Here is a 121,896-nt window from a genome sequence, read left to right on the forward strand (position 1 = left end):
ACACAGAGCTTTGTCAAATTAGGCTCTTGAGAGCTTGTCTAGCAGATTTTTTTTTTGCCCCTCTGTAGACAGTGTTTGGTGACCACATCCTTAGATTCCTTGGTTATGGTGAGATGGGTGGAGCACTCTTACAATCATGTTTCAAGGGATGTCGGAAATGTGCTTTTTTTTAAACCCCGAATACTAAGCAAGCCTCACCCATGCCAGCGCACTGCATTACCACCAAAACTATTGGAATGCCTGGCAACAGCGACCTTGCTGTAAGAGTGGTGTAATGTTTTGTGTGCTGACACTTGTATTTATCATCTCTCCTCCTACTAATGACATTCCTTCTTTCAGTTTTGTGCTCTTTAAAATTGTTTTTCTGCAGTTCATGTGATGTGAAAACCCCCTATTTTTTTGCTTACCTTCATGGTGGAAGCCCCTCACAGTGTTGGCCCGACTGGCTGACCTCTCTGGGTACTCAAAAGCAATGTCGTGCGCTCCGGCCTCCTCAGCCTCGCCCGACTGTAGCCGATAAAGGTCCAGCAGGTAGCGGGGCACAGTGGCTGAACGACTGGGCCGCGGCCGCCTTTTGAGGCCGAACATATGCAGCAGCGTGGCCTCAAAGTCCCGCAACAGTTCATGGCTTTGAGCGGCCGAACGACCCTGCAGGCCAGGTACTTTCTTTTTTCCTTCTTCAGGTATCAGACTAGCATGGTTGCTCTCTCCCAGCAGGACTTGGCATATTAAAATGACCATCAGCATTCGATTACCAGGAATCATGATGTCTCTGGTGAGAGCAGCAGATGGAACAGGGAGATAAATGATTAAGAAAGGGCTCAATATACCAGATAGGAAGTAAACAGAAAAGAAAGGAAGAGAAAGGCAGCTATAAGATTTGTCTTACCCTCCATCCAAAACACCATTATTTTCTCTTGTATAAATGTTCCCACTAAAGGCAGACTAATTAGTTTCAATAGTCCAGTCTGCCATGTTTACAGTAAAGTAGTCTCCGATCAGATAGACCATTTAGAGTTTATCTCTATCCTCCAAAGGTAAACAGCTAGCTCAAGAACCCATCTTTTTTTTTTTTTTGAATGGAATCTCAGGGCCATTCCTCCCCACTATCTCCCTTCCTCCTTGTCTCCTCCACTATAATTAGACAAATAAAAGAGGCTGCCCTGGGGTCTAAGCAAATTCTTAACTTGATAAGAAGTCTCGGTCTTACACATTCTGCTCAAACAAACCATGGCTCAAACCTGGGACTTTGTGCCACACACTTATAAGAAAAAGCTCTTCCTCTGGATAGACGCCACATAAACGAGTGAGTCAGCGGACAGAGAGAAGGGAGATGCAAGATGTAGCGGCGTGTCACATGCCGCAAATTGAAATGGCATGGCCCACTTACTTACCGACAGAAAATAAAGCATGGGGAAACAGTCCATGTTTGTTGGGAGCAGGCAATGGACCCGTTCTTCTAGGAAATGTCAGGTGGCGTTGGGCGGCTGCAGGAGAACTTTGAAGTGACCCTGTTCCTGAAAGATGAAGGCAAAAAACACAGGGATATTGTGAACTGACACTTGCAAACACTTGAGGTTGTTACATGGCATTTCTTCAAAGAGTAGCACAGGAGCTTGTGTGTCTATCTGTGTCAGCTTGTGTATGTGTGTGTTTATGGGTAAGAGAGAGACCCAGTGTCTCTTTAAGGCTTATCATTTTGGCTAGTGGGTAAGCTAGCTATTTGCTGTAAGTGGAATGTAAGTAGGCATGTGCTACAACACAGACAGCAGATACCTAATGCTTGACACCCACCTTGGTAAGAAAATACAACTTAATCAACACTTACATCTATTTCAGAGACACCCATTTGAAAAGCAGCTTCCTACTTTACATTAATGACAAGCTCAAAATCTGATTAGTGCCAGGTTCAACAGAAAAACGTCAGAACCCACAGAGCACAAAACAAGTCTGATCACAATTAGTAAACTCTTTATTCAAGATAAGAGGGCTGTTGGTTTACTAAAACTGAAAACCCACTCAGCCTTTACCCCTCCAAGCAACTGAGATGACCTATTTTAGACAAGGAACTAAACAGATTCTTCTTAGAAGAGCTTCTCTTCCATTTTAGAGCTCACATGGGTTGTGACGCTGATGGCAGGCCTTCTCTACTTTGACAACACTGTACATACAGTAGTACATTCACCACTGATGTATGCATGATATACTGAGCAGAATGTGCTTCCAGAACCCTAATTTAAAAAACAAAACAAAACACTTCTACACACAGAAAAGAACCACTTTCCAAAAAGGAAAAGTCAGAGCTTTAACAGGCAGGTTTAACAAGAACAATATGGATCAAATGATTCAGTTTGTACACCTCATTTGAAGTGTTAAATGCTGCTGAATCGCACTAACAAGGTTACTGAATTTTAAGTGACCACAACAACAGCATCATGGAACAAACACTCCAAAGTGACACAAGGCTTCGGTCATCATTTGGATCTTGTTCCACTGGAGCACAACCAAGAATTACTACACAGTGAGGATGCATATTAGCACACACTCTATCTGCGTGTGTGTGTGTGTCACATACAGTTTGTGTTTTTCAGCTTGCTAGCATGCCTGGCTTCATATCTATGTGATTAACTTGCCTCCTGCATGCCTCACTATACATGCAATCTAGGATCTATTTCCCTAACGGTATTAGACTTTGACCTCCGATTGACCCTCCTTTTCTCGGTCATGACACTAGATCCACTGTGCAAGAAGAGAGGGTGACATGCAGTGTGCGCGTGCACGACTGCAAAATGGAGCGCATGCATTGACGTGCGTGTCCGCATAAGTGTGTGCCACCATTTGCATGTTCGTGAGAACTGCAGCAAAAAGAGTGAGGAGGATTCAGAACATGATCAGCTCTATTACCCATGGGGTGAGGGGATAAATGTGTGTGTGTGAGTGTGTGTGTGAGAGAGTCTGTGTGTGTACATCTCTGACAACAAACGTTCATTGTACAGAGAGGGCCTCTCCCATGATTACAGGGATTCATAGCACTCAAAAACACTGACCATACAGAACATCTTGTAACTGTAACCAGCCACTGACAAAGCTGCAGGCTAAAACAGACAGACACTCAAAATGGTGTGATGATGATGAAAGAAGATGTAAGGCAGACAGGGAGTAACTCTCAGCTCTGTGTCTCTCAAGCCAGTGTGCTCGTGTTTACTGGCCTGTTTTCACCAAGAGTGATAAGAAATAGTTTTACACCAAATTCTTAAAAAACAACAACAACAACAGCAACAAAATCGCCCCCCACACCTCTGCACGCATCAAAAACGTGCAGTCATTTATTGCCCTCTCAATCAAACCAATGAAAACAACATGAGATTATAAAACAAAACTGGACACACAGAAAAGCTTTCCACTAAGTGACAGAAATACATTTTGCAGCAACGGTTGCAGACCAGGGTGCAATTAGGCTGCAGCAGTCAAACTGCCCTTGGCTTTGCTTGATCCCCCTTGGCCTCTCTCGTTCTCTCTCTCTCTCTCTCTCTCTCTCCCTCTCTCTCTGACCAGAGATAATGTGATCAGACTATGCACATGGCTCTTCAGATGTGTTTCCTGAGGAATTTGACAGTGATGGTGGGAGGGAGGATGGGAATGAGGGAGGGAGAGAGGGAGGAGAGCAACAGGTCACTGTGGAACAAATCTGAGGCCTGATTTTATCATTTTAGTCACGGGGATTATACTTATTGATCAGCAGCAATGTCTATGCTTGATTCTGGTTACTGCCTGTATAATTAGAAGACATTTATGTCTTTGAATGGTAGTCCCAAAATAATGCCCTGCTCTTGCAATGAGCAATAGGTAAAGACACACACACACACACACACACACACACACACACACACACACACACACACACACACACACAAAACCCCAAATGTCAAACACTTTCTTTTTTTTTCTTGTCTTTTTTTTTTTTTTGCTTTATAGTAACCAAATTAACAAAGCTAAATAATAAAACTTAACCAGTCAGCCTAACAAAATTCATTATTTTATGTGCAGGTTTGGATATTTTTTTAATTTCTCAAGCTCGAAATTACAACATACAACGATGTATCTCTGGCATTATAAACGAAAGGCAAAACGTCTGAGGGAAAAGATGAGGTGTGTGGGATTTTTTTATGTATCCTGTCGGTTTTTTTTCTTCTATTGAAAGATAAAGGGGGAAATGTCAATGGCACGTGTTTTCTTTCAAATGAAAAAAAATATTGTGTTGTTAATTGTGCGTTAATAACGGAAAACCCAGAACAATCAGACGGAGGCTGACAAGGAAAACGACCGAAAAAAATTAAAGCCATCACCAGAAGTGACATGTGACTTCTTTAATATACTTCTTTAAAATATATATGTGTGTGTGTGTGTGTGTGTGTGTGTGTCTGCTCCTCTGCAGTTCACGAGATGAATTTGAGTTGCAAACTAAACTGAGTACCAAGGAGACCGGGCGTCCGCAGGCCGCAATTTTCCCTGCTGCAGTTTTACCGGATTAAATGACAGGATTTATCTTTACAACGACTTGTTACAAACAGGTGAAAAACACGTGAGTGGACTACAAACCGGACTCACATCTGCAAGACTCTGCAGCTGTAATGTATTAGTATTTCATGTTTTTGCAAGCATTATGTCATTACTGGACGCCAGCTCAGTCAACTGGCGCAATTACGCGTCAATTATTGTTCAAAACTCGTGCGGTAAAATGAAATGAACTTCATCTTTTGCGAGAAAACCCCCCCAACTTATTTTCATTATCGCTCATCTCTGATCTGTCAACCTCCATCGTTCGTACAAGCCTTCATACTTGGATGACAAGAAGCAGTTACAGGTGTTTAATCAGTGTTAAACTGAATTATAAAATGCATACACGTGCGCAACGCTGGCGATTTCAATGAAAAAAACAAAACAGCAAAATCTGACGCTGTGTTTGGACATGACCTCATCTTGATTTGTCATCGGCTCAAGTCTCGGGCACAATAGGCTTTAACCTGTTACTTGTTTGGCCATGATCACAGCGCCATTCGTTCCAAAATGCACTTTTATATCGGTTTTTGAATGAGTTCCGCACGCTGTGAGGTGTTTTTTATGCCCGTTTATTCTCGCACATTTATCCCGGAACGCGGAGTCGCTTAAATGCGCACAAAGGAGAGACCCAAACTTAAAGTAACAACACTTCAGCGAGAGCCTCTCTTGCTCAAAGATGTGTGTGTGTCTGTGTGTTGTTGTTTTTTTTAAAGTTTCGCTGTTGACTCTTTGATGTGTGTCGTTTGGTGAGCGCTTACCATCAGTAGAGGTACAGGTATCCTCGAATGAAGTGAATATGAAAGGGGAGGTGTAAGGCAGTCCAGGCGTAACGCCGAAAAAATGCCGAAATGAGCCTTAAAGGAGAAATTATGCGCCTTTTTGGCTCATTAATCCTTTAGCGACACCTCAGAACGGACAAGAGTTGTGAAGGCCGGCGCTCGGGCTCTGCAGCTGGGCTTCTTATTCGTCTCCAGTGCGGCTCACTAGGGCGATCGGCGCGCAGGACGGCTTTCAAATGATCCAGCATCTATGGCCCCTTGCAGTTTTTATGTGTCCGCCCAATTTACCCTCTCTGCCTCCTCCTTCCTCCTTCCTCCACGACCCCCACCTCCCTCATCTGTCTCAAACACCTTGGATAACCCCCCCCCCTCTCTCCTCCTCCTCCTCCTCCTCCACTTCAAATAAAGACAACTCACTGCGCTTTTTCCCCCCTTTTCACTATGTGAAACTTTGCATTTTCACTTTAAATAACGCCCAGCGGGTCAAACGCCCGGTAAGTCTCCATATGCAACATGTTAGTGACCTTACCTAAAAAAATAAATAAATAAACGCCTTGCGTACCTGCAGATGTAAACAACTGGTCTACCGAAGTAAACTTTAAAAATGCTATGCATATTTAATTATTAAAAAATATATATTCGTGGCCACGTGCGTACATTTTTATTAGTCAAAGTTTTTTTTCTATAATCCTTCATCAAAATGTATGAAATGTATTCAAAGTGATTGGCTTCCCCGATATAAGTGATGTGTCCCCACTAATGTACAACTTTACAAAATAGTTTTTCTGTCTCTTGCACTTCTTATTGTTATCGTCATCTGAAATTATTCCACGATCGCATGCCGTGGATCCATGTTTCGATAGTGCTTTTGATGAGGGGTTCCACCGAACTTTAAACTTAGTAGAGGGTTCATTTAACATATAGACATTTTATATGACTGGTATCACCGTGTTATGTACTTGTGTAACATACAGGTTAAAGCGGGCCGTTTCAATCTGCCTAACCCCACAGTGGGCCATCTGTGCCATGATTTTAAAATGACTGTCATTTTAGAACTACGGATGTGGAACGGTGATAAAGAAAATGATATTAATAAAGCAGATAATCACAATTATTACCACGTACTAAAAAAGATGTAAATTCAGCCATCATGTTCTTTTCAATCGTGCTTTTCAAAAGTATGACTGAAATTATTCCTTGAATGATTCCGTTTGGCGAGAACCGCTGCTTAAAAAGATAAAAATCCGTTTCCCCGTGTTATGACTAAAACGTTTCTGCTCCTGTATATGTTTAAAAAGCATTTAAAATGTGCCAGAAACATTACAGATTTGTTTTAGTTTGTTTGCAGTCTTAATAAATATTATTTCCACTTGTTCTTCCCCAAATTTTAGTCTTCCCGTATTATGCACTGTATACATGTGCATTTTGTCTTTTTGATAAGACCTTGCTCATTTATTTGTGGTCAGACTTAGAGCTTTTTTTTCTTTCCTGTTTTTTTTTTCTTTTTCTTTTTTTGAGGATCCATATTTAATCAATTTTAACTGAAGATTTAACAGCTTGAATAATCACACCAGTGCCCAAAGTGTCTTATTTAATATTACACACTTGTAGGGTTGGCAAGAGTTAGAATGCATAGGTGAGTGTCAGGTCGTGCAGTTTCAGTTTTACTACAGTACTACAGTTACTGTATTATTCTTTGTATAATGTAACTTAAACTTCCTGTTGTCAAAAAAAAAATGATGCACCTGCATTCATTTGGTTGTGGTTTCCCACTGAGTTGCAGTATTGTTAAAATTCCATCTGATGTACTGTGTATTGGTGCAGGATGAGTTTTAGACTGTAAATTGCTTTGTAAAGCTATGCAATGGTAGAATCAAGCAGGGGTTGTTGTATTGTTTTACAAAAAAATCCACGGCGGTCACTCTGGATATTTAGGAGTGCTATTCTGCCTCCTTATTTTTGATTTCTTTGATTTCTAAGGTGCACGGAGAGCATCCAGTCTTCTATCAACAAGTACTACTACAGCATAGAAATCAGAATTACGTGAGCAAGCTTGTGTGCAGTAAGTGGTGCTAGGCTAAAGCAGACTTTATAGCTCGATGGCTTTCACAATAATCCAGTTTTCTGATTGTTGCTTGCTAATATCTCCACTTCCTGTCTTACATCATGATTGACAGCATGTCAGAATAATACACACTAATAATTCCCTCTCTCATGATAGACTGAGTAAATACTGGATGGTACATTATATCACATCTTGAGTTAAAAGTTGCATTGTGGAATAATATGAGTCAGTGCTGATACAATGTCTGTAATACAATACAAACATCTTTTCCATATTGTTATAGCTTTGAATTCTTTACTTTTTTGATTAGTTTTTAAACTAATAATCTTATAGATTGCCCGTTTAGAGACGTTTTTGCTGTTAAACTGGTTCCTCTCAAGTCCTTAAACCCTCTTCATTATGTTGATTGCCATTCAGAGATTCAGTCATATTTGACTTTAGGTTTTATGATTAATTAAAGCAAAAAAAAAAAAAAAAAAAAGACAAACCAACAAAAAGAGTCTGTTTCCTCTTCGACAGTTTATTTAATGTGCGGGTGGAAATTCCAACATAATAATCCTCTCGGTGTTTTTAGGTGAATTAACAATGGACAGGATGTTTCTGTGAGGTCACAAAGATACAAAGATGTATAAGACTGCATCAGGGTGATGTACGTAACCTGTGGTTGTCTCATCCATCAAAACAAGATTACACCAGCATGACTTTGTATTGCAAGTTTTAAACTGAAGATAAGCTTCAAACTAGTGAAGTGAACACAAACAAGCAGAAAAAAAATAAAAACAAAACCCTGAATTATGGCGCAATTTATTTTGGACAGATAAGATAAAACTCAATCCATCCTGTACCAGTGAAAAAAGAAAAGTTAAACAGTTCAAGCACACGTCACCTGTCAGATATGATAGATGTAAAGTATGTTATTTGCCTGCATGAGAGTGGATTTCATTTTTTTTAGATGATTAAAAAACAGTTGTCTCAGTAAAGCTCTAAGATCTTTATTATCATTATTACGTAGAATATTTTTTACACATACTCATCGTATGGTTATGAACACACATATATTCACACTTTAAAAATATTCTACTATATTCTTAGTAAAAGTTGTGATCCTTTTACATTAAAGGTGGGATTTTTTAAAATCCAAAATACACCACAAGTCACCCTAAAGTGGACTGAAAGGTTAACTTTCAAAACTGTCTTGAGTGCAAGTAATGTGGTGGATTCCCATTCCAAGCTGTTGACTGGGTTTAGCCTCTTTGAGCTCCTCAGCTACGAAGGAGATTATCAAATGCGGGCGGCTTAGAACCACAGGTAGTCAGTGAGGAGCTTTCCCACTGCTTGCAACATGAACCTCTGAGTCCAAAGTTTTCTATAGATGGCAAAAAATTCCCGAAATGTCGAATTCAGGCATGTAAAAACATCAGAATTCTGGTAGCGCAAACATCTATTGAGGAAGGTAGAAGTTGCATGGAAAGTTCACCCTGTTTTTCTTTTCTTTGACTAAACTGAGCAGGTCAAAGAGCTCACTTATCTTCTGACATTTGCCTGCAGCTATTTGTGGGGAAAGGTCAGCAGCTTTGCTGTTTTAACGTAAGCTGGGAGAGTGGAGTGATTTCACCTACCTGTGTCACTAAATCCTGCTCGGAGCTGCTCACCTGTGAACACCAGCCCTTAATCAGCAGCAACTCAAAGGTGACCCGAGCACCTAGACCTCCAGCCTGATGTCATAACACACCTTAATTTTCTCTTTTTTTTCTACCTCAGAGGCTCTGCGAAGTGCTCACTAGTGCAGACACGCGCCACAGCCATTGATCAAACCTCAGCTTTCACTGCTAATGCTTGGATTTCTCACTGGAACATTCTTCAGCACAGCTGCCTCGTGTTTCTTTGGGTTCTCGGGCTGAGGGTTGCTTGTCCTGTAATCCCCTAACCCAGCCTTGAGACCTAAAAGTCTGTAAGTGGTGTGGGGGGTTCAGGGAGGGAGACAGACAAGGGAAGCAAAGTCTGAGGATAGATTGGACAAACTATTTTAATCCCTGTAATGGAATTGGCATGTAAACTCATGAACCTAGAAGTAAACAAAAAGAAAATGGAGAAGGATGGATGTTGAACTGGTCTGAGCCTCTCTGGGATAACTGTGTTGAAACTCTTCTTTCCCCCACCAAACTGCTTCCAGTCTCTTTCACAAGAACAAAGGTGGCCCAGCATCTTTTCCAGCCCACCCCGTTCAACAGATGTCATGCTTAAATAAACCCTATAACTCCCCTTTTACAAAGAATGTTTAAGCAAAAAGTTGCCGACCTACTTGGGGTTTTGTTCTTCTGTAGTCAAAGAAACACACAAAAACTTTAGCAAAGACAGTATCAGTGGCCTTTTGAGTTCACAATAAAAAGAAGCCATGGCAAGTCACCATCTTATTGGCACTCTTGCTGGAAAATATCATCAGGCCCGTTACAAAGAGAGATCATCAGTGACACTCGGGCATGTGAGATTGAGGCTCTGTGTGTCAAATGATGTGGAGCTGTGAGTGAGCGGACTTTAATGTCTGTCCATCTCATGCTGTCACTGGTGCAATCCTGCCCCTGCCAGATGTTATCAAAGAGACCTGGTCAAGTGAGCTGCAGAGGGGGGCTTTTTGAGCCTTTCCCTCTCTCTGTCAGGGTGCAGGAAGACACACTTGGGCTTCAACACTGTCCAGACACAGCCTGAGTGCAGCAACGCCTGATGCCGGGACTCTGGGGGGTTACGCTGGGAAACTTTCTCAATGGATTAAAAAGCTTTTTTATCACCATTTGGATTGGCACTTGAAGATACTCCTTTAATCTGAGAGGGGGAATTGACTTTGGCCACACCACAGCCCCTAAGAGGCCAAGCTAAGAGGTAGCAGAATAAATTCTCCAGTGGTGAGAACTTCACAAGTGTTATGCTCTGGAGCTCGAGAGAAAAATAGATTAGACTTGAATAGATGGAAATCAACCAGGAATAGAACATAATTAAATAACATGCATGCAGAAGGCTGATACAGTGCCCTGAGAGATCCTGTGACCAGTGTTTCAAAATTGAATATCTAGGATTCTTTTTGGATAAGAACGACTGTGTAATATTCTCCAAATCAAGTTATGAGGTCACCGTACAAAGTTGCCATTCAGCAAGAAAACTGCTGCCATATTTTACTTTCTCAAGCCTTAATAAAAAGAAAGGCAGATCTTTCCAAAACTTTACTAATCCATTTTTCAGAAAGTTACGTACCACCTTCAGTGACCCCGACTGAAAGCAGAAAGCTGTATCGAAATGAGTGACACAAATCAGACTGCCTATCTACTCTTTAATTCTATCAGTGACAAAGAGCCTAACCTCATAAATCATAAATGGGCCACAGAAGAGCCGCAGCTCCCCCAAATGAACCAACACAAAATTCAAAACTTACCAGAAGTGAAGTGCATTCAAAGCTTCTGCTCCAATTCCAAATGTTTCCACTTTGTTACCTTTTCGCTCCAAAAACACACGAGTGTTAACAGTATCTTTTCGACACTTGACATTTAATGTAGCGCGTAAATCACTCCAGCGACCTGTTATGCTTTTAAGAATGTAATTACATACTTTCAAATAAAACTTAAAAGGATCTGACAAGTTTTAAAATGCAGTGTGTGCTCTCAAGACGGAGGGAAGGAATTCCAAGCAGTTGGGATATGCTAACATCCCTGTGTGGGCGAAGAAGACATGATAGTGTTGAAATGAAAGAAGAAAAAAAATGAAAGAAATATAAAATTAAAGGTAATCAATGCTGCATTCGCCAATGTTATCATGAATCTGGGTTCTATTTTTTATCATAGATGTCAAATACTACTATTTAGGGTTTACTATAGTTGTGAAGTAGTGAAGATCACAGTGGTAGGAGATACCCTCAGACATCAATCCCACCACCTCATTTAATTATTTATAATGTACGAATGATTCAGTACTGTGCAAAAGTCTTAAGTTATAGTCATTTCTTTATCTTTTAATAGGCAAATGGTTAATAGAAATTTATTGAAACATGTGTAAACCTAACACGCTTGTAATTATTTCTAACAATTGGCATGGCCACCTTTACTCATCAGGCCGAGACATGTCAAAGCTTCCCTTTGTTGGTTGCCTTTTCTTCCATTCTCTGTCAAGATGCTCTCATATTGCTTTAATAATGTTGAGGTCCGAGCTCTGGAGAGGCCAATCCATGACTGATAGTGTTTCGTTGTGTGTTTTTCCACCAAGCTATGCTTTTACTGCATTGGCAGTGTATTTGAGATCACTGTCATGCAGAAAAAAGAAGCATTTCAGATGATTTTGCACGGTGGATGAAAATCTGGCCATAATTTTCTGTGTTCACAATTCCATCAGTCTTGATAAGATCTCCATTATCGCTGGCTGAAATGAAGCCCTGAACCATGACAGAGCCTTCACCATGTTTTACAGATGGCTGTAGACACTCACTGTGCTTATTGATGATTGACAACGTTGTGATGATGTGATGTGACAATAAAAGTGATTTGATTTTAATTATTTGAACCAAAATTTCACATTTGGATTCATCTCTCCATGAGAATTGGTACTACTGATTTGTGTAATTTCTCACACCCCAGCTTTTCCTGTCTGTTTGTCTTTGTCTTGTCTTCTTGAGGATAACTTCTTGACAGGCACTGAGACCGTTTTGTATGAGGCTTTTTCAAACAGTAGATGGATCAACTAAAGGGCCAGATGCATCTCGCAGGTCCTGTGCCAAATCTTTGCTGGGTATCTATTTCACAAGTACATGATTTTCAGATGCTTTTCATCTGCTGTAGATAGTTTTTAGGCCCAACGCTTTTTCTGTTGTCCTCCACTTGTCCAGTTTCCTCAGCTGAAGAAATTGAACAAATGCCCTATCTCTAAGCTGCATTCTCTTTCAAAAGTTTTAGGAAAGATAGTTTATACTCCGTTGAAGACTTTTGTTTTTTGGAAAAGCATGATATCCTGAGGTTTAAAATCCTTCCTAGCACAGAGTTACACTGTTACAGGTCTTTGATGATATTTTCCTGGTATCTGGTTCTGGTGAATACGTGATTTTTTTTCTGCTTGATCTAACTGTGATACATGGATCTGGTATTTCGTTTACAGCATCTTGAGAGTATCCGTGGGAGTGCTTTGGAAGGATTTCTGTCAGCCTTGCCGGCTCTGATTCCTCCTCCACTCCCCTGCTACACGGGGTTCCACAGGGCTCAATTTTAGGGCCACTGCTTTTTGTACTTTATCTACTTCCACTTGTGTCATTAAAGCAGAGGGATGTTTCTGTCTCTTAAATAACTGCATTTAAAGCCCATAGTAACAAATTTGAGCTTTAAAATAGACGGTGATTTTAAACAGAACAGACAAATTGGTGCAGTAGTGAAGTAGGCAGCATTTTCAGAAAGTAATATATGCCTTTATTAGGTCTCAGCTATATTACTGCAACACAAAACAAATTTGTACTCTTTAGTCTTCAACTCAGGAAAAGCCACTTTGCTTTTATCGCATTGCTTTTATTGGTGTTGTTTTTACTTTTCAGTGTATTTATTTATTCATTCTTGTGCACAGCACTGTTTTTTTTTTTTTTTATCTTAAAGAGCTTTATAAATAAAGCTGGTATGGTAAGATGTGTTTCTGCAACAGGCTGCTCATAAAAAAGTGCCTAAAGATACAGAATAAATTGGTTGTTTGCTAATTGTCTGTTATGTGTAGACACAACACTGGTTTATCCCTTGAGTTAGGTGCCTTTTTAATGTTTAGATGATTCATAGGTCAATTTTAAGTGACTTACCAAAAACAAAAAAAAGGGAGGGCGAAGAAAAGAAACTATTGCTCAAGACCACTTTAAAAAATACTTTTAAAGTGTGGCTCCTTTAATCCAGAGTGTAAAGAAATGAGGAGTGGTTTATGAATTTTGCACAGCATTGTATGTTTCTTAACACTAGGGTAAAGACCTTCTACTAATGTAGGCTGCTGCTGTAAGTTAAATAGCTAGACTTACTCATTATTACAGCTTACTTTGGGCAAATAAACACACTGTCCAAGTCATTTCCTGAACTGTTTCTGGTTTGTTTTGGTTAAAAAAGAGACTAACCCCCCAAAATATTTAAATGTCAACTTTTGTTCTTACTAGAGATCATATCTGTTCTTACTAGAGATCAGTATTCACCTCTTTGTCTGTCAAGAAATCTAAATCTTAACAGTTTGGGGCATTTTTGCCAATTATTAAGCTATGATTAATGTTCTTAGTTTAGCAAATAGTCATTTCTGATCCATGTCAATATTAACAGACTATTGGACTCACAAAATAGCCAAATCTTTCTTTTAAATGTGGACAAAATATTTAAAGCTTCTTTTCGGTTTGCCCTACAGGCCTGTTCATGCCATCAGTTAAGAAATTCATTTGTAATATTTTGTCTGTTTACATGAGTTTTATCTGTGTATTTTAGTGTCTTGTGTCAAAAAAATAGGGCCTGATTATATGTTTCACAGGTCAAAGTGTTTAGTGGACTACTGGTTGCTAGCCACGGCTTTACTTTCCAAGTAATCTGCAGATGTTGGGTAGTCAGCTCACTGACTGATTATGTGCTTGACTGATATGTCAAAACACTAATAAAAGCACCATCAATTGATTTATTAGGAGAGACCGATCTGTTTATCAAACTTGGGGTCTCCAGCTTGGATATTTGTCAAAGTGAATTTGTTTGCAATGTCAACAGTGCACAAAAGCTGGATGCTGAATCATAGTGCAGCATGTCAAAGAAATGTATTTGCGATCGGCTTATCCACTCCATATAACGTGACACTGGATGTTTACACCGCTTATTTTAGAAACAAGTTCATAGAAGGTTTTTTTTTTTGGGGGGCAGCATTTAATAGCATCTGTTAAATGGACTACATAAAGTCCATTTGGACCTTATCTGAAAAGTGTAGAAGCTAGAAATGGCAGATTTCCTTTCAGTGATACAGTATATTCACCAGTTTAATCTAGTCTGAGCAAAGCCCCTGTGTTTGTGAGTTTATAAGGCTGAGTGAGGCTCAGTCTCCAATGACTCACTCCTGACGTAATATTTCATGGTGCAGTCGGATGTTACTCTCAGGGGTGTCTGGTTTGCTGCTTGGGATTTGGAAGTAGGTGGTGAGGCGATTAGGTCACCGCACTGCTTAGAGATCCAGGAATGCTGTAACCCAGGTTTTGGGATCTGCTCCACTTATGATCGCTCTGTGAGAACCAGTATGTTGCATGCTTGTGCCATATGCTTGTGTTAGAGCAGAGTAGCCTCCAGGTTCCTCCCAGCACCATATTTCTAAACCAAAAGGGATTTTTACACACTTTAAAGAGAGAACCTTTCAACTTTACTTTGGGGGCAGCAGCATGTAATTGCTTTTGCTGGAATTGCTGACGTTTTAGGAGCGGTCGGAATATCTTGGCGAAGCCAGTGGCAACAAAGCTCTGATGCTTAGAAGCATCAGCCTGTTGTGGTTGCTTTGGGAGGAAATTCTACAAATATCACCATAAAGTGACATAAACATTCTCAAACATCATGTCAGTGAAATGAAGCTATATAAACCCTTTTGCAAATACACAGAAACATAAAAAGCACGTTATTTAAGCAGTCATAGGATATGGAATTTTAGGAAAAAAGGTACAAGGAGAAGGGGAGGACTACTGAAGAATTCTCTTTTGTAGGATATCCTATGATCTTTTTCTGGATGGCTGACTGAAAACTTAATTTCTAGCTGGGCCTGTAATTGTAGGTCATTTTGCTCTATGAGTGCAATTGCAGATTTGATAAACAAGATCCCCTGGCAGTGCAGTGTTTACTTTCAGGGCCTTGATTTGAGAGCTGAAGTTCAGGGGTGGGATACAGTTTACCCCACATACACTCACACAGACGGGCTAACATAGCATACTGCACAGTATGAATGCAAAGACACATGATCCTGTGGCAGGGCTCATTCCACTTTCTAGCCTGCTGTAGCACTCACTCCCAGCACATTTTTCTACTGTAAAGATTCAAATCTTTGAATGCAGACTACATATTTAAAAAGTAAATAGCACTGTATGTTTTAGCAAACATTACCCAATCATGAGTAAATAGTAAATCTGCAGGGGAGCTATTTTCAGACACAAATTAGTTGTGCTACTGACTATTTATGGCAACAGGACGATTCACTCACAGGAAAATAACTGTACCCATGCTCATGATACTGAATTAGCATGTCATTTAGTACTAAAAAAAAAAAGCATCAAGCCTTCTGAATTGGAATGCCAGATCTGTGATGATGATGAACTGAATCCCAGCTGGGAATTAAGCACAAGGTGATGTTTGAATTTCCTGATTTAAATTTACGGTTTGCACTTCTAGCATCCTTTTGTGTAGCGCAAGTCAGAAATTTATGAGGCCGGATGTAAGCTGAGTTGTTGAGTGCTGGGAAGCTCTTAAATACATGCTTAGTCATATTACTTGTTTTCACGTCAAATCAAGCTTTAGGGTGAAAGCATGCTTCAGAGGAGCCTGTAACGCAAGCGCGATGGAACATGAGAGGGAGTTTGGTTGTGTTGTAAAGAGATGCTCCAATCTCTGCAAACAAACATAACTGAAACAAAAATAAAGCTAAAGAGAGGAGGACAAAGCGGGCAGATTTATTCGCTGGAGTTTCGGAGACATCTTAATGGATCCAGTTAACTGAAGCCACATTTTTCTCCTCTCTGTGCTTAACCCCTGGGGCTGGTTGACATGACACAAATTTTCCGTGGACAGTAAAATAAATAAATAAATAAACAATGGGTCGGTGATTCTAAAATGAGTCAGGAGCATTAAGAGTAGTAGTACGTTTTTGTGTACTCCATCTGCTTTGGGGCTGCCGCTGATGATCTCAAAAATACAGAGACTTAGGCAGAGATGGTCCATCCTCTCACCTAAACTCAATCCAGTTATGTTCATATTATACCAGGTACAGTTGCTATATAATGTAAGGTAAAGAGCCTACAATATTAGAGTGAGAATCCCCACAATTAGACCACTGGATCCAGCTGTAAACATAAGTTTTATTAAAATGAAAGTTTAATCTTAAAATTAGGATCAGTGTCTGTCTCTCAAACCCAAACTGGAAGCTTTGTGAAAATGTTCTAGTCAAAAATGAATCCAAGATTTTCCAATTTAATGGAATTTGTATTCATTCAATTCAGTTGTATTCATGTAGCACCAAATCACAACAACAGTCACCTCAGTGGACTCTATATTGTAAGATAAAGACTACAATAACCCCCAACACTGAGATGACCCCCAACGAGGAAGCACTTGGCAATAGTGGGAAGGAAAAACTCCCTATTAACAGGAAGAACCAGGCCTAGGGTAGGGACATCAGTAACCTTCACCAGTGTTGTTTATGTGCCATGATTCACTCTAAATCCTGACTGAAATTCTTCAAATAAACGATTCCTCTCCAAATGGTGATTTTAAACAAATCTTTTGAGAAGGAATTTAAATGAAGATCAAAAGTTTCTAAAACTTTCACTGACATCAGTGAGAAGGATGTTCGTTTTTTTCTATAATGGTTCTATAACATTTCCTGTTTTCCTCTATTAGTACAGAACGGTAAGTAGTATGTATGTGGTGAGCTTGTTTTATGTGTACAAAACTAGCTCCCCCAGAGTGTAATTCTTTCAAATGAAAGCCTTACTTTTATAAGGAATAACGTCGATTTGTGAATCGGATGTTCTTTTCCAGGATCTCAAAGAAAAAAAAACTTCTGCAAAGTCCCTTTTCTTGGAAAATCTAACTTATAAAGATTGTGTGTTTGTGCGCACATCAATAACCCTTTATCATCCAGGAAACACAAATATGCCACTTCTGTACTGACGCATGCAAACATCGTATTCTTTTAACAAAAGGCCAAATGTGCTCACATCCAAGCCACAAAATAAAAGCTTGCTGGAAAAAAGTTAAATAAAAACACCACAGTTTTAGTGATATTAGCCAGAGTAATGATACATGTGTCCGTGTTATTCCATGTGTTGTTGTCTTTAGTGGTTTGGCTCACTTTAATTGTACATGAGGGCTCATTTGAAATGTTTTGTTTATTTATGTGTGTGTGGATATCCGGGAGCAGGATCTAAAAAAGATATGTATAAACATCTTCTCCAAAATTTGATCTTAACCAGAACACAACTAAAAATCTGAAAAACAGTGAATGCAAGTGAAACTTCCTCCCTCCCTTCCACATTGTTGTGCAACCGACACCTTTTAAACCAAGCTGCTTTTACTCTTGTGGAGCTGTAGGTGCAAAAAAAAAAAAAAAAAATCTATTGTGGGATAACACTGGTTACCATGGCAGCTACCTAAACATGCCAGTGGTTGGTTTGGGGTTTGCTGCCAAATTTGTTGCCTTACTCCTCCAGTTTCCTCTCCAGGAACCTGGATCATACCATGGGGCGGGGGGATTGTGTGCTAAGAACCATCTTCTGCTGCAGGGCTATCGACACAAACTGCTTCTGTAATGACTGCAGCAGAAAATAAGCAGAAATGTGATGCGTTTCATCATCTCATCAACGTGCACACTTACACTATGCTGAAAATGCAGGATTTTCTTTTCTTTTTTCTTTTTTTTTGTCCACACCAGAACAATCTTCATTCATCCGCTGCCTTGCTAGTTAGATTTGGCCTCATCCTCTTACCTAAATGAAATTCAGCTTAAAAGGGAAGGAGTTGTAGACACACAAGTTCAGGTAATCTGAATTTGACTTCAATAAAGCTAAATAAAAACAGAATAAGTGGTGGAAGTGGTGCACTGAAGGTGATGACCCATAAGAGGAAATTTAAATAAGGTATGATTTTTTTAATTGTCCAATCACACTTTGTACTTCTCTCTGGTACAAAAAGACTGCTGGATTATGTGTCTTTATCGTTGTTCCTTTACCGGCCTTTGTGATGTTTTAGTCAAAAATTTAGCAAAACCCCAATTCCAAATCAAGAACCCACACAAATTGGAAAAATATATTTTATTCACAATAGAACACAGAAAACATATTAAAAAAAATTTAATGGAGGAATTTTTCAATTTTAAGAAAAATATTAGCTCATTTTGAATCTGATGGCAGGAATATCACTAAAAATAAAGTTGGGACAGAGACAACAAAAGGCTGGAAAACAGAAAACATCTTGTAACTAATTAGGTTCACTGGCAGCGGGTAACATGACTGGGTATAAAAGGGCATCCTAGAGAGCCAGATGGCAAAGGTTCATGAATCTGTAAAAAATAAAACAAAACCTACATCTACAAATTGTTTAACAACTGTAGAATAATGTTTCACAACAAAGACTTTGAGTATCTCATCATCTACAGTACATAACATTATCAAAAGATCAGACATTAGGGACGAAGCCAAAAATCAATATTGGATGCTTGCGATCTTTGGGCCCCCTCAGGTGGCACTGCATTAAAAACAGTCCTGATTCTGTAATGGAAATCACTGCATGGGCTGAGGAACACTTTCAGAAATTGTCTGTAAACATGGTTCAATCTGCCAAGAAACAAGACCTAAACATGATCCAGAAACATCATTATCTACAAAACTTTGAGCAAAGTTGTCCCAGTACATTGGATAACATTGGATAACATGGACCCCCCCATCTTATAGATGGAGGGACTATCTGGCTTGTTATCAGCACTTAGTTCAAAAGCCTGCATCTCTGATGGTAAGGTGGTGCATTAGCACCTATGAAATTGGAAGCTTGCACATGTGGAAATGCACGATCAGTGCTTAAAGATATATTCAGATTCTAGAGCATCAAATACTCCCATCCAGATGGCATCTTTTTCAGGGAATGCATTCCATATTTCAGCACTGCACAATGCATGCATTACAACAGCATAGCTTCATAGTAGAAGAGTCTGGATGCTGAACTGGCCTGCCTACAGTTCAGAACTTTTACAATCTGAAAGCATTTGGTGCATCGCAAAACGAAAACTACAACAAACAAGATCCAGGACTGCTGCTAGAATCCTCTGTCAAACAAGAATGGGACGAACTTTCCTCTGCCAGCAATGGTACATTTTCGCACTTATAAATTGATATGTTTTATTGTGAATACTATATTATTTGCTTTTTAGTAAGCATCCTATCTTTTTTGATTGAGGCTGTAAAGTGTTTAGAATATCAGATTTTTTCTTTTAATTGTTTGCCCCTGCAGGCTCAAAGACACTTCAGCGGGGTTGCTAAAGGATGGGAGAGAAGAACAAAATTGTCAATTTTTCCAGTAAAGATTAAATCTTCTTCCACTGTGTAATCAGTATTACATACACTTGGCTGACTCATGCTTAGATTTAGTTCATCCACCTTTGTGTCATTTCAGCACGATACCAAATTAGCAAACATATTTGAATGCAAGGTCCTCAAGAGGGGTTGTTGACAAAAGAACAACAAACATTTACAGAAGCTGCTGCACCCTCCTTGGCAAGAAGAGCAGGAGATGACATCAGAGGGAAAAAAAAACACAGAAATTCACTGTTTACGTGGTGTATTTTTGGGGCTTGATTATGTGGGACTCCACAACGTTTTAGAGGCTTTAAGAAAACTTTAACCATTGGAGCCTCGGCAGATCTTATTATTGCCTGCATCTGTTGAAAACCAAATAATGGCGGGTGGTCACCTTTCATCATGGAATGATGAGAATGGGTTCTGTAAGGTAAAACCACACAACGCAGGCATGGCTGTGACATCACTGCTTTTAAATGTGTTTTGTGTCCACTGGCTAGTAGAGACAGGAACCATCTGGGCTAGTTAGAGAAGTCTGGATGATAAATGGAGTAGCACTGTGACCGTGTGCATGTGTTTGTGCCTCTGCACTTGTGATAATGCATGGAGAGCAACATGGAATGTCTGAGGCTCACTTTTTCTCAACACTTCTGTTGCGTTTTTATTCCTTTCTAACCCATATTTAACTACGAGCTTTAAAGGTGCAATACGTACGTTTCTTAACAGCGCATGAAGAAGCAACAGCTGAGACTTTATCTTAATGACATGTATGTACTGTATTGCAGAAATAGCTGCTGAGTTTAGGGCTACATGGTTGTGGCCAAAAGGATTATAACGATTATTTTGGCCTGTATAGCGATCACAGCTCTTGTAATGATTATTCATTGGTTTTAGTGACAAAAAAAGTTTTTACTTTACCTTCACATAAACACAACATTGCACTCACATCCATGTTGTGCTGCATTTGTGCTAATGTAAAAATCTTTGCAATAAAATAAAACTGGTCCACCTTAAACATCTAAAATCACCGTATCTGTTAGAAAAAAAATATAAATACATTTTTTTTAAAAACTAGTAGTAAGTACTACTGTACCATTAAGTACTTAGTAAATTACTTGACAGCTGTGAGATCCCTTTTTGTTTCCTATGTAGTATTTTGTATTCAGTGCATGTACTGACACGATCAAAGTTTTTGAACAGGTTCGCTTTTATGGACTAGTTGTGTTGTTTTGATTGGCTTTAATACATTATTATACTGCAGTCTGCAGCATTTTCAGGCAGCTAAATAAGTCTTGGTTAACTTTCCCTTTTGCTAATTCCAAAATATTTCCAAACAGCGGATTAATGATCTGTTTCAAGTGACAAGTTGGTTCAAGATACTGTGCCAGATATTGAGATCCAAATTGGATTACTTATGCAGCTCTAACTGAGGTTAGCATGCTTACCAGCACACAGGGCTGCACCCAATTGTTACATTTTTTTTTATTTTAGGTATTATGTAGCTGGTCCCATACATGAACTCTGGAAAATGTTCTAGGGAAATATGTTCTAGGGAGTAGGCATTCTGAAGACCAAGGTTAATGGTTGCTCACACACGTACCCCCAAAACTCATTGCTACAGTGCATGTGTTAAAAAAAAACACTCAGTATTCAAATATGCTAATGGATAGGCAACAAATGAAATGGTAAATATAGCTAATAATCGTGACGTGAAGTTAATAGAAACACTGATCAGTTAGGGTTAGATTTGGGTAAAGGTCCAGTTAGTTCACTTATCCTTCATCACACCTCTTGCAATTGTCAAGAACACAGAGGCAGGACTCAGAGAGGTCAAGTTTAATGCATTTATTTACAGTGAAACACCAGGGAGATATATACAGGTTGTGATTCAGGAAGCAGGGGATCCAGGGATCCAGGGAAAGGGACGCCTAAACAATCCAAACTCTCCTCACTCTGCTCAGGCGGTTTCTCCAAGCACTCCAGGGCAAAATCTGTACACGAAGGAAAGAACAATGAGATTAGTCACAAGGGAAAAAAGGCAGGGAAACCACACTAGACTAAAGAGCTGAGGCTTTACTAACAGCACCGCTCAATACTCCAACAAAGAATGAATCTCAACCGCCCTCTTAAGTAGTACCTCCTGACGAGATCATCGGCAACAGGTGATTGATTATTGCAGGTGTGTTCAGCCAGAGGCGTGAACCTGCGATGAGTCCGGCCCATGAATCCAGATACAGACACACAAGCACAGAGAGAGGAGAGCGAGACACAGAGAGAAAATAAAGGTCAGGAGGACTGAGGGACTGTGACAGCAATGGCTTCTCACTAGCTACTAGCATCAAGAGATGAGTGCTGGTAGCCTGGAAGCCTGTGAGCACGAACATGCTGTTGAACTGGTGCCCATGTGAGACAAAAATAGAACTAAAGAGCTTCTATTACAAAACAATAGCAATCTCTTCTTGAAATAATGTATTCTACACATTGCACCTTTAATGTATTTGCAGGACTATGATTTGTAGGGCTGTCAGGGATGTCAGGTTTTGGGTGAATTTCAAGTTCACCCGAAAACACTGGTGCTTGTGATAACACATGTCTGGAATCGCTGAGAGATGATCCACCTTAAAACTCTCTGACACTCTTCCGGCCTCTTCAACTAGGCTCATGCTATTTATGCAACCCTGCCTACATTAAATACACATATAACTGCACACACACAACCACAGAGACACACTCACTAGCACACACATAGCTACCCACTACCGCCACCCTGCCCACACTCTATTTCAGTCTGGACTTTACCGTTCCAGAGACCACAGGCCCCGCCACATAGAGAGGACTGTGTTGGGCTCTCTAACCCCAGTCAGACCAGGCGAGCTGCTGGGGTGGGGTGGGGTGGGGCGGTGGTGGTGATGGGGGTGAAGGTGGTGGTGTAGGTGGGTGGTGGTTGTGGGGGCGTAGTGCTATCTCGCAGCTGTTTCGCTAAGGACGGCGAGGTCTCTCAGCATAAATTTCACTGATATCACCTCCATCAGAGGGCCATAAAGCTGATTTATTATAAATACAGCTCTCATGTGTTTACTGCGCGCATTCTTGAGCCTGCAACATCTTTCAAAGTGAGCACTTGCAGGTGCTCTGGCTCGGTCTCCGTGGGGCAGACTGGAGGAAATCAAGAAAAAAACAACAACTGAGAGACACACCGTGAGGGGGGCCGATAGACAGGAGGGAGAGAAAGAGAGGGATGAAGCGGGTGAACTGGGAAAACATGGCAGCCATTATGGCAGTGATTTAAGTGTCTCTGTGATGATACATATGTGTGCTAAAGGATTGAGTTACTTTGCATCACCTTGCATTACGCTCTGAGAAAATAAATCTGGAGGTGAGATTACAGCTAATCAGCCTCTGCTGCAGCTCATACATTCCTCCAGTTGAGAAAGAACTAACAACTTTGGCAGATGATGGATCTTGGCATAGTTTATGCCAAGTAGGCTTTAATTGTTTTTAGAGATAAATGAGAATTAGGCACTGTGCTTGAATTTTACATTTGTATGTGCCTTATTAGCCTTGGGCTGTTTGATAAAATGGTAATGAGTTGTGCTTTTTGTTGTTGTTGTTTAACACTGATATTAAAACTTAGCAGATGTAAACAGTACGGCGATGGATCCCTGCACTCTAACCACATTACTGTTGGTATCATAAGCTTTTACGTCTCAATTAACAAACTGCTTCTCTTCTCAAACGAGCAGCATTTTAGGATAAAATCTCATGTGTCTGTTTCTTGTGTACGGGCAGTGCTGACAAGGAGCATGGGAAAAAAGAAAACATGTTTCAGTGATGACATGAAGTGGCATTTAATCTTGTTTATGAAATAAAGATTTGGCGCTGCGTTTTAGTGTTGAGAAAATGAGCACTTCTCATCTTACAACCCCTGTTTATTTTAAGCTGTTTAATCCACTCACATAACAGGGTTTCTCTCCCTTAATCTTGTCACTTTATTGTTTGATTGCAAAGCAGCATGACGGGAGGATAACATCTAAAGGAAACAAAATGGAGTCCAGATGACCGAGAAGGGAGTATCCTTCACCGCAGCTTGGTGGATTTGCTTTCTCTTGATCTCACCTCAGTTTCCGACAGTGACACGACGGTGAAAGGACAAGTCAGAAGGGAGAAAGGAAAGAAGGAGGGAGGGCGGGGGGGGGGGATCTCCAAAACATCTTGGCTCTATTTTGGAGATCGGCAATAATGAAAAAGATGACAGAGGGGGAGAGAAGAAATGTGAGCCATTCCAGAAATGCGAGGGAGCTGCTTGCTTTGTGGATACAACAGGAGACTGAGTAAACCTAACACCAGGAACTGTGAACACACCGCTGCACCACTGAACTGCATCATTGTGTCTGTCTGACCTCACACTCATGTATTTTCTTTTCCAAAACATATGTGATGCAAAGATGATGCCAACAGTGGAAAGACAAAAAAAGATTTGGACATAGGAAACACTGAAGGGCCGAGATTAGTCTGAGGATCTGCAGTCAATAGACAAAAAAGTAAAAGAGCAGTGGGAGCACTGGATTTTTTGGCATGCGAAGAGACAGAGAAGATTATGAAGAAATCCTTCACTTTGATGGAAGCCTTTTAGCAAACCTGTCAGCGATGAATGTGTTCAATTCAGACTCAAACAATCCGCTGCAGCTCTTCACTTCTGGCCTTCGTCCCTCGTCTCTTTTATTTGCCCAACACTTCAGAGTAAAAGCAGGGGAAGCGGCTTTGGTAAACAGTAACATTAGGTTACAATTGTTTCAGAAGCACCTGCTATGCCAATTTAGGGTGGTTAGACTTGGTATTTATGCATACACACACACACACACAGGCAGACACACATGCACACAGAGAGACATGTAAACAAATACCCACAATCGTCCTACCACTAGTCCACAATCTGGCTTGTGTTTGCTTTCCGGCATTTTTTTTACAGGGTGGAAATATTTAGCCCTGATGAAACGTGCATTTATCTAGTGTTTTTTTTTTCCTTCCCAACCACAGGCCCTAAAATCAAATAAACGAAGGAACTCTATTCTTTTTTTCCTCCATAAAACCCCATCAAGAGGAATGCTGGTAATCCATGTCTACTCCTCCATCGTGCCCTGTTCCTCTCATTACCAGCCATGTTGTTCCTATTACGCCTCAACATCCTCTGCTCTTATCAAGATAAATGTGCTGAGATATCATTTCATGTTCCCTCATTTTGCTTATTGCCTGCCCAAACAGAGAACGCAGGTTCACTGCACTGAACCAATTTACTGCATGGCTGTGGTGTAGGATATTTTTTTTCTTCTATTCTTCTCTTTCTTTTTCCTTGGAAAAGCATTTCCACTGACTTTGTGGGCTGTACCGTTTGCATTTTTTTTTTTAACTTTAACATGAGGAGTTGTTTACTTGGATCCCATTAAACAGGGAACACAAGCCTCCGAGACTTGAGTTAGTTAAAGTGATGCAGGGGGAAAAAATGGTATAAACATGTACATGGAAGCCGTCCACACAGAGGAAGGGCAGTGAGCAGAAAAAGGGACTAAGCTGACATAAGATGTATCGTGTCTTTTCCCAAACCATATTTTGAAATTCTTCGTCATTTACACAGGAGAAAACAGCTCAAGACCCCGAGGTATTACGTCCACGTTGGGCGATTCCACATCTCATAGTATAAGTCCCATGCCAACATCCTTTGCCAGTGAAGGGAGAAATGTATCCATGTTAAGTTTTCATTCATATATCTGCATTTTTAACAACTGCCACCACCATTGCACAGTGTTTTTGCCTCCTGGGTTCAAATATGCGATCTGGCTGGGGCCTTTCCGTGTGGAGTTTGTTCTCCCCATGTGTGCATGGATCTCTGAACACTCTGGCTTCCTCCCACCGTCCACGGACATGCAGTTAAGGGAGTTAGGTTAACTGGTGATTCTAAATTGAATGATTCTTAAAGACTGCTATTATACCAATAAATGATTATATTGCCAAGCAAATCAATTGAATGCGAGTGTCTGTCTCCCTGTACTAGCCTTGTGACAGACTGGTGCCCTGTCCATGGTGTACCCTACCTTTCACCCTATGGCAGCTGGGATTGTCTACAGTCCTGGACTGGACCATTTGAGCACCTTGATTCTTTTCTTTTTCAGCCATTCTGTTGCAGATTTCCTGCTTCGCTCAGCAACATTGTCCTGTTTCAGCCAAGTTTTAGCTGTTAGGTTAGACAGATGGCTCACATTTGACTCTGGCCTTGTAAAGCCAAGTGTATCATATTTGATACTTGAGGTTTTGTGAGACTTCCACATAATCAGTGTGATGCCCCCCCCCCCAAAAAAAACAAAATTAATTCAGCAATACACGTGTAAGCAAGTATTTCATCAGAAGGTCCAACATATACTCCATTTTCAAAAAAAAAGATTTTTTTCGGTAATTATTTCATGGTTCAGGCTTTAAAGGGCTAAAATACTTTGGTATACTTAGTTTTTCACACGACTACATCTTGACCAAAGTCAGATTAAGCAACTAAAACAGTTCCCAAAACGGAACATAGCAGGTGTATGATATGACCCAAATGTATTACATGGCTTCCCACAACTTGCGACTAAAATGACTTGTTGCTGTGAATGGCATCAGACAGCTGCTTCCTTTCTGGGAACACTAGAATATTGACTAAAACCAAAGCCAGGAACTGTGACCACACCGTAGGTCATCACTGTCTGCCTTGTTCGTTCTAGTTCACACGTACAACCTCCAACACTTTTAGCCCCATTTGAAAACCTTATGACGACGATAAAGATGATGATGCAAAAGTGACGCTGAAAATTACAGTAAAAGAGCAGCACAAAAGCTGCAGTCAGTACTGTGGTGTTTAACCTGTAACAGTCTGGGACTTGTGGGAAACAGTGCTTCTTAAAGACTGCTATTATGCATATAAAAATAAATGATAATATCATTACTAAGCAAATCAAGTGAAGCATATTCAGGAAATTATAGCACAGGTGTATAATTTTAAACGGGGTTTTCCTACATCTGGGATAAAAGCTCAAAAACCCAGTTTTATATCACGTCCTTCACTTATTTCTTGTCTGTCCTCTTAGCACACGCTGGAAATTTGGAAAGGGACCATGGCAAAGAGAGAGAGCGAGAGAGCGAGAGAGGAAGGACAAGAATGAGTACAATTAGCCAGTGTGTGAACAAGCTCTTGTTTATTGACTTTCAGGGGGAAACTTTATTAACCTGCCCAGCCTTGAATGGAAGACACCTGCTGTTGGCACTTAGGCCGTTATTACTGAAATAGCCACAGGGAGGGTCCTTACTATGCCCAGCACTGCCTGCTGTTCCATTGTCCAGCGCTCCATCGTCCAGCAATTGAGTGCTACAACGTTTATAATGAGATTGCCCTTTGTTAGATATCGTCACTAGGCTGACAGACCTTTTTCCCCTCACTTGTCAGCAATCAAATTATAGTGGGCAAACCCACCAACTTCGGTTTTGTTCCTATTGTCCGTCAGTAAAAATAGACTCTGCCCGTGATTGACTTTTTTTGTTGAGGTTGCCATTGGTGAAGTGAATGAGTGCAAAAGAATTAAATTCACGACAATGCAAACACAAAACAGCAAGTTTGGAAGGATAAAGAGCAAAAAAGAGAGATACTGAGTCACTGTAGGCTACAAGTGAACCAATGTGGACACCATAGATATGGCTGGTCTTTCTGATTTGACACAGTTCCATGTCAGCCAGGAATTCAACTGTCTGATATTTGCTTAAAAAACAGGTTTATGGTAATTTACTACAGTTTGGGTCTCATTTTTCTTGTTGATCACCGTAACATTATAGGGACTGAAGATATTTGAGAACACATCATCATCAAAAAGGACACACTCAGAGATTCAGGTGGGCTGTAAAACAAAGTTTGTGATCACACTGATTACTGATAGAATGTAAAAACAAGGTGTATTTTCTCAGTAAAGCCTCAGTCTGCAGCAAAAATTCTTGTAATTTCTTTGGTTACTACCAGTTTGTCACAGCTATTCGCAGTTTGCATGGAAAACACCAAATTGTCTGCAAAGACTTGTCCATTGCCTTCCGGAGTATAATGACACTTAGAAAAAAATGCAGTGCAAGCTGAAAAACAAAGAATGTTTGTCTGCAAAGTGACTGGAGCCTAACCGCTGCAACTAACACACTTCAACTATTACTTTGAAGCGAATGGGCTCGATGTCCAGTTTGCATCGCACATAGTCTCACTACTGTTTGGTGAGCAGTTTTCAAGTGTTTGCAGACAGGTTAGCTTCTTCTGTGCAAATTACAGAAAACCATGCTAGCACCTGCTAGCATCCAAAGCAAATGCAAGGAGACATTTGCACAGATTCACATGCTATTATGTGAATCTTTGTGATGAATTTCAACTAGCAAATGCCAGGAATCTTCCCTAACCAGTCAAAGAATATACACTTAGTGACTTGTAGCGATCAATTTCACAGTAACTGGCAGCAACCACTCACAACTGGTTAGAGAATACTCATTTCTCCTTTGCTGACTGGTGGTTGCCAGATGGTCCCTGACAGATCTCCAGACCTGTGTGACTATGGCCTTATGAGCCTCATTGATAGATGGAAAAATAAGGAAACCTTTGCATAATTGCATGAAGAAATTTTACAGGTAAATTTCAGGGTAGTGCTCGATGACTGAAACTTCACGAGTAAGTTAAGAACAAAGAGGCTGAAAACTAAGAAATTTCATGTTTGGGTATTGCAAAGATCCAAGTGATCCCAAGTAGACTCCTGGGCTAGTGTGCAGGAGTCTACTTATCTTCATTCTGTACTCCATTCTGCAAAAAAAATGTAAATTACATGAAGTGTCAGACAAGACTTTATAACCAATAAATGTATAAATCATCTATGTGATCATGGAATAAACATGCTAAGTTAATTCTGATCTATCCCCAGAAAGGGGACGTGTCACTGAGGAGATGAGAGGATTGATGGGTCTTCCTACTGAGTGATACTTCCTCTAAAGTGCATAGTGTCAATGGCTGACTTTCAGCAGAACCGATAAAACGCAGCTACTCTGGCTTTTATCGTCCTTCCTGAGCTCAGGGAGCGCTGATACCGCCCATTACAAGGACAGCACTGAAGGCGAGCCTGGATGCGTGGGCTTCAGCATGTCTGCAGCTAAAAGTAGTATCTCTGTGTAGACTTGTGTGAGTTCTTGTCTGCTCATTGATGATATTCTACTTAAAAAGATGGAAGGGGAAGGAAAATTATGGCCATAAAACCAGAGTATACTTAACCGTCTAAAGTCTCTTTATGTAAGTGTGTATTTATTTATTTGTTCTTATTCAGGAAATTAGGTAACTGGAAACCAAAAGCAGTTTAGAACCAAATATCCACAAATATACAAGCTGTGCACATCCAACTTTTAACCTTACTGGGGCCAACATGTACTCTGTAGACCCCTCAGGCAAACACAATGTTGTGGATCACAGCTCAACAAAAATAATGTTGCAAAGTCAGCAACTGGCTTGTCCTTCCGTCCTCCCGGTGCCCAGCAACAAACTATTCATTTGTTTATACACTGTTGGAAATTATTTGATAGCAGACACTTAATTTCCTGCTTTTGCTTCTTTGTGTGTAACTTTTGTTCTCATTCCTATCAGATGGACCCACAGTTCTGAGCATGTATAAGAGCTGAAATGATTAGCTGTAGCAAATTCCCAAGGATTACCAGTCAACTAACAGTTACAGGTCAGCTATGCCTGTAACTTCAGAAATGCCAAACTATAAACAAGTCAAAGAATGAGATAAGTGTGCATTTTAGTCCAGTTTTTCTGCAGAGCTGGGTTCTAGTAGACCCTCAAACATGCTGCTGTATGACTGCATTTAAAGAAAATGACTATAGTGCAAATGAGCCGTGAGTCTCTGTGCCTGCATATGTTGTGTGAGGAGTGTTAATTAGGTGTGGAATGATGACCTTTGCCTGGCCTAAAGGGACCCTTATGCATAGCAGCCATGGAGAGATTAATAGCTATTGCTAAGCAACATGAATGTGGGGTCTGAAAATTCTGCCTCAAGTCATTACAAACACTTAATTTGGCCATGCAAACACCAAAAAACTGCACAGAGGGTTTAGATGTGGATCTTAAAGCTATGATTTAATCCATATAAATTATCGGCATGAATTCTGTTAATTCTAGGTTATCCAAAATAAGTGACATGTAAGGCTCCAATAGTTTGTGCTTGTGGCTTCTTTTTGCCTACAAAAAGTAACTGCATGTTAAACAAGATAACAGAGTGTATTTGGGCAAATGAGGAATGAAAGGTATTGTTAGAGCCTTAGCTCATTGTTGTCTCTCATAGCCTCATCCTAACAATAACATGTATCTTCCAGCAGAAGCCACGTTAGACGGATTGATGTCTGTATAAATATAAATGCATTGTTACCTTCTAAAGGCATTCATTTGGTGCCTCTTAAAACCTCCCTTCCACCACTTGTCTGCTGCTTGCTGGCCAGACACTGCTAACCAGCCCTCTCAAGAGAAAAGGCAGAGGAGCTAGGGTACTGAATATGCCTGTATAAATAGATATTATAACATAAAGGCACCGCCACTCTCTCTCTCTTTCTCGCTGTAGCTTCCTGTCTTTCTGGAGTCTTTCGATCTTCTGCATTACGTGTTCGAGCGGCGCTGAAGCCACTTCTGTGGTGCTTTTCAAGAGGAACCCCTTTGAGAGGCAGCTCCTCAGGGACTGGGGACAGGCAGTCGGCCAGCTTCCAGAGTAAACATATAATCATCCCTCGGACAGCTATAATTATATCTGGGACGTGAAGGAACAGAAGCAAGCAAGAGCCAGGCAGATACACAGTAGCAGAGGTAATGCAGAAAGCCATGCACTTAATATTTGTTTTCTGCTGGAATATAAAGCTCGGGTTGTGTTCGTGCAAACAGTGAGGGAAGAGCGGTTGATGGAAAAGCAAGTCAGCGCTCAGCCTGTTGTGGCGGGTTTGGGGCAGTGGCAGTGTTTTGCGCTCGTGTGCGCTCACCGACTTTGAATGTTAGGACACGTCTGCGTCGATATGAGCGCTGAAAAACGCACAGGCGCACACACACAAACACACACACCTTGCATGCACATCTCCACCCTCATGCAGTTGAACCACACATGAAACAGTGGGTGGTTTCAGGGGCAGTATGGAGAGTTCCCCTTAGGCCTGTTCTTTAATCCAGCATCTCTCAACAGTGCGACTTTAATGCGGTTAACTAACTAGCAGGCTTTGTGGTCAACTACCATTCCAACAGTCCATGCTGAAGAGCAATTGATTATAGTGCCTGGCTGGAAAAAATCTAATGACTTCCAGGATGGTTTTTTTTTCTATAATTAAAAATGAATTTGTCACTACTGAGCAGCAAAAAAATGGACCCAGCCTTTGAATGCCTGTTTTCCTTTACATCACCTGACTCTCTTCTAAACTGGCCAAGCCTTCGTCTTTTATGTGAAAGTTCCCCTCTAATTTTCCTTGTCTGCGGTGCCCTCGAGCCAGGTTGGATGGGGGTGGGCGGGGTGGGGGGAAGGGTGACATCACAGCATTTAGGCAAATTCCATATGTAAGAAAAAAAGAAGCTATTCTCTATAAAGCAGTGGAAATACTATAAAGTTATAGGAAGCGATTAGCTGATAATTAAGCAGCCTAAACAAACCCCCACCGTTCTCACACATCATTACTGCCTCCCAAACAGACAAAGCAGCACACATGTGCACACAAACACATGTTGCGGAGGCTGAGAAAGGGCTGTCTCTAGGGCTGCAGGTTGAGGCATCGGGAGCAGCAGGGACCAGGGAGGGAGGGCTGAGGGACCAGGCTGCAGCTGGGGTCAGGAGAAGGCACGTTAATCACTGCTATCCTGTCAACAACAAAGAGTGGGCCTCACCCAAATGCTCTGCTCAGTAGCCATAATAACGCCATGTTAGTCAGGCAGAGGTGTCACTAGAGAACCAAGAAGAAGGAAGAGGAGACATGGTGTGATGATGCAATTACAGGAGTAAACCTGGACAGGGGAAACAGAGTAAGATGGGAAAAATTCTCAAGTGGTTCCTTCTCTTGCTTAACTATCACTTGTTAAAACCACAGGGTTTTTTAGAAAGAACCCCCCCCCCCCTGCCTCCCAGAAAAAAAAAAAAAGACCAACACACACATACACACCCCAATGAAAATGCTATAAATTATCGTCATTGGCTGGTATCTGACATGACTTATTGTCTGCATGCCCCACCCATCCCAGTAATCACAGCTAGTCGTTTCATCTGCACCAGACATGCAGACACGCTGGAACTGAATGTCGGACGCAGAACTTGGACACATGCACTGATCTGTTGTCTTATTTCTTTTCTGATAGCTTTATGGCTTTGCTTCAAATGATTTAAAAGGACATCTACATGCTGAAGATGCTTCCTTACCTTTTATTTTTCTTTATGTTTCCCCAAGAAAAATGTGTTGTTTCAAGCTCCGGTAAGTGAAATGCAAACCCTTTCCTGCAGTGACCAAACCGTGACCCCACATCAGGTCACATTACTGAGCAATGGACATGTTTAGATGTTTTACTCCAAAAGAAAACATCATTAGGATCTCGGAGCGTATTTCACTTTTCCCTCATGTCCGCAGCTCAGAGGTAATGGTCACCCAACCCCAACCCCCATCCCTCGCAGGAAGTTTGGCCTTAGACCTGACCTTCAGCCCGCCAGCCTTCCGCAATACACACATATACACGCACACAGACACACACACGCAGCACAGAATATACATTTCGTCATTTGAATTTTGAAAATGCATTTACACGAGTGCAAACTATTTTGAAATGGTCTTTCTTTCCTCACTGTTCCATCTGGACTGTCTCTGCTTCAGCAGTTGTCTGATCTGACACAGCCTGATAATAGGGTCGGGCCCAAGTGAAACCAGAAACAATTTGTTTTGGTCTGAGCTATCATTCCATTTCCCATAAGCCATGCCTCTCCCTTCTCTCCTCTCAGCCCCTCTTTGTATCTCTTGCCAAGAATTAAAAGGCATGACTTTAGACACAGTTACAAAAAGCAGCTGCTGAGTAACTTTCCTCTCAGAAACATACTAAAAGACCATTCCAGATTTACATATCTTATTCCAAATCACAAACTGCATGCCTTTTAGAGAGCCCCAAGGCCCGCTGCTCGCTCAAATGGAGCAGCATTTCATAGCCCACCTCTGGAATGAATAAGGGAGGAAGTGGAGAGGCCACACTCACCCTAAGGCAGGAAGTGACATACTCATGATGCTAAGCAGCAGTTGTTTTGAATCTTGTAAGACAAAAAGAAAGTTCTTAAAAGGAATAGCAGATTGAAGGAGAGGGGATCAGGAAAGGAATAAAGTAATCTGATTAAAGTCGTTGCCTACAGCAGCATTTCCAATTCTAAACATGTCCATCCTAAACCTGCTGATGTAAACACGGCATGCTCTTTGACCTTAGTGGTAAACATCTGTTCAAGGATAGGCTTTCACTCTTGTTCGAGCACTGCCTGAGTTGACATTGATGAACTTACTTTTAATCACCCAAAGTTACACATAAAATGTGTTTTTATGTTAAAAAAAGAGAACTGCTGTAATATGAGTATCCACTGCAAAAGAAACTGAGGTTTCAAGCTCGTGATTTGTTTACTGTTACGTCTCTAATCTGTAAGAGCTCCAAATATCAGCTCAGAGGAAAAGGGATGCCACCTTCTGTATAACTACTTTTACATGTGCAAATTATTGAAATCTTATTTTGTCTTTATTTCAGAAGACACAACTGCAACTACTGTGCTTTATACAGATGACTGAAAACAAATATATAAATAAATATATATGAATATATAAATATACTCCTGTTTAACAGTGCACGCTCAGGTTAATGTGCATTCTTGGCTTTGTTTAATAGGAACTGAGGTCTTGATGTTCTGCTTATCACATCAAAATACTAAAAAGTAGAAAGAATGGAGACTCTTGTGCTATTTTGGATTTTGTGTCAAAAAACGATACTTTTCCCACATTCCGCCACTGAGGGATTTGTCTGACTGTGCGAACACAGCCTGCCCTCTTTTATTCCTTCAACTGCCTTCTTGAAAAGGACAGTGTTGCAATATTTGCATGTATCCAAAACCTGTTGCTATCCAGGTCTTTCATGATGTTTAAAAATAGATCACTCTCCTTTTAATCTGAAATGTGGGTTATTCTTGTAGGCATGCATCTCTACCACAGCTTTGGAAAGTGTTGGTTTTGTGTATGCTCAGAGCTGACTGTAAACAAGAATCCATGAGCTGAAAGCTGCAGTAAAAACCCCAATTGAGACGCATATCCAAAATGTGCTAAATACATCCAAGAAAGCCTCCTAAAAGTTCTAAAAACAGAATGAAAAAAAAGATAAATCAAACATCCAAATGGAATATGCTGTTTACTTGACACATATCGAATTCAGACTATTGTCATATTTAGTCATATTTATTTATTCATTCATAGCTATGTATCATTTGAAAATGAAGACATGCTTTAGGAGACATGCCTTGGGGGAGAAGGAAGACCCTTGAAAGGGTAAGCAGCAGCCCGTGGGTCCGGGGCCCTGGGGCTCATAAAATTGCCGCCGCCAGTGAGGAAGGAGGGGGAGGAAGGAGGCAATTAAAAGAACTGCAAACGGCCTGAGCGCTGCACACCAGCTGACTTTCTTTCTGCTGTGATATGAGTAGATGCAGAGGTGGAGGAAAACGAAGTGAGAGAAAGAAATGGGGAATGGCGGTACAGTTGATAAGTGCTGTGACTCCGCTCTGGATTGAGGCTAGACCTGGCCAGACCACCACTGAGAAAGGGGCAGACTATCAAGACAGACGACTTCCTACTACCACTGCAGTCTGATTATCCCCTCGAGGCCCAGAGAGAGAGGCCTATAAAAGCCTCCTCATTAAGACTAGACCATTTATAGATGGCTTAATGAGTCTAGGTCTCTAAAAGAATAGAGGGAATGAGGGACTGATAGAGTGTCCACTTACTACTTTGAGGTTCCCGTCTCCGCACCCCCCTGCCCTCGGAGGTCTCGCCGAAGGAATCACAAACATGAGTGAAAATCAGACACAGCAAAGGTTAGTTTTCCTGTAATCTTTGTCTATCTCAGTTAGGATCGTTACCTCAGAATGGAGGTAGGCTGTTTTTTGTTATGTTCAGTAAGACACCCTTACCCAAATCGAACCCTGTCAGAGGTTCTCATCAAAGTGTGTGAGCCCAACCTCTCTCAGAAATGCACCGAGCATGTGCATTATATGCTTGAATGAGCACCCGTTCTATAAAAGTTGTGGTAGTGGTCTTACTAGGTTGGACTTAACATTTCTGTATCACTTTTAATGCTGCATAAGTCAAAACTGGATTTAGTCAGAGTAGCAGATAGGCACTTGCAGGATTACACATAGCTGTATCTCATGTCTGATCAACTGTGTCTTGTAAAAAAAATAATAAAACATTCCTCTATGATGCATTTTCAGCGCTGTCTCTCTGAGCCTGTGTGAGAGCAACGTGTAACTACTTAGAACGGACATGATCCGAATGACAGAATAGCATAACTTTATGAGGTGGAGAGAACTGCTACATATGCCATATTTAAAAAAGGATGAACATGGCCACAGCACTAGTCGTTATTTAATGGCTTATAACACAATGTACTAAAAGGATGAATAGACCGTAAAAACTTGTTATGTGGGTGACAAACTGTTCTTGATGACAAATCAAAACCACTAATTGCTCTGGTAAGTTATCCAACAGGTAATCTTCACAGGTTCAGTCATCAAAACTCGCTGGAAGCCATCAGACATTACTTTTAATTAATCATTCTTGGAAAACTCTACACAACAATTTACATTTTTTCCCTCAGAGACACGAAGAAAAAAAAAAGAATCTCAACCAAGCGACTGGATTGGTTCTCAACATCTGATAAGTTCAACAGTACAAACACAGCGATAAGCTCCTGTAGGTCATTCATCATACCACTCCCCCCTAAGCTCCATGCATCCTGGTCACCGCCCTCCATGACTGATAACCCACACTGATTCTATCTGTCCCCCCGAGAACAACAAAAGCTACATATTGATACCATGTCCCATCAAGTTACTCCATGTGCGTGGGCATGCGTACACACCTGTTGTAAGCACGCACAAGTACTTAGATGCTTAAACGCATGCAATTACAAAGCACATACAGCTATAATCTTTATGAGAACGAAATGCTGCTTAGCGAGATGTTTTAAGAATAGCTTTAATTTGTTCAATAAGCGAAGAAAGCGAGAAAAACGAACAAAGTCGTCCTCTTTTAAACTTAATCCAGCACTATTGTTGAGACCACATTGTAAAATCCCTGTCAGACTAATCAAGCAATACTTATAATAATGTAATGCCCATAAATGGTGCAATAAAACTGCTGGCAGTAGTCCTGGAATCCTTTCACAGAACACTTGTAATGAGCGCAGATGGATAGGTCTCTGCCTCCTCACTTTCTTGGTGGCACGGTGGGTGTTATTCTCTTCCCCACAAAATAACGAGGTGTTTTGTTCTGTGAGAGAATGGATTAGGGATGGTATCAGTGCGCCACTTTGTGCCAAAGCAGAGAAAAAGAAAGTGAAAGCAAGTGAGACAGGCTGAAGAAGAGCCTGAGAGGAGTTAAGGATTAATGATTGTCCTGCAAGCAGAGACCTGTCAGGTGGGGATGAGCTGCCAAAATAACACAGGGTGATTAAACTCTTACACATTTAATTAGATAGTTCCCCTCCTGCAGATCTCTTTAGCATATGAATCCAGGTTTCAGCGTAATGCTGCGGAACCCCAACGTGACAGGAATATCATAAAGAAAAGTAGTGTCTGACAATCGAATAATAGCTGGACCTAGGAGAACTTTTTTTTTCTTTCAACCAAAATGGGAAGCACCTTGGAGCATGAAATGTGGCTCCAATTGTTTCTCTGTGCGTGTATCCACCCATAGCGCTGGAGAAGGGTTATTGGCAGACAGGAGGAGGGGAGTTTCGGGAGGGGATGCTGAGCTGAGAATGCCAGGAATGTCCAACCCTGTTTACAGCTCGGGCCGGTTCACACCTGCAGGTCAGGGTGCTATCACCAGCCCCGGCCCCTCCTCTCCCTTTGCCCCCCCCATCATTACAAGGGGGTCAAACTCAGAGGTGACCTAATTAGAAGCTCATTACATCACAGACAATCTCCATTAGCATGCCAAGCCGGCCTGTTAATCCATTAGCACCACAGAGGCCCCCAGTGCAGTCTTTACATTCCTACCCCTGTGGCCCTCACTCAGGGCCCCTGCCACACACAAACACACGCTCCTATTGCTCCTATGGGAGATGCTGTAATAACCCAAACATTCTTATCAAGGACACAAACAATAACAAGAACATTAATAAACTGATACCTATCCTCATAAGCAAAAATTAACACCATACATTCCTTCAAGTGAAAATCTAGTTTGTTGGTTGCATCTGTCACCTTTGCTGTCCTATTAAAAAAAATCATATTCTATCCTTTCGTCGTCCCTGAACTAAGTGTGTATCTTTTTACAAAACACATTAGTTAAAATCGAAGCCGCTCATTGAGCAAATTTGTTTCAGGGTTTTGTGAAATCACACATACATCACTTTTTATTTATTCAAAACACAGGAGATTCATTCTGATGAGGCAGTGACGTCCTGACACGTCAAGGTGTTATAGGCACACTGGGACAGGTAGGAGAGGACGACTGAACTTTTATACCACAGTGGTCTCTGAGCGGGGCTACACCTGCTGGTTTTGGCTGCTGAAATAAGCTGTTAGATCCAGTGTGTCTTTCTACATCTGCTGATGCTGCTGCTCCAAGATAAATCCTTTCTTCTCCCATTTTGACCATTAGAGAGAAATGAGAAAAAATGAAAGTCATATTTCAGTGAGCTGCTTTTGGCACTGAGCTCTCAGTGTTACAACCTTCTAAATACTTTTGTCCTATGTCTGCTTGTCATTATTGTACAAAGTTTTTTAAAAGTTTTTAAAAATTACAACTCGTCTCACAGTGAGAAGCTGAGCTGCAGTCAAGCATGTGTCAACAAATTTCCCTGCTTCTCTTTTCAACTGTTCAACCCCATAAATGAACTTCCCTCACTGAGTCTTTGTTGGATGAGGCCTCTAAAGTGCTGGATGCAGCTGTGGGGTTGTGGCCCAATACAGGAGACTGAATGAATCAGTTTCTATCTCGTCACTGGGGACCTGGGAGACACTGAGCCCCACTACCTTCCCTTTGAAACCTCTCCCCTCTGGTGACTGGCAGACTATACAACGCACAGGGCTTTGTAAGTGACTCCATTGTTAGGGGCAGATTGAGAGGAAAAAAGGGGACTAGCCCTAGGGATAGAAAAGCAAGGTGAAATAAAAAGGTCTGGCTCTGCGGTCTGAAGAGGGCAGGAATGGATCAAAGGACTGGGTACTGACCTGCGGCCTTTGTCCATCAGACAGCCATGGCTTCATTTAACCTCTCTCTGGAGGTCGACAAAGTCCATTGGGATATCGAGCTTCACAGGAGCTGTGCCCTATGGGCACATCTCAGTGCCTCCTCTCCAACCCCTCCACCTGGGACAATATCACAGGTGAAAGTGGATGGGAGGGGTTGGCCTGTGCATCGCCCCAACCTGTCAGGGATCCACCACAAAGGGAGCTGAGCCCTCTCCCCGGATGCCCGGCGGCCAAGTCTTACCTTACTATACGGTATTCACATGGTCTTGCTGCCTCCCTGCCCTGGCTCCACTGGGAAAGCCACAGCATGGAGGGAATCAGAACAGAGAGGAGCTCTCAGCTGCTCACCTGGGGATGGTAAACCTCAGCTATGTGGCAAACAAAGGTGAACTTAGAGGCTCTCTGCTGCATTGTTTAGTTGTGGAAACTTAAATCTTCTAGCCTTAATGAACTGTTGAATAGAGAGGATTTTCCATGGTTCAAGGGGCCATGTGTGACTTTCAAAAGCCCGTCTGTCATGCTTTCTACAGAGCCAGACCTAACAAACAGGCTGTGTGCAATACATACAGGATATATTCTGAAACAGCCAAATTATTATTTTTTTTTAGCAATTACTCAAAATGTTCACAGTTTTCTATGATACTGTAAAGCTCGTTGCTAGACGAGCTGATGCTGAGTAAAATATTCACATGCAAAAATAAAGAATTTGTTAAATCTCCATGTTGCTTTTCATTACATTCACAAGTTACTGTTTTATAGGAAATGCTTAACTGTTGCAATATGGCAACTGTTAAGCATTTCCAAAACATTTGCCCAATTTGTGGGATTACCAGGTCACTGTGCCCCAAAAGGAGAGGGAACCAGAATACAAGATGTGGAGCAGATGAACGGGAAAAAGCAACGCTGCGGATGGGAGGCAAATAGAAGCAGGAGTACCTGCACTCAAATGAGGATGGGGGTCTAACTATGTTGGGAACGAAAGCGGCCAAATTGTCCTGCTTTCATTAGTGCGCTGAGTGAAGCCTCTGCCGAGGCCTCGATTCCCAAGACTCTCAGATAACAAGTGGCTTCCCACACTGAGGCTTTCTGTTTTCTGTTTCCTCTCCAATAAAACCAGCCACAGAAAGAGAGCGAGCGAGACGGGGAGCAAGAGTGATAGACGGGTGGGGAAAGGGGAGAGGGGACCCCCGTGGTCTACGGTTATCTGGGGCAGGTTGGTTTATTTTCCCCAACCCCAATGAATGGCTGCCGACAAGGCATTTCTGATGGCCACGATAAGATATCCCACCCCCGGTGTCCTACCTCTGTAGCCTTGACCAGACCTCCAGCTCCATCCTTTCAAGTAAACAGGTTAAGCATCCCATCAGGAGGTGGAGGTACTGAAAGACAAAGTAAGGTGGTCTTGTGCTGAAATGCACAAATGTAACAGACTGAGTGAAAGCGGAAGGCAACGAGTGGAGGTCACTAATATGACCTCCCACACACAGTAATGCACAGACTACGACAAAAGCATTCCATAGGCATCCTGTTAGTGATAGGTCTAGATAGGAACCACTGAGCACTCCAGTGTATGCAGCTGGCTAGTGGATGGAGAAAATGTTATGTTTCTCTGAGGCCCAACAACAATCAAATTGATGCAAGCGATTTAAATGATTGGAGGCCGGCCATGTCTCCAATCATCTACTGCCATACTTATCCATTTGCTGTTTTGAGTGAATAAGAGTGAATGTTTTTCAGGTAGGCTACAGCTTTATGAAGTCTACCCAGAAGGTATATGCAAAACAGTCAAACACTTCAGTATGAAACACTGTAAACTTTTCACAGTCAGTAGCTGCCATCTTGGCCACACAGTGGAAAGGGAGGGTCCACCAAACAATATGTATCCATCAGAAGTAGAACATACTGTCAGCATGAATGATGTCAACAGGTAGCGAGCTAACAATGGCAGATTTTATATCACATTAAATGGGCTGTGACATATTTTAGTATTTATGTGTGTTAAACTGTCATCTAAATTTTAGGAAAAAATTGTATTATGTGTGATCTGAGGCATGTTTTTTGATAAGTTCACAACTTGTACATAGAGTATAGTACACAACATGAACATATAGCAACAGAACTATCTTAACTGAGGTAGTAAATATGACTTCTATACAGTCATTAGTCACTTTGTTAGGTACACTTGTTCACCTTCTGGTTAATGCAAATATTTAATCAGCCAATCACATTGTAGCAACTCAAAAGAGAATAGCCAGGCTGCATCGAGCTGATATAGAAGAGCAACAAGAAGCTCAAATTGCCAGTCGTCACAACCAAGGTATGCAAAACAGCATCTCCAGAACACAGACGTGCTACAGAAGCAGAAGGCCATGTTGGGTAACACTCCTGCCGAGTAAGAACAGGAAACTGAGGCTCAATTTGCCCAACAAAATTGGACAATACAAGAAAATGTTTCCTGGTCTAATGAGTTTTGACTTTTGTTAAACACAAAGTCAAAAGTTATAGTTATATAAAATCTGTATATAAGCATTAATCATTATAACATTAGTGTAATCTTTGTGAGAACATGAATGGACAGTTTCCTCTAGTCTTTAAAAATGACTTGTTTAATACCGCATAAAAAGAAGTAAGAAGGAGGGCATTTAGGGAAGGCAGAGATAAAATCCACCTCGGGTTACCTTATTACTTCCTGTCATAACAGCTGTCCCTCCGTCCTCTCAGACACATATTTGTGTATTGCCATACATGTGAACTAAAATGTATGTAACTGCACATCACATCGCAAAACACCATACATAAACATCCAACGTAACTGGATGAATGTAAGCTTTATAGTACTTTTTTGTCCACACTGAGAATATAGCAAAAGGGATTGTGAGCATTCATGGTTGTAGAAGTTAAACACAAGTACACAGCCACAGCATACTGATGCAACTGGATTCAAATTTAAAGGTTTCACTCTCACATCTGCACCAAATGGTCTTCACCAAACCTTCCTGCTCTCCCCTCACCTCTGCTGATAGCAACTCAAGGACTCTCAGCCAGCAGGCGGATCCAATGGTGAAGGTGGAGGAAGAGACGGAGAAAATACCAAGAGGGTGTCTGTGTTGGAGAGGTAGGGTGGCAGGAATGATAAACTGTGACCTTCTCCTCATACTTGCAACATGCCTAATGGCTGTTCTGAGTGCCTCAGCTCAAGGTGTCTGAGCCTCTAAATGGAGGGGTATTTTTATCCTCATCACACACTCACTCACATATTAACAAACACTGTGAATTGTGTGCATATCCATGGCTGATGTCCGGGTGCACCACAGGGTGAACGAGGACTGGCGAGTTGGCACGCAGTGCTGGCAGTACTCAAGTTCCTGATAGCTTTTAGGGGCCTTTGATGTTCTTTGCATCCCCCGGCCCCTTAACCGCTCCATCCCCCGGGCCTCCCCCTTGCAGGAAATTGCATTCTGTCCACTGCCATAGCAGATAAATGAGGCAGGAGAGGGTGCTGCACACTGTCACCAGCCGACCTGGCCTGTCTCACACCGCACCGCAACGTGCGGTGTGTTAGCCGCGTGTGCTCTTATTCAGCACCCATGGCAATCCTCGGGGAAAGAGAATGTATTGAGACGCATAAATGCAGTCCTGCACCTACACACTGAAACATACAAACTGCAGGCAAGCATGGCGTTGTATACGATACAAAACGTTGTGAGTTTAAAGTTTATGCTAGCAAGTGGATCTCTGCAGGCTTAAAACATACACTATATTATTATTTTTACAGTACAAGGTCCCAATCACACCACAAGCACATGCTCACTTTGAATTTGTAATATTAGCTTTAGCATCCAACAAGGATAACAATGCATTTCACACTTCAATCAAAAATCTGTTATATGTGATTACATCATTGTTAGAGTCCTGTAATCCCCCCATTGACATTGTCTGGGAATGTCAAGAAATAATACAGCTAAAAAGGAGTGCTCACGCAATGGGGACCCCAGTGGTACTTAGAGAGATGGAGGCGGCTAGAAATTTATGACAGGTTGAACGTACTTGGATGTGTGAGATCATGCTTTTTGTTGTATGCAATGACGTGTAAGTGTGCACTTGTGAATATAGGTGCATGTCATGGGCGTATGTGCAAATATGTTTGATTAGTGTTTCACTACATGCAGCACAGTTAGTGGTAACAGAATGAGTTAGAGCTATAAAATGATGTCAGTCCTATTGGCACCCAATGGTACAACCCCACCCTAAATCCTATAGGTTTAGATTCCCTACACTTAACAACCACTATGTAAGAACGAAAAAAAAACCAAACTGCTGCACTAACATACCTAAGCTGAACATGTACAGTGTTCGTAGATGTGCATAGATTTCGCAACAGCTTTAGCCACCAAAATGATGTAAGAATCCTTTCAGAAATGATGCCACTTCCCTTTTTATTTTTTGCACAGAGAACAGGACATAAAAAGGGAAAAATGGTATGACCATAATTTGCTGTGACACAGCACCAGTTATTTGAGGTGAACTTGAGTACAATTGGCCAGTTATATGAGCACTTTGCTGAGTTTCTTCTGTGGATTTAGCCTGTCTCAGTCGTCCCTTGACTTATCTACAACCAAGTTAGGGCCCAGGACATCTGCGTTTTGGACTTCTTTGTATGTTGTTTCAGGAGACAATTCTTTATATTTCCTGGTGTACAGTTTGTGATTTTGACATGGTTGCTGTGAAACCAATCAGATGCCTTCTGAATGGTGCTGTATATCCATCAGATACTTAATTGAAATTCAATTTTTAGGCCAGTTTTTAATGACTCTTATCTTCCTGAGGTTTTATCACAGGGTGATTCAGGGTGAGTCATTGTTATTACACTCTCCCACATCACATGTTGTGCACATCAGTATTTACAGAATTATTTATCATATATTGTAGTTCATTTGTAACTTATAAAAAGTGAAGATCTCAAATAAGTTTGGCTTATGTTCCCAAACATGTGCGGCCTGAAGCAAAACAGGAGGCTCCAGAGTTTTCACTCATTCTATTCTTTGTGTTGTTTTCCTTTGATTGATCTCTGCCCACCATGTCAGCATTAAATAAATAGGAATGCCAAGTAGACCTCTGTTCAAAGGCAGATTTTTGCTTTCATTCTAAAACCCTATGCTGTACCCCACCCTGTTGTGTTTCTTTTCCATTTAACATGACAGTAAAAGCAACACCAAAATGTATTATACTACATGTCGGTTACAGTAAGAGTTACAATAAGCCTTACAGTAAGTCTTTTTTCTTCCCTACCTGTAGCTATTGGTGTTTCTCGGGTTTTATGTTTGTAAGAAAGCAGGTGTCCGAATGACAACCTAAAAGAGCTGTCAGTAAGACAATGTAGGTTTCATTGCTAATTTTTCAATGATTTGTGATCTTGTCAATCCAGGCTAATTTGACATTTTATCTTAAAAGCTGAAATAGAATGAAAAAGTCAAGATAGGTTAAGTCTATTCAACCAACATCTTTCCCTTTTTCCACGACAGCAGCACACTCCTGTTGATGTGAGCGATCCTGCGTGTGGTGAGTGAGGAGAGCAAGGACACCATGTGGTTCTCTGCTGTGTAACACGCATACCACATGCACACACACACATTTATGTACACACCAACCCCATTACCCACCACCATCTCCACAACTGCCCCATGTGACCCTTCATCCTATCCTGAGCTGTAGCAGAGCCCCCCTACACATCAGCAGGCTTCTGATTGACAGGCCGTGAAGATACACCAACATGGTCTCCATTTAGCTCAAGTACCACACCACCATCACCTCAGACACCCCCCACCCCGTCCTCCTCTTCGAGTCCCAGGAGAAAACACACTCGAGCCAAAGTGTTTCAGAGCAGGATGTTTCCTGGGGAGAAAAGGTTTCGTCTCGGGTCAGCGTGCACTGCTGTGATGGAGGGTGCTTTTTCACGAGGGTGTGGGGGAGCGGGAGAGGCGGTGCGTTGGGGGGGAGGCGGTCAGCTTACGATGAGAGGGAAACGAAGAAGAGGAGGCGCGGTGAGAATTAGAGACAAAACTTGTGGATGTTTGAAGAAGCAAACTGCAGCACAGGCAGGGTGGCAGATGTTTGTGTGTGTTTGGAAAGGGCCAGAAGTGGAAGTTGGGTGAGTGTGTGATGAAGTAGTGGGGTGTATGGAGGGCGGGTTACAGAGTTTGGAGAGGCGAGGTGGTGGCGAGGGGTGCTGAGGGTGTTTAGTCCTGAGAGGAAACATTAGCAAAGCGTAGAGGAAAAGCTGCCAAATTAACTTCTCACCCTTTCAATCACACCCCTGAGAATTCTTGCCCCACTTTACCTCTGCTGATCTGGCTCCACTTTTTGGATGAAGGAGTTTCTTTTTTACTCTTTTCCTTTTTCCTTTTTCTTTTTTTCCCCCCAGCTGCACACTGTGGAGAAACATCACACCCTCACACCAACCCAAGCGCAAACCTACCCCTCCCCATGCATCTTGTCTTGTTCCCTCAGTTGCAACCCTGTTTCATCCATTGGCCAAAACTACAAACATGAATACCGCAGCCAATGAGTTCGCAGGACCTCCCTCTGCCTCCGTTCCCAATTCGGCAGCAGCAGAAGGGCTTCAAACATGTCCCCCCAGAATAAGAGTAATGTATTAAGAATCAAACCCGTACCTTGTTAAGTATGTCCACTCCCAAACACCGGCCAATAGAATGAATCAAGCCCCAGAGAAGATTCTAAAAAATCACTCAGTGTATTGCATCATTCTGTGAAGAAAGAAAAAAAACTGCATTTATGTGGGTTTAAAAGATCACCAGAGAAGTGGAGCAGATGGTCTGTCATGACTGGTGCTTTTGTAAAGCTATCCATGTACATTCAGCTCAACTAGCTCCAGCCTGTAGAGCAAGGTCTGGAGTGCGGTAATAAAGTTCAGACCTCGGTCCTCCTCTCTGTCATTCCCTCCCACCCTCCCTGGCATTCCTACATAGAGCCATTCTGCTCTAATTTGTTTGTATTTGTGCATTTTTCCCCCCAATCATCTCCACTTTCTGTTTTGCCTCTTTCCTTTTCTCTCTCCCCCTCTATCATTTTGCAGATTATGTGGTTGGTTCCTCCTCTTCAGGTCCTTTCAATCTAAAATAGATGATTAGAGTCATTCTGCAAGACAAATGTAACTTTTCTGGACGCTCTAAATCTGTTTAGGCACATTTAATAGTGTCAATTATTGTGGGGCCAGACAGGGGACTTGGGCCTTTCTGTAGTCAGGGCCCTTAATAACATTGGCTACAATGAGAAGCAGATGCTGACCCTCTTGGTCCCTTTGAAAAAAGACATTTGAGTAGCTCTGCTTCTAATTTATGAGCCCCCCTCCACATCTGGAATTCTTTATAATTAAAACATAAACCCCAAAGTTCTACTTCCACCTGTCAAATGTTGAGAAGATGAACATAGTAATAGGCTTCTCCTGCACTGGTGGAGAGATGGAAAGGCTGGTTTTGCTTGTTCTTTCTTAAGGGAGGGGATTGGGCTGCTAAGGTGGTGCAAAGAGAGGCCTTCTTATGTGATTGTTTTGCTTTAAGCCCAGGTCTGGTGTGCCGCGTGACTTTTAGCTCTACGAGTTTAACCCAAGCAGCTACACATGCATCCAAAAGTGAGCTAGCAGTTAGCATATTAAATTACACTCTGGTTGTGGGAGTGTATAAAATCATATTAATCAAATAATTTCCGGGTCAATAATGGGCAAAAAGAAACAAGAACGAATGCTGAGCCATTTTTCTTCTACAGTCTTTTCCTCTGAGAATCTGGTTCAAAGTGATGTGGGACAGAAGTATTACAGCCAGACGGAAACACAGATTTCCGATCTCACACCCAAAGTGAACAGGAAGCATCACGTTCAAGCTTAATAGAGTTCCTTTCCATGTATTAGCAAGTAATGAAAGCAAAGGAATGGATTTGCCACGGCTGGTGAATAACATAATTGCCCATAATAGGTTTGTTCCAACAGATCAATAAGACCTACATGAGTGAGCGCTGAGTGTGTGTGTGTGTGCATGCGTACGTGTCCGTGGAAGTGTGTGAGCGTAAAGCCTCTCAGACTTCAAGCCCCCTTCATTAAATCGAATTAAGATCCTGCACCCAGCAGATTAATTTTCTTTGTCTTTTTCTTCTTTCCTCTCCTCCCACCTCCTCACACCCTCCTTCTTTTGAGAGCAAGACAAAAGCAGCTGTGAGAGGGGCCGTCAAGCTTGTGGAGGTTGGAGAGTGCAGCTCGTGCAGTTAATCCTGCTGTGGGTACAGCCATGAGGACAGCATTCTTTCTGTTTTCTCCTCTATTGCCAGATCACCGTAATAAGGTTTTTGGTGTTAAAGGTGGAACAAGCCCTGAAAACACAGCTGATCCACACCAGCCTCTTGTGCCTGCACACCTGTAACACCTACAGTAGATATAAACGGCTGCATAGATAACACTTTCAATTCCGAAAGAGGGGTTTAGCTTACTGCCGATTTTGTGCTCTTACAAGGGGTCCCTACAAATCTTCTTCAACACTCACTAGAATACAACTACTCTCTGTTTCTATAGGTAACTCATGCCGTCAGCTGTGATGAAGAGAGTCAATGTTATCTGCAGGTGTAAGGCAGTTAAAGTACTTCCCAACAACAAGCATAAAACGGAGAAGGAGGCGGGTGTTTTTAAAAAAGAAGGAGGTTACGCTGCTGTCCTGAGGAAATGAAATGAGCACAGTGTGTGACAGGTTTGGGAAAACAGCAGGGCAGCAGGGAGGGGAAAATGAGCTAAACAAGGCAAACTTAGAGGAGAGGGTAGACTGCACCAGAAAAAAAAGGGGGGGTAAGTGGCAGAAAAATAGGGTGAGAGGAGAGCATGAGAGGGCAAGCTACTACACAGGGAGGAAGAGGGAGAGGGAGTAAGTGAGAGGAGGGCCTCTTTGTGGATCATTGGCAGATAATGGGCTCATTAGGCCAAACGTAGCTTTAAAAGGCTCTGGCTCTCTAAACAAACAGAGCAGGCGCTGAGGAGACGGACTTAAGGGCCCGACATGGAGAGAGATATAATGAGGCCCTCCGCCCCCATCCTGCAGAGCTTACCAACTGGCTGCCTGCTCAAATTCTCCAATGATCAGGCAACCTGCATCAACCCAAGTGGTCTTTACCTTCCACCTTCAGAAATTACCCTCTCCTGATTTAAGCTTGTCTGTACTTATTTCTTTCTCTGTTTCGGGTTTTAAAATGAGCATATTTTTCCTCTTCTTTTGCTTTTGGCATTCTGTCTACACTAAACTTTCCGTAATTAAGAAGTCTGGTGCATGTTTCCTGTAACATTGCTCTTTCTGGCTATGTTAGTCTATTGAAAAGGTTATGACTGAGCGCTGCAGAGATAACTGGTTTAGATTAAGGGTAGGCTGGATTGAGTACATGCATTACAGTAAATGACTGGTTTTGGTTAGGAAATAATTTGGGCTCAGGTTGAAGTAGAGGAAAACAGAAGTCTATGTCGGAGCAGATTCCAACACAACAAAAACTGTGCTTTATTGGGCATGGGAGAGCTTTGGAAAACTATGGCATCAGACCACTTAGTCACCACCAGCAGCCATGTGGCATTACACAAAAGTTGGTTAAGGGTTTTGTTTTGTGTTTTCACTTTTACATCCACCTCTGATCCTCTGTGTGATCACTTATTGTAAGCTAATGATCTCCTGATCTCACTAACAGTCGACATAGTCTAACGGTTTAGCTGATATGCTTTGACGCATCCTATTAGAGAATGTCATCTAGTGTGGACTCCGAAAGCCCCTTTGCGACCCGTCTCTTCCTTTTTCCACTATGTCTGACTTAGTTGTTAGTTGTAATTTCTGTCATCACCAATGCCTGTCCTTTTCTCAGACTTTCCATTATAAAAATGGAAGGGGGAAGAGTTCTCAAACCAGAGCCCTACCTCCAAATATAAATTGCTGCAGATGGAAATAACAGTTTTCTTTTGACCATGCTGGTCCTTACTGAAATAAACACTTTTCATCTCCTTTCGCACCACTTAGTGGTTTGGCCCATGCACCATCCCCCCACTTGGTCTTACTCACCGTAAGCAGTTCGGTTTGTTGACGAGTGAGAACTACTCATATTGACTCATTGGTACTCAATTGCAAAACACATAGTTTCAGTCACCTTATAAAATGCAACAAACACCCCATGCTGTATTTTTCCCTCATTTAGCTTAGCAGTCCAGCACTATCCCCAAGCCCTCCCCGAGGAACAATGCTGCAAAGAAAAAAAAAAAACCTCAAGCGATACAAATAAAAAGTTACTGAGAAGTCACAAGAAATGTGAGCGGGAGTGTTTAATGCTTGTGGTAAAAGAGTGCTGTTCCAACAAAGAGGTCTGTGGGAAAGTTGAATTCCTATTAAGCAATTGGGATGTGAGCTCCATTGCCAGGAGGGGATGGCCTTTAGTTGAGCTCATTTGGATGCCACTCATAGCAAAAACAAAAAAAAACATCAACCTCTCTTCAGGAGTAGCTTTGGTGAATAACATATTCCCGTAGAGGTCCAAATTGATATTGTATGAGAGTGCATGCGATTGAAGTGCTTCACTGTAGCATATTATTAGGTACCGTGGCTGTAAGCAATAACAGAGCAGTTTGCCTTGAACTCCTTTGTAATCAACTGAGGGAAACAGTGCATGGCTATCCAACCATTGAAACTGCCACAAGATTTATAGTGAGAAAAACTAAAGAGACTGCCGTCTGGTTCTCCAGGAAACCAAAATATCTTCCTCTCCCATTACAGAATGTTTGCCTTTGTTTGCCTTTATTAATGCCAATATATTACAGTGTGAAAAGCAGGAGAACATTACTTGGAAGGACTGAAGTAGGGATTAAAAATGGAGGTATTGTTGGGGGCGAGAGGCGGTTTCTGTTCATCTCCAGCTGCTTCCCTGCTCATCATGCTGAGAACTAACATGAAACACACTCACGCTATGGCCTCCTCTCACACACATCTGACATCCATTAAAAATACTGTGATGGAGGACCAAGCCTCTGAGGGGACTTGCGGTCCCATCTCTCAGCTCTTCTCATAGAAAAGTAAAGAAAGGAAGGGGGAAGACGAAGGAGATTGAAAGAAGGGGGTATTTCTGACAACTGGAAACCAATCCAAACTTGGACTGTGTATGGGTTTTTTTCTGTCTCTCTCTCTTCTGAACAGGAATCCAACCAATTCAACATGTGCATATGTTTTTAAACCATACTTAGATACCAAGATATGTAAAATTCACATTCTTTGTATTGAAAACACCATTACTTACCATTAACATAAACACTTTATCATATCATCATAAGCACAGGCCATGAGACTAGGGAAACGAATATTGTTTTGGCATGTCTTTTCTGCTTTATCCATCACGCCAAGATTTGGTGGTCTGACTCTACTCGAGATTATCAGGTTAAATATTTAAATTGACAATTTAAAAAAAAATACCTAAGAACAGAGAAAACTTGTGTAACACTTAAGAAACGTCTTCTGGACAACACAACTCTTGCCCTGATTGTGATCCCCGTGCCATAGTAAAAACATTCCAAACCTTTCCATGGGATATGTCTATTCCCTGGTTCTTTTTCCCGACTCAGATAAGTTAACCCTGACAGTGTGAAACATCATTTAAAAACACAGAGGTTGGTTAAACACATGTAGGTCTCTGTGTAGGTCCACAGAGGTCCTAAGGGCAAAGTACTCACCTTGTAAATGACAGCCAGAGAAATTTTACTCATGGACTGTGTAACAAATATCATTTTCTGCACTCATAGAGTCATAATCAGGGCTGGAGAAGAAAACAACAGGCATTTTCTTGGAAGTAACAAACCCTAAACTTTAATGCAGGTACAGACAGTAACAAAGAAAAAAAAAATGTGTTTGTGTTTGTGTTTGTGTTTGTAGCGATACACCCTGTAGTGTGTATCAGGGTGTTTCGCTACAAGCACAAGTGAATTTGCAATAAATATTCAATATATTCAATAAAGTATCATAGCAAAATATGAAATAATCACAAAAAAGCAGTGTCATGAAGAGGGCTTCAAAACGTTTTTTTTCTCTAAACCTAACACAGTAGTTTTATTGCCTAATCCTAACCAGATTATTTCTAATTCTCAAACTAGAAATGTATTTGTGATTAATAATGTATTCAAAATGAATACATATGTAATATGAAGATCTGTTACGTGTATGAATTGAATTGCCTGGTGTGAGTGATTAAACCACCACTTCTTCACCCTCCAAATGTGACTTTTTTCACTCCATGTAAGTGGAAAATATCAATTTTGTGTGCACAGAGACAAACTGGTGCGTATGAGACTGAAAAGATGAGAAATCACAAAAGAACACAAAAATAATAGACTAGAGGTGGAGTATTTCATGATCTGCCACGATATTCTGTTGCTGCAGATTAATTAGTGTGCTTTATTAAATGTACTTTATACAAAAAAGAGAAAAAAACACACATTGAAGTTGTAAATATATCAATATTTCACTGTTTCTATTGGACTGGCTGCTTGCTGTGCTATTTTGATTAACAGACATGTGCTACACCTATTAGCAAGAGTGAAAATTAGCCCATTTTTGTCATGGTCCTTGGTCTTCGACCCAGTTTTTGAGTTTGTTCTGGACTCCTACTCACTTCTTTGGATTTATGAAATGTTTACAATCATGTTTTGTATTACCTAGTCTTGAGTTTTGTATTCTCTAGTGCATCTGAGTTTTGTCCCTGGTTCCTTTTTATTACATTAGTTCGCCTTTGTGTCCAGTCTGTTCCTTGTCTCGTCTCCGTATCTTGTCATCTGTGTCTCCTGTTGTAGTCTGTCTGTTCTCCGTGTTTTGTTATCCTTTCTGTCTCCCTGGTCAGTCCCCTGTGTCTGTCTGGTCTCTCCCTGTCCTGTCTCCGTGGTTGTCTTGTTTGCCTGTCTTGTCATGTTTATAGATCTGTAGTCCTGGTCCCTTTCTTTCTCCCTTCCTGTTACTGTAATCATCTATGTTCCTTTTCTCACTCGTGTCTTCATGTCTGTTTATCTCCGACCGCCATATAAAGTTCACGCGTCTTAGTCCGGTCTCAGTGTGTGTTATTTCCTGTTTTATTTTGATAGTCTGTCTCCTGCATGTGCTGTTCAGTTTTTGCTTCCCCTGTCTTATCAGTCAGATTCTGTTTAGCTGTCTTCCACAGGTGTGTCCACTCTGCCCTAATCCCCTCTTGTACATATATTGTGTGTGTGTGTTCTTTTGTTGTATCCTTCCTCATGGTCTGAGAGTCTTAGTCCGGCAGTCTTTTTATTGCTCAGCCTATTTGGCTTTTTTTTTTTTAGTCTGTTACAATCCTTCTCAGTTACGGTTACTGTTTGTTTTCTCTGCCTTTTTGCCAGCATAAATAAAGCTGTGATTTTAAGTACACTTCCATCTGTTGAGTCCTGCCTGCCACACACCCAACTCAAGACAATTTTCCAAAATATTAAATTATTAATGTGCCTCTTTTGGCAAGTAAATTATTGAATTTGGGGAATAAATTTATTTGTCTGGTGAATACTAAACAGTGTTGTTATTGTTACTCCAATAAATTAATGCATTACATCACTTACATTCCTACCCAACATTTTAATGACGTCAACTTTCTCCGTTTAGATCTTCTAAGTGTGTAATAAGGTAGAACAGCAAGGGTGCAGATTGAAGATGCTACCACTTGGAAAAAATAAGCTAGAAAAGATGTCTAAACAAGGCAACACAAGCTTCTTGTTTGATGTGCATAGAGCTAAGTGAGAGAAACATCACCCTGCTGTGTTCGCTGCCTGTTTACTTCAGCACGTTACCCCTTACGGCCACCCTACATGGACCCCCACACACATCGACCCATGGCCTGCGCACTTAAACAGAGCGAATGAGCGAAAGGCACACCTCATTAATCTTCCTGGCACTTTCCTCTCTAAGGCTGTCTGTTTTACCAGTAAGTTTACTTTTACATGGAGGTGAAAGTGACAGATACTCAAACGGCGGCCTTAAAACGCGAAATGTCCAACGTCAGCCACAAGTAATAACTTACATGGTTTGTAATTTACCCAGCGTTCTTTTTTTCTGAATGCTTCCATTTCCTCTGCATTGTGCTTGTATCTTAAAATGGAATATGGAATTCCAATATGTTTGGACACATAATCTATATTCTCTTGGCTTGGTAAGGAGTGAGGCTAGTCTCATGACATGCTTAAGAGAGCATATCCAAACTTTTCTTGATAAGTTTCATCGTCTAAAGACAGCCTCAGTGAAGTATGCTGACTCACCCACACCAAAAGGGTTCTGTCTGCAGACACAAACCAGGCAGGCTTGGGCCTTCAAATATGTAAAAAGGTGCTTTCTGTAAAAGGAAAATGTTTAAGGAAGTGGTGGTCATCGACATTTAAGGTAATATGTTCACTCTGTTTCTAACCAATAGAATCCCTGCCCTTTATACATTCTAAGAGCCAGATTTCTTAACCTTTGTGTAGAACCAGGGTAGCTGTTTCCTCTCTTTCCTGCCTTTATAGAGGGCTAAGTTTTCCCTCTTTTTAAGCCACTTTGTTTCGGTTCCAACATAAATAATTTTGACTAGAGAGGAAGAAAGTATTTCTCAAATTTTCACACTGTTTCTTTAACATTACTTGCATTAAACTTACTTAAAGTTGTGCTTTGAACTAAGTTTTCCAAGTCAGATAACAAAAGTGACACCAGCACTGACACAACAACAAACAAGAGACCTGAATATTAAAAGGTGTCACTGCTCTGTCATTGTAATTAAAATCACACATGATGTAAAGACGTCTTATTCTCGACAAGCTCACTTTCACTCACACAAGCAAACACAGTGACAGAAGTCAGGTAACAGTGAACTGAGGCATCAGACTTATAAACTGCAGCAGGGAATTTGAATGACAGTGGACCCTAAAGAGCCCCAGAGGAGAGAGATGTGCCTGCCGTGTGCTGGAGTCAACAAGCCCAATCCTAAAACCTTGAGCCCAGACAACTGGGGGAAGGTGGAGCCGCTGGCCTGACCTCATCTACAGGCTGCTTGGATGGAGAACCTCTGCCCAGAGAAAGCAGCCTGTAGTGTAATATGCAGCATCTCTGGCACAGATCTATTCCCAATAAATCATATTAGCACTAAGACAGACCTCGAAGTTCTTTACCCATGAAAAGAATGATAAATGTAATGAAAAACAATAACATATTTGTTCAAAAAAATACCTAAAAGAGACTAACTACTCATTCCACGACTGTAATTGTTGCAGCACAGCATTAGCCTAACCGCAACTGCAACCCTATTCAAATGTTAACTATGGTTCATGCTGTTAATGGAGGAGGAACGTCATGCCAGAGAAAAACTCTTTTGTTTCAGGGTGTGGAAAGCAATTACCTGACCTGTGAACTCCCTTTGCATATGCAGTGTAAAAGACCATCACCTCACCCATTCCCAGCTCATGATCCCAAATCTATATGAATATGCATTTTTAGAAGAAATTCCAATTCACAGCAGAGCACATTAATGTGTTTGAACTTTAACAGAACCACCTGTCATTTTATTTTTCTAATGCAAAAACTTAAGATACTGCTTAAATAACATTCTAGTTGAACTTGGGCTGAATTCCAAGAAGCATTTCGCTAAGACCGCTTGCATTTGTTTAAATTGACAGCAACTAGTGCAGCACTCAGAGTCACAGGTGTCGTTATGAGCTGACATTCTTGGTAATGCACTACTTACTTTGACTCCGGCAATATGCCCGCCAGGTACGAAGTGGATCAAATGAATAGTTCTTAAGACAAGCATCAGAGGATGCCAACTTTCCCAGAATTTCTGAAAATACTCTCAAACTGAGCCCTGCACTGTTGGTGACCTGCATGAGCCCACCCTTTCCATTATATTTACCCCAAATCAGCCCAGTTAAATTCCCTTCCATTTTGCTCATCTACTGCCAGCTCCTCCTCTTCAGAACTCTGTTGGCTGCACCCACCAATCTCCACCTCAAACTGCTGGGCTCCAGTTTAATCACCTCTGTATGTGTGTGTGGAGGATGGTGGGGGTGGAGGCGAAAACCACACATTACATCATGTATTTACTTATCCAGGGTAGCTAGCGAGTGACATGGAGAGTGGAGCTGGGGGTGAAAGGTGAAGGATTCAAGAGTAAATGAGTCATGACCAAAACCAAAGGGTTGGATTCTGGGGACAAGGTTGCTTAAACACCAAAAGGCGCACAACAACGGCACAAAGACTCTGGCGTATCTGCGGTTTGAGCGTAAGAGCGCTAAAACTTTTCACCTGAGCTTCATGTGATTGTTGCAGACAAATTTCTAAACTAATCCTCTGAGACTTCCCAGATGTACACATTTTAAACATAACCCCATAATGTTTCCCAGAATACAGAGTAAGCACTTTGAGATTATTTGCTATTAATGACAACAATTAGGGGCTCAGGCTTTTGGTAGGCTGCCAACTACTGTTTCAACATTTTTTCCTTCCTTGCAAGTGGAATTTGAGCTCTCCAAATTGCTTCCCTTTAGTAACAATGCAGTAAACACCCTCCAATCCTCTCTCAACCATCTGTGCATGGTCAACATCACCTCAGTAACTGCTCATGACATGTGCTGAAGATTGGCCTTGTAGTGCATCCAACTGCTCCACCTTAGCGAGGTGGTGCAACTCAGTGAGACCGAGCAGATCCGGGGAGGGCAATCTGCAGAACGTTCCATTTAGTGTGAGTGTGGGATTTCTTCATTTCAGTGGGGGGGAACCATCATTATGATGCAGTTGGTGGCTAACAGTGTGAAACAGAGTTTAAAAGAAAGAGTGATGGGATGAAAAATGTAAAAGAAAAAATTAGGTCAAAAGTAGAGATCGGTGGATGAGCTTCCATTCATTTGTCTGCTATGTCCCAGAAACCTTTCCCTGTCTGTTGGAGTGGCAGTGTCCCCGCGCGGGAAACATCAAGCACATTCCAAGAGTAGGCCCAATTACGGGCAGATGAGGGGCAGTTCTCTTTGTTTAAGAACAAAGCCAGAAGTGACACAACTGATCTTTAAAGGGAGCTCTCGCAGCCATGGCTGGAGGGTTGTTGGGGGTGTGTGGGGGGGACATCAGTGGGTAGAGGAGGTGACCAGGTGGTTATAAATATCTATTTGGTCAGTTACTGGAAGGAAAAATGTGCAGTTTGTTTGTCATCCACTCATCCAGGTGGTGGGCCTGGTGGTTGCAAAACATCAAGACAGGGAGAGAGAGAGCAGGAGAGAGAGAGAGAGAAAGAGCAACCTGTTTAGACTAATTCTTATATGAAAGCCACATGTCATCCTCTAGTGTAAACCTGCAGTAAGAGAAAGCTCTTGGCAAGATCGGGTTGCATATTTAACCTGGTAATTATTCTGGTCATACACATTACCACAAAGTGAATTATCCTTGCACTTATGATTACGCAATGGTGGAGCAATTTTTAATGATTATTACCAGGGAAATACGAATATGAGAATGCTCATGTGAAGTTGACTGGAATTTGAGGGGGAAATTTTCCATAATGCAATGTATAAGTAAGCAACAAAAATGACAGAAAGAAGTAAAACACATTTATCATTTTATAAGACAATGTGTCGTGGCTCAAATAGTCTTCATATGCTGCTTTTATATGTCTCTATTGCACTCAGGAAATCCATAGTTCCTCCGGAAGCTGATTCTGTGCGGATGCCCCCCCACCCCACCCTTTTACAACCACCTCTCAAGCCTATAGGGGTTGTTAATTTGATACTAAAAAGACAGAATTTGGGTGGAGTAACACTTTAATAACTCACATTGTGCAAGTAGTTGTTGATGGCCAGAAGAAAAGAGTGCAGAGGGGCGGGACGAGCTTAAAGTTTAATTCCCACTCTGCAGTAAATTAGAACACAGCAGGGTAATGTCTGTTTATTCCAAATACAGCTGCCTGGGCCTCTCTCCTATCTCTCTCTGTCTCTCTCTCTCTTGCTTGCTCGCTTCTCTCCCCACAAACCGCACCACGGCCCCAGGATCACCTGGACCAGCAGTATACACACACAAGTATTGCTAAACAAAACACACATTGTGCAAACACGCGCACTCTGCCTAAATAAACAGGCACATGCATACATGCACGCATAGGCAGATACAAACTCACACTGCACTGATGCACTCTCATACAAACACACCAGTTAGCACTATAACAGATATATTATAATCCATGCTGGGAAGTAGCCAGCAGTCTAAATAGTTCAACTACTTTTTTTTTTTTGTTGCTATTTTCATGTAGTTAACCACTGAAACGAAAAGCTATTATGGGCCATAAAATTATTATTATTATTTTTTGTTTGCTTTAGCATTAATTCTCTGATGTAATCTAAATCTCTTTGACAACCCCCGCCCTCTCTGCCTGTTATGATACTGACCATAAAGGCATGAAGACATGCCCAGGCAGTGCATCTTGGCAGACACCACCACACTATGTAGAACATGTGCAAAAGGGCAGGCACTAAGCGTTCACATAGTGAAGATGTGGATGAATGGGTAAACTGCTCAAAAGTATTGGTTACTGCTGGGCTATTCATTAGCAAATGTTTAGAGAAGCTTCTGAGTTCTACCATAGAAGTTACCTGGCTAGAAGGACATGCTTGCCTGATGGGCAAAGTACAGAAAACTAAAACTAGGATTCCTTACATGTTCCTAGAAATAAATAGGTGTTTGATTTTATTTATTTTGCATTTATTTCCCTGCAACGTGGCCAGGGTGTGCCCCATCCCTTGCCTGGTGAAAGCAGGGATCCAGCCCGCCACTACCCCTGAATTGCATAAGCATTTTAAAAAATGGATGAATTTATTTCAGGTTGTAATTTTGTTTGCCTCCACTCTGGTAACAGATGTGGCCAGAGGCTTTGTGCATTCATCTCATTCTCATCAGTGTGATATCTGGGGTTTTTTGTTTTTTTTTTTAAAAAAAGGAAAAAAATGCAGCTAAACTAAAAAAAAAACCTAAACTAACAGCATGGTACCAAGATTTCTAATTAGATACATTTAGCTTTAAGACTGCCTTGAACTCAGGGATGAAGTGATTAGAATTGATGGTCAAAGGTCAAGATCACTGATACTTTATATTATTAAAAAGAGATATGAACACCATACCTCTAAAAGATATTCCCACATGTATTATTTTGAAGATGGTGGTAGAGATAGCTGTGGACACATTGATGCAAAAAAAAAAAATCATATATAGTTGTTCAAATGACTTGAGATCTGGTGACTGAAAGGCAGTCAGCAGGCACCATTTTTGTTATAATTACTTTATTAATCTATATTTTGCTATAATTTTGCACAGACAACACATAAGGCAATATCTGAACTCAGAGTCAGTGTAAATTAGCATAGACTTGTTCAGAGTGATGACCTGATGGTCCTCTTTCAGGATAACAATGGCCCCATCCACAAGGCACGAGGGGGGTACAGAATAGTCTTATGGATCTTAAAATTAGGTGACCCACTATGTCCTTTTCAGTCACCAGATCTCAAGTCATTTGAACACCTATATATGATTTTTTTTTTTTTTTGCATCAATGTGTCCACAGCTATCTCTACCACCATCTTCAAAATAATACACACGGGAATATCTTTAGAGGTATGGTGTTTCATCCCTCCATCAATGTACAAGAAAACTGAGAATCAGTGTCAAAGTGGAATAAGCTGTTCTGTTGGCTTGTGGTTGCCCAACACTTTTTCCTTTAATCTGTCAGCTGTCTGTAATTGTCAATTTTAAAAAAGTAGTATGAGTTACTATAAAAAAAAAAACTAAACTAAATGTGTAACTGTAGTTTAACATATTTAAGTGTGAAGTAGCTCGTTTGCAAACATATGCTTTTAAAGGGCCTTCAACACAGTGTCAACTGTATCTCTTAATATGTCCCTATAATAGTTAATTGTATATAGAGATGTGTTTTGAAAGGGTAAACTTACTACAGTTCCTAAAGCGGTGATATTAGGAACCTCTTTAAAATGAACAAGTCTTTGCTGTCATCTAGTGGGAATTAGAGCATTGTCATGATCATTGCAATAGACTCGTGCCCAACGGCTATTATAGGTTTCTATCTCCATCTAGTGCACGATAAGAACAATGCAGTTTTTAAACAGAGGGCGGAGTGACGTAATGTTCTCACAGTTTCTACGTGCGCGTTCATGAATCCCGTGACCTGCTGTCAAGCACACGCACGCTAGCGCACTGTGTCTATGAGAGATTTGTTTGTCAACGAATGAATCGGAAATTCCATAGTGACCCGGAACACTCAAAGTATAGTGACGGTAATATTTACTCTTGTCAAGCAGCGTTACAGCAAGTCGATAACAGGAAAGTGGTTTGACATATTTTTATTTCACTTAAAGGACAAGAAAACTCGTTTCTCGTTTTATCGCTGCAGATTCGCTAATACGCAATTCTCTGAGTTCTACAGCCGGTATTAGCTTAGCCAGCTAGCAAGCTGGGCTAACAAGGTGATGTAGCGACAGCTGTGGTGCGCTCAGGAAATATGATGGAAGTTGGTCTAGGCGTGTTTCATTATGAAAGTTTCATTTTTGGACTAATATGAAGCCTGACGATAGCTGCCGCGGAGCAGTAACCGCTTTCTGAAGGTGCAGTGAGCACAGCGCTGAGGTCGGGTTTCTTGGATAGTTATGAGCAGCATCAACATTACAACCAAAAGCCCTCCATTAAGCTCTTTTTATACTAAAAGGTCAGCGCTGACACTACCGGCAACAAAGAGTGGGTTTTGAGAAGCGATGTGTTTTCGTGCTGTCACGAGATGAGTCTCGCCGATGAAACACTGCAGGCTGGGATGTCCTCAGTCCAGTCGGGACTGGAAGGGCAGCTGCCGCTTTTACACGCCAGACATCACAGCGCTCAAGGCGGTCTGGTGTTGGACCTGAACTCACAGGAAGACTACCTCAGCAGCAGCTCTCCTGAGTATGACAGCTATGGGAATAACACCGGTCCTCTGTTCGAGAGGAGAAAGAGATCTAGATCCAACAGCTCCAGACATAGATTCAACGAGGTGGTCACGGAGCTCGGTCCGGAGGAAGTGCGGTGGTTTTACAAAGAGGACAAGAAAACTTGGAAGCCCTTTTTGGGCCATGATTCACTTAATATTGAGCTAATGTTTCGGAAGTACTGCGAGCTAAACCCCGGTGCAGCATGCCCCCAGGCCAGTGGAGGAGAGGATGAGAGCGGGTCTAGAGATCTGGAGAACAGAGGGATGAACGGTGCGGTGCCAGCAGAAACGAGGACCAGCAGTGTGCACGGAGGCCGCGGGTCCTTGGACACATCCACCGTGTCCTCTGATGAGAGGGACGCTGAAAGCATTGAACTCAATGTAGAGTCAGTGTGTGTGCGAGGAGGACTCTATCAGGTTGATATAATACAGAGACAATGCTATCCTGTCTACTGGAAACGTAAGTATAATCACCCCAATGCAACCCAAATTAAATCACCTCTGCATCAGTCACATGTAAAGTAGCTCCTGGTAGAGAATAAGAAACACAACTTCTATTAGTCAAACCACGTAGAGGGTATGAAAACTACAGAGATCTGCAATATATTAGCTGCCGAAGCACCTGACACTGTTCTGTAAAAGGTTCTAGTTTAAATGTCAAACTTGTAGCTGAGTATGCATTTTCTGTAGTCACTTACTGTAGACTGCATTGTTTTCTTTTTTTTTTTGTTTTCCTGCAAGCTAAGTACTTCATCTGGCCTTTTTTTCTGGATGTCAGTCTATTGAGCTCAGCTGATCTGCATTAACTAATTCATGGATATTTCCAGGAAAAGGCAGGGAACAAAGGAAGGCAGTTGCTATAGAGCTTCGGAAAACCTGACCTGAATGAATAGAGTTCATGGCTAGCTGGGTCTTTTGAAGCTTAATTTCAAATGACATTTACAGAAGAGGTTATTTTCACAGTTGTTGATGCTGTGGATGTATTGAGACCCTCTCTGTACTCTTTCAGCGTGGTCTGCAGGCTACGTTAACAGTTAAGAATGTGAAATAGATACTAAAGGAGGACGTTTGAATAGTCATCCAAAGCATATCAGTTCACAAGTGAGAGACTGGTTTACACAATGGAACATGTATAAAGGTCATTGATATACTATAAGATAGAAAACATCAGAATATTTTGAAAGTTAAAAAATAAAAATCAAGGTTGTGTTAAATAGTTCTTAGCTTTAGTTTGGCATATTGCCGATAAGCCTAGCAAACTTACTTGAATGAACTGTACCTACTGTGTCTACATTAGCTTTAGAACACTCTGTCTTTAAATAGAAATAGACAGACTTTGAAGAGGCTCACTCTGTAGAGAGAGAGAAGTTCTCTTTCTAAGGCAGCCTAATTTAAGATCCTACACTCTTATTCACCACCAGAGAATTACTTAATGATGTCACTCAAGACTGTAATCAAACATGGCCTCTCTGCATTAACCACTGAGACTTTGCCCCCCAGGATTTGTCAGACTTGTTGAGTTACAATGAAAGGATTCAGTCTCCAGAAAACAACTTACTTTCATTTCTAGTTGCTAAATAAAGCAATATATTTGTTCCTTACCAAAAAATTGAAATTTCATGATTCCCATCCATGCAAGGAGCTATTTGTTTTGTTTTGGATCTGATCTAATGGCTGTTGTCCTACAGAACAAGACCATATCCCAGTGATGAGAGGCCAGTGGTTTATCGATGGTACTTGGCTGCCATTAGATGAAGACGAAAGCGACCTCATCGAACGGGAGCACCTTAACCATTTCCGTGGGCAACACGTGCAGGATACCTTTGAGATGGATTTGGTTCCCAGGACCATTGATAGTAAAGATGGTGAGCTCTGGGGAAGGGCAAGGGCAGTAAATTCTGTAATATAAAGCGTTTAAAGACAAAAATGCTTTAAAGAACACAGCACTGAAGCATCCATTCTTATAACTAACACAGTAAATGAACTTATTAACTAGATCATAGCTTAATCTGATGCTGAATGTTGCAATAGCCAGAATGTCGTTGAGTAATAACCTTCCAATGCATCTACTGATGACTGCTAATGCAAGTGAGAAGATTAAATGCTCTCATAGCCATTGCAGGTTATAAATTCCTTTAAAAAGTAAGTCAGTGAAAAACGCACTAAATCTTTACAATGAAACTAGAATAAAAGTAACCAGAGTCATAAATGAGCAATTTTGAGACAGTTCTGCCTGCTTTAGTGTAGATGCACACTCAGTTGAAGTGAGTGAGGCAGGTGTGTCCATTCATGTGGGTGTAGGTTTTGTCATTTTCTAGTATATAGCAGGTGCAACTCGTACATTCTGGCTGGTCCTCCTCTGAGGGCTGGCTCAAGCGAAATGTAGCAGCATTTAGCTGTGAAAGGCAATAAGAAAGGGGTTCTTTGATTCAGCAGTCTCCTTTACGCAGCCAGATCTACAGGACCTTCACTGGTGATAAGTGTGTGGGTGTGTGATAAATAGAGCAAAAGCAGAGAGAAAAGCATGCAGTAGCTGATAAAGATGGTGGGAAAAGTTTAGTCTTTATTGTAAAAACAAGACTCACAATATCACCAAGGTAATCTGGGACTTGTGTACTACATTTCATACCTTGCTTCAATGTTAGTGACATTACATATCACAGTCTTTTTTCAATTTTTATTTAATCTCAATACATATAAGAGAAAACGATGTAAAGTCGCTCATGTTTGACATGAATTTTGTACACGGACGCTAAGAGATTTAGAAGTATATGGATGCAAGTGTATAAAGTCACAGTGGATAGAGGGCTCAAAGTCCAGTTATTTGCAAAATGAGAGAAATAATGTACAGGGCCACACAAATTGGTTTTGTGACACTTGGCAGACTCTCCATTACTCATCATCATCATTAGACCTTAACTTGTCTTATATACTACTGCAAGGGAGAATAACCTACTCACCCTTTGAAAGCCATACGTAAGAAATATATGTTAATAAAACCTAAAGAACCATCATTTGTATGCGCATTCATGTAGTGTGTATCTCGGCAACATTCAAGTATTTTCCTCTTATATTTGTAAAAGCATTAAAGCAAAGTGAATGGTAGCTCCTGATAATTCACCTTGTTTGAGTTCCTCCTTCAGGCAGCTTTTAAAGAAAGATGTTTTATCTTGAAACTAGTCATTTGAAGCCCTGACAACATTAAGGACTAGCACTACGATCTATAAATGCGTCATAAAATAAGCCAGCAATCCCTGACAGTACTGTAGTAAATACATTCCTCAAGATATCTCTGTCTCCTCTACCTATTGCTACTATTTTTATTGTGTTCCCTAGCCTAGACTAAATGTTAGGGCAGCAGAAGACATGGTAGACATACCAGTATGCTCTGCAGGTACGTCATCATAAGTGTGGTGCAAGTGCAAAATATGGGCTGATATACTGCTTCTGCTGGTTATTCTTAAATAATAAACAAAGAAAGGTTAAATTTGATGTGTCACCCATGCGCGATATGGTGTATTTTATGAAGTGAAGATTCATTGTGATTTTTACTGTTATAGAAAATTAAACAGTGGTGTCACCCCCTATTATTTTTTTTATTGTTACCGTTTGACGCTTTCTTCAAATAGTGCCTGCTGCCATTTGAGTCTTAAGCTGACAGGAATCGCAGACGGTGATCACTGGTGTAAACCAGTAGTAAAAACTATAGGGCGTGTCCAGTATGTCAGCCTTAAAAGACGTCAGGGAAAAAACAAAGCCTGCAGGCTGGACACTGTGTCATCTTTGAGCAATGCAGTTTGTGTAGTTTGACGTAGGCAAGCCCCATAAGTTAATTGGTGTCCTGCATATTCTGCTACATTTTATTAAACACCAGAGTCTAGGAACACCATGGGACGATTGATGACTGACACATACTTAAAAGAAACAGAAAATACACACCTTATAACTTAGCGCACATTTGACAGATGTATGGTACTGACTTGTGCTTAGGATACAAACAAGTCTTGAAGTCATCTGGCAGGAAGAGTCACTTTTACAATGTTTACATTCACAGCCTACTGTAACAAAGAGTTGGTAAAGGGATTTGTTTTATCTTATCCGCAAAGATAGTTTTATATTATATGATGCAGAACAGATGAAGGTTATCGGTTCACTGTGACCTGTTTGGACTGCTTCCTCTCATAGTCGGTATCTCAATCATAAGGAACCACTTAGTTATGAATGGATCCATCAGTGCTGTAATTCCCAAATGCACATTACTGGTAGCTTTTATAACAAAACCCTCCCATACACTCAGCAGTTCTGTCCTCCACAGCTTTTCACCTCCACCAGTATTTGCAAGTCTGATGTCTGTGTTGTCTTTGATTGAATGTTTTAGTGAGACATGTCTCGTGGACTTGCTGATTTGATTAACAAATTTAAGAAAGCCTACATATTTGTGGAACTAATTTTGTCACGTAGCATTTTTCTTACTATTTAAAATATTAGCATAAATTTAGTAATAAAATCAATAGAGAAAAAAATTACCCAGTCTTGATAAAATATTATGAATAACCAAGTTTTAGTTTCTATCCAACAGTTGACATATGTGTGTGGTTTTATATGGCTATTTTCACAAGCTGACACTCATTTATTGAAGGAGAAAATGAAATTAGATCAGTCGTCCAATAAGATATGGCAGTAAATTATCCTCATTCTCACCACTTCTAAGCGTTTGCAATCAAACTAAAACACCTACTTATATCTAACTAATTAAATCATATACAAAGCAATTAGATTATTCACAGTGGAAAGAAATACGTCTTCTAATCTGTGCTGCTCCAGGTAAGAGGCATTGGAGATAATCTCCCAGATACTTATTCAGAGCTCTTTGTAAAAATGTAGTCAGTAGGTTGGTTTCAGCATCACCTCCTCAAAATGGTTATAAATAGGAACGTATGAATTATTCATTAAGTGAAATGGAAAAATAAGTGCTGCTAATGCTGTTACACGTGAACTTATGTAGTAAACGTAAACAAAAAGAAATAATGGGGATTTGTAGCCTGTATAGTCAGAGTCATGACATGTGTAGATATTCTCTGTACTACTTTGATAGGTGTAAAAATGTCATCTATAGCACTTGTCAAACAGTGCTGCAATTTCGGCCTGAAGGCTCACAATAAGTTCGCGTTTTATCAGGACATTTCCTATAGCCACCAGGTCGCTGCGGTAACCAGCGCAGACTCTTTGTCTGTCCTGGTTAAAGTGTTAACCTGACTGCAGCACTACTTAATAGAGCTACTTGTTCAAGAATGATGACAGCAGTAGTCTGTGTGACACCGGGGTAATGGCCATTACTCACTCACTGTTGGTTGTTAGTTCTCTCCCATCTGCCCCCTTTCTACCTCCCTTTTCTGTTCAAATGGAGTGGATATCAGACGAGTACTAAACCTACATGTCACAAGCGCAAACGCTGCCAAGGTACTGTAAAATACAATTTTATTTTTTCTTCCCCCTAAAAAATCTGGTGTATTAGATCTAGCTTGTATCCCCTTCTTATAGCAGCTTGGTCTCTTTGGAACTTGAGTTTTCTTTCTTGTGTGGTTCAAACCTTTGAAATAATTTGACTATTTAAAAGCTAGACCTAGGCTCAGTTAGCAGTTGTTTTAAAGGGAATTTAGGCTGCTTTCTTGTGTTGCAGCCTTAACTGGGCCTAGTTGCTAGAACGTCTTCCTTTGTGCATATACTTAGAGTTTTGTGCTATAGTTGTTAGTATTGCTGCTTTTTGGGGAATCCTGCATATGTGTCTTTCATCTCCTTGCTGGAATAGACAACAGGGTTCACTCAACTACCAGAGCAAGATCCCTAATGCCAGTAGACATGGAATAAATAAGCTAGTCTTCAAAAGACCCTTTTGAAGGCTTTTTGCTGTCTTAAAAAAACAAAAACAAAAAAACTCCTTTCCTCTCTGTTTCTTACTTACTCTTTCTTTGCTCTCTTTATCTCAGTCCTCTGGCAGTATGACTGTACCATTAATGAACCACCATCACAAGCTCCCACTTTAAGGGCCATGAACAAAGCTCTTTGTTGAGAGCCAAGCACAATTGATGAGCCAAACAGAGAAGCCATTTATGGACAGTTACTATTATAACCCTTAACATATTGTGCATAGCCAGCTTCTTTCAAGTCCATCACTGTCCTAGTTCTGGATTTATTGAATAGAGAAGTCCTGGGGTCTGTGTCCTCATCTTCCAGTAAATCTAAAGCAGCCAATCTAAACCCTAGCATGCAAAGCAGACCTCATTGTAGAGGAATTGTTTCCGTGCATAAAGTAGTAAATATATAGAGAATTATGGAACTGTAGTACACCTTTTTGTAAATATTACATGAAAATTGGATTGTCTTTGCTGCTCTAAGATGGCCCTGGATGAAAGGAATCTGTTATTTTTGTCAAGACAGAGCCAAGAAAAAAGTTTAAACTTTGAACTTTTCGTCAGGAACAAATGTCACAGTCCCAGGCCAGTTTATTTCATTTTATTTCAATTTTGCCTTTTATTCTTATTCCCATTATTTATTTTTTTAGCTCTCCAGATTTGAGATTCTTGCATACATGCCGTTTCTTTCTTCAGCAGTTTCCCCAGTTCCTTCGCTCCTTGCCCATTCCTGTATAACACATAATCTCATCCTGTGTCCCTTGGTAATTCTTGATAGGCTGTTAGAGATCTAGCTCAGTGAGTGCTGTTTTTTTGGTTGTCTGCCTGTCCCTGTATACATTTTGATCCCCTCCTCTTTTACCTTCATTTCATTATCTGCTGCCTTTCACTGTAAAACAGGAAATGTTATTTTACAGCACTAAACAACAGTCAACAATTTTCAGTCAAACTTTTGATATTAATAAAACTAGTTTAGTGGAGAAGTTAGGCATAGTTCCTAGTTTTGTTCCTGTTATTCAGTATCTCCTGTTTTACTGTGGATTCAGCTACAGATAAGTCTCAACAGTTTGAGTTGGCCTCAAACTAGTTTGTGCAGCTCTTATAGCAAATGCCACCCTCCTTTTCACCTGTATGGTGTCTTGTGAGTACAGAGATATGAGGTAAGGAGTCTGAGATGAAATCAGCCTGGTTGGCAAAAGGCGCTCTTCTAAGAAGAACTGCTCGTTTCCCTTTTTTGTTGATTACTGTCAATATTTGGTGATACAGTTTTAAAATGACCAGAAATATGTGTGACAGAGAAAACTTTCTAAGAATTGCCTCACCTGGAAAGAAGGTCACAACAAACTATTTTTTATCTGCCAAATAAAAGTGACAACCTGTCACTTTGCCTGTTCTTTTCAACAAACTTTTCTTTTTTCAGTCTCTACAAGCTATCCTCATTTCTTAGAGGCAGTCATTCAGTTTTGGACTGGTTCCATTCAAAGCGAACAGGTCTTTGGTACAGTTTAATAAGGGCTTGTCATCGCATTACCCTTAAAGCAAACTTACCCACAGTGAAAATTATCCTGGTAAGCAACAGTAGACCAGTTTAACAGAAGCATCAGCACATTTTAAATTCAGGTGTATTCGAGGGAGCTGATAAATTCTCAAATTTATTGACAGATGTCTTATTTACTATGTGTATCTTTCTATTTTGTTAGGAATGTTTAATTAATAAAAATATGGAAATGATGCACAGTTGTGACACATGTTCATTTTTTTCAGTGCTCTGTTATTAAGTAAAAACTGCATTCAAACTTTAAGAAATTAAGTTCTCTGCATATTAGTAATGCAGTTCCATTTTTTTTTCCGGGGTTTGTGTGACCATATTAAGAGTTTGAAACTAGAGAACATAATCTGGAAAGTGGCATTTTTCCAAGTACTATACTTTTTTGTTCTTAAGGGTTTTAATTCCCAGTTTGGTTCAGAGCAATGTGAAGAAATGTGACCTTCAGCTGCTGTACATTAGTGTGTGAACCAGACAGTGGACTGTGCACTGGACCAGTGCCAGAGTTTTCCACCAGTCTTGTTCAAATTAATTTGATTGCACAATGCACTTACAGGACAGAGACATAAATAACTGTTGAGTGAACCAGTCTCACCTATTGCTCTTAGCTTCTGTAGCAAATGGTGCCTGCTCTCTAGTCTACCTCTGCTCTTACTTGCTCTAGTCACTGCATTACACTTTGAATTGAGAACCAGGAGGGACAAAAATAACAGTAAGAGAACTGAATGTAGATATCAGTCCCAAATATATCTTCAGTTGATGATGCACAAGCAGGGCAACAAGCAAGAGCTGAAATCTGCAAACATGATTTGTGTTGGTTTGATGTGTTTTTCTGTCTGCAGATCAATGCTCTATGCTGCATTTTATTGAGCCGTTAGACTAGTTTGTTCCTACTTTTCCTAATTTGTGCCACATTCCTAACAGGGTCTAATTACCTCTTCTGTCTCTCTGCTTTGTAAATTTGATTTATTTTGATTTTTCCTGTTACCTAAATTTTCCTTCCATCCCCCCCACCACCACCATTTTTTTTTCAAACAATCTCCTTGTGTCCTCTCTTTCCTCTGACTATTCATGTACTCACTCCTCTCTCACTGCCCCCTGCAGCCATCCATAGTCTAAAGCTGAGTCGATCACATGTGGATTGGCACAGCGTGGACGAGATCTACCTCTACAGCGATGCCACAACTTCCAAAATTGCAAGAACAGTCACCCAGAAACTGGGCTTCTCCAAAGGTCTGTAACCACTTAAGGTTTTTTTATTTATTTATTGGCATTTTTGATGAAAGCATGGTACAGAAACTCATCATATCTGCTTAAATGATTTCAAACTACAACTACTAGGATCCCTTGACTTTACATGCATATGTTGTGGTGGAGATAAACTTGATAAAGTTTACCCTCTTTGCTAAGGATATGTCTCTAAATTGTGTGAACCCAAGTGTTTAGTCAGACAATCGAATTGATTTCCTTTTTCGTGAGCTTGAGCAAGCGTCTCGTCCAGTGCACAAAACGACCTGCATATTAATGCATTTGTAGTGTGCATCAGGTATTTAAACGCAGTGTCCTAACTGGATTAGCCCAGGAGGTCACTCTGTGTCCATCTGCCAAGTGCTTAAAGGGCCCATGTGCTACTGAAAAGATGACAAAAAGCAATTGATGTTTGATCCGCATGGATGACTCTAATCTGATCTACAGTCTCCAAGCCCTACAGCACATTAATCTCTCCTGCTTTCAGGTTATTGGACAAGATGGACCTGGTTATTTCAATTTTACCTGAGATGTTCATTTAGTGCTAACCAGGCAGCAGTCCAGTAGATTCTATTACCCTGCTGTGTAACACATGACTAGACTAGATTATAGATTCTAAATAAGGTGACACACTTGGCCCCATTGACACATTGGCAGCCACAATCACAGCAGGGTTCCCAGGTTTCACCTACTGGCCTCTTTGGACTCCATCACTGCAGCTTTTTATAGCTTTCTGGTGAACATAGTTGTAATGTGTTTTTAAATAATGTTCTACAGAAAATACTAAGTTTAAATAACTGCGGTTTTTTTTTCTTTTTAAAGCTTGCTTTGGTAAAATGAAACTCCAACCCCGTCCTTACTTGTCTTTTAGCTTCAAGCAGCGGTACGCGGCTCCATCGGGGTTATGTTGAAGAGGCCTCACCTGAGGACAGACCCCCTCAGACTACGCACATTGTTTTTGTGGTTCATGGCATTGGACAGAAGATGGACCAGGGGCGCATTATTAAAAACACTGGAATGTGAGTTGAAACCTGTATGTTTGTTCTTTTTATTATAGCAGTACTTTCAGTTTTATTCCAATAGAATCCGTAATAGTGCAAGTGCAGGTTTAACCGGTATATGTTCCACCTTTTTATCTATTTAATTTTAATTTTAATTAAATAGACCCAGTATAGATGAACTCAAACACATTGTGAGAAAAGTCTTCCTGGGACATACTGTGGTGTAATGTAGGAACTGTCAAAGTTCATGTTCTCTCTGCTAAAAACAAACAGTTTCACTTCTTGTTCCTCTTTTTTAGATTCTTAGTTTCTCTGTGTGTCTCTTTCTGTGCTCCTGACTAAGCTTGCGTCATTTTGTTGTGGTTTTTTTGTAATGCGATATGATGGATTTGATATATACCTGTCTGTCTTCTTTCGTTGCCAGTTATGTAGCTAGTGCATTTCTGAAGTGTCAGAGTGCATAACTGAAGCACTGTTGCATGAGCATTATAATATGCTCATGCAACAGCATCTACTAAATCATTCAGTTTTTTTCCCCCTCCACACCTGCAGACTCTGTTTTCTTCTCCTGCCTGATCTCATTTTCTCTACCCATCTTTCTCACTCTTGGTCTGCTCATGCTGTTCTGTTACTTTACACTTTGCGTTGTTAGTGTGTGATCACACAATGTACCAAACCTTAAAAATAACACACATAGACACAACAGAACAGGGAAATGCAGTTCCATAAAAGTAAGTAAAGAAAAATGACAGGATTCATGTTGCAGAATAAACCCAGCTGTTTCCAGGACTGAAAACATGGGCAAAAATGTGGTTACAGTTTTTGCCTATGTTTCCAGTCCTAATCAGTTCCTAATCAAGTCGTGCCATTCTGTCTCAGTGTTTTATATACTCATTGGTTATATAACCTTCATCCATCCAGATTTCATGCCAGTGGGAAGATGTAACTCTTGGCTTTTCTGTTCATTTATTTGGATCTTCTATAGAGCACTCGACACATAAAAAAACAAAACAGTCAGCTTGATGCTGTGTTGCTACTTTACTAGAATAAGCTGCTGAGTTTCTTTTGTCTTTCAAAAGTTACATCTTTTAATGAGGAACTTAGAAAATTGTAAATTATGTAGAGCTTAAAATGACAGGGCACAATAGACACTTCTGTCTATAGAAGTAAGTTATCACAGCATCAATTTCTCTTTTAAACTCACTAGAGTTCAGCTGTGTATACAGTATTGATCATATGTTGTTTAAGCTTGATGCAGTTCTTTCATGTCTGGTTTTATCTAAAGGAATAACTGAAGTGGCCTTGGTCCATAGGTGTGGAAGCTTTAATTACACTTGTGCAGAATTGTCACTGTGTCACAAACTAAGGAGTTAAAGCAGATGAAGTACACAGACTCAAGCTGCAATGTACTGTAAACATTTCTTCTATCTTCATGTAGATTATAGCACAAACACTTTCTCAGCCAAGAGAAATTATCATCCTAAAAACTGGATATATTTGTTTGATTTTTGGTTGCTTCTCTTTACCTGAAGTAATATTAAGCCTTTGTGTTTTCAGTCTCATACATGTATATTGATGAAGCAAATTGTGGTGAGATTTTGCAGCTACAATGTCCTAAAACAAAATCAGACAGTGTAAACTTACTAAACATCAAATCCCAAACCACACTGTCTTAATTAAAGCCTAAAGTCTAAAAGCAAGGAAAACCTTACAAAACTTGGGAAAGCTGTAAAGCAGCACTCAGACCTTTGAGCATTTCCCCTACACACAGCTGAAAGTCCTGTCAAAACCTGCATTAGGTGTTCTATTCACAGTGCAGTCATTTAAAAGCCTCTCCCAGCCTCCATTTATCCATGTCAACAACTGCCTCACCCCTCTCTCTTTGTGTATTTAGTGTATCCTGCAAGCTAATGGTGCCCCATATAGGGCTAATAGTAGTGTAGCCTTTGTATGCATGCTGCACAAGGGAAGCAGCTGCATCAGTAAAATGGACATCATTCTTTTCTGTCTGACAGTCGTATGAGTCTAAGACTATATAGATTTAGACTTCGAATCTGTCGTTATAATAAACTGCTCCCAAGACAAAGTAACAAGACATTGTTACTAAACAGCATATTCCCAAATGCACTCTTAAGTCCTTCAGTTGTATATCTGCAATATTGTTATTAAATACATTATATACTGTTTTGTTATATGTATGTTTAGGCTGCGGGAGGGTGTGAGGAAGATGGAGGAGAAACACTTCTCAGAGCACAATGAAGAACATGTGGAGTTCCTGCCTGTCGAGTGGCGCTCCAAACTCACACTGGACGGAGGTGTGGATGCATGTTGTTGTCTTTCCTGTAGTGCAGCTGTGCAGTCTGGACGGCAACTAGTGAAAAATTCCTAAACTGGCTTCTCTGATATTGGCCAGGATTATTTATTCAACTAAATTATTCTGATCTTTTGTGGAAGAAATAATTTTTGATGACTGCATATATGAACAATAGTCTGTTGTCGTTAGCTCTTTTTTTGTGCTCAGATGTGGGTATGTTTCTGCAGATACGGTAGACTCAATCACACCAGACAAAGTGAGAGGACTGAGAGACCTTCTCAACAGCAGTGCCATGGATATCATGTATTACAACAGCCCTCTTTACCGGGATGAAGTAAGAGTCATACAGATTCACTTATTAGAGTCCCTGGTGCTCTCTACGTCTCTTCTCATTATTTTAAACCTCTCTCTCTCCAGATTACCAAGGGTCTAACAGAGGAGCTGAACAAGCTCTACTCACTTTTCTGTTCACGGAACCCTGAGTTCGAGAAAAGGGGTGGCAAAGTGTCCATCGTGTCTCACTCTCTTGGCTGTGTCATCACGTATGACATCATTACTGGCTGGGATCCCGTGCGGTTTTGTTTGCAGGAGCATCGTGTGGTCGAGGAGGACCTGGACCTTCGCTGGATGTCCTATGAAGAGAGGCGCCTTTTAGAGCAGCAGAGGCAAACAAGGAACAGGTAGAGCTTTCATTTGTAGGTCGATGACTCTCAGGGGCTGTATGTTTAGTTGTGTTCAGTTCAGTTGTGTTTGTTTGGATCCTAAAAGATTTGGGATTAAAGCGGTTAATGTCAAGGAGCCTTGAGAATTGAGTTTTGATGCATTAATTGCAACCTCCTCCCCAATTCAGCTTTGTAGTCGATTTAGATAGGTTAAATTTAACATGTTTATTAAAATATTTTTTAAAAAGAGCCATTCAAACTGAATTTTAGTGAAAAGCTCATTATTAAATGTTTATTTTACCTCTAAAAATCTGATTAATTGAACTTTACTTTCCTTCCCTTAATCATCTATGCCATAACATCAGTGACTCAGTGTTACTGTCACTCAGTTTATATCTTTAGATTTAACATCAATCCTAGTATTTGTGTGTGTGTGTTGGGTAGGCAGGTATGTATTTAGTTAAAATAAATACACCATGTGCTGCATGCTGCTCTTCTCGTGCCCTATTTTAAAGTTATATTTTTGCTTGTTTGTTTTTTGTGTATGTGTGGGCTGCAGAGTAATACATCTGCTGGGCACTGCCCATCACGCTGTGTGCACAGTGCCATTATTGTGTGCACCATTAACTTTGTAAGACAAGAAAATGCTGTAATAAGGTTTATTGATCTGACTGAAAGGGGGACTTTTTGATGACTGGCCTCTTTTGTTAATGGGTCATTGGGTATTAATATTGAAAGAGGTTGTCAAGTTAGAGTTTAGAAGTTTCAAATTTCTTTATAAGATGTAGTTTAGGATTCTTTACTTGCTTCTTGTTGCAGGTTACAAGAGCTGGAAAATCAACTCGCCACACTCGAGGCCTCTAAACCTTCAGCCCCCCCAGCCCTCAAATTTAAGGTACTAAATTGTTTTCTAAAATATCACTACTGTAATGTGTAAGAATTTTTGACAAACTTTTAGGTGTTGAACTAATATGTTCTGTACACCTAAAATAAATGAATATATGTCCATATATATAGGAAATAAAACAGAAATTAAATGTGGCATTTTCACAACAAATAAATCCCGTCTGTATAAATACCAAAGACTTCTACATTTACAGTAAATAATCTTGGCACCTTTCATTTCTCAGGTAGAGAATTTCTTCTGCATGGGTTCTCCTCTGGCAGTGTTTTTGGCCCTAAGAGGAATCCGCCCTGGCACCAGTGTCCACCAAGACCACATCTTGCCCACCTCAATCTGCAGCAGGCTCTTCAATGTCTTCCATCCCACAGACCCTGTGGTCAGTACCCTTACTATACCCCTGACTGTCTTGACCTTTACAGATGAGCAGGAAAGGAAATCGAGAACTGGTTCCCAGTAGTTCAGTTCCTTGGAATTGTCGGTCTGCTTACCTATCGTGCCGGCTTATCAGTTCCATTTACACTACAAACAGCTTTCAGTTCATGTCTCTGAGGAGGAAATTAGTGGCACAGTTTACAGCATGGATATAGACGATACTTTAATTTTTATTTACATTCAGAACAAAAACGGCGGCATTATGCTGCTAACAGAACTTTGCAAGCATCTGCACAGACAGCATGCTAATGCTAAGCTAGCCAATATCCCAGAGTGATGATAAACCTTTTTTTATAGCAGCTGCATTTTTCCCTTCCGATTAATCTGAAATGGCCTCCATTTGTTGTATTAATTATTAAAGTGAATATATTAGCTGATGAAATTGTTACATTTCAAGTTGATCAATCTCCATACAGTCCTACAGCAGTCCATCTTGACACTTTGGCTGCTCTGTGTTTGGGAAAGTGCACTTAAAGGATAAAAGTTAGTTGTGAGAGCAAACTAAAACTCTGCTGGTGAGAACCCGTTTTTTCTGAATGCACATGACATGTGTTGGATGCAATGTAACAGTGCTTAAGTCAAGATTTAGTTTTGTCTGCATGAATTTAGAGCGCGCTTTGTTCTGAAGATTTGTGGTTTTTGTGTTTTTCCACTGTGCAATGTCAATTTGACCTCTTTTCTCCAATAACTCCTGTTTTACTGCCTTTTTTAGGCCTACAGATTGGAGCCACTCATCTTGAAACATTATAGCAACATCGCACCTGTTCAGATACACTGGTAACAACCTGAATTTTATCACACTGCTATTCCTTGTATGGACTCTTAATATTTTATAAGTAATTATTCTCAGACTATTTGTGGTCTGTGTATTCATCAGGTGTAGCGCCACTAACCCCACATCTTATGATGAGATCAGGCCCACTTTTCTCAACCCTGTTAAAGATCCCACGTCGGACACAGAAAGCATCCCCAGCCCCAGTACATCACCTGTCCTACCCCGGAGGCACTATGGGGAGTCTATCACTAATTTGGGCAAGGCTAGCATATTGGGTAAGTGCAACACAAACTGAGCACATGCGTTTATGTTATTACAAGTGTTAGTTATCCATCATCAGTTATACACTTTGAAAGAATTTTAAAATAATCTGTAAGGAAGTTTAGAGTAATGACTGTTCAGGATCAAAGTGTCTGTGGTTGTTCACTACTTCAGTATAAGATTAGATGAACCTGAAGGAACAGACTGCTGTGGTAAAAGGTAGTTGATGTGTTAGTCTGAAGAAATGCTTAAGTGAGTTTTTGCTGTTGAATTCGCTGTGCCAAGGAAATCCAAGGATTTCCAGCTGAACTTTGCATTGTACTGAGATAATTTTATACACTTCACTCGTCAGTGTTCGTAATGCTGTTGCTGATCAGTGCAGGTTGTTGACTGTTCTTTTAATTTCTGATGACAACTGTGTGCTCTGAGTGAGAGCTGGGAAAAAATCCCTGTGCTATTTGTACTCTGTAATTAATGACTCTATTTTATCCTAAGAGGTCATTGTATGTAGGTAAGATGAGATTCTTTTTTTTTTTTTTTTTTAAATCACAGTTTTAGCTCCACAGTGCCATCAAGTGGAAATGAGGGGAATATTCTCCTTTTGTAATAATGAATGCATTTATACTTTGAAATCATAATATAGGTACTTTACCTTTATCTTCTGTCTTACTCCCACATCACAGGAGCAGCAAGCATAGGAAAGGGCATTGGAGGCATCCTCTTCTCACGTTTTTCCCGCTCCAACAGCCAGCCCTCAGTGTCTTTGGGACTTGAGGGTGGAGCAAGTGCTGAAGAAGAGGAGCAAAAGCGCACAGAAAGTCAGTCAGCATACGGCCTCTCTATGTTGACTCGACCCACCTCACCCACTACTGACACATCCTGTAAGTTCACTTATCCCTCGAGTAATGTTTATATTCTTGTTTTTTGGTTTGTAAACAAGGCAACAAGTATATCATCCACATCCATCTGTTAACTTTCTTATTAAGTATTTTGTTTTTGAAATGGCACTGAGGTTCACTGTACTCAAGATTAGATTAAATCTAATTAAATTAGATTTAAAGATAAATAAATAAATGCTGCTCTTGTGGTTGCATGCCTTGTCCCATTGGTAGATGATGCAAGCTGCCACATCCTCATACTTCAGCTCCACCCAGTCTCCTTTTAAATAGGAAGAGAATATGCAAAAGAGAGAAATGTGTTTGTCTCATTGCAGTAATATAGTTATAGTATAATATAGTAATATAATATAGTAATGTTTTTGTTTTTTGTTTTTTTTTAAGAAGGAAAAAAATGATGTTTGTAGCCTCCAGAGAAAGTGATGTCAATAACAAAGGGCCTAAACCTCCATTCTTTCTCATAGCCAGCAGGGGGCGACTGCTCTTTGCATAAAGAAGGAGGATAGAGTAGATATCTATGAAAATAAACCTACTGTTCTCTTGATTCGTGACATTAATGAGTTTAGTCTAACAATATGAAAATATAAAAAATACCTAAATAAAAATGATGTCATCAGGGTCATGGTAGTTCTTTTTAGAACTGAAGAAGCTTCTTGGATGAGAGGTGAAACATCTTTTAAGAAATGGTAATGAAGTCCAGTCACTTTCTTTCCAAGCTCCTTAGACTAAATAAAAATGATTTTTTAAATTTAGAAGTAAACAGATATTGGATAAAGCAGAGTAATCTAGGGCATGTCTGCTGTGTGATGAACAAGGCACTACTATATCAGCATGATGTGCCTTTGATTTCCAGGCAGATTCACCTTTTCACTCACTACATGCTGGTCGACTAGATGTCAGTGTGGCTATGGACATCTTTTATGTGCAGGCTATGGATGTCATGTGGTGTCTGTTTTAATCCTGTATTATTATGCATTTGTCTTGACACTTCCTGTTTTTACTCATTTTTTTTCTGTCTTGCAGTGGAGCTTGAGCGTCGCATTGACTTTGAGCTCAGAGAGGGTCTGGTGGAGAGCCGCTACTGGTCAGCAGTGACCTCACACACAAGCTACTGGTGCTCACATGACATAGCTCTCTTCTTGTTGACCTTCATATATAAACAGAAGGCGACACCCTCTAACCCAGCAGATACTCCGGATCCAGAGTGAGGCAGCATGTTTTTAAAACGGAACACACAACACTGAAAGAGTGAAAGCATTTCTTGTGACACATAAAGTGACTTTGTTCATTACTTTTTCTTGCTTACGAACTTAAATACACTAAAAAAATCTGTCTTTGTTTGGCTCCCGATCAAGCACTTTTAATACTTGGGAATCATTACTTACAGACTCAGAACTCTCTTCCAAACTTTTCATCTCTGTTTTTTTTGTTTGTTTTTTACGTTGTGCACAATTGCTTACCCTGAGGGTGGATATGGTGGACCAGGAACTCTTATTTAGGAGCAAAAGCACTAATGCATAGGTGATTGTTGCACCCAGCGGAAGAGACTTCTAACTTCATCCCCAGTGTGAATTTAGACAGCTGAACTACGTCTATCATGTCCATCGATTACATGTTAAACAATACCTAGGTCAATTTGCTCAGCTACAGACTCGGTCTCAAACTTTGGGGCACATTTGACTAAGCCTCACTCACTAAGGTGTCAAGTTATGTCTGATATATTTTGTTTGTTTGTTTTTCTCTGTCTCTCTCACAAATGCGCGCACACACACACAAACATAAAGAAAAGAACATTTTTGGCAAATTTCTCTTCTTCGAGTTGAATATTTAGCTACTGCATGTTAAGAAACCCATGGGCGCAAACAAAGGCAATGTGTAATATATAATATTTCTTTACTTTCCCACATAAAAGAAAGATAATGCATTATAATGAAATCATATTATTTTGGCAAATTATTATAATAATTATTATTTTGGTACTTTGGAAGACAAACAAAATGCTATTCTTAGTTTTTTCCCTCTATTTTTTAACTTTTCGATTATTTGAGTCTTGAAATAGAGTGCACCAAATAAAACCCAAGTAAAGCACTAGTTTTATACTGCACAAATAGAGTATAACATTTTCCTTTGTGTTTAATCGTCACTGATAAATAGTGCAGTACCAAGGGGGCAAATTGTATTTACTTATTTTCTTACAGTGTAGAGATCTAAACCATAGTCTAAAATCTAAATCTTACATACTCACTCGAAACAATATCACTATTTCATCCTCAGTACAAGCTTCTATTTTGAGGATAACTTATGGAGATGATTTTTGCCCGCATGGCTTTGTATTGATGAAATCAATGATACTAGATCTATTTTTTCTTATAACAAATACAGAAATATTTTTTCCTAGCAACTTTCGGACACTTTGGGGATCTTAAACTGGATGTTACCTCAGAAAAAAATGGGATTCAAGCTTGTGGCCAAATAACATTTATGTGTCACCTTTATTAGATACCCTGCTCAATTAAAGCTAAGGCAACTATGAAATCAGCAAAATTGTGGTTGGCCAGGGGTTAAAAAAGTAGATTAAATTATTTAATTTTTAAGCGTTACCTTCATTTTAAAAATGAATGTCTTGTTTGCCTTTTGTCCACAGTTCACACTTTGCTAGCTTGATCAGCTTTTATTTACTTAAAAATTCAGTTGAAAAAGAAAAGAATGATGGCAAATCATCATGTCTTAAAAAAAAAAAAAACCTTCAGTTTGCCAGAGCACATATATAAAAAATAATAACAATAATAATATTGATGGGGGTTATTGTAGCTATCGTTCCAAGTAGTGATTCAGCACAAGTTAGAGTGCTTACTCACTTTGCATGGTGTCAAATTAATAGTAAATGGATTGTTGGAACAAGAATAGTGCAGAGTGCCAACACACATCTAAGAAACTTTATTCTGACTAAAAACATGTGATTGCTTATGGCTTTTCTAATGAATAGATTTTATTTGCTGTAGATTATGAAATGAAACTGTCCTCGTAAATATTTATGTGACAGACAAGCCTTTCTGTCAATGTCAACTTTACTTGTGTTCTGCTTATTGTAATGTAGTAATCAGTTGTTTTTGAATTTGTTATGGTGCAAGCTGCAGCTTTACTGTGCCACACAAGGGCTGTCGCTGACTGTCGTTTCTTTAACGTCTGTGTTATGTGTACAAAGGCCTACTGACTTAAACCAGGCTGCCTTGAGAAGATCACCTGATAGGTAACCAGGAAGTAGTGCAGAAGCTGGGTCTAATAAGGGAGGGGGATAGTTAAGTGTTACTGTAGTTGATCTGGTGGCTCTTGCACATTCATGGGCTATGAATTGCACAGAAACTATTTTAACACAGCCCGTTTTTGACTTTTTATTTATTCTTTACTTCCCGTCTGTTACGGTGCATAAAACAATCTCAACATGTCATTTGGATATGTATTTCAAAAACACAGTGCTGTTCTTGATTTGGATTCATTGAGTCAAACATTGTGGGTTTCAACACAGCAAATACGTAGTTGTAGAAATAATATTGTTTCTAAAACTTGTGTGAAAATTTGCACATTTTCATATTTAGGCATATTTTCAAATGTGTCACAGGCAAGAAACTGGAGCGCATTAAAGAGAATTTTGTTAACATATGCTGTAAGTTTCACTGTATGAGATTTTGATGTACAGCATTTTGAATGACAACAATACATTTTTTATTTTTTTTGGTCAAAGATACCACAAGTATCAGGGAAATGTCTGCTTGTACATGTTTTGTAGATTCAACACTCTTGTCAATACCAGATTAAAGCCATAATTAAACAAACAGTTTAGCACAGGTGTCCACAGACTAGTAAAGACGTTACAAATGGCTTTTGGGGAAAGAGATGTACATTAAAGCCATTGTGGGTGTGTTGGATGAAGTGGGATGATGGGGATCTGGAGAAATGTCCCAGGAGCTGTGCAATAACTCATGCCTGTATTGGATTCTAACTGCCATCCAAAACACTGTATAAATGTCCTTTTTATAAAGTATTCCAATTTGGATGTAATCAGTACTTCATTAACTGTCTTTTTTTTCTTTCTTTTTTTACTTTTAATAATCAGAGGAAAATATTGAGATTGGAAACTTTTTTGTGGAGGAGGAAGATGCTTTCATTTCTCATTTCCAGACTGAGGACAAAAGAAGCGTTTGTTCATCTGAAACTCAGACCAGATTCTTTCCGAGGCGCCCCCTGAAGTGAACAACAAAGCCGACTTATAGATTGTGAATAGCCTGCATTGTATTAAAGCTGTTGTGGCTTCCATTGGGGGCGAGTTTAATGCAGTTTAGCAACATCTGCAAAGGCGAGGCTCACAGATGGGACCAGTTAGATCAGCGGTGACTCACAAAAGGCCCTGTTGTTCTGAGTTTGACCACAAGAGGTCAGTCATTGGTCATCTAATGATAATACTCAAAAAAACAGGACCACAGTGACCAGCTGTCCAGTGCCCTTCCTCTTAAGTCATTTCCATGTATTGCTCTTACATAGTTGAGCTATTTTTGACAGTATTAATGTGCTTAAATATATTCATGACTGCTCTGTTGTGTTCACTTATATGCCCTTAAGGAAAAATGGAATGTACTACAGCCATCTACAACCACAAATGCCAAAAAAAACCTCAATAAATATGAATCCCTGAGCACCCCGCTACCTCCTACCCTTACCTCCTTCACTGCTCTGCTTCCTCCACTATACCTCCTCTGTCCTCATCCACATCACCAGCAGCCAAGCCAGCTCTCCATCGGACTCTCCTGCTCTGCATCTGGCTGACTCAAATGTTTACTCTGCAATTAAAACACAGCCTATAAAAGGCAATGGGTCGACTGCCAGACACTGACGAGGGGGTCGGAGCTGCAAGGAGAGCGGTTATAAATCGCTTTGATGCCGACCGTAGTCTGAAGGCCCAGATTCCTGAGCTGGAGGATTGGAGCTCAGTGAGTTCATCAGAAGACAGAGCCAGAAACACTGATGATTCATGGCCCTTTACTGCATCTCACTTGGAGAGCGGGTATTGTTCTGCTGCTCTGGAGAGAAAGGAGATGGCTGGCTTTCTGATTTTTTTTCCCCCCACAAAGTTTTCATTTGATCACCTCACAGAAAGCATGTGTAAAAGCTTCCAGTGTTCCCTTTTCTCTGCAGTTACTGATGATTTATCAGCACTCAACATGTGATGCTTCTGAAATTTAATTAGTTCCTAATACAGTGTAATTAGTGGCTTAGAGACAGTTAAATATAGTTTACGAAAGATAATATGTGATCTGGAATTGGATAATCTAATTAAGATTATTTATTCACTACTGAACTATTTCTTCTTTTTTTAGATTTCTTGTCTGGAGTTATACGCGTTATGCTCTGGTATATTATTTTCTATTAGATAAAAATAAATATTTGTGAGGAAGTTTTCTTCACAGGCTCGAATATTACAGCCAAATATTTCAGTGTCAGCAAAGAACAGAGGGATCCGCATTACTTGGCTAATTTCCACACTTCATATTAATCGACTGGCTGAAATAGTGTTCGCTTAAAGAAAATAACAGTATTTATGGCTATCAGTAAAGTGTGATTTTGGAAAAACACATTGGAAAAGCGATGAAACCAAAATTCCCTGTTATTCTGTCCACTTACTCCCATGACTAAAGAACCAAAGATCCCTGGATGCTGATGCAAGGCTCAGCAGCACTATTGCCATAAAAGGTAGCTTGAGATCTTAACTGCATGTCTAATAACACTACCAGAAACGGATGAATTTCTTATTCCAGAAAGCAAAGCTGTAATAAAACAGCTTGCACATATAGCTCACATTCACACATGACTTATATTTTTAGATGGCGTGATTGTCAAATAAATGTATGGATTTGGCAGACAGCTTTTTAAAACCTGAGCCATTATGTTGGATTTTATGTCTCATATGCTGCATTTAAGATCTAGAATAAGGAAGATGATATATTTGTAGAAGTACAATTTTTTTTCATTCCTGTTGCTTAAAGCTCCAATCTGTAGCTAGGCAGAAATACATAATGAAAATCACACGATTTTCTTCCATTATGGATTTACTAAAAATATTAAAATACAGTACTATATATAGGGGATAAACAGTACTGATATATCTATCAGCACTGCACTTTTACTTTTGAGTTCATTTTGATTCTATTTTTTTTTTTTTTTTACCTTTTTTAATGCCCTTTATTATTGCATTTTAATTAAGTAATAGTTAAATGTCACGCCAATTATTATTTCTACAACGTCGCATAAAGTATCAGAAGGGAGGCGACTCTCACACACACACAGAGGCACACAAATCATTTGAAAGCTTCGAGCATTACGTGTGTGAGAGGCGACAAGGGGACCAGTACGCGACCAGAAAAGCTCCCAGTATGAAAGGAAAAGTGGGATTGGAGAAGTGGCGGTGACGTTATACTGCTGGAAAGAGAGGGAGGGAGGAAAGGGGAAGGCTGGACTCCATTAAGCCGAAGCCTGCGGGAAAACAGTTTGGGATACTTCACTTCTTCAGCGAGTTCTTCGGGGATTTCTTTCTTCTTTTGTTTATTCCTAATACAGACTTTCTACATGATTTAAGGACGGGGGACTTATTCTGTACCGTGTAGCCGACTGCTTCAGTGTTTTTTCGTCTTTGTGAAGGTGAGTGTTCAGAGTTAAATGCTGACCTCAAAGCTGTGCCCGTTCTCTGCTGTGAAATACATAAAAAGAAAGCCTTTTTCTTTTTCCTCCTACAGCCTGTGCTGCGTTCAATAAAACGTTCAATATTAATAACTTTTCCGGCTAATTTAAGAGGCTTGTCTGCTTTTAGAGACACTTTCTGCTGAACTTACCGCTTTACGGACCGACTCGGTGAATGTGCAACACGGGGCCGCCGGGTAGTTTGCTGTACGAGCTCTGCTTACATAATTTCCCCCTCTCTCTGCCTATTTGTAAGGGTGCTTTTACCGTTATTTTTAACAGGTGAACCGGCACTTTTGTGGAAATAACCGCTGCCAAAGGTCTCTGGTTAACTTGTAGCCTCAGGACTATAGCCTTTGTTCTGTTTTTTTATTGATTGGACGGCTGTTTTGATCTGTCGGACACTCTCCGATCAAGGAATGACAAATTGGCTACATTGTAACTTTTTGGCGGTCCTCCAACAACAGAGCTCGTCTTCTTCCCAGCAAGAGATGTGGCGCGATGGAAAAACGGTTAATTCCGTCCTGGTTCACTTAATCATTCTCCAAGGGTCAAATGTTCACTACAACTGTCAACACTACAGCTTTGCCATAAGCGTGGAAGTGTTTTCAAGAAGTAATTAAAAAGTGGCTGAATGGGGGTTAACTATTATACCAACATTCAGATGTTTGTGCCAATCGGTAAACTCTTCACAGAAGGTAACACTTCCCACAGTGACCTTGCACACGCCACTGGAAACACTGTATCCTGGATTTCCCCACAATGTACACCAATTGTATCTCAAAATACCCCCTGTCCCTTTTAAATGCCTGTGTTGTTCACCCTAACGACATGATAATGTCATAATTGAAAGCACAGTAGGTTTGTGCTTTCAAGAACTGAGCAAGTAACATGTTTTTAGTAAACTACTAAAGTAAATGTACCCATGCTAAGGAAATCAGCCTTCTGTTTGAAGCATCTAATGGGCTTCTTACTCAAGGTCTTGAAAGCATGCATTGGGGGTTGCGACACATGCATTTACTTACAGTGGCCAAAATGCTTCTCTTCACATCAGCGTGACAAAGGTTAGATAAAACCTTTGCCCCCCTCTCTCTTTCAGTCCCTCTAACTTTGGCTCTGTTTGGCAGGATGGCGCTGGATGGGATCCGGATGCCCGATGGCTGCTATGCCGACGGGACGTGGGAGTTGAAGATTCATGTCACCGACCTCTACAGGGATGTGTCGCTGAGGGTCACTGGGGAAATCCACATCGGTGGAGTCATGCTCAAACTGGTGGAGAAGTTAGGTATGCGAGTGTGCTGCTAGCTGGAGTGGTTGTGACTATTTTAATCAGCTAATCTAAAGTGTAATAAACAGGCACCGCGTGGTCTTAACACAAGAAAGCAATCCAGAGTCAATCAGCAGATACACAATTAGACGTATTCCTGTTGTAATAAACCTGTCCTTGTGTCATCCTGCCACTGGTGAATTTCTGACTTGTGGCTGATTTGTGTTATCTGTTCATGTTTGCTGGGCAGTAAATACTACTTCTCTTCAAAGGTGATCTGAGCATCCACACAGATTAAACACAGCTCTTCTTGTGAAAGCACAAACTCTATATGGGCAAAGTCTAATATTGTGTACAGCTTAAAAGTATGAATTTAGGAATCAGAATGAAAATCAGAGGAAGGGGATCAGTTTAGAGTCAAGACACAGTTTGCTATTGTTTTTGAAAATAAAGGGCAGCCTGTTGGTTTGCCTTTGGAAATTGCTTAATGAGAATAAAAGTTGTTTGCAACCAGCTCAAACGGGCTTAATGTTGCTCTTTGTTACCCTGCAGCATATATGGGTCAGTAACTCAAGGTATAAAAGGAACCATACACTGTTTCCCTCCCCCCACTCTTTCATGCACTGTTGTGTAGCTGCAGTTATGCACTTGACAAGTTTGGGTGAAAGTAAGCATAAGAGTCTTCTGTTCCAGCCACTTGAACACAGCCATGTTTCATGCAGTCTGCAGAAAGGTCAGTAGCGGCGGCGGTGGTGGTGGTTGCAGTGCCATTTGGGAGTGACAGTTTGTTGTGTGTTGACGGCGCTTGAATGCTCAGAATTCCTGCAGCGCTCCAAGGTTTTATTCCCTGCCCATGGTCCTGTTTTTAGCTCTCCTGTTAGAGCTCCACATAATTGAGGTCTTTGTTCCCTGTGGTTGACTGTGCGGAGTGGCATCTCTGCTAGGAGAGTGCAGTGTTGCTGACGAGCGTGGGACGAGATGAATTCATTGGTCTTTCTGCTCCGACTCGACTCAAGGCATGGCTTTGTCGCTTTCTCTGAGTTAACTTTTCTTCACCTTCTTTGCCATGTAGTGTAAGGAAAGCGCATCAAACATTTGTTGGTGTTTGTGCGTCATTACGGTTTCATACATGGGATATGATAGGTTTATATCATGACATAAAAGGTGTTTTAGGTTAGACCAGTTTTATTACAGTTAAATCATCACGTATCGGAGGCAGCATCAAGGCTGATTGTTTATCTTTTGTTTTCACAATCTGTAATTTCTGTTTTCCTGTTCGTAAGGATGTTGTCATTGATGACTTAGTCTTTTATTCTTCTAATCTCCTAAGGAATCCGATGGCTTGAGGTCTTCACGTCCACAACTGAAAATAGTTTTGATTTGTTGAGCTTGATGTTGGCTTTAAAATAGGAGAACATGGGTTCACATATTTGTTTGTGCCTTTGTCACATCCCATCAAACAATAAAAAAGTGCTGTAGCTCCAGCCTTGTTTACATTCATAAAATATAGTGGAATCTTTTCTGTACTGTCATGTTGCAAGCAACCTTTCTGCAGTTAATTTGGCTTACTCAAGTATACTTCAAGGTAGAGTAGAGCTTGTGCAGTAGCATTAAATTGCTTTCTGATGGTCTGATGTTTTTGTGCTTTCTAACATGTTTTATGGAGACTGTTGGGACTTTCTTCTACCCTTAAACAGGAGTTTGTTTTCCACTGTAATCATTAACCAATAGACAGTATAAGTTATCCACATGACTGGACTTTGCAGGACAGCATGCACTAATGTTGTCACACAGAATTTTGGCTTCTTTGAACATGCACTTCTTATTTTGGTTGAAGTTTTGTTACTGTGTTGGTGTACAATATGAATTGTTTGTTGACAATGTTGACATTCTGAGTTTGGGGGAAATGAAAAGCAAGATGTTTTCAGTAACCTGTTTCCATATCTCGCAGCTCTCGGTAGTGATAGTGCTGCACACTAAACACCCTTCAAGTGTTGTCGGGCACTCGCTGTTGGATTTGCTGATTGCTTGGACGTAGTGTTTATACATAAGGTTTCTCACATGGTGCTTTGAGAAAGGACACAGGTCTAAGAGTGTTTGCAAGCAAGGCCTCTGTCTCACATTGAAAAAAGCGCTACACTCTCTCCTCTTTTTGTATTTTGGTCTTTTGCGTTTTAAAATGAAGCGGCGACCTTTTGACTCAGTTTTTTCAGCTGCTTTCCACAATGATGACAGCACTGTTTTGTTTGCTGTCATCACCATTTGTTAATATGTGCGATAGGGTATATTTGCACACACAGTACGTATAATAGTTTTATGAGCGTGTTTGTGTGTGTTGTCTGTGTGTTATGCAAAGAACAACAGGGTATACATTTGTTCCTATTACTAGTATTTGTGCATGTGTTTCCACATGCGAGTATGGTTGTGTGGGTTGGTGGGCATGTGTCAACCGCATGCATCCTGCTTTCATCATTCAACCCTTCCTCTGTGCTGCAGGTCTCCCATCCACAGTGCAGGCTCAGATGGCCTTCGATAATGGATTAAATAGACAAATGCCAGGAAGGCACTCTACTATTGATCACAGCAGCGGACACTGCTTCCATTTCCCTGCAAAACTCCAGGAGAGCAGTATTTAAAGCCAGCTGATTAACCAACCCCTCGTCCCTTGCTCTTATAATCCTTTCATCCTGCCATTGTGCTCAATCATTGGCGCTTTCTCTGACTTTGTTGATGTTTTCTAAAAGTGCTGCACTCCTCTCTAAAAGGCAATTCTGCGCCATTTAGGAGGCAAAGCAAGTATTGTACAAACAACATTAGCAAGTTGTGCAGCTTTTAGTTTGGGTAAACTGGGGTAAAGTGCATAATCGATTGATGTTTTATCACAAGTGGCAAAGGTATTTTGTGTCCATACTTAAAGTGAAGAAGCCATTTAGTAAAGACAATGAATTCCTGATTTCTATAGAGACAGCTGACAAATGAAGCCTCAGATTGAGAAGCTTATACTGCAAACATATATATATATAAAGGTTGCAAAAGTTTTTGCAGGCACTTTAGTGGATGGCAAAAATATACAAACAAGTCCGAAAATGGATCAAGAATGGGTCAATGCACGAAAAAATCAATAACTTGCATGCTGCAGACCACCAATTTTACCTGTTTATTGCATCTCAAGGGTTGTAAATGTTTTAAGCACACCTGCTCTTTGTCAGACTTTTGTGGACGTGCCCTGGTTGTCCTGGCTCTGTTAAGGGTACATCTACAGTAATCCTTTTTTGTCTGAAAACATCAAACCTTTTAGCTTGTATCCACACTGCTCTGGCATTTTCTGACCCCTAAACACCCCTTAAAATGCTGCTGACCCAGTTCTAGTCTGAAAGTTGTGGGATTGCGTTTTGGTGTTAATGGGCAAAAACATTTTGTAAACACTGACACAGACAGACACCAGCATTATCTTTCTGATTGGTTCTTATCAATAACAAAAACCTAAGCCAACCAGTGCAGTGAGGCTGACAGACCTCTTGATATTTTGGTGTGTTTATTGGGTATTCCTTACTAATATGTCACTGAATGTTGCAGTTTGTTTGTCAGGAACCACTGTGTTTTCTGCCTTCCATGTTAGACAGTCTCTGGTTTTACTTTTTTGCCAGTATTTTCTACAAGCAACCAACCTTCTGTTTTTTATTTACACTGGCATGCACCCAGTATACCTAGTGAATGGTCATGGGATGTGCGTGTACAGGCTTTTAATATGAACAGATTATGTGTGAAGTGGGCTCATAATAAAATACCTTTTCAAAATAAATATATATATCTATTTTTATATTATGCAGAAAATATATTTCTTTTTCCTGCAAAGAAGAAGAAATTAGAGTAGAAAGCGAGGGAGAGGAAGTTGTGTAGAGTAGAGGAGGCCTGAACTGTCTCTCCTCTTGCTGTCTGTCCTCATTGTGACGTTAGCTACGCTGCTAGAATTCCATAAAAGTCTTCGACGAAGCAGGAAATGACTCCAAAGGTTTGGCATGCTGCTCTGGTCGCTGCCGTCATTGCTGGAGTCTTTGCTGCCTGCTTCAACCACCTACTGCTCTGTTTCCGTCTTTTCCTTTCTCCATGTTTCGCTCTGCGTTCACCCTCTTTTCTCTGTTCCACTTTTTCAAATATAGTTTGATTATTGTGTCTGAATATTCGAAACCATCCACTTCTCCGGCCACGTAGCAAGGCTTAATAATCAATAGCAAACATGGAGGTACACTGTGCTTATTTTCTCGTGGTTTCTGACCCAGGTTTGTTCGTGTACACTGACTGTTCAGTGTTACAAAAATAGAACTTGTGTAAACTAATGGGCTTGCGTATTTCTGATAGTTAATGTGATTGTTTCCTTTTAGTGACCTGCAGTTTTTGGATCCCTCACCACAAACCCACCACAGAAAACCTTCGCTGCATGTCCTCAATGCATTTGTGATGATCACCATATTCTTTTTTTTTTTTTGTTAAGTGTTAAATTAGGAATGATTTGCAAGTGACTGTAATGTTTGCTCTGAGCAAATTTGGTTTTCAAGATAATACTTTACTTGCTCAGCTATTTAACTCTGGTGTCTTTAATACAACTGGTCTTGCCGCTGCTGCAGGTTGTGGTGACCAGAAGGCTCTGGTTTAGGACGGTGGTGTCCAGGTTTTATTGGGAAACAGCTGCCGTTTAGCACAGGATGCTGACCTTCCGATAGGGTTTTTTTTTAAATGCGCCTTCTCCTGCCTGTGTGCCTTGCATCCTCGCCTTGGGCTGAGGAGAGAGATGGGTCTGCAATATCAGTTATAGCTTTCCTGAGGACAGCGAACACATCTCTCCCATCTTTTACTTTTATTACAGTACACAAAGAACAACGTTGATAGGTGGTTATAACCACCTGTGTTCTGTTTTCTATCATCGTGACTCGACACACGGTTTAAACAAATTGCTATACTTAATGAGACTCATTGATTGTGGCTGTGGAGCCTTTCAAAAGGTCTGCCCTCATGAAGTGAGAAATAGCCTGGCAGGCTGTGTGTTCATCTTACTGTCTAATCTCTCTGGCAGGAAGTAGTTAGCCTAAGTGGTGGTCCTGCCCAGGCCAGAGCTTTCCTGTTTCACCAGTAAGATGCTGTGATTGTGTTGCTCTGTACCCAGACTTGCAGATGTGATCATATGCTGGCCGTTGGTCAGTATAATTCTATACATACTCTGTGTTGGCCAGATATATAGAAGTGTTTGACAGCCCAATTAGGTCTGCTGGGCTACTTCTTTTTTTCTTTTTTCCTTTAATTATTCTACTGAGTATACAGCTGAAGTTGATGCAACCAGAATCTCATGAGTGCTAGGTTCAGAGCTTGAACTATTAGTGGATTAATTTAATAATGATTCATTTAATGCTATCAAGATTATGATGTACCCACTGAAAATGGCTGGTAATCTGATCCCCTTTACAAATGTAGATTTGAAAAGTGCACCATTATCCAGTTGGATTTTAATATCATTGTTTTCCATTGCCTTCTCTCTGTAAGCACTTGTATGGAGGGACTGCTGTGCTTGTTATGGATGATTTAATTAATTATGTTTGGCATCTGAAACATGCACCGGAACAAATTATTATTGGCTCCTCTGCAACACTGATGCCAGTTTTTCTCTCTCTCTCTCTTTTTTTCTTTTGCCCCCCCGACTTTTCTGCAGTACAAACAGCACAAAGGATCCAGTGGAAGGAAATGTTAGCGCTCCACATTGTTGTTGTAACACCACACACCTGTGTGTCAATGGAGTAAACTGATCTGGAGTTTTTGTTCTGCTTCTCAGCCCACATTCATTCATTTTGAAGCTGTCCCCACCTCTTTTTTCCCCTCTGCTCTCCCATTCATAGAGAAAAGCAACAAAACCTTTTGTTTCAGTCATCAAATCATTTGAAATAAGAGTTTCTTAGCTGCCTCAAGTATTTAGAACTTTCACTGTGGTATGTTTGTTCTCCTGAGAATTTCTCAGGATGTTGCAATACAGTTTTTTACCATCCAAATCACAGGGGCATCAGTGGGCCAGCTTATCACAGTCCTGAAGGCACGTCTGGTAGGTTTCATACATGGAACAGAGGACAAATGAGTATTGTGTATCTGTTCCATTGATCTTAGTCCCAGAGTTACTTTGTAATGTCATTATTCCACCGGGTCCCTGAACACTTAATTGCATAAAGCTGTGTTAGGGTGGAGGAGGAGTACCCTCACTGTTTTGCTGTGTTTGGATTATGACACAAATGGATACAAACTATCTGTCTCTAAGGAGTTTTCCTTTAATAGCCCTCTGGTCTTTCCTAATGTATCAAAGCCAGCGCTGCTACACCCTTTTTACTCCTATCAGTTTGGATGCTCCTAAATTTCATGTTAGGATATCTCATTCAATGCTATAAAAGCCTAGTTCAGCAGCTCTTACACTACCATCTTAAATGTAGGCCTCCATATTGTCTTCTTCATTTATAGTTGAAGCTGCTTGATCTTGTCCTTCATAGTTGTAAGTTGCAGAGATGAGACTGGGATGTAAAGCTGTAAGGCCTTGATTTTACTTCATGTGTCAGCGAGTGCACAAGGGTCTGCTTTGGTCTGAGGGACCTAAATTTCATCATTAGGCAGTGAGCACGAGGGGTAATATTAAATGGGCTACTTACGTAGCACTTTTCTAAGTGAAATTCACCCTTTTACACATACACATTCATGCAAGTGCTTTTTTCCTATATGCCTAAGCACTTTTAACCTAAAGCCTAGGTTTTACCGCATTGCAGCGATAGACATCTAGATACATGACAGCCAAGTAGCCATTTGGGTAAGCAGGAATTATACTTTTCACATCCGGGAGTCTGCTGGGGTCCACTTCGGTCCCAGTGGTGTAAATTTTGACATCAACGAGCTGGGATCTGTGCAGACTTCAATGTGACTGTGACTCGTCCGCAGAAAATTTACATTACAATGCCCCAACTACGAATTCTCACCAGGTGGAGGACCTCAAGCGCACGTCAAAGTATAACAGCAATGACTACTTGATCATTGTTGTTGTTGCATCTGCAGTGGAGTCTAATCTAGGCGTTATATGTCTTTGATGTACACTCGAAGACCCCTTTCTGAGGCGCATGCGTAGTTTGTGTATTCTAATGTAAATTCTACATGGATGAGTTGGTGTGGTCACAGAAAACAGGCAGGCACACAGACATCCGCAAGGACTGTCTGATGACAAAATTTATGTCTCTGGGACCTGAGTCGATCCTAAAGATCTAACAGACACAGATAGTATAATTGCTGCTTAACATTCACGCACTTTTATTTCATTGGAGGCAACTCATGGCTCAATATCGCCCAAGGATTCTTCAACTTGAAGGTTGGAGAAGCCAGGTATTGAACCACCATCCTTCCCATCAGTAGACCTGACCGTGATGCCTGCCAATTTTATGCGACTGTGGGGACTTTTCTATAGATTGTGTAATGGTTCACACGCGCTGCAGGCAGTGTACTTCAAAGAAGTACAGTGGGAGTGACTACTTGGGTGTGCGATTCATGTCTATATATAATCAAAGGTTAACTGAAGCAAAAAAAAAACCCATCTTGGCTGAAATCGTATCTGAAATCTTATTTGAACTTGTTATTTTAAACTGAAATGATAACAACAGACGCGGCCAGTTTCCTGTTTGCAGGAGAGACCAGCTTGGTCTGGCTGTAGCTGCTGCTGACAAATGCTGGGGCTCATGAATCTGTGGCTGTTTCATTATAAAAGTATTATTACTGTGATGTGTTCACACCCACGAACCTAAGTGGGGTAAGTTTCCATGGATAGATGGAAAGTCCAAAGTGTTCTGCACCAACACTGGTAAAACATGTTAACAGAGACAAGTTAGCGTACTGTTCTTTTTGACAGGGTCACTGCCAATTAAACTTTAAGCCAACTACAAAAAAGAGTTCAGTAAATGTAAATCTTAATAAAGCTAGCAGCCATGAAAATACAGGGTAGATCTTTTTCCTTCTGTGATTACAGACCAGTTCTTAAAGGCCACTGTTGAGGTCATTTTCCTCCTTTTTAAAGTAAAACTTGTTGTTGTCTAGCGATTTTGGTTGAATGAAAGGGTGTTGACCAAACAACCAACCAGATTACCTCTGTACCTTGTACACAAGCGTTCAAGTATATACCAGCCTAATGTCAAAACTCAGAGGGCCTGTTTATGCTTGAAAAGATGTAGTTCATAGCATGTGATGTAGGTGGGAAGACAAAAGACTAGGCGTGGTGAAACTGTCATGAAGATGACGTCAATAATGGTATAGTTTCGAGTGTTTTTGTGTAAATAGGAGTCTTCTAGGCTGAGTGTGTGTGTTGGGGGGATTAATAAATTCCAAAATACATCAGAATTTACTTAAATGGTTTTTGGGCACTGTGTGTATTGCATATTTCTTTCCTTTGATAAATGGCATGTTTGAGGTATTGGAAGAATTCTGTGTTACGTAACAAGAGGCTGAAGTAATCTCAGCTAATTTAACTTAGCCTGTCAATGGAAAGCACTGCAGTTTTAACGGTATTGCTTAGTGAATAGCAAAAGGATTAACACTGCATGTCTGTCTTATTAACTTTACACTTTTCTTAGTTGTGTGTCAGATGGAACATGTGCATCGCGTGGCTGTCTGCTGATGTGTAGTGATTAACACTGTTTACAACTCCATACATTGTCTTTAACACAAGGTGCTGAATTCATTGTATCGCTTTAATCTTTAAATACAATCCACCGTGACTTTGTCTGATGCCCTGCATACAGATACTGTCATCACCTCTCTTTTTAACCTGTTGTGCACATGTTGGGTATCTGATGTTTTTGCTGTCTAGCATGACTACACGAGCTACAAAGACCCTAAAAGCCATTTGCTGTAACTCTATTTTAGTGCATTGCAGTTGTTGGCTGTATCTTTGCTTGTCAATACCAACCTTCACCCTGCTTTAGATGTGGAATATATTTAGAAGGGCTTTCTCTTTGTACAGGGGGAGAAAGTGTGGGCGTGTGAGATATAAGTCTGACAAACCTGCTGCACTGTGTCTTTGTTGTGTATGAAAACAAATTGTCACCCTGCACCACTTCCCCCGTGGCGTCTGCCAGAAGTCACCAAGGAAACGGCATGACCGAGCTAATTTTTATCAGCAGCTTTAAAAAAAAATAAGAAGATACAATCTCGCACTGCGTGGCTTTGGATATCACTGACAGCTAACAGATTTGTTGTGATAGCCACAATCATTTTGTTCTTTGCTAACACAAGAAACCATCCAGAGCTGTGTCCGTGTCTTCTCTTAAATCATCTCCATCAGTGAAGCTAAAAATGAGGCTGGATTTTGCTTTAGGCAACAGCTGACTGTCACTGTGCTGGTTGAAACCCAATAAAGAGAGGGCATGAGTCACTGAGTCCACAGAGACCACATCTAAGAATGACTCGTGCGTTTTTTGTTGTTGTTGTTGTTGTTGTTGTTGGCGTCCCATCTACTGTAGAGCTGCAACAATTAGTTAATTGATTGTTCATCTAGTGATCAATAGAAAAATAATCAGCTATTTTCAGATCATTTAGGTTTTTAAAATTCTGTCATTTGTGGGCTTTTCCTGCTCTTTTCAGTCTTATTTGTTGGTAAATTGGTTTGTTAATGGAAGAAAATTGGCAGTTTCATCATTTCAGGTTGAGCTTCAAGAACTGTTAGCTGAAAACATGGTCACATGATGGCTGAACTGCTGGTTGTTTTGTCATCATTCTGTACATTTTAGAAATATTAGAAGCGATATTCCCATTGAGAATTGATTTCCATTGATCAGATAAGATTTATTTATGAGCTTATGACATTGTCCTGCATCAGATGCAAACATGAATGTTTTAGTTTTTGGAGGCATGAGGACAATCGAAGATGTTTCTGTATATTTAGTGTTTTTCACAGATAGACCTTCATTTTGAAATTCCTCTTCCTGATGTTTCCTATCACTTGTCCTCTCACATTGTGTCCCTAGACAGAGCTCCTCCCTGTCCTCTGCTCATCCTCCTCCACTCCTCCTTTCCATGACCTTTCTCTCATTCCCTTTTTCTCATGCTTTTCTCTGTTGTCCCGTCCTCTCCCCCTCACAGACGGGCCCTCTACACACAGTCACTTAATATAAACTGCACCGATGCTGACTAAAAGAAAATGGATGAAGAGGCAGGATGTAGAAGGGAGTGGCAGTTCAAGCCCTTTAGAGTACAATTTTAGCATTGTCTGTCTGTTGTCTTTTTTACTAGATGACTCCTAAAATAATGGCATTATTAATCCGTCCTCTTTTTTCTTTTCTTTTCTTTTTTTTAAACCAGTAATTCTGGTTGTGGTATTTGGTGCACAAAGCAGAGGAAGTGGTCTTGGTTGAAAGCTGCGGCAGTAAGGGTGGCGAATAGGGAAAGAAGTCGGTTGGGCACAATTTATGAATTAATTTCGCTTGTTAAATCATGAACACGCACATAACACAGGGAGCTAATGTAGTTAGTGCATGCATAAGAAGACCACCCTCTCCTAGACTAATACCCACACCTCCCCACACATACTTTGTATCATCTTTCACATCCTGCAGAGGTCATAAAACATGGTTTTCCCATTCTGTTTCCCCTCCCCATGTCATTCACACGCACACACACACACACACACACACACACACACACACACACACACACACACACACACACACACACACATCATTCTGTTAAGGGGCTGTGGGTCCACATTTAATGCAGCCAATTACTTAGGCCCCCCATTCCTCTGGCTGCTGTATTACGTCAGGCTTGGCAGACTGCATTTTTAGCTGGTAGATGCCGTTGGCCCTCCCTCTATCTGTGGATTGAGTTACCATGTTATAGCTTTAAGAGTCCAATGGAGGCCTGCCCGAGCTGCCCTTATCCAATCACGACACATCGACCCACTGCGTAATGATACAAGCAACGAGACGGTAAAGTCGTGTCCAGGAAGGTTTTGGCAGAAGACGGCAACAGGCAACAAAGAAACAGAAGCAGGGGCCGTAGAGAGCTTCTTGAGGGTAGCTGAGACCAGCCAAAACGTGCACTCATGTCTTGCCACAGATTGTATGGTGGTCATGCATGCCGAGTATAAGGACATTTCTATAGAATGTGGTCTGTGGTGAAGACCTGAGTGCCAAACGTTAATGCTAGTTGTTCTGCAGGGCTCCCAGACACCAGAAATTACAAGGTTGAAAGAGGAAAAACTGTGAGCAGAGTTATGAAAATACATTCAGGATTATTTTCAGATTTTCTCTCTGTGCTCCCTCTCATTATTTCAGCCTTTAATAGCTGTAGAAGACTTAAGGGAGCAGTTTCTCTAAAGGTAGCATATGAAGTTGTTATCTGCACAGCTGAGGCATCAGAACTGCTCGATGACAGCTAGACCCCATGCTGCTAAAGCAACTCTCACAGGGCTTCAGAAAGCCTGGAATGTTTTCACTCAAGTACCAAGTGTTTGCCCACTGGAGTAAACAGTATAAAAGCCAACAGCCTGACAAACAACTCCTCCCCAGGAGAATTCACAAAGCCCTAGGCTTTCACAATGCCATCTGCATTGACATGCTGGTGGCCACTCTTTTCCTTAAACTTGTTCTCCCCATCTCTTGTAATCCTTTCCTCAGCCCAGTTCTCTTTACTCGCATCTCAGCAGTCTTGCTTCCTTGGTCTAAGGAGAGGCAATCTGTTGTTTCACTTCCTCACCCACTAATCCCATTCATTCAGCTTTTAGGCCGCAGGAGTGTGTCAACAGTGTGTATAGATGCCTGTATGTAAAGGTCATGGAAAACAACAGCAGCACATGGAAACAAAAGGCCACCATGGTGGCACCAAACTGTTTGAGTGACAGAGAAGGTTGGCAAAGAGAAACATTCAAGATCATCTTTGCAGTCTTTCACTTTGATGTACTTTTCAATTTATAGAATGAATTACCAGCAAGCATCAACATTATAAAGGGAAAATGGATGTGAGGTTCTGCGCTGTTCTGTGTGTAACTGCTGCTTGCTCACAGTGTACTTGAAAGTAATTGCAATCCATTATGGCTCCAGTTTGTGCATTATTACCTGTGTCCTTCCTCATGTAATAACAGCAGAAGATGTAATGAGCTGATGACATATTCTCTCCTGTGCTACCAGCCTTGAATGCAAACTAGGTCGGTGTCCTTAATGAGGAAGAAAGCACAGATTTTTTTCCATTAATGTACAGACTCAGTAATTAATTGAATTAGAGTTAGTTGAGATTAAATGGCACAATTGGAAGCTTCATAGGGGTATTTTGTGGTAAAACCTTTCCCTTAGTCTGCATATGTAAACTCTACTAAGCTTTTGTATTTTATAACTGAAACCTGAATCATGATGTGCCAATATATTGTATGTGCACTATATTCCTGTGATCTGACTGGTGGTTTCTTATCTTTGTAGGGATATCAAACGTCTGTCTGACAATAGGTTGTTGACGAGCATACAGACCTTTTTCAAACACCCTCACTGACCCTGCAGTATCAGTATCGAATGATTTGATTAAACGGTGACTGAGCAAGCTGACGTCTCTGTCTGGGCACAATGACTCAGTAAGAGCATAGAGAGACTCAGAGTGAGACTGAGAATAAGCTGGAGAAACAGTGAAGAGGCATGTGGGTGGAGGAAATGAGACCGATCTGGGAAGTGCCTTCCTGAAATAATGTCGGGATAATGACATCACTACTCGGGGGACATCTGAAAGTAGTAAAAAAAAAACTTCAGGCTTATTCACGTCATCTCAACTATCACAGTCTGCTAACAAGACTGTTAAATTTTACACTTGAACATAAAGGAACATGTGCACAGTGTGGGGTACATAAATAGCCGGTTGGTATTTTAAACACCGTGTAAAGTTATGAGCCTTTGAGCTAGCCGCTTAACTTGCATGGCTAATTTGTGATTGTATCCCAGTCACTGATGAATCGCATTAATACATAAGAACAATGGTTTTAACAGAGCTACCACTATGTCTGTGAATATTCGGTTTTACTCACCACTTTGATTTGCAATTCAAATAGAGCTTCAGCACATTGCTGAGCTGCTCGCATACAGACGAGAACCAGGTGATCTGCAAAACAGATGCTTTGAGTTCTCTCAAATCCCTGCGGTTTTCACCTTCCCCTTGAAGTGAGACACATACACCATGAGACTACAGGTCAGTCGCTATTGTTGGTGATCCCCTGCAGAGCAAAAGCCTGGAAGCAATGCAGGGTTTTGGGTGCCTTGCGTCTGCTTTAAAGGGATCGCGGTGTGACTCTGGAACAAAGAGGGCGGTATGAACCTGATATTCCCTCAGCGTCACACAAACAGCCACGTCTTTCACACATTCAGTCCTCTCCCCCCTCCTCTCTCTTTGACTTCACCGTCTCTGCAATAATGTGCTGGTGCCCCTTTTCAATCAAGTGTGACCTCCAGCTGGGAGGGGATATACTTGGTTGGGTTATCAGTAGAGAGTTATACAGTGTTCTACCATACAGCAATATAAATGCTCAGTTCTTTGCTTAGTTTTCTTTGCAACTTTTTCAGTTTACACATTGATCACTGTAACTTCTCCATCTTTTTCTGCCTTCTCTTAGATGTAAAGAGGGACTGGTCGGACCATGCTCTCTGGTGGGAGAAGAAGAAGACATGGCTGTTAAAAACCCACTGGACGTTGGATAAGTACGGCATCCAAGCTGACGCCAGGCTGCTCTTTACGCCGCAGCACAAACTGCTACGGCTCCAGCTCCCCAACATGAAGCACATGAAAGTCAAGGTCAACTTCTCTGACCGGGTCTTCAAGGCCGTGTCGGACATCTGCAAAACTTTCAGTGAGTGAACGATCGACTCCTTTTCAGAGGAATAGAATGAACAGATTTATTTTAAGTGGACATGTGAAAAGTTGTCATGAAGCCAGTGTGAGATGAGGTGTTGTTGGCAAGTAGTTATGTATTTGAAATTGTTTCACTTGCAGAATGGGGCATGCAGTTTACTTATGCACACCCTGTTTAACTGGAAACTTCCTGTGGTCATAGTATTTTTGGAAAAGGTCTAAAATGCTCGACATCAAACATAGCTAATCATGCCCTTCCTCCCTCTTTGTTTTTATCCCTGGCAATTTGTTGTGTTTATTAAACACAGTCTAAGCTCACAGAGCCAAAGTGGTGACTCCTGACTTTCAGCCCAATCTAAAGTCATGTCCTTGGAACCAGGGCTCCAATCAGTCTCACAATAATGTTTCGTAAACAGAGATTATTTATCTGCCTCAGAAACAAAGGCATGCAACAAGGTACACAGAAATGACTCCTACTGTTGGTCACAGTCTCCTTCTTCTAACATCAGTCCTAATTTAAGTGTCCTCCATGGCGTAACTAATGCCCAAGGGTCACACGCACACACTATAGATATCTGCTGATATACCAAAGATGACTGAGGTCACATGCTGGACTCCAACAACCCCTGACCTACTAACATCCACTTTTCTTCAGCTCAGATCTCAACCCTTGCCCCTTGCCCCTACCTCTCAGTCACTATCTACAGTACAGTTTGCAGGTTTGAGAAAACTCCCACGTACGTGTATGCTTAAGCAGGATCGTAGCACACCTGTCGTGTCCTGGTCACTGAACTGTGTTCGGCAAGTAGGATCAGGGGCTCCAGTGACAGGGTCTCCTGTTGGTATCGCTCGACTTAGCTTTTAGTTTGGTTTCTGCAGAGCATTTTATTTAGTGTAAATATACAAAGAAGCTTTTTTTTTGAAAATACAGGGCTGAGACATCTGTTGTATTCACATTTACATAAGCATACATTTTATAAAAACTTATTTTAGCTGAGCAGGTTGCAAGATTTTATTTTCAAAAATAGAGAGTGGGAATGTTTTTTTCTTTTTGCTGTAGATGTATGACAGCTTACTAAGCTGACTTACAGTTGCAGTGACCTGGAAGCATTTTTTGTTATTTGGGCAGCTTTCAGTTTGACAGTTTCCTCTGCATAGTTTCTGCTGCCTGCCTGTGAGCTGCATAGTGAATACGAGGGGACAGGAAGAGTGGAGGCCTGTCCAGCTGGCCTTTGTTTCAGACAGCAGAAAGGGAGGAGCGGGGATAGTGGAAGACAGAAACCAGATTTGATTTTTATTTTTTTTCAGTGATGATGAGCTTGGCTTTAAGACCAGATCTAGTCCTCATGTTAAGTTCTTCAGTCATTGTGCTACTCGTGCAAGTCTGCAAAACAGAAACAGAAAAAAGTTTTACAACTACCTCATGCAACAGTCTTTTACTTTGCAGTATTAACAAACATTAATCTTTCCTCCAAACTAATGTTTTGTGTGGTTTTTAGCCTCTTTAGAACAATTGAATTCTGTCAGTGAACATCCAGCATAAGAAATCAACATAACACTCTCATTGTCATTATATACTTCTCCCATGTCCAAGGCAGCTTGGTCTTGACAGATGCACTCCATCTGGTAAGACTGGAAAAGAGAAGAGGGCTCAGCAAAAGGCTGATGTACTATCATACACAAAAATCACTCAGTTCCACTCCTGTTTTGACCTCTGATGTCATTTGGCAGCTCTTACATCCTGTCCTGCACTGCTTAGTTGATAGGAAAAAGAGGCATTTAGGATTTTCCACAATTAGTTTAGTTTAAAATTAACATTTTTGAACTCTGTAAATAATTCAGAGTTCTCCAAAATTATATTTTTTCCCACTTTTTGTAATGTCTTCTGTTTTATGAAGAAATGCAACTACAATGCGACAGGGAAAACTGCTGTCACAATTTTCTGGCCCAATTCACACCAAAAGATACTCAGTTTAAAGTTTTAGAGAACAGAGGAAATTGTCAAATCTTCATTTGCTTGATGATGCAACCAATAAATTCGGTATATTGTGTGATTAAAGTTCAGACAGGTCATGAAATCCAACTCACTCCCCAATCCTGATGGATCAGCTAATGTCATCCCACAGTAGGGTGTACTGTTGTTAGCTGCCTTTGCTGCAAGCTGCTTTGCACCCCACCGAAATTCCAGCTCCTCCTTTTGCTCAGTGTGACCTAAACTGTGCCATCTTCACAACCTGGTTTCTCATATTGACTAAATATATACTCAGTGCACACACACACACACACACACACACACACACACACACACACACACACACACACACACACACACACACACACACACACCCTCTATCACCATTTGTTCTGTGAGCCAGCAGACAAGAATGTACTCTTCATAACTGACTAACCCATGACTGGGGACACTGGAGCCTGAGGTGGTGCAAATCTGCTGCCTCCCTTAGAAAAGCGTCATTTCAGACTAACAAGAGTCAAGCTGCTGCACTCAGAGCAACTGTGTAAGCTCTTTTAAACTACTGCGTGCTTGAAAACCAACACAGAGCAGTTTTCTATGGAATGGCTAATAGGCAGCACCAGTAATGAAATGTTACAGTGAGCCATTAAATAATGTCTGGCAAAACGGATTCATGAGTAATTTGTCAGTAGCACCCAACATGAAGAGTGACTTTGAAGTAGACATCTGGAATTTTTTGGTCCCACCACTTTGTCCTCAAGAAACCTTTCTGATTTTTGTACGGACCTTAGCTCTGTCGTTTTGGTCCAGCAGAGTTATGACCCATCAACCTGTGGCCTGCTTGACTGGGCCCAAATGTGCTCTCAACTGTTGTCATAACACAGGAGTACTGTGGTTTGGCCGCAGCTCCATCTCCTAAATGTAAGTGCATCATTATCCTTTCTGAGTTGCCTTTTAGCACATATTTAGCCTTGTGTCTGACAGAGAAAGAGAACTGTCACTCTTCCCAAGCCACTAAGACCGTTTGGTATAGATTGTCAAAGCCAGAGTGAAAAATAGTACAAGAGACTTGTGCCATTTTAAGAACAAAAGTTTATCATTACTTTATGTGTAATCAGCTCAATTCTTAAACCATATAATGCAAATGGTGTGTGTGTGAGTCTTTAGACCTGTGACTCAACTGCAACATCTAGCATCCATGTGTGGTGACAGTAGACCCTGTTCTGAAACTTATGTGAGCTTGGCTTGGAGCTGCATGAACTTCTTCTCCACTCCACCTGTTACAGGTGCAGGTTTGAAGTGCCCTTCAGCTCTTAGTAGATCTTCTGAGCTGAAGGACTATCCTCGCCACTTGTAGTCATTTCCACTGGGAAAGGTGTTATTTTATATGGAGGACTGCTACAGCACCAGACTGGTAGTATGTGAAGCAAAGGGCCCGGCTTGGTGGTGAGCAGCTAAAAAGAAGAGAACTAAAAAAAAAATGAGTCGCCAAATATCCTAGGCCTGTTGTTAACATACCTGGGCAGCCCGCCCAAGTAAAGCCTATATGTGGGAACTAGACCACCTATTCTTAACATTTAGGAGTCTGCAAGGGAAACACAGGAACCAGATGATTCCTTTGTAATTTTTTGCCCATGTAGGTCTATATCAGTTTATACGGCAAACTTTAGTGCTGTAAAATTAGACTGTGATGATGTTTGTGATTCTTCTGCGGCTGGTCTTACTCACTGCAGTGAATCATCTGTTCCAAAGAGTAAATCTTGCAAGCGCTGCTGGCTCCCAGTCAACCCCTTTCCTCTGGCTTCAGGCCTGGTTACTGCCACAAGTCAGCAGGACAGAAGATTGGGATCTTATTGTCTAGGTGTCATTTGTGCTAATGAAAATCCACCAAGCCTTTGTAAGCATTCTGACCATCACCCTCCTCCTCCTCTTTCCTCCTCCTGACACCAGCCAAAAGTGGTTAGCGTAGGAGTATGAATATGTCAGCAAAAAATAAACTACAACACTTGCCCGGGATGAGAATTGGCATTTCCAAGACCATGGTTGTCAGCCAGAAAAGGGTGTACTGCCTGCTCTGAGTTAAGAGTGAAGTATTTCTTTAAATGGAGGCATTTAGCTGTCTTGAAGCCTGGTTGCCAAGTACAAGAAGAGCTGAGCACAAGATCAGCAGGGTGATTGATGTAGTTTCAACAGTTATGGAGATAATCTACATTCCTACCACCTATGGCCACTAACTGTGGTGGGTAGTGACCTAAAGAATGTAATCATGCATACGAGCAGCATAAATGATCTCCTGAGTAGATGATTTTTCTGGATGTTGGTGCATTTTAGTGGAACGAATTTGCACATTATTAAGCAGACACAGATTTTTCCAGAAATCAGATACACTGCTGCATACGTGTACATGTTTATAGTTCTTAATTAAATGAACTTTTTGAAAACTGTCTGGTTTTGACAACAAACTCAAAGTAGTGTAAACACTTGAAAGACATGGCGTTAACTTATTTCATTGAAATAATAGATATCGATTACATCAGATGCATCATCTCCCCCAGGGTTTGTCATGCTAATATTTATAATATGAAAAAGTTCCCAGTGTTGATGATAGGCTCATAACAATTAAACAGAGTTAGGTTGTAATAAAATGCCACATGGTTCTGCAATGTCTCACAAAAAGACACAGTCCTATCCATCTACTTGTCGTTTGATACACACTTTACTGTGTATATTTGCCTCCTCGGGGGCTAAAGCGCAGCAGCAGGCCTGGAACTCACATGGCTGTATAAGGGCACAGGGACTGTGCTCGTCTGCTACAGCAGAGTGAGAATGGGGGAGGAGGGAGGCAGAGAAAGGGTGAGCTCCCATCTGGTAGTTCTTAAAACTCCTGGAATGCTTTTGCTTTAGTTACACAAACCAAACAAGCTTGCACACCAAGCCAAGACGTTCTCTCAACCCTTCTGCCTGTGCTTTCCACAACACCTTCTTCAGTTACTTGAAAAAAAAATTATTTGATTCAATAGATATGAGAAAATGGACAGCTATGCACTTGATTACATAAAAATATGAAATATTGCTCTCAAGTATCTGCGTGCTCGTCAGTTCATATGGAATCCTCGAGAAAACCAAGTCCAGCTGAGGGTCCAGATGTGCGTTGCTTCTAGACGAGCTCCATCTATTCTAGTCCTGACACATTCTGGCCGTCTCACCGCCTATATCAGAACCGCCCCAAGCCCATCCTAAAACATCATTGCTGCTGCTGCTGAGTGATGGTTCCCTGGCCTCCAGGCCCAAGGGAAGGAGGGAAAAGAGAGAAGCCAGGGAATAAAGACTGCTCTGTTTTAGTCATTATATTCAATATGGCGGGTGTCTTACTGTCTGAGTTGCACACATCTCTTCCATTTGCATACATGCAGTTACAGTTTGGTTCTTTTTATCTTTATTACCTGTTTGTTGTGAAGAGTTTTGGGGGGTTTTGGCGGGCAGGAGGGTAAAAGTAACGCTACCTTACTATTCTCCAATGGCGGCTGAATTGTGTTATTAATGTGTGTTGGAGGAATAGTATAAGGAAGAGGAGTAGGAGGGCGATGGAGGATGTCTGCTCAGTCTCAGCTGGGGATTAAAGTTAAAGCAAGATTTGTTAGAGCCCTGAGAAAAGGGATTTACAGTATTCCACCCTTTATGTGCACAGCTGTCTGCATCTACTGTTTCCCTTTGCTTTTTTATCCTTCTTCTCCCCCCATCTGCCTCTCACCTTTTTTTGAGATTTGGGTTGGTTTAGCATCCCTATTTTCACCTACTATACAGCTTAAAGTCATTGAGGTCATGTGGTTTTATTTCAAGCCTATAGTTAAAAAAACACAAATTACTGTATGGTTTTGGGGACTCTATGACATCCAAGCCTGTCTGTCATTGTGTCCAAATGGACTTGGCTTTGTTGCTAGTCAAGGTTTATGCTTATGTGACATTGAATGGACCTTCTTAATGTTTCTCCCCAAAAGATATCCGCCACCCAGAGGAGTTATCTCTACTGCGCAAGCCCCGTGATCCCAAAAAGAAGAAGAAAAAGTTGGAGGAGACGGAAGAAGCTGATCTGGAACTGGAGGGTCCGATGTTAACACCTGGATCAGGTGAGCTGCTTCTATGGCTCGTTAACAATCTTTCCTAAAGAACTCCATCTGAGTTTGTTAACATAGGAACAAAAATCTTTCTTGATGAAGAAAGCCAGGGTATTTTTGAGTTCATATTCCCAACCCATGAGTTGAAAGTTTGTATAAACCTAACCATTTAGTTTTTTAGATTCTGATCTGTTTTTAGGTAATCAGGAAGAATTTTCCCTTTCTTTTGTTGTGAAAAACAATTGCTCCTATTTTCCTGGGACAGCAGGTTGTATAGCAGGTTGTGCTGGCCCCATGAAGCTTCTTAGATCCTTTTTTGTATTTCATGCACTTGCGATTTAAAAAAAGCACCCACCCAAAACACTAAGATGACTCGAGTTTGGTGCGCCCTGCTTCTCGTGACCAAATATGAATGTGTGAGTTTGAGGCCTGCATGGGATCTACAGCCCTCGCTCTCAATTCCTTGGCAGGGAGGACTAAAAATGGCTGAGATTCCACACATAGTTGGTCACGCTGCCATTTTAAACCCAAACCAGGCTACAGGAGTGCAGTCATACTGACCCTCCTCCCTCCTGATGGGAGACTTACAACCATCTGAGCAGGGAGGAGCAGAACAAAACAGACTGCTGTCACAGAGTTAGCATTAAGCAGAACTGCTAACACCATCAGACAGGGTGAATGAGACTCTTTGTGCGATTAGTCTTTTCTGCTCTGCAGAGTCAGCTCAGTGTGCACTGAATGACTATATAGACTCACCAGTTGCAGGGATAGCAGCCTGAACACTCATTGTGAACTCGTTGCTTCATTTTTCTTGAGAAAAACAAATTCTTCTGAAATACAGATTTGGATCTAGGGTTGTCAAAAAAATTGATACTCAGATACTATTTGATACTAAAAATGGCTCTCAGATTAGATGCTCAACCCGACAGTGCTGTCTTTGCCTCCTCTAGTTGACATAGACCTTCAAAAAGCACTGCTGCAGATAGGTAGGCACACAGCCCCTCCCCTCACTAGCTGAACACATGAAAAGTAGTTTAACACTGAACAACACTTTAGGAATTTCAAGCCATTTTAAACGGTTATCATAAATATTAACCTGGCTAGTGGACACATAAACGCTTGCTGTTTAACTATTAGCATTTACCCGATAGCTACATTAGTCCCCTGTTAAGTTATCATTAAGGTGCTAATGATGATGCTAATGGTGGAACTAGGCAGGAATCATTATGAGTACCTGCCCGACATTAATAGGCTGTGTTAATTGTGTTAGACTAACACAATTATTTGTGTCTAAAAACTGTGTTGCTCTTAAAGTCCCAGATTAAAGCAGAGAAAAGTTTACCAGCAAGTGGCAGCTAACCCTAACAGTACGATTTGATCAACAATGAAAAGATGGTGCCAACTCACCAGATGCACAGCACTACCTCAGACAACCTCAAATTTTGCACTGCTTAAAATGATATAAAATAGTGTTAAATATATAAAATATCATTGATGTTATTGTTTGTTTATTTCTAATCTTATATAAAAGATTCATGCGTCTTATTTTATTTTCCTCCCATGGTACTAAGAATGCTATTGAGCATTACTTTGTATCAAGTTTAAACTTCTAGTATCATTACAAACCTATGTGGATCAGAGTGAACGGTGTATTTGTTCACTCATATATTTAAACGTAATGAGTGATTGAAACTGCAAAAAGCAGTTGCTTCCCAACACATCGATCACACCCAGAGTTGCATCACCACATTTTAAGGGGTGTGCTACACACTCCTCTACGCCTTTGGTTTAGATACATTTTGTTCCCAGTGGGTGAATGTGGTCAGAGTATTAGGTGGTGAGGAGAAACAGAGTTTCAGTAGGAATGTGGAGAATCTGTTTACTGTCACCAGTCTCCTTGTGTGAGAGAGAGTGTGTGTGTGTGTGTGTGTGTGTGTGTGTGTGTGTGTGTGTGTGTGTGTGTGTGTGTGTGTGTGTGTGTGTGTGTGTGTGTGTGTGTGTGTGTGTGTGTGTGTGTGTGTGTGAGCGCACACACACATCAGTTTGCAGATCACATGCTACAGTCAAAGTACATTTCATGGCCAAGTTGTAAGATGTTATTCCGTCCCCTTGTGCGGAAGGGCTGGCCTCTTGGCCCAGATCTCCTGATAGAAATCACAAGGCTTTGAAAAGATGCAATCAGTACCACAGAACGACCTTTATCACATTTAGGACTGCAATACTTAGTTAATCAATTATTCAATCTACAGGAAATTAATATGCAACAGTTTTATTAATCCATTCAAGTCTTTTCACAATCCACCTTTTTAAATGTGATTATTATATTTTCTCAATAAGCTGATGAAACAACACATTTGATTATAATACCATTCATAAGAACTTGTGACAGTTATTTTAACACTTTTCTGAAACATTTGAGTCTGATTGAATATTTAGGAAAATAATAGGTTAGCATTAGCAGCCATAATCGTATTTTGGAGATAATCAAGCTTTAAACAGATCATTTTGCCTTTTTCACAATGTCTTTTTAACCGATTTATTACTGCCGAGAATGGTAAAAGAAATACATACAAGAAATGTGTGTCTATAGAGTACCTAAACGCATGCAAAATAGCCTATGTGTACTGTACAGTGAGCTCCACACTGATCTCGGAAGCAAAAAAAATGGGTGGATGTCTAAACAACAAGTCCATAATGGGTACATGACCATTTATTTCCCTTTGTAGACTGGCAATCTTTTTCCAAAACCTCAATCTCTATATTTAAAACTACTATTTAGGAAATGTCTCCACACTCGTTTGACCTGCCTCACGTAATTGGTCATTTTTGGTAGAAAAACCATGTTACTCATCCTCAGCTGTTGTTGTTACACGAACATAGACACGACACTGCCCATGATGCCAGTTCAGCAGCTCCCAGTGGAGTAGCTACGTCTTGACATGGCCGCTGTTTGTAATCGTCTGTCTTGTCAGTGTTGAGAATAACAGACCTCGAACGGCCTTTACTGTGTAAAAATGTGCTGCACTTTATACATGCAAGGCTGGGTCATTTTGACCAACGCCTTGCCTGGGTTTTCAATCAGTCATGCTGCGTTGGATGGTTATGAATGGGTGGATGGAAACTGCAGAACTTCACTAGTCATGCCAGGGCGATCTCCCTCTGCGAAGAGGGTAAACTGAGTCATCCACTCTGAGGCTAGCAGTTGGCAGTGTCTGTGGAAATGCCAAAGATATACCCCATTCTTGTGTTCCTCAACTGTTGTCTTTTTTTCCTCTGTTTCCTTCTATGCCTGTAGAGTTTTCTGTGTCTTAAATCTGTCCACTTGAGTTGAATTCTACCCATTTCCTTCCTTCCCTCTACATTTTCCTGTCTTTCTTTTTCTTACTCTTTCTCTTTTCATCCTAGCCTCTGAGATAATATACATCGGACCTGTGAAAGGTAAGCTTTCCCCTTCCTCTGTCCTTTCTTTTCAGCACTGCTTCCTCAGCATTGCCTCCTTATTCCTCTCTACACCCCACAGCTGGTGTGTTAAGGTCACATGACATCTGTAGCATTTGGGACTAGCAACCGAGTCACCTGACTGGTCCTCCTAAGGAAGTCAGCTGATTCGGGTAGTCTCATGACAAAGGCTTTGCGCCCTTTTAGCAATTAGCTCAATGCTCACTTTTCTTAAAGCTACTCCAGGGGCCTGCTCACTGTGCCTGCAGGATAGCCAATCACTTGCTTGAGTATGCAGATATGAGATGGTTGTTATGGGGCAAGTTATTTGTAGGACATTTGTGTTTTTAGCCATAAACTTGTGTTCAGAATTAAAATCACATGCTTATAATCCTATCTGCATGCTTCAAATAGCAGCCCACACAGGAGCGCTGTAAAAACCAAATCCATGACAGTTCATTTATTGACCACCATCCCATGGTTTACTTGTAGTCTCAACAGCTGATGGTGGTCCTGCTCCTTCCATCTAAGCCCTCTATGAATCTCTAGTGTGGGAGTATTAGCGAGTAAAGTCATGTTAGCATTCTTTGTTTTTGCACCAGCATTGGAGATTCAGTAAACAGGATGGAGGAGGCTCCTTTGTGTTATTAATGGAACTCCAGCTTTCAATTTATACACACTTTCCCTAGATATTTGGCATTCCCCAGGGAACCCTACGGGTGATAGGATAAGTCTTCTTGACCTGATGAACTTTCCATTGGGAGGAAAACCTTGAAAGAACCACTGATCACCCTCCCCCACAAGGAAGGGGAGGCCATAGCCAGCACCATGTTCTCATGACCTCAGTTTGCAAACATAAACATCCACATACACACTCACATACAGAAACCAAGCCCACTTCCTGATTTCAGAAGGGGTCTAATGGTTTAGCCCGTGTTGCTTGACCCTACAGAGGGAGAGTTGGAATGGAGGGGAATGAAAATACTTTGGAACTTGGACTAACAGGAAATGCAAATAACTTCACTTTGGGGGCTTTTGTTTGTAGCCAGACTCCCAAATCAAAACACTGCAGACCAAATATACATATAACTCAGCGTTTAAGTTGCTTAGACAGTTTATCAAAGATTTTTTTATTTAGTTATATTCCGTTAACATGTTTAAAAGATATTCAATGTATTCTCCTCCAATATATTTGTACTCTCTCTCTTTCTCGTGGGCAAATTGTGCTGTAGTTTGCTGTGTGCAGTGCATTCCTCCTGTTTTTTCTTTTGGTCTGTAAGTAAATGGGTACCCTGATCATGTTGTGCATCATCTGCATGCTGATCAACATCTGGCCCACCATCAGCAGGAGGCTGGTGTTGAAGTCACTCATCTGCAAAGTTTGTGCTGGTAGTCACATGGTGTTTTTGACCACTAACTGGTCAGGCTAGGCTGCATTTGCGTGTGCTGAGAAGTCTTCACTCTTCCCCCTCAATGCTGTGTTAGTGACTTATGTGTACTTAGCTGGATTGTGAGTGTCAGTATTTGGAAGTGAATGTTTTTTGTGTTAGGTTTGTATTTCTGGCTCCGCAAGGGGATAACTGATGGTTATCTTTTTTCAGGGAGCATCTACTCTAGTCCAGGCTTATACAGTAAGACCATGACCCCCACCTACGACTCAAGGGACGGCAGCCCTTTGTCACCAACTTCCGCCTGGTTCGGAGACAGTCCCCTGTCAGAGGGCAATCCCAGCATCCTTGCTGTGAGCCAGCCAATCTCCTCACCAGACATTCTGGTCAAACTGTACAAGCCCCAGTCCCTGCTGGACAAAGCCAAAATCAATCAGGGGTGAGTTAAACTTTGCTTAGTGGTTTAGTTGAAAAAGGTTGTTAACAGACAACATTTACAAGAGACTGCTTTCATGTTGTTTGAAAAAATAACATATTCTAATTAGCTATAATCACTGTTTGTACAGGTGGCTGGACTCATCCAGGTCTCTCATGGAGCAGGATGTAAAGGAGAATGAGGTGCTGCTGCTGAGGTTTAAATACCACAGTTTCTTTGACCTCAATCCAAAGGTAAATCACACAGAAAAAGCACTACAGCACATTGTAGTCAGTTGCGATAATTATTGAGATCCTGCCGTGCTGAATAGCTCTGTATTCTCAAAGCACCAGATATAAGTTATTATAATCATAAAGTAAGCAGGCATACATCCAGCCATTAGTTAGCATGATTTGGGTAAAAATATTTTTTTAACATTAGCCTGTAGAGCTTACGTTCTATATCTGGTACCGATGACCTGAATGGGGCGTTTGAAAGACTAGTTATTTGATACTTTTATATCATTAATCACATACAACCTTTACCTTTGACATCACTGTATTCAAAGTTGTCCAGTTTGCTCAATAATATGGTTTGATGTGCCCACAGTATGATGCCATTCGAGTGAACCAGCTCTATGAACAGGCCAAGTGGGCCATTCTCCTGGAGGAAATTGAATGCACAGAGGAGGAAATGATGATGTTTGCTGCCCTCCAGGTAAGAAGGCTGAGTGTTTGTGTACTGATACATGAAATTTAAAGAAAAGTTGGCTTCAAGGTAACGATAGGATTGAAATTTAAAGAAAGCCCTGCTGCAGCAGACCTATTGTTTTTCATTGTACTTAGGTGGAAGGCACTTTCTTCTCAGCTTCAAGGTAATGAATTGGATAGGATTGCACCTCAGAGTGAAGCTATATATAGATATATTACAATATAAAGCCCTGAAATGCTATTATGGTAGCATGTACACAGTGTGAAGTATGGCTATAAATAAGTATGACTATTGTATATCAGAAATCTTTATATTTAGTTCATAAGTTATAACAAAGTACATAGTCTTTTAGATTTAGTGCAGTTAGGATAATTGTGAGAGGTTCCTATTATGTTCAGTCCAAGTGTACTTGTCAAACAGTTTCAACGTGACTCTTGGTAAAACAGAAACACAATGTTGGTCTGGGTGGACTTTAAAGACGCTGGTGTCATTGGATTATTGAGTTTTGAGACAAGTTCAAAGTAGATCAGAAGAAATGACAGTCGCTAGAATGGATATTGGCTCGAATGGAAGTGATATACAGATTTGAAGCTCTTTTACACCCCTAGGTTTCCTCATGTACCATTGGGGTGGTGTTCCTTCTATTTCTGACCCTCATAAACTGTGGGTGCCAAGACCTGAGGACGCCACCCTGTCTTCACCCTGAGGGTAATTATAGGGCATCTTGGAGCACAGGACCCCATACCTCAGCCCAGACCACCCACCCCAGAAAGACAAGGTCTTGTAGACCTGTTCACATTCCTTTTCCCACTCTTTCACTCTGAGGTGTTAGGTTTGTTTCGTCTGACCAGTTGTAATTACACTTCACTGGTTTCTTCTTACACTGCACTGGGACAGATGCTAATCTAAGTTGGGTGTTTGGGCTGGTAGGTAGTCTGTTGCTACCTATCTTTTAGCGCTTTGGTAGCTACTACTGCGTTTCAGTCTGGGTTTTTAGCTAAGGTTTCACTGTCTATGGATACTAAGGTCTAAATAAAGATCAATGATTGTCCAACTCTGGTATGCAGCTGGCTGGACTTAGCATGCTGTCACCCGGATGTATCACTATGGTAGTTCTCAAATATGAGGTAATCGGTGGTCAAGATTAGTGATTGACCTCATAGTCATGGACTTGGGACACAGGTTGTAGTCAGTACTTCAGCAGATAAATAAGTAACTCTGATGATCACACAAACAAACAGGAAAATGGGAAACACTCCTTCACAGAGTAGCGTTTTTTTAAAGAGAGGATTGGACATCATGGCAAGCCCTTTGTCCTACAATATGAAACCTTAGCCAGCTAAATCCTCACATCTCTATCAAACGCTGCACTGTATCTCTCACTTTCTTGACAGCTGTTCATTCATATATTTGTGGGGATTGCTGATGGGGTGACATCATTTATCTACAAGCTAAATTTGGTATCTGTGACTCACTGATGGGTTTGTTTGTGGGGGCTTTTTGTAATTGAGAACAATCTCTTACTACAGTCTTGCACCAGTCCTACATTCAGTATATTCAGTTTCATTGCCTATATCAGCCTGACCTCAGTGAATCTTTACCAGTTACTTTAGCACACTTCTCTTCTTTAGACAACTTTCTTTATCTTCAGCTTCTTCCAAAAAAACGGCATAGCTGGTAAACTCAGTGGTGTATGCTGGCAGCACTTGCTAACATAAATGCCAACACATCTTAAAGTATTTATATGGCAATTATCACAGATTGTTTTTCCTTTTTATAAGATGTAGCTGGAGCGTTTATGCACCGGTAGCACACAGCAAAACTTTATAGAAAAAAGCAATACTGTTGACCATGTTGGTGCAACAGATAACAAGCTGCTAACGGTCTATCCCCACCTCACACTTTCTTTAAATCCCTGTGTCTCAAGTGTTTTATTTTAAAACTGGAAGCTTTAAGGGAATGGAAACTTTAGTAATAGATTGCAGGTTTCATGCTTTTAACCAGAGCATCGCTCTTTGTTTCATTCTCAGTACCACATCAACAAGCTGTCAATCATGTCTTCAGACAACCACATGAATAACAGTGAGAAGGAGGTGGATGAAGTGGATGCAGCCCTGTCAGATCTGGAGATTACCTTGGAGGGAGGAAAGACTTCCAACACACTGGTATGACACAAAACCACTGGTGCTTGAGTGTGCACTGGGCTTGCCTGCATCCTTTTTGTCCAAATGGGCGTCATTATGTGAATTTGTTTTTCCCAATTGTGAAATCTTGGCATCGGTTAGGTGCTTTTGTTTCTACTTGTGACGAAGTCTCCTTTCAGCACTCATAAACATGACAGGAAACGCACAAAGACAATGCAATGCGCTTCAGTTTGCTGGAAGTGCAAAATTTCACAGTTATTCAAAAGGTCTACATCTAACAAAGAGCTGGGGGTTCTAAGGCCCCACTGAAAATATGTCTCTACTGTTACAACAGCTCCATCTTGAAACGTGTATTCAGCTTATCAGAGGAAACTGACCTCTGAGATATTACATAAGAAGCCAGCTTACTGTGCTGTGTGAGGTCATTGTTTTGTGTTTAATCCTTTCCTTTTTTTCTTTCCTTTTATTTACATATATGTATGAATGTTAAAGTCTTCCAGGCTCATTTTAACAATGGCTTTCCCCTTCCTCCTAGGGTGACATCACATCTATTCCTGAGCTAGCAGACTATGTTAAAGTCTTCAAGTAAGTCCAATGCCATGAGATTACATGCACCTTTACTATTAGCAAAACAACTAAACACTGCATGTTACTGTATGCAAAGATGACATTTTATCCAAAAGCTGGTGAATATGGGGGGACCATTCTCTGGCCAAGTAAGCCTGTTGCCTGTTTTTCTTATCTCTTATGAGCTTAAAAGGCAACCTGAAAGCTCAGCCTGCAAATATTCTTTGGCAAAAAATCTAGAGTGATTATAGTTGGACCATGCTTTTGAATCATATTCATTTTTGGCTTGAAGCCTTTGCTGACAGGCAGGTGGCCCCTTGGGTGGTTGTCTCATAAAATGTATATGCTGGGGGGTATGATATCAAGAGGCATTTCCTCTTTTAATGGCTTTCCACAGTGCTGGCTTCTATCCTATTCATCTCGCTGACTTTGCACTTGAGAAGCTCTCCTTCTTTTTCTCCCCCTCCTTTGTACTTATGATGTCCCCTCCCCCACTGTTCCTCCTCACCACCAATAAAGAAAATGGTTGTTTTTTCCTTTTTTCTTTTTTTCTTTTTTTCTCCCACCTGAACTCTGACATGTCTTCCGCTTTTTTTTCTCTCTAGACCCAAGAAACTGACGTTGAAGGGCTACAAGCAGTACTGGTGCACATTCAAGGATATCACAATTTCCTGTTACAAGAGTAAAGAGGAGGCACATGGGACACCTTCCCATCAAATGAATCTTAGAGGTGCAGAGACATCCCTAGTTGCATAAGAGCACACACACACACACAAAAAAAAAACTCGATGTCATGCCCATTTATTTTTCCCCTGCAAATAAAAAAAATCTGAGGTTGCATGTCTAAAGAACAGGGTCTGACACTTGACCTCTTTTTCTTGTCTGTACCATGCTTTTCCATTTGTAGGCTGTGAGGTAACGCCAGATGTTAACATCTCTGGTCAGAAATTCAACATCAAGTTGCTAATCCCTGTGGCTGATGGCATGAATGAGATCTGGCTTCGGTGTGACACGGTGAGGCTGAAGTTGGTGCACCCTTTAATGCGCTGTCTTGTTCCTTTTTAGAGTTGGTTAATTGTGACTTTTCATCTCCAGGAGAAACAGTACGCCCACTGGATGGCTGCATGCCGCTTGGCCTCCAAGGGGAAGACCATGGCGGATAGCTCATACAACCTGGAGGTCCAGAACATTCTGTCCTTCCTTAAGATGCAGCACATGAACCCTGACCTACCCATTGAACCAGTTGCTACTGATATTAACCCAGAATGCCTGGTGTCTCCGCGCTACCTGAAGAAGTACAAGAACAAACAGGTAAGCTGTGTAGTCCAGGTTAGGATCTGTTTACAGCAATGTGGAGGTTAAAATGGTAGAAATGTTTGGTAAGGAAAAAAAAGGGTTATCATCTAGTCTAGTGTGTATTTTTAGAAAAGCTGATTACATGGTTGAAAGGTTGAAAAGCATCTGATTCATTCCAGGTGGGGTCCTCCTAACATCTGAGTTGTCTTGCATTTAAATACCTGTTCCTCTACTCCTCCTCTCTACATTTCTACCCACCACGTTTTCAGCTCTGTGATTGTAGACAAAAGGACTTAAAGAGCAGAGATCTCAGTCAAAGTCATATGGATACATATCAGATGCAACAGATCAGAAAACCCGTTATTATGGACTGGGCATTTTGGTCACAAGCAAACCTCTTTATAATCTGGTGTAACATTTAATCATTAACGATGAATGTCCTCAAGGGTTATGTAGATTTGTGTGTTTGTGTACCCTGGAACAGCTGAGTACACGGCTGCCATGGTCATGTTAGTCAGGGATGGGTGAGGGAGGGGGTTCCCTTCTCGTAGCTTATTCACTCAATCTGGATTTGTTGAAGTCATAGTAGGAAAGTACAGTGGTGCTAGGAGGCTAGAATGACGTTGGGAGGCTGCTGCTGGTACAGCAGGTGACGACTCAAATATTGTCTGAAGCATAACTTTAAGTATCATTGATGTCTGGAAAAAAATGCTCAGAGAAATGAGGGAATAAAAGGGTAAAAATGGACGTAGAACAGGAAATGATCTAGGCAGGTTCGAACCATAGGAAACCAGCAATGTTATTAAAAGCAGTTGAAATAGAAATTATTGACACTCTAGGAGAAGTTAGACTTTGTTAGTCTGTGCTGCAAACTTGCTATAGGTTACCAAAGTACAAAGCAGTGTTTCTCTTTAATGCTCCTTTCATAGAGGAAATGTGCATGTTAAGAGATCAAACACACAGCAGTACTAAAAGTCAGCAGTTAATCCAGAATTACAACAGCTCAAATTTTAAGTTTCAGTTCTGTCTTTCTTCTTGAGCCTGACTTGCTATCGTTTTAGTTTAGTCAGGAAATCCTTTAAATATATTTGGGGTCACCCACATGAAATTAGTTCCACATCTATAACAAAACCTACTGATAAAAAAAAAAAATCAAAGACTTGATTTAGTGTCAAGTAAAAATGCCATAAATCTGTGTCACTGCTCAACCTACAGTTTACCTGATGTCACTGAGAGACAGAGAAGAGTCCTAGCTCACTTTGGCTCATCTTTTCCTGCACTATTTTAGAGTTCTTTATATTTTTTACATGTTTGCTGTATAATGTAATCAGAGCTGCAGTTGTGGCCAGTGACAAAAAAGGGGTGTAGAAATGGATATGGGTTTTTTTGCCGCGGGGGGTGGTTACAGAAAAGCTACTGAAAGAAACACAAAATAATTGCATGGAACTGGGGCTAGCTTAAATAGGAAGGTTTTTTTTCCCTTTTTTTTGTTTGAGTATTAGTAGTAATAGTGCAGGATGTGTGTCTGTCTGTGGCCTTTCTGGCCCAGATCCAGTCTCGCACTCAAACACAGTCTAATAGATGATCTCCCTGGGCATAACATTAAAGCGTAATGGTGTACAATCCCTTGTTCACACACACACACACACACACACACACATATGTGTAGTGGGCGTGGGACATCAGGAAATGAGCCATGCTTGGGAATGTTGCGCGGGAAAACTGTCTGGGATAAGCCCATTAACTCTTTAGCCAGCTGCAGCCCCTCCCCACCTCCCTTAAACTGGACTTCCTGTTGCAAGATTTGTCAGAGTAGACTTCTGTGCTGCATCTCCAGCTGGATACACGCACACAGGAGTTTTGCGATTACGTGAGTCAGGGTGGTTTCTGGATAAATGGGTTTATTTTAAACAGAAAATAAAGTCCAGCAGCTTGGAGAAGCCCAACACCTTTCAGTGCTGCTGTCACACATCGCCATCTTGTGGTTGACAAAGATATTACATAGAAACTGACTTTGGGTTTTTTTGGTTTGTTTTTTTTAAATGGCTCATTGTGTCTACAAAGAACAGGCAGGCATGATCTAGACGTGAAATCTGCGGTTATACTGCCCACTTCCTTTATGTGAAAATGTGTGATTTCCTTGATTGGAGCTGTACTTTCCTTCTCCTGGCTGAACGCGGCATGCCCCTTTAGCTCCACAGCCTTCCTCCCCGCTTTCTGTTATTACAGTCATGTCCTGCATTGTTGTTGTTTTTTTTTTTTTTTATCTTTCCTCTCTCAACAGTGATCTTACTTTCTTCTTCTCTTTGTCCAAACTTTGTATTCCTTCTGTCTGTATGCATCTCCTTCATTCCCATCTATCTTCCCATACCTACCTCTCCTCCTCAGCCAGGCTATATCAGGGACTTGGTAAGTTGTGTCCACTGGGTGCTGTTTTAAGCTTTAGATACTTGCATGATTGTTTGAACTCTGAACACTTTATGTATCTGGGTTATCAAACCTAACAATAACTATAGCAAGTGATAGTGGCCGCCATAGTAGAGTAGATGGTATAGTTTCTGTATGTCACTTGTTATTAACTCTAACGGTGTTCTTTGGGGTGTACAAGATAAGAAAGAAACACATAACTGTATCATGTGAGCATCTGTGTGGTGTGGGGCTATAAGCTGTAAATATACAGATTGAGTGAAACAAATGGACCATGCAGGTCTTTTGCATGTTTTAGCTCATTTAACACACAGTCCATATGCAGTACTTAACATTAGCCTCACTGATGTAATAGAGCAGACCTTTGTGAAAATGTTTTTAGACTGATGAATGGTTTAATGTACTTTATTCTTTCTTTCTTTTTTTAATAATATGTTTAGCCTTTAGTTAGATGCTTATTTTAGTTCATGTCTTTATAATATATGTAAAGCAGAGACCAGACTGCTGAAGGTAAGTGATCCATCACAGTAAATCTAATTTACTTATTTTATTGTAATGCAGTGCGGCAGAGACCACTAAAGCTTTTCAAGTGCATTAGAGAAGCTGTGATGTTCAGGCAGCTTCACTGCAACCTTTTTAATGTATAAAATGATCAGTCCATGATGGATTACTTATCTTTAGGGGAGTTTAAGTGTGGCTGAATTATATTCTGTGCTCACATTAACTGAAACTACAGATTCTCTAAGTGTACTGACAGAAATGGTAGAATCCTTGTTTTGGGCTATGTGGTCATTTTGACTTTCTTCTCCTGTGCTCATGGTAAGGTTTCGGTTCCAGCCGTAAGAATCGTGTAGCACCACTGGAGGGAGGGACACATGTGTGAATACGTGCATGCCAATTCACACAGTTCACCCTGAAAGCTTCCTTGAGATGGCTCATTAACCTCAGTCTGGGCTCTAAAGCAGACTTGGATTCATAATTGTATTCTAGCTGTATGTAGTAGACCTTTACTGTGAACGTTCACTGGTTATTGGCACCCTGCTCTGAAAGCTTTATGGGGTTAACCACAGCTTGTTTACACTTTGGGTGTGTGTTAAATTGGTACATTGGGTTGTTAGAGTGTGGTGTGTGGGATGCATTTGTTTACAGTCATTAGTGTGTCTGTTTGTGAATACTTTAAATGGTGGGAGTAAATAAAAAATACATTATTTTAAAAAGTCATGTGTGTAATGAGTGCGGTTTTGTTTCTGTCAGATTTCAGCCCGGATTCTTGAAGCCCACCAGAATGTGGCCCAAATGAGTCTCATCGAGGCCAAGATGCGCTTCATCCAGGCATGGCAGTCCCTTCCTGAGTTTGGGATCACTCATTTCCTTGCAAAGTATGTTTGTGACAACTGACTAAAGATGTATCTTCATCCAAAAAACTCATCACACATACTGACAGTCACATATTTAGTCATTGTATCTACACACCTTCATTTCACAATAGATTCTAACTCTTTTCTTCTTTGCAGGTTCCAGGGTGGAAAGCGGGAGGAGCTGATCGGTATCACTTATAATCGTTTGATCCGGATGGACGCCAGCACCGGAGATGCCATCAAGACATGGCGCTTCAGCAACATGAAACAGTGGAACGTCAACTGGGAGATCAAGATGGTAGGAAACCCACATAACAGCTTTGCCTTTAGTATTACCTTCTTAAAAACATTATTGGAATATGGCAGACACACTGAGTCGATCAGATACAAAATTAACACAGTGTTATAAAACAGAAGAGGCAAATTTAGTTTCTTTTTAACCTTCTTGGATTTATTTTGCTGCTTTGCTTAATTGTGTTTGATAATTAAGTGAATAACTTGAATTTGTTGATCTATTTATCTAGTAAAAAGGGTGGAAGTCAAACTGAAAGTTCTTTGTAATGCTTGTTGTGATATTAGCTGATCACACATGAAAAAGGACTATGTCGGCCAAAGAATGACTGATGTGACTGATGTGACGTGCTCTGTGTGCACAGGTGACTGTGGAATTTGCAGACGAGCCCAGTCTTTCATTCATCTGCGCCGAAGTGGACTGTAAGGTGGTCCATGAGTTCATTGGTGGCTACATCTTCCTGTCCACGCGTGCCAAGGACCAGAATGAGTCTCTAGATGAGGAAATGTTCTATAAGCTGACAAGCGGCTGGGTCTGAGCTGTTCCAGGCTGCCAGGGTTCAATGATTGTAGGTCAGGGGCCAGGAGGGGGAGTGGCTGGAGGCCGGGGGGAAACCTCATTGTATGAATTTATTTTACTTTTTCTCAGTCTTTTTAATTGTTTAGGTCTGTGCTGAAAAGCCCAGAGCAGCATGACTATTGCCATGGCTGACACTATTTTTAAGGTCATAGTTTTTTGGAGGGTTTTTTTGCATTAATGCTGACAAGGTCATTTGTTGCAACACTAATATTGTGGTGGATGCAGTTCAGATGAACTCCAGTGGTTGAGCAGAAACCTAAGTTTGTCTGTTGTCCTACAACCACCTGTCTCCTCTCCTCCTGGACTGGCCACCAACTTACGTCCATGACAACCCTTTAACACCAATCAAACGTCAGAATAAATCCCAAAGAATCTTTTTTTTTCCACTCCTTATTCTTATTCACTTTCCTTTTTCTCTCTTTTGGAACTGGACTAAAGAGGCTGACATAAAAACGTAGATAAAAATGTAATTGTAGTGCCTCAGGCACCTACAGTTACTCATCCTAAAAGATGGTTATCAAGAGTATCTATAACAGCAGAGGTCGATCGATCAGATCTGCATGTCCATCCTGTCCACTCTGTGAAAGGTTTTTCTTTGAAGTCACATGTAAGTGCACTTGTGCAGTATACAGTCCTGTTTATGAATAAGCTGTCCTGAACTTTCCTTTTATTCTTTTGCTTCTGATTTCTGTCGTTGCCTCACAACTTGTGTCCTTCTTGTTGAGTCGCTCTGTTGATTATGTTTTAGCTGACAGGTTTGACATTGTGAGATATACTCTGTATTTAATAGACCGCTAAAAATGAGAGCACACTACAGTTCAGTGCGACAGCATGAGCATCAAGTGGGTTTGAGTTATCTGGTTTTCAGCTGATGTAAATGTCCTTGCTGCAGAAATGTTGATAGAGTGTAGCGCTGACTACAACCACCTAGTATTTTTTTTAAAGCAAGGTGTAAAAATTTTCAGTTAGAATGTTCAACTAAGGTAATTAACATGCCTTTAAAACATGATGTCTTTTTATATTTTCCAAACTGTAAGCAGTCTTCTGTTTAGACAAAGCTTAAAGTGCACAGATTTTGTGCCAGAGAGCATTAACACATCTGTTTGTGGCTCTTTTTCTGACCACAGTTTTAGGTCAGCTTTGAACGGCATCCTCAGATCTGAAACCACTGATGTCTCATAGCGTAGTGCATGTACACTACATAACAGGAGGGACATTATCACATATCCCTTGTACTGGCTTTTACATTAACGCTGTTTTGTTTGTCACACCATATAGTATTATTACTATTATTATTATTATTGTTGTTGTTATCGTTGTTATCAGTACACACCAGCAAAAGGTCACAGAGTTTAAAAAATAAATATGCAAACTTTTTTTTGTTCTGTCCTCAGTATGAAGGATCAGTAAATGAAGTATTTTTTTTGTAACTAATGTAAAAAAACACAAACATTTTTATAGAATTGTACAGTTTTGTTTTGTTTTTCTGCATTTTGGGGGTTTGCAGGTAAGCCATCTGTCAACACGTGTAGTAAATGTGCCTGCTCATGTTGTAGTCTTACTGAGTTTCAGATGAAGATATATGTGAATATATATGAAGGTAACACTAGTCTCAAACTCCAGGTTTGGTTAAGAAGTTCTGTTGAGTATATATATTTTTCTAAAATACAGATACACAAGCCTTTTTCACTGTGCCCTTTGTCCCCTCCCCCCCCATTTCTGCTTTCTCTTCTACATTTCCATTTGTAGCTCTGTCATTTTTAGCTCATTTAAAAAAAGAACTGACATTGACATTGATGTGCTTTTTTTTGCTGCAAGTTTGACTCTATGCCATTTTAGGATACTTCACTACTTACTATTTGTCTGGTATTTGACACAATTGAAGTGTGCAATTTAATAATGTCCGTATGAAGGAGAGACCCTGGAGTTTGGGGAAAAATCAGCAAAAAAAAAAAAAAAAAAAAAGAACAGAGGTAAGCGAAAACTAAGTCTGTTCTGTTAATTTTTAATTTCTCTGACTTTTTGTTTGCCTTCAGTGTCAAGAGTAGCAGTGCATGTCCTGCTGTTCTGTTTTCTGACTGTAAAAATGCATTTATTTAAAAAAATGAATAAAATAATTTTTATTTAATTACTTGTATCTGTCCTTGATTTGACATAATTACAAAAGTAAAATATGACATTAGGGCTGCAACAATTCGTCGATGTAATCGACGACGTCGATCTATATGTCAGTAAATATGTCAGTAAAAACAGTTTAATTGGTGTTGAACTCTACAGCTACACCTTCTGAGAAGCTATGACATACAACAAAAAATGTGATTGGTAACGCACAATGGTCTTTTCTAATTCTGTTTTGTTCTGTTTTATTAGTATTAAGCAAACGCATATAGATGAGTTTGTCCTGTAAAGAGGCTCATACTCTCTGTCGTGACTTCAGCCATTTGAGAGGTGTATCTGTAGCTTGGTTATCAGCAGCTAGGAACATCATCTCAAAGGTGAGAGTAAACCTCACTCCAGATCATGTCCACTGAAATCGTGAATTCATGAACTGAATCATCTGTAAACTTTGACAACTTGTTACTTTGGACTGGAAAGTTAAAATCCTTTTCATTTAATTTGAAGTTTTAGTTTTCTATTTGCACATAATCTTTTTTGTTTGTTTAAATACTGCTAGCGCTTTAATTTGTATTACTTGATATTTTATTTATTTCATGCACTGGAGCCTAGAACAGGAGGTTTGCCCACAGGAAGTAGACATAAGAGATATTGAAATAATTGTCGAATAATCGAAGAAAAATTGGCAGATTAGTCGATTACCAAAATAATAGTTAGTTGCAGCCCTAGTAATTAAAACATAGTACCACGCACTGTTGCACTTGTGTGAGTTATGTCACAGGCTCTACAAAGATTAAAAGAAACCTAACATGTGAAGATCCCTGGCTCAAAATCAGGAAGAGACAAATCCCTGCGAGCATTTTGTCAGGAGGTGCAACCGGGGTTAAAAAAATCTGCCACACTAAAACATGCACATTCATTCATCATCCATCTGTGGTGACCGCAGCAGACAAAGAAGCTTTTATACGTTACGTGAAGGTGAGAAAGATTATACTTACGGGGTTTCCCATTGAAACATAAACAAAAAAACTGAACCTGATACAATTTCCAGTTGCCGAATAATATACCTAACAAACACTACTTGTAGTCATATACAAGTGTACTGATTACATTTCTCCACCAGAGGGCAGTCTACAGCCATCTGTACTGCCCATGTTTCTACTGCAGTCCAGTGCTGGGTGCATTCTTAACCAAAAAGAGCTGCTTTTGCCTACATCTGACTTGTGTACCTGGCATCCCAGCAGAAGCCAAATGCCAGATTGTGGAGGAGATTAGATCAGAGAACGCCTGCAGACAGTCTGCCTATTTGCAAGCTTTTGCCCATTCCTCTATAGTGGGCACGGTGTATGTCTGTCACCTGCAGAGATGCTGGGCGATGGAGGTATTAAACAGGGAGCTTCTACCATGATATTTGATGGAGATTGTAAAGATGACAGTGACTGTGAGCACATGGTTGGATGAAATTATGATTTTATGATTAGAATTAGGTGTGGTCATTAAAAACTGCTTTAAAAATCCAGTGATCATTATGAATATATTCTTTTCTTTTTTTTCTTTTTTTTTTAATTGTTGAAGAATACTGGCCCTACTATAGAACCCTGTGGAACTCCATAACTAACTTTTGTATGTGGAAGGCTCATTATTTACATTAGTGGTTTTAAAACTTTGGGCCATAGACTCACTGCCAATGCTTATGTTAAAAAATATAGAGAAGGTTGTACATCTGAAGTTTAATCTTGGAAACCTTAAAAATATGTGTTTCAGGGTCACAAAAAAATTACCGTAAAACTTTTTTCTCTGGTTGCCGAGATTTCAGCTTCAATGATCCCTTAAAAAAAAAAAAGAAGAAGACTCTCCAGCATTCGCGTTGAGTCTTCAACTCCTATCCTCCCACATTTCATTTAATAATCTTACAGTGTATTTTAACAGCCCTGCGGTCATTTGTGCGATCAGATGAGGTGTGCAGCATGACAGTGGGAATAATAAATCCTCCAA

General features: G+C 40.8%; 3 protein-coding genes across 3 annotated transcripts in view; 2 read left to right on the top strand and 1 right to left on the bottom strand.

Annotated features, from left to right (window-relative positions):
* Positions 1-5,601, bottom strand: part of bmp4 (bone morphogenetic protein 4) — a 10,273-nt gene extending 4,672 nt beyond the window's left edge. The window contains exons 1-3 of the mRNA XM_031747213.2: positions 5,319-5,601; positions 1,395-1,517; positions 408-772 (exon numbers count right to left, since the gene is read on the bottom strand). Of these exons, the coding sequence (XP_031603073.1) occupies positions 408-765 (358 nt within the window). The 5' untranslated portion in view covers positions 766-772; positions 1,395-1,517; positions 5,319-5,601. The remainder of the gene's footprint in view (positions 1-407; positions 773-1,394; positions 1,518-5,318) is intronic.
* Positions 5,602-58,495: 52,894 nt separating this feature from the next.
* ddhd1a (DDHD domain containing 1a) lies at positions 58,496-79,908 on the top strand. The gene is made up of 13 exons (XM_031747207.2): positions 58,496-59,716; positions 60,945-61,121; positions 67,819-67,947; positions 68,834-68,981; positions 71,169-71,278; positions 71,505-71,611; positions 71,695-71,957; positions 72,759-72,834; positions 73,070-73,219; positions 73,988-74,052; positions 74,153-74,325; positions 74,995-75,192; positions 76,231-79,908. The coding sequence occupies exons 1-13, from the start codon at positions 59,071-59,073 to the stop codon at positions 76,413-76,415; spliced, it is 2,427 nt and encodes an 808-aa protein (XP_031603067.1). The 5' UTR covers positions 58,496-59,070; the 3' UTR covers positions 76,416-79,908.
* Positions 79,909-81,673: 1,765 nt separating this feature from the next.
* fermt2 (fermitin family member 2) lies at positions 81,674-119,914 on the top strand. The gene is made up of 15 exons (XM_031747151.2): positions 81,674-81,897; positions 83,064-83,221; positions 96,849-97,082; positions 103,055-103,183; positions 108,211-108,436; positions 108,564-108,666; positions 109,022-109,129; positions 111,154-111,288; positions 111,803-111,852; positions 112,440-112,564; positions 112,742-112,848; positions 112,930-113,145; positions 116,812-116,936; positions 117,072-117,213; positions 117,572-119,914. The coding sequence occupies exons 2-15, from the start codon at positions 83,065-83,067 to the stop codon at positions 117,743-117,745; spliced, it is 2,031 nt and encodes a 676-aa protein (XP_031603011.1). The 5' UTR covers positions 81,674-81,897; position 83,064; the 3' UTR covers positions 117,746-119,914.
* The last annotated feature ends 1,982 nt before the right edge of the window (positions 119,915-121,896 follow it).

The sequence above is a fragment of the Oreochromis aureus genome, linkage group 19 (genome assembly GCF_013358895.1).
Source record: "Oreochromis aureus strain Israel breed Guangdong linkage group 19, ZZ_aureus, whole genome shotgun sequence".
In the NCBI taxonomy this organism is placed as follows: Eukaryota; Metazoa; Chordata; class Actinopteri; order Cichliformes; family Cichlidae; genus Oreochromis; species Oreochromis aureus.

Excerpts from the sequence above, each read along its gene's own strand:
- ddhd1a (XM_031747207.2), top strand. The coding sequence starts at position 59,071 with ATGAGTCTCGCCGATGAAACACTGCAGGCTGGGATGTCCTCAGTCCAG. Across the intron at positions 61,122-67,818 it reads GACCATTGATAGTAAAGATG|CCATCCATAGTCTAAAGCTG; the intron begins GTGAGCTCTGGG and ends TGCCCCCTGCAG. Across the intron at positions 67,948-68,833 it reads GAAACTGGGCTTCTCCAAAG|CTTCAAGCAGCGGTACGCGG; the intron begins GTCTGTAACCAC and ends CTTGTCTTTTAG.
- fermt2 (XM_031747151.2), top strand. The coding sequence starts at position 83,065 with ATGGCGCTGGATGGGATCCGGATGCCCGATGGCTGCTATGCCGACGGG. Across the intron at positions 97,083-103,054 it reads GGACATCTGCAAAACTTTCA|ATATCCGCCACCCAGAGGAG; the intron begins GTGAGTGAACGA and ends TCTCCCCAAAAG. Across the intron at positions 108,667-109,021 it reads TCTTTGACCTCAATCCAAAG|TATGATGCCATTCGAGTGAA; the intron begins GTAAATCACACA and ends ATGTGCCCACAG.